This window comes from Giraffa tippelskirchi, chromosome Y (genome assembly GCF_054371585.1).
Source record: "Giraffa tippelskirchi isolate mGirTip1 chromosome Y, T2T-mGirTip1v1.2.pri, whole genome shotgun sequence".
NCBI lineage: Eukaryota > Metazoa > Chordata > Mammalia > Artiodactyla > Giraffidae > Giraffa > Giraffa tippelskirchi.
The window spans coordinates 25,090,073-25,234,251 of record NC_137290.1 but is presented as its reverse complement, the minus strand read 5'-3'; the positions used below and the strand labels follow the sequence as shown (position 1 = coordinate 25,234,251).

At 42.2% G+C, this 144,179-nt stretch overlaps 1 protein-coding gene, 1 non-coding gene and 1 pseudogene across 2 annotated transcripts; 1 reads left to right on the top strand and 2 right to left on the bottom strand.

The window, feature by feature from the left end:
- Window positions 1–42,431: 42,431 nt before the first annotated feature.
- LOC145537562 (MYND-type zinc finger-containing chromatin reader ZMYND8-like) lies at window positions 42,432–85,460 on the bottom strand (annotated as a pseudogene).
- Window positions 85,461–108,758: 23,298 nt separating this feature from the next.
- Window positions 108,759–110,634, bottom strand: LOC145537592 (heat shock transcription factor, Y-linked-like). Its single transcript, XM_081568287.1, has 2 exons — window positions 109,998–110,634; window positions 108,759–109,564 (listed from the first exon to the last, which is right to left on the bottom strand). Exons 1-2 carry the CDS (start codon window positions 110,508–110,510, stop codon window positions 108,833–108,835), a joined length of 1,245 nt encoding a protein of 414 aa, XP_081424413.1. The 5' UTR covers window positions 110,511–110,634; the 3' UTR covers window positions 108,759–108,832.
- Window positions 110,635–143,168: 32,534 nt separating this feature from the next.
- Window positions 143,169–143,315, top strand: LOC145537870 (small nucleolar RNA SNORA79). Its single transcript, XR_014076466.1, has one exon. It is a non-coding gene; the product is annotated as a small nucleolar RNA SNORA79 (small nucleolar RNA).
- Window positions 143,316–144,179: the final 864 nt, after the last annotated feature.

The window sequence follows — 144,179 nt, the reverse complement described above, 5'->3', positions numbered from 1 at the left end:
TGGCTCACAATCTGTTGAAGCCTGGCTTGGAGAATTTTGAACATTAAGTTGTTAGCGTGTGAGATGAGTGCAATTGTGCAGTAGTTGAGCATTATTTGCTATAGCCCTCCTTTGGGATTGAAAACTCATCTTTTTCAGTCCTGTGGAAAGATTTGCTGGCCTACTGAGTGCAGCACTTTCACAGCATCATCTTTTAGGATTGGAAATAATTCGACTAGAATTCCATCACCTCCACTAGCTTTGTTTGTCATGATGCTTCCGAAGGCCCACTTGACTTCACATTCCAGGATGTCTGGGTCTAGGGGAGTGATCATCATCGTGTTTATCTGGGTCCTGAAGATCCTTTCTGTATTATGCTGTGTATTCTTGCCACCTCTTCTTCATATCCTCTGCTTCTGTTAGGTCCATGCCATTTCTGCCCTTTATTGTGCCCTTCTTTGCATGAAAAGTTCCTGCGTGTAAAGTTGGTCACTCGAACTTTCTCAACGAGAACTCTCGTCTTTCCCATTCTATTGTTTTCCACTATTTTTTTGCATTGATCGCTGAGGAAAACTTTCTTACCTCTCCTCGCTTTTCTTTGGATCTCTGCATTCAAACGAGTATATCTGTCCTTTCCTTCTTTGCCTTCCGTTTCTCATCTTTTCATAGCTGTTTGTAAGGCCTCCTCAGAGAACCATTTTGCCTTTTTGCGTTTCTATTCCTTGGGGATGGCCATGATCCCTGCCTCGTGTACAATGTCATGAACCTCTGTCCATAGTCCTTCAGGCACTCTTTCTATGAGATCTAATCACTTGAATCTCTTTCTCCCTTCCACTGTGTAATCGAATCACAGGGACTTGATTTAGGTCATATCTGAATGGTCCAGTGCTTTTCCCTACTTTCCTCAAGGTAAGTCTGAAATTGGTAATAAGGAGTTCATGATCAGAGTCACAGTCAGCCCCACGTCTTGTTTGTGCTGACCTATACAGCTTCTCCCTCTCTGGCTGCAAAGCACATAATCAATCTGATTTCAGTATTGACCCTCTGGTGATGCCCATGTGTAGAGTCTTCTCTTGTGTTCCTGGAAGAGGGTGTCTGCTGAGACTGGTGCAATCTTTTGCCAAAACTCGCTTAGCCTTTGTCCTGCTTCATTCTGTGCTATAAGGCCAACGTTGCCTGTTACTCCAGGTCCTTCCTGGCTTCCTACTTTTGCATTCCAGGCCCCTATAATGAAAAAGACATCTTCTGTGGGTGTTAACTCTAGAAGGCCGGGTAGATCTTCATAGAACCGTTCAACTTCAGCTTCTTCAGCATTACGTGTTGGGGCGTAGACTTGGATTATCATCATATTGAATAGTTTGGCTTGGAAACGAACAGAGATCGTTCTGCCCTTTCGGAGATTGCATCCTAGTACTGCATTTCAGGCTCTGTTGTTGACCATCAAGGCTACTCCATTTCTTCTAAGGGATTCCTACCCACAGTAGTAGATATAATGGTCACTTGAGTTAAATTCACCCATTCAGGTCCATTTTACTTTGCTGATTCTGGAAATGTCGATGGTCACTCTTGCCGTCTCCTGTTTGACCACTTCCTATTTGCCTTGATTCAGGGACCTAACATTCCAGGTTCCTTTGCAATATTGCTGTTTACAACACCGGATTTTACTTCTATCACCAGTCTCATCCCCCACTGGGTGTTGTTTTTGCTTTGGCATCTTCCCTTCATTCTTTTTGAAGATATTTCTCCACTGATCTCTAGTAGCATTTTGGACACCTACTGACCTGGGGAGCTCATTGTTCAGTGTCCTGTTTTTATTTCTGTTCATGGGGTTCTGACAAGACGTGGTCCACTGGAGAAGGGAATGACAAACTACCTCAGTATTCTTGTCTTGAGAACACCATGGACAGTATGGAAAAGTTTCGAGGTAGAATTGACCAAAAGAGTAACTTGAGAGAGGGTTTGAAAGTGGAAAGGGAGCAGCAGTCTCTCCTCTTGCAAGGGTGCTGTGCTTTGATGTGGTGACAAGTAGGTGCAGACATGCCTGCAGGCTCTGGCGTGTCCTTGCTGTCGTCTGGGATGCATCCACAACTCCCTCCTGACTCCTGGGCATCAGCACCCTCCCTGTCACTGGACACTTGGCTGCAGAGGTAATGGTTTCCTCTCCATTTCTCTACTGTTGGCCCTCAGCAGCCTCACTTTGGTGACTAGACTCTATGGCCTCTCCGTTTGCCTGGTTGGTGGCTCCGGAAGTCCCTTTTCAGACCCCACTTCTCAACCTGCTCCCACAGCTGACATAGAAGGCTCATTAATAATTCTCAGAATAATTTGTGCATGCACATGTGTGTCCTAAATCGCTTCAGTCATGTCCGACTCTGTGTGGCCCTGTGCACTGTAGCCCACCTCTGGCTTCCTCTGTCCATAGAATTCTCCAGGCAAAAATACTGCAATGGTTTACCATGTCCTCCTCCAGGGAATCTTCTCCACACAGAGAGAAGATTAACTCACATCTTTTGCATCTCCTGCACGTGGCTTCTTCATCACTAGTACCATACCCCAAACACATGGGCTGGATCTAGCTTCCCTTCTTGGGTGTGACTGATTGTTGTTCAGTCAGTAAGTCTTTCCAATTCTTTGCAATCCAGTGGACTGCAGCATCTCAGGCTCCTCTCTCCTCCACTTTCTCCGTGACTTTGTTCAAATTTCCTAGGGCATGAATGATAACGTTATGAGTATTTACAGACTCACAGGAAGGCTCAGGAAGACACATCGCAGGACTGGGCCCCAAGGGACCACTGCCACAGGATCACGAGGCCCTACTCCTCTCCCCAGCAATTTTTCCTTTCTTAACTTTGCATAAGTGCAGTTGTCTCATGGACACAGCTGATGAGTGGACCCTTAAAGGCTTCAGATCCCTGGCTGCAAGGGAGTCTGGGAAATGGAATTTTCATCGCTCCAGCCTCTTCAATTCAGGAGGGTGAGCAGCAAGAGGAATGCATGTTGAAAAGCCATTTCTCACACAGAGATATGCCTGGGGATCGAATCTTTGACGTTACCATCTGGCCCAGGGTTTCCTTGTCAGGCCATGATGGTAGTGGGAGATCTTTGCCTCCCCAGCCCTGCAGATAATCCAAGGCCAGGCTAACTGGTCACCAGACTCGTTAATATGAACCAGAGCTCACCTTGGTTCACCTTGATGAAATGAAGGAGGAGAAGCGAACTTTATTTACACAGCGTTATTCACATTCCTGGTCACTTATGTACATAGCGCCTCATCCCATGCATTTTGCAGCTGAGGACGCATCAGACCCAAAGAGACTGAGGAAACTACCTCAGGTCACACAGCTAGTTATGGCAGAAGCTGGACCTGAGCCATCCTGTGGACCAAAGAATGCCTGCTCCTCACCATTACTGTATGCCTGCTGATATTGGGAGAAGCTTTTGTATAAAAGCCGTTCATTCTAATTAGGCACTTTTTCTTGGCTGAGCAGTTTCAGGTGCTGGGGACATGATGGTGGGCAAAACAGGTGGTGGTAGATAAAGGGTATTGGTTGAGATGGGGTTTGTAAACGCTCAACAAGTCAGGGACTAGAAACCCCAAGATTTGGGGTTAAGTTGATATTGATGTGGTTTCTTTGTATTTAAATATGTGAGACAAGATTTGTGCATCTACTTTTTTTGTTTTGAAATGTAGGTCCCTTGGTTTAGCTTTTGTTTTTCCTCTTTTGGAAAATATATTTATTTTGGACTGTGCCAGATCTTCGCTGCCAAGAGAGAGCTTTCTCTAGTTGCGGTGCATGGGCCTCTCCTTGTGGTGGCTTCTCTTGTTCCAGGGTATGGGCTCTAGAATGCAAGTTCAGTAGTTTTCATGGGCTTAGTTGTCCCACAGCATGTGAAGTCTTCCAGATCAATGGTCGAACCTGTGTCCTCTATACTGGCAGGCGGATTCTTAACCACTCGACCACCAGGAAAGTCCTGTCTTTCCTTCTTGAAAAATATTTCTCCCGTCTGAAAAAAACACAGACTATGGCAATTGATGGTTTGTCTCAGTGTCTGGGACACAAAATGGCATAGTGATTGTTGTTTTTTAGTTGCTAAGTTGTGTCCGACTCTTTGAGATGCCATGGACTGAAACTTGCCAGGACCCTCTGGCCAAGCACGGTGGGGACTGTGGCAAAGTAATGAACCTGGAGAGCAGCTGGAAGTGGCAGTTTGGGTGTGGCTCCTGCTGGTCACGTGCATACATAGGTCCACGTGTTGCCAGATTGCCCACTTTCAATGATAAGTTGAAAATTCATATTTTGAGTTATGTCTTCCAATGATACATTTTATATAGTTGTAACAAAACTTGCAAACCTATTGTGAAAATTAGGCCAAAGTCTCTGTGGGTCAGATCTGGCCTGTGAGCTGTCAGTTTGCATCTTGTGTGGAAGAGCCTTAATTTAGGCATCAGAGATGCTGGGTTGCAGTCTGGGCTCTGCTGCCTTCCAGCAGCTGGGGTCAGAGGCAAGCCACAACAGTTTCTGGACCTCAGTTTCCCATTCTGTAAAATGGGACTTCTGAGAACCACATGGTCTGCCGAACCCTTTACTAAACCAATATTTTCTAAACGGTGGGTCCTAGAGTCAATTTAGTAGATTGTTACTTGCATCTTTTAAATAGAAAACAGGACAGGATGGAAACTAAGTGGATATATCATGGTATTATAGGTTAGCATTGCCTTGTGGAACATATTTTAGCTTACACACATAATATGCACACACATGTATCTATATCATACTGGGTCTTGATGTAATATTCATTTCTTATGCAGAGGGACTGAAAGGGAAGCTTTCAAACAAAGTGTTGTTCATGTCTTAATGCGCTCAATGCTGGCAACATTTCTGTGAGGTGGGTTTTCACCTCAACCCCATTTTACAGGTGAGAACGCTGAAGTGCAGGGAGTGAAGTTCCCACAAACAGGAAAAGGAATAGCTGGGACTTGACCCCAGGCCACATCTGAACCATGTGCTATCTGACCTCTCCAGACAGCAACTGTGTGATCATGATGAAGGAGTTAACGCAAGTCAAGGGCTTAGCTGGGTGCCTGGGACAGAGCAGGTGTTGAATAAATGTAGAAGCCAGACTTGTGTGTGCAGCTCCTTATTCAGCCACACCATGTGGTGTATAGGAACCCATGGGCTATGAGAGAGAGGGGGGCTGGGCTTCTGCGGTCCTGATACCCGTCGGGCGGTGAAGAGGGTATAAGGGCAAAGAGACACCCCCACCCTGTAGTCCGAGTTCCCCCAATACACATTGTTGCCCAAATACTTGATGGTTACGTTTTAAAATCACTATTTGGTTGCAGCTGGCTTATCCGTCATCCTTGAATGAACTGCTACATAGTTTGCTATCTTGAATTTATGGATTAACCCCCCCCACACACACACACACCATTTTGTCAAACAATTTAAACTATCACGGCGACGGTGTTATTAAACATTAGAGCAGTTATCTTTTATAGTCGGGCTGAGTGTGGCAAGAAGTGCTTCTGGGGTCGTGGCTGCTGATGGCTCTTGAGGCACCACAGCAGGTCACTTAATCCTTAACTTTGGGGCCTGAACAGATCCTCGAAGGTGCTGCAATATCAGGGAAGCACTCCCGCAAAGCAGGGGCGCAGCCCAAGAAGATACTTCTGGAATCCTTGCAGTGCTATTTCCATGCCTAAATTTGGGTGGCCCCTGCGGGCAGTTCGGGCCGATGGCGGGGTCGCACTGCCCTCTGGTGGTCACTGGCGAGCACAGCTTCACGGGTGCTGATCCGGCCCCATCGTCGGTGCTGTGGGCGCTGCAGCAGAGTGGCGGAGCGCTCTGAACTCAGATTTCCCTTTACCCAGAAAGAATTGTCTGTCTATCCACATCCTAGGAGTTTCCCCAAATCCCTGTGAGTAAAAATGGCAGGCTGTATTGTCTATGGGTCCGTTTATAAGGGCTTGGAGATCTGGGGTGACAGAAATCAAAAGCAAGGTGGAAGGCACGGGAGAAGCTAGGAAGGACCACGAGGAGCCCTTTACGGGACCTGGGGACGTCGTCCGTCCTCATCTGTGTCGGGAGAGAATGGTTTCCAGCGGGAAGGATGGAAGCACGGTGTCTGGTCAAAAACAGCTGGTTATGGGCTGTCTCAGGAACGTGAAGGCATTTTCTCATTTGATACCCTACACACAGTGTACTGAACCAAGCTCAAGTGGTTATCATCATGATATTTTCTTACAGATGATTAAACTTGGGTACCCATCCCCCAGATCAGGATGATTCTTCAAAATAGAAGTCGGATTATGCCCATCTCCTCCTTTAAACTCTCTGGCGTCTTCTCACTGGATTTGGAAGAAGATCCAAACTCCAACCGAATAAAAAGTCCCACAGCCAATAAATATCAGTCCACTGCTGGTGGATATTCCGCTTGTTTTCATTCTTTGCTATTACAGACGGTGTTGTAGAAAAGAACTCTATACAGAATATGCATGCTTACTTAAATATATCTGTCGATAGATACTCAGAAGTGGAATTACTGAGTCGAACTTACAAATTGCATAGATATTGCCAACTTTTCTCCTTAGGAGTTGTACCAGTTTCAGCTTCCACAAGCAATGCACGAAGCCCCACAGCTCAACCAGCACTGTGAGTCATTAAACATTCAAACGTTTGTCAATCCGATGCGAAAAGTTGTATCTCAGTATATTTGCATTTCTCTTACGATGAGCGAACTTGAACATCTTTGTATAAGTTTAAGGAACAGTTGCACTTTTAACAAATATATTAAAATGTATGTACATGCCCTAGGATCTTTTTTTTTTTATTTGGGTTGCTGGTTTACTCTTTATTTGTAAGAGATTTTTATATATCAAGGGGGATTAACACTCGCTGTTGTCTGTGATTTGAATTTCAATTTGACTTTTGTCTCATATCTTTATTTGTATAATAGTATCTATTTATGGCTGTGCTGGGTCTCATTGCTGCCAGGGCTTATCTCTAGTTGGGGAATGCGGGCCTCCTCTCTAGTTGTGGTGCACAGGCTTCTCATTGCAGTGGCTTCTCTTGTTGTGGAGCACAGGCTGTAGGGCAAGTGGGCTTCAGTAGCTGGGGCTCCTGGGCTCTGAGCACAGGATCAGTAAGTTGTAGTGCATGGGTCTAGTTGCCCCTGGACATGTAGTAACTTCCCAAACCTGATATCGAACTGGCATTTCCTGCATTGGCAGGTGGATTCTTTACCACTGAGGCACCAGGGAAGCCTTACTTATGTATTTTAGTAACTTTTTTAAGGTGTCAAATGTCTCAACTTTGTTTTGTTTTGTTTTAAAGCACCAGGTCTTATTCAAATATGCGTCTATTGTTCTTGGGACACTGCCGGTGCATTGTAGATGCTCAATTAATATCTGATGGAGTAAAAATATCCGCTCCACTTGAATGATTGGTTTTGTAAGTAGACATCTGAGTCCATGAGATATAATACTACTATTTATTATGTGTTATATATATTGGGATGCTTTTGGCTGCAAATAACTAAGGAAGAAGAAACTCAAAATATTTCAACCATAAGGACATCTTAATCTCACAGCATACATTTAACCTATCTTTCCTAAGCACTTGTCCTTCTAAGAATTAACCAATGTTCAATTAATAGAAATCTTTGTTTAATCATTTCTGCCACATCTTTTACCTCATGTAGATTATTGTCTACAAATGAAGCCAAGTTAGAGGAAACAGTGTCCAGGGATAGAGGCAAAGAGACTGAATTTAAAAGAATTTAAAGATACTCCTTGAATTCTGCATTTGGGGTGTTGGTGGTCATGGAGTCTGAGATCACACATTCCTCAACCTTTCAGCCAAGTAGGTCAATTTCTTTTAAAGCCACTTTGATGGTACTTATGCTATTTACCATTGAAAAAATCCCATGTTAGCTCTCTGACTTCTAACTCCCTTGTGAAACAAACACCTTCATCCCTGGAGTTTGACCTGAAAACTCCTTTGATTTTCTGTCCTTCTGCTGAGCTAGCCAGGAAGTTCTGGTGTCGTGCTCACACTTCTAGAAAGCCAAGGGTTTTTGTTTGGGAGTTTTGCATAGTGCAGCTACTCTACTTCTAAGAGGATTCCAGAGGCCTGCAAGATACTGTTGGATAAAGAGTGAAGGCAAGAAGCCTGGGACCACTGAATCTTAGCTACCCATCCATCCATCCATCCATCCATCCATCCATCCATCTACCCAACACCCTCCAATCCATCCATCATCCATTCATCCATCCATCTATCATCCAACATTCATTAATTGCTATCTCTCTTATACATTGAGAAAGATAGTGCCTTTGTCCACTGAGAGCTCTGAGTCATCCCAGAATTCAGAATGAAACATTTACAGACTGTGGACTGTCAGCACCAGCCTTTAACATTCAATCATCACAATAGAAAAGTAGGTGACCACCTAGGCAGTTAATTTCAGAAATAAAGAACAGGTCTGTTTCACCCCAAACCTCTCTCTGTGTGGACAGCTGAAAGAGTCTACTATTCGTGACACTAATGGAAGCCTTTTAAAATACAATTTCTTTTTTTATTAAGTGATTTAGTCTTTGTTAATTCTCAACAGAATTTTTCTTGAAAGCATTTGTTTCTTTTTTTTGTTTCTCTTTTATCAGTAGGGCTGAAAAAAGGTAGGAGAACTTTATTCTTGGTTTGTTTTTTTTTTTCAATTTGTTAAAATATACTTGATTTACAGTGCCGTGTCAGTCTGCAAATCAGAAAGTGTCTCAGTTATACACATGTACACATTCTTTTTACATTCTTTTCCATTACGGTTTATCACAGGATACTGAATATTGTCCCCTGTGCTATCCATTAGGACCTTGTTGTGTATCCACTGTAAACGTAGTAGTTTGCATCTACCAACCCCAGATTCCCAGCCCATCCCTATCCCCTCCATCCTTGGCAACTACAACTCTGTTCTCTATCTGACAGCAGGTGTGATGGTGGCTGGAAGGGACGAGTGGATAGCACGTGGTTAAAAGTGGGTACCGAGGTGCCTAGGTTATCAAACAATGAGAAAACAGGGAGGATCCAGGAGCACATGACTGATTCCCTGGATGGTTCTGCTGCAGTCTCTTTCTTCTCGAGCCAGAAGTCAATTCATTCAGTACAACATTTACACTCATTAGAAGAAACTAATTCAGCAGATTACAGTGAGGTTGATCCGTGTTTTTGCCAGCTAACTCGAGGGATTCTTTTCCTTCATTTAACTATCTGTCTATCTAACCATTATACCATTCTTGCAACTACATATCCAACCATCGCAGTATTACTATCAATCACCCATCAACCATTAGTCATTCTATCCACCTACCCATTCCATTACTCATCCATCCATTTAGCCACTCATTCATCCACTTAAGCATCTATCCAACTTTCCATCTCACCATACAACCACTCACACATCCAGACAAGCATCCATCCGTCCACCTCACCGTATCACCATTTAGTCATCAATACACTTCAGTCACTCTGTGTTATATGACGAATTAAGACACTGTGAACCACAGCACACCAGGTCTCCCTGTCCATCACCAACTCCCGGAGTCCACCCAAGCCAATGTCCATAGAGTCATTAATGCCATCCAACCAGGTCATCCTCTGTCGACCCCTTCTCCTCCCGCCCTCAATCTTTCTCAGCATCAGGGTCTTTTCTAGTGAATCAGCTCTTCGCCTGAGGTGGCCAAAGTATTGGAGTTTCAGCTTCAACATCCGTCCTTCCAGTGAACACCCAGGACTGATCTCCTTTAGGATGGACTGGTTGGATTTCCTTGCAGACCAAGGGACTCTCAAGAGGCTTCTCCAACACCACAGTTCAAAAGCATCAATTCTTCTGCTCTCAGCCCTCTTTATACTCCAACTCTCACTTGTTTACACGACCCCTGGAAAAACCATAGCCTTGACTGAACAGAACTTTGTTGGCAAAATAACTTCACTGCTTTTTAATATGCTGTCTAGGTTGGTCATAACTTTCCTTCCAAGGAGGAAGCGTTTTTTAATCTCATGGCTGCGGTCACCATCTTCAGTGATTTTGGAGTCCAGAAAAAGAAAGTCAGCCAATGTTTCTACGGTTTCCACATCTGTTTGCCATAAAGTGATAGGACCAGATGCCATGATCTGAGGCTTCTGAATGTTGAGCTTTAAGCCAACTGTTTCACTCTCCTCTTTCACTTTCATCAAGAAGCCCTTAGGTTCTTCTTCAGGTTCTGCCATATAGGGGGTGTCATCTGCGTATCTGAGGCTATTGATATTTCTCCCGGTAATTTTGATTCCATCTTGTGCTTCCTTCAGCCCAGTGTTTCTCTTGATGTACTCTGCATACAAGTTAAATAAGTAGGGGGACAAATTAAAGCCTTGACGTACTCCTTTTCCTATTTGGAACCAGTCTGATATTCCATGTCCATTTCTAACTGTTGCTTCCTGACCTGTATACAGATTTCTCAAGAGGCAGGACAGGAGGTCTGGCGGATAGGGATGCTTGATGAATTTTTGGACCAACTGAAACAACACTGCAGATGGTGATGGCAGCCATGAAATGAAAAAACACTTAGTCCTGGGAAGGAGTGTTATGAGCAGCCTAGGCAGCATATTAAAAGACAGAGATGTTACTTTGTCAACAAACATCCGTCTGGTCTGCTGCTGCTGCTGCTCAGTCGCATTGGGCATGCCCGACTCTGTGCGACCCCATAGACGGCAGCCGACCAGGCTCTGCCGTCCCTGGGATTCTGCAGGCAAGCACACTGTAGTGGATTGCCATTACTTTCTCCAGTGCATGGGAGTGAAAAGTGAGAGTTCGCTCATCCGTGTCTAACTCTTTGCAACCCTATGGACCGAAGCCTACCAGGCTCCTCCATCCGTGGGATTTTCCAGGCAAGAGTACTGGAGTAGGGTGCCACCTCCTTCTCCACCATCTAGTCAAGGCTATGGTTTTTCCAGTGGTCATGTATGAATGTGGATGGCATCACTGATTCTTTGTACCTGGGTTTGGGTGGACTCTGGGAGTTGGTGATGGGCAGGGAGGCCTGGTGTGCTGTGCTTCATTGGGTTGCAAAGAATCGGATATGACTGAGCGACTGAACGGAACTGAACTCAACTGAATCAACCTAAGGTACACCTAGATCTAATCTTGTTAGGTGAGCAAGTGTTTACGTCTTCATTACAGCTAAAAGATACTCAAGGCCAGCTCAAGATAGTCACCAGCCTTCAATTTTTTACTGAGTGAATAGAGGGTGCTTGATGAATATACATGAATGCCCCCAGTTCTGTGCACTGTGAGGTTGTATGCCTACAGGGTAGAAACTATACAAGTGTCCTTTTGGTTCCAGGAGCACCATACACCCTTTCCTGCCTCTGGGGGCTCTACACTTTTGATAGCTGGGTCAGGACAGCCTCTCTGGAGGGGTGACATTTAAGTAAGTGCCAGAGAAGGGGAAGGCTGGGGCCATGCAAATAGAAGGGTAGGTAGTCAAAGCTGGAAGAACCACAAGCTGGAGTCAAGATTGCCGGGAGAAATATCAATAACCTCAGATATGCATACGACACAACCCTCGTGGCAGGAAGTGAAGAAGAACTAAAGAGCCTCTTGACGAAAGTGAAAGAAGAGAGTGAAAAAGTCGGCTTAAAGCTCTACAAGTTTAGAAAACTAAGATCATGGCATCTGGTCCCATCACTTCATGGGGAAAAATGGGGAAACAGCGGAAATTGTGTCATACTTTGGGGGTGGGGGAGCTTCAAAATCACTGCTGATGGTGATGGCAGCCATGCAATTAAAAGAAGCTTACTCCTTGGAAGGAAGGTGATGACCAAACTAAATAGCATAGTTAAAAGCAGAGACATTACTTTGCCAACAAAGGTGCATCTAGTCAAGGCTATGGTTTCTCCAGTGGTCATGTAAGGACGTGAGAGTTGGATGGGGAAGAAAGGTGAGCTCCGAAGACTTGATGCTTTTAAACTGTGGTGCTGGAGAAGACTCTTGAGAGTTCCTTGGACTGCAAGGAGATCCAACCAGTCCATCCTAAAGGAGATCAGTCCTGAGTGTTCATTGGAAGGACTGATGTTGAAGCTGAAACTCCAATACTTTGGCCACCTAATGTGAAGGGTTGACTCATTGGAAAAGACAATCGTGCTGGAAATGAAGCAAAAAGTGATCCATCATGGGCAACAGATGCCCTCTCTTTAATGCCTTTCAGCTCCCCCACTCTCCTCCCCTCAGCCTGGCTGAGCCTTTCATTCTCTGCAAAGATGGATGTTGGTGGCTGCATGGCCAATCCAGTCCCTGTTTAAACTATGTAATTTATTTTTCCTGAAGGAAATGAGCAAAGGGGAAGAGACTATCTCAGCAGCCTCCCTGCCAGGCCTGGTGGCTGCAGAACCCAGGTGGATTTGCAACTGGTGGAGAGGTGGAGACAAATAACCTGCTAAAATGGAGATATTAACAATACCGTCAGCCGGAACAGCCAAAGCCCCCTGTCCTGTCACCGTGTTTCACACTGCTCAGGTGCCCATGGCCTGGGCTAATGAGGCCCATCCATCAGGCTGGGAGAGCTGCTGGCACACAGACTTTCTCATTAGCGGGCAGAAGCTGCTGCTTGAGACACTGGTGGGAAATTTCAGGGGAGCTTGTCATTTGGGGGTGCTGTATCCTAGTTTTCTTTAGTGGACTCCACTCTCTTCTAACCAGCTCAGGGGTGCAGAACAACAGTGTTTGATATTCCTAAGTCCACCTCCTTCCTACCAGGTGTATGCAGCAAAACACATAGCAGTTTACCTGTACCAGCTGTGTGACTTTAAAGAAATTAATTAATCTTTCTGAATCTCAAACATGTCCTTTATAAAATGAAGTGGGATGGTGCCCACTTTGTCAGGGGAGGGATTGGAGGATTAAATAAATAAATATTTATTCGTAAATAAAGAGTAATGGGTAAGGCCTGGGATTAGGTAGGGTGGCAATTACAGCCCCCCCCCCACCTGCTGGCTGTGATGGAGCCTACTGGCTGGCTCCCTACATTCGTTCTCCCCTTCTCTCTCAGAAAATGCTCCCGTATTTGTTTGTTTCCTCGCTAGGCAGGAATGGCTGAGAATAAAGGCTACATCTTCCAGCTTCTTTTGTGGTAAGGTGTGATTTTCTGATGCACAAATCTGGCCATTGGGATTTGAGCAACAGCGATGTTGAACTGTGTCAGCTGTGCTCTTAAAGGGAAGAAGAGTCCGTCCCTCTCCCCTCCCCCTTTACTTTCCTGGTGCAGGGGTAGTGCAGAACTTGAGGGCTGAGAAGCCACCTTGGACTGTGTGGTAAGAACAGTACTTGGATTGGCAGAGCATCAAGACAGAGGGCGCCTGTTTCCCTGGTGCTGTTCCAGCTCTATAGGCAGCTAATGAGACAAAGAGACAGCTCTCGATTTTTTAAGCTGCTGGCTGGCATCTCTGGCAACACAAAGTCAGTTTGACAGAAACTGGCCCTGTTGGGGACTACCTCATCCACTCCCTCAGCCTGCATTCAGTGACACACTGCTCCTGTGGACTTTGCACAAACAAGACGTTGAGGTGAGTTTTCATTATGAGGGCAGATTTTTTTTTCTTCTTATTTAATTATTCAGTTCAGTTCAGTCGCTCAGTCGTGTCCAACTCTTTGCAACCCCATGAATTGCAGCACGCCAGGCCTCCCTGTTCATCACCAACTCCTGGAGTCCACCCAAACCCATGTCCATTGAGTCAGTGATGCCACCCAACCATGTCATCCTCTGTGGTCCCCTTCTCCTCCCCCCCCCAACCCTACCCAGCATTAGGGTCTTTTCCAATGCGTCAACCCTTCGCATGAGGTGCCAAAAGTATTGGAGTTTCAGCTTCAACATCAGACCTTCAAATGAACACCCAGGGCTGATCTCTTTTAGGATGGATTGATTGGATCTCCTTGCAGTCCAAGGGACTCTCAAGAGTCTTCTCCAACACCACAGTTCAAAAGCATCAATTCTGTCGTGCTCAGCTTTCTTCACCGTGCAACTCTCACATTCATACATGACCAGTGGAAAAACCGTAGCCTTGACTAGACGGATTTTTGTTGGCCAAGTAATGTCTCTGCTTTTAAATATGCTTTCTAGGTTGGCCATAACCTTCCTTCCAAGGAGTAAGCATCTTTAAATTTCAGTCACCATCAGCAGTGATTCTGGAGCCCAAAAAATAAAGTCTGACACTGTTTCCACTGTTTCCCCATCTATTTCCCATGAAGTGATGGGACCAGATGCCATGATCTTATTTTTCTGAACGTTGAGCCTTAAGCCAACTTTTTCACTCTCCTCCTTCACCTTCATCAAGAGGCTCTTTAGTTCTTCTTCACTCTCTGCCATAGGGTGGTGTCATCCGCATATCTGAGGTTATTAATATTTCTCCTGGAAATCTTGATTCCAGCTTGTGTTTCTTGCAGCCCATCATTTCTCATGATCTACTCTGCAAATAAGTTAAATAAGCAGGGGGACAATATACAGCCTTGATGTACTCCTTTTCCTATTTGGAATCAGTCTGTTGTTCCATGTCCAGTTCTAACTGTTGCTTCCTGACCGGCATACAGGTTTCTCAAGAGACACGTCAGATAGTCTGGTACTCCCATCTCTTTCAGAATTTTCCACAGTTAATTGTAATCCACACAGTCAAAGGCTTTGGCATAGTCAATAAAGCAGCAATATATGTTTTTCTGGAACTCTCTTGCTTTTTCGATGATCCAGCGGATATTGGCAATTTGATCTCTGGTTCATCTGCCTTTTCTAAAACCAGCTTGAACATCTGGAATTTCACGGTTCAGGTATTGCTGAAGCCTGGCTTGGAAAATTTTGAGCATTTCTTTACTAGCATGTGAGATAAGTGCAATTGTGCTATAGTTTGAGCATTCTTTGACATTGCCTTTCTTTGGGATTGGAACGAAAACTGACCTTTTCCAGTCCTATGGCCACTGCTGGGTTTTCCAAATGTGCTGGCATATCGAGTGCAGCACTTTCACAGCGTCACCTTTGAGGATTTGAAATAGCTCAACTGGAATTCCCTCACCTCCACTAGCTTTGTTTATAGTTATGCTTTCTAAGGCCCACTTGATTTCACATTCCAGGATGTCTGGCTCTAGGTGAGTGATCACACCATCATGATTATCTGGGTCGTGAAGATCTTTTTTTGTACAGTTCTTCTGTGTATTCTTGCCACCTCTTCTAAATATCTTATGCCTCTGTTAGGTCCATACCATTGCTGTCCTGTATCGAACCTATCTTTGCATGAAATGTTCCTTTGGTATCTCTAATTTTCTTGAAGATATCTCTAGTCTTTCCCAATCTGTTGTTTTCCTCTATTTCTTTGCACTGATCGCTTTCTTATCTCTCCTTGCTATTCTTTGGAACTCTGCATTGAGATGGGAATATCCTTCCTTTTCTCCTTTGCTTTTTGCTTCTCTTCTCTTCCCAGCTATCTGTAAGGCCTCCTCAAACAGCCATTTTGCTTTTTTGTGTTTCTTTTCCATGGGGATTTTCTTGATCCCTGTCTCCTGTACAATGTCACGAACCTGTGTCCGTAGTTCATCAGGCACTCTGTCTATCAGGCCTAGTCCCTTAAATCTATTTGTCACTTCCAATGTATACTCATAAGGGATTTGATCTAGGTCATACCTGAATGTTCTAGTGGTTTCCCCTGCTTTCTTTAATTTAAGTCTGAATTTGGCAATAAGCAGTTCATGATCTGAGCCACAGTCTGCTCCTGGTCTTGTTTTTGCTGACTGTATAGGTACTTGCAAATTTAGCTCAAATGAATCCTTTTATACTTCTAAATTTTAGTAATGCTTTTTCACCTTAAAATCCATTTGCTTGACAGTAATAAACTGGGGAAAATTCTGAAAGAGATGGGAATACCAGACCATCTGGCCTGTCTCTTGAGAAACCTGTATGCATGTCAGGAAGCAACAGTTAGAACTGGACATGGAACAACAGACTGGTTCCAAATAGCAAAAGGTGTACGTCAAGGCTGCCTATTGTCACCCTGTATATTTAAGTTATATGCAGAGTAGATCATGAGAAACGCTGGGCTGGAAGAAACACAAGCTGGAATCAAGATTGCCAGGAGAAATATCAATGACCTCAGATATGCAGATGACACCACCCTTATGGCAGAAAGTGAAGAAGAGCTAAAGAGGCTCTTGATGAAAGTGAAAGAGGAGAGTGAAAAAGTTGGCTTAAAACTCAACATTCAGAAAATCAAGATCATGGCATCTGGTCCCATCACTTCATGGGAAATAGATGGGGAAACAGTGGAAACAGTGTCAGACTTTATTTGGGGGGGGGCTCAAATATTACTGCTGATGGTGATGGCCCCATGAAATTAAAAGACGCTTACTCCTTGGAAGGAAGCTTATGTCCAATTTAGATAGCATATTTAAAAGCAGAAACATTTCTTTGCCAACAAAGTTCCGTCTAGTCAAGGCTATGGTTTTCCCAGTGGTCATGTATGGATTGAGAGTTGGACGGTGAAGAAAGCTGAGAGCGGAAGAATTGATGCCTTTGTACAGTGGTGCTGGAGAAGACTCTTGAGAGTCCCTTGGACTGCAAGGAGATCCAACCAGTCCATCCTAAAAGAAATCAGTCCTAAGTGTTCATTGAAAGGTCTGATGTTGAAGGTGAAACTCCAATACTTTGGCCTCCTCATGTGAGAGTTGACTCATTGGAAAAGACCCTAATGCTGCGTAGGATTTGGGACAGGATGAGAAGACGAAGACAGATGATGAGATGTTTGGATGGCATGACCGACTCGATGGAGATGTGTTTCGGTAAACTCCGAGAGTTGGTGATGGACAGGGAGGCCTGGCGTGCTGCGATTCATGGGGTCACAAAGAGTCGGACATGATTGAGCAACTAAACGATACTGAGTACAGCTGCATTGGCTTTCATTGTCAGTATATATATATATATTATTATTGTGTATTTTTCAACTGTTGTATATATTAGGAATCTTTCATATTTAGCCAGCTTTAAACAAACAAAGAAAAAAGAAACTGTCAGAAAATCTCTTGCGTTGAAACTTTGCCTTATTCCCATTTATTGTGATGAAATTTGGCTTTTTTGGATATCAGTTTACTTTGTGCCTTCTATTTGTCAGACTTCCCTTGTTTTCTTGTATCACTTCTTTGCCATATTTTAAAAATGTATTTATCTTTGCATGTGTTGGTTTTCATTTCCATGAGGGCTTTCTCTAGCTTAAGGTGGCAGGGGCTACTCTTTAGTTGTGGCGTTGAGGCTTCTCATTGCAGTGGCTTCTGTTGTTGTCCAGCATTGGCTCAGGTCAAGTGGACTCAGTAATTAAGCCTCCCGTGCTCTAGAACACAGACTCAGTAGTTGGAATGCATGAGCTCAGCTGCTCCATGGCATATGGGATTCTCCTGGATCAGGGATGGAACCAGTGATTCCTGCATTGGCAGGTGGATTTTTTACCACTGAGCCCCCAAGGAATTCCCCTCTTCTTTGCTTTATTTTTAATTACATTCTTTGCTCATTCAGTCTTTCCCCTTTGTTATGTGCAAAGTCAGGTTTCTGTTTTCTTTCTCTGCTGACTCCCCTGGAGAGAGACCCTCCTCTGAGTTTCTGTAGATGGATTTAGCTTTCTCCCCCACCCCCACAGGCCCAGGGAGTATTAATGACACCCTCTTTGGGTTCCTGAGGGCTAACTCTGCACAGGTCCTCTGCTGGCCCCCTTGGCATCTGTTCTCTGTAGGTGTGACAGAGAAAAAGGCAGTCCAGAGAGGGTTGCCACTGGCTGAAGGCCACACAGCTAACAATGGCAGAGCAGGGATTCAGGGCAAAATGCGCTCTCCTTGTCACCTGTTTCTGTGAGAGGCAGGTGGCTGTAGGGTGAAGTGAGGGAGAGACCTGGGACACAGAATTGAAAGAGGCACCTCCAGGACTTCCCTGGGTGTCCAGTGGTTCAAACTCTGTGCTTTCACTGCAGGGGGCATGGGTTCAAGCTCTGCTTGGAGAACTAAGGTCTCAAAAAAAAAAAAAGGAACTATTTTATTCAGCTTTCCTCATAACTCTGTTGGTAAAGAATCTGCCTGCAATGCAGGAGACCCCAGTTCCTGGGTTGGGAAGATCCCCCGGAGAATGGATAGGCTACCTAATCCAGGATTCTTGGGCTTCCCTGGTGGCTCAGCTCATAAGGAAACTGCCTGCCATGCAGAAGACCTGGGTTTGGTCCCTGGGTCAGGAAATCCCCTGGAGAAGAGAAAGGACACCCCCTCTAGTATTCCGGCCTGGAGAATTCCATGAACAATATAGCCTAAGGGATCACAAAGAGTTCGATATGACTGAGCGAATCCACTTCACTTCACTTCAGTTTATAGAGCGGCATCTCTGTCAGCTCTACCTCTTCGTGGCTCACTAAGGGAGGGCGGCCTTAGACCAGCAGTTCTTGAAGAAGAAGGAGTGACTGTGACAAATTCTCGGGGTGTGGTTTTTAACTGTTGTCATGATATGGGGGGCCACTACACATGGGGGCAGGTGCCTGCTTCATGGCATACACGTTAGACGTGAATGATTCTCAAATGTCCTGCCAGATATTTAGGTAAGTCCAAACCCATTCATAATACCCCGAGTGGAGGCCCTTATCTGCACTTTGTCCCATAAGTTTAATAAAAGATTTCCAGGGCTGCAATTATGGTGCAAACTGGAGAAGTCAATATTTTGTTTTATTCAGAGCCTAACCATGGGTTGCTTTGCAGTTTGTGGCAATCACATGATGGCCACAGTACCTCGATGGCTTTGTGAATGGCCGAGACTGCACACTTGTGTCCTCCTGCATTTGCCAGGCTGAATCCTCAGTGAGGGCACATTTGGGTGCAAGTGTGAGTGCTCAAACATTTACCTACGGGAGCATGCATTGTTGTGAGTATAAATACATGTGTGTGCTCAGTTGTGTTCAACTCTTCGTGATGCTATAGACCCCAGGCTCTTTTGTCCTGGGATTCTCCAGGCAAGAATACTGGAGTGGGTTGCCATGGCCTCCTTCAGGGGACCTTCCTGACCCAGGGATCAAACCTGTGTCTCTTATGTCTGCTACATAAGGTCTGCCTAAGTAGACCTTATTTCTACTGCATAAGGTGGAATCTTTACCACTACCGCCACCTGAGGAACTGAATCCTTGAGTATAAATGACCTACTCTTAGTTCTTTAAAAAAAAAAAAATTATGTGGACCATTTTTAAGCTCTGTATTTAATTTGTTATCATCACTTCTTTTATGTTTATGATAACATAAACACTTGTTTTATGTTTTGGTCTTGAGACACGTGGGATCTTAGCTCCATGTGGATAGAAGCTGCACCCGCTGCATTGGAAGATCAAGTCTTAAGCACTGGACCACCAGGCAGTTCACTCCCTATTTCACTTTGTGTTACTGGATGTTGATCTCCAGGACAGTTTTTTTTTTTTTTTTCATTTCCTGGGACAGAACATTTTGGTTTTAAGATGGTTTTATTATCCATCAGTATTTCATTTCAGAATAGTAAATGATCATTTCAAAACATCTGCTACACCACCCTAGGAAACCCCCTTTAATGTGAGAAGGCAAGTGAATAGCAGTGACAGCTCTATGGACTTCTCTGTCATTCTCCAGCTAAGAATGAGAGGGCAGGTAGTGGGGTGTCCACGACCAGGAGCCTAAGCAGGTCCTCAATCTAACTGATAGAAGCAAAGTTTCTTTTGATCACTCTCACATGCTCAGGGTAGAGTTTCTTCTCAATTAGATCTGTACTTGGAAAACGGGCTCTAGACTCCCCCTCCTACCCCAGCAGAGGGCTTCACATAGGCTCACCTGAGACCAGCTCTCGACCCGGTACACCCGTTCTGGAACCATGTGGTAATTCATTAGGTTCGCACCACTGATTTGTTCAGACCCTGGTATATCACCCTTATCAGTCAGTTCACTCTCTTAGTCATGTCTGATTCTCTGCGACCCCATGGAATGCAGTACGCCCTTCCATACACTTCCCTGTCCATCACCAACTCCCAGAGGTTGCTGAAACGCCTGTCCATTGAGTCAGTGATGCCATCCCACCAGCTCATCCTCTGTCGTCCCCTTCTCCTCCTGCCTTCAATCTTTCCCAGCATCAGAGTCCTTTCCAATCAGTCACTACTTCCCATCACGTGGCCTAGGTATTGGAGCTTCAGCATCAGTCCTTCCAATGAATATTCCAAATGGATTACCTTTAAAATGGACTGGTTGGATCACATTGCAGTCCAAGGGAGTCTCAACAGTCTTCTCCAGCAACACAGTTCAAAAGCATCAATTGTTCGGTGCTCAGCTTTTCTCATGGTCATCCTTATAGCTATTATTAATATTGTCTCCTCCAAACTGAATATATGCCATGCCATATCATGTGGCATGCAGAATCTCAGTTCCCCAAGCAGGCGTCAAACCTGTGCCCCTGCATTGGGGTCCCTGAACCACCAGTGTTAAGGACAGACAGGTAACAAAATTCCTCTATATCAATTCACTGTTAAAGTTAAAGAAATCTTCTTTAAAAAGAAGTGCTTGGACAAAAAGTTGAAGTGCCTCTGAAGGCCCCAGGCACCTCCATGACCCCACCATCCCCACCCCACCCCTTGCCTTTTGCTTGGTGCATCCTTGAGGGCACTCTGGCTCTCCACAGGAAGCTCCAGCCTTTGGACCTTTGAACTCCTTGCTTCCTCTCGGGAAATTCCGTCCTTCTTATGCTCACTGGGCTTACTTCCTCTCCTCCCACCTGTGTCCTGCTGTCACCTCGAAACCAGGCCGGCCTTGATCACCACCTACCCTCCCATCCTGACCACCCCTAGACACTCCTCTGTTCTCCATTCTCCACTTTATTTTTCTCCAAAGATCTGGTGGTCAATTGACACACTTGTTACACTTAGGTGCTGACTGCTTGTAGCCAGGCTGTGAGCTTGGTGAAGAATGAGACGGCCTGTGTGTTCTGCTCACTGCCCATGCACAGTGACTGTGCATGAGAGGCCAGCACACAGTAGGTGCTCAGCTAATGGAACTTACATTCCACATGGAGGGTCGTTGATGAAACCATGTGTCACAAAGGTAAATGTTTCTTCACAAGAGAGGAGGAGAAATATTGGGAGCTGGTGGAGGGAATTGTGGGCAGGCCTGGCTGAGCTGGAGGGTGGGAGTGCGAGCTGGGAGGGAATGCTTCCTCTAGAGTGAGCCGGAGCTGGAAAAGCGTGAGTCCAAAGAGCTGGGCAAGGGGAGGAGCCTTCCAGGAGGCTGGAACGGTATATGTATTTTTATCCCCATTTCACCGACTTAGAAACTAAGGCTTGGGGAGTAAGACAGTGGCAGCATTGGGACTAGAAATGGGTTTTATCCAGTCAGAGGCCCGAAGTTCTTCCTGGGACTTTACTCTTTCTGAGAACGGGGTCAAGGTGTAGATGGCACATTTTATTATCCGCCTACTCAAATTGTATTCCCTTTACCAGCCAGTAGCTGCTTAGAGTCATCATGATAATCAAAAACATCCCCATGTGCCTCCTGGGGGAGAAGCAGCCTCACCTGTAAAGAGTCAAAGACTTAGAGAACTCCAGAAATAGTGATCAAGGGTCATTGGTGAATCAACCCTGCCTCCAGCACCTTCCAGGTTTCTTGTACAATATGATAAACCAATCCTCTCCTGACACTGAAGCTGGTGGCTTTCATAACTTGTCCACACATTAGAATCCCCCAGGGAACTCAGTAAGTCCCAATGCCAAGCAGCAGCTAGGCCAAAAAAGCAGAACGGTAAATTCGTCAGGGGATCCCAATAGGAGTCAAGCTTGAGAACCAATGTTCTCACGAATCACCTGGGAGTCTTGTTAAAGACACAGATCTGACCCAGATGCCTTGGGAGGGGCTTGGAGTCCACATTTCTAACAAGCTCCCAGGAGATGAACTCATGTGGCTGCTCCAGGGACCACAGTCTGAGTAGTCAGGGCGAAGCCCATGGTCCTCAACTTCCAACAAGCATCAGAATAACCTGGAGGTCCAGTTAAGATTCAGAGGGCCAAATCCCACCCCAGAGCTGTTAATCTGACAGGTTTGAGATGGGAACCAAAGAATCTGCATTTCCAAGACCCTGCATGTGACCCTGATGCTGCTGGTCCAAGGACCACATGTGGAGCACCACGGTGGGGCTGGAGGCATAATCATGGACGGGCAACACAAGTCATCTCTCCGTCAGCTTCCCCAGACCCAAAGTGGGGATGATGAGATCCTCTCCCAGAGGGTGTCATGAGGGCAACATTGAGTGAGCTAGGATGTGTAAGCCTCTTGGAAGCTGGCACCGAGCAGGTGGGATATGAATGATAGCATCCATTCTTAATGAATTTCCCTTGGTCCTGGGGTGCTCCTGGAGCCCAGGCAGACAGACCCTTCAACCACCATGGATGGCCCTCTCCCTGGCCCACTCACTGCCGACACTGTTTCTGTAGGCATTGTATATCTCCTTCACCCAATGGTCACAGAAGGCCAGCTTTCTGATCCAGTCCACAGCATAGTGCACACTGGAACCTAGGCACAAGCTGGCTCCCAGGGCGGAACTGTGGAAGCCATCAGTGGAGAAGTTGCAAGTGCTGGGGAGACGGAAGAGGGCAGGGGGATGGAGAAGAGACAGTGTCACTGTGGGGAGCTGGGAGCTTTTTACCAGGAGACCCATGGGTGGGCTTAGGGCTGTGTTTCACTCTGTCCCCGAGTGCGTGAGAGTACTGTGAGTATCTGTCTTCTGGGAGAAGCAGGATCAGAGCTTCCATTAACTTCCCTAACAACAGTGGCTCCCTGTGCTCATGCCCAGTCAGCCTCCATTCTCTTTTCTTCCGGTATCAAAGAACATCTTTGGTTTTTTGAGGGGCAGTCATCCAGTCCCCTGCATGCACTGAGTGACCAAGCCAAAGAAAATCCCTCTATCTCCCACTTTGGGCTTTGGGGCACGGACACAATTACAAAATGTGGTTGGCCTTAGTTCATCCCAAGAGTAGGGTGCAGAAGAAAATACCAGTGGGCTCTTGATATTTTGATCCCCAAATTTGCTTGTTTCACATGCCTTGAAAGGCCTGGCTGCTAACCCTTTCTTCCTATTTTGTGAGCATCTCCATATCTTTCTATAGGCATTCCTCATGTTAATTTTATCTTTTCAATTAGGCGGAGTCAGACTTCTCTGCTGGCCCAGTGGTTGGGAATCCAGTTGGCAATGCAGGGGGACACAGGTTCAATCCCTGGCCCCAGGAGATTTCACATGCTATAGAGTAGTTAAGCCCCCAGGCCACAACTACTGACAACATATTCTAGAGCCTTTGCTCCGCAACAGGAGAAGCTACCTCAATGAGAAGACTGCACTCTGCAATGAGGAGTAGCTCCTGCTTGCCCTAACTATAGAAAGCCTGTTCACAGTGTTGAGGCAAAAAAGAAAAAAAAGTAATAATAATAATAACAATAATAATAATCAGGCAGAGTCAATTGCATATGTACAGAGTACTTTGCATACAGTACCCTCCTTCAGCATGAAGCATGCCCTGGGAACACATCCGAGTGTCATGGGAAGTTAATGACAGGAGTGGCAGCTGAGAGCCAGAAAGGGAGTTGTGGGAAATTTGTCACCGATAGCAGCTAGAGTATGAAAATGAAAATCCCAGCTCTCACGGAACACCGGTGATTTTCTTTCGCTCCACCAGAAGCCTGGTATAGGTCTGCAAAATCACTGGACATCCCAAGGCAATGTGTAGACCAAAAACTTCAAAAAAACTTTTCAGAGAGTAAAAGCCTGGGTGGGGAGCAGTCAGCATGGTACACCAGGGCCTCTTAATGGGTGGATTTGGCTGACACTTTTCTTTTTCTCTTATTTTGCTGTTTCTGGATTTTCTGTGATGAGTTTAAGGGTAGAGATATGATGTACTAGGAATGAAAAAAATGCTTGGGAATTGTACCTAAGGTATTCCCAGATTAATGCCAGTGCTGCCACAGAGAAAACGAATTTGGAAATGGGAAGCACAGGATCATTCTCTCCTGTGCTTTAGGCTCAGCTTGAATATCAAACCGGAGACAACAAAATCCCTGCAGGATCCACAGAGATGCCTTGAGTGATACCTCAACTTCGAAAGCAAATTTCACCACTGGGGCAGGCAGACCAGAAGAACGCTGACTTAATCTGAAAGGGCTCAGTGGCAGACTCTAGCGTTCTCTCCAGGAGAGGCTGGAAAGACAATCACAGAGATACCAACGGGCTGACAGAAGCTGTTCTTCAGATATCTTCAAATTCTTGCCAATATGCCCAGTAAACATACACTCAAGCACATACACTTTCACTTTAGTCGTTTTTCACAGACATTTGTGAGTGTGTACAAGATTGGAAGCAAGAAAGTGATAATGTCAGGAAGTGGTGTTTTGGAGATGGTGGGAATAGGGGTGATCACAGTCTCTGCTCTGCTCTTTACTGAATTACTCAGATTTAAAAAGATGAGGAATTCCCTGGTAATCCAGTGGTTAGGATTCCGTGCGTTCCCTGCTGAGGGTGTGGGTTCTTTCTCTGGTCAGGGTACAGGGAGCCCATAAGCTCTGTAGCATGACAAAAAAAAAAGAATAATCAAACAAAAATCATGTGAAATTAACTTGATAGACCACTAGCTTGATATCATGGTATTGAACATCCTAACTTCTGAGATCTTGAGAAGATCACCAAAAAATGTTTTCTGCATGAAGATAAGTTGTGGCTGTTCTAATAACTTGCTGGTATGACTCTGTTCCCAGAGCTGACCGCCTGTGTCTCCCAGAGACACTTGGGTTAACACGCCCACTGCTGTTCTGTGTGCAGACTCTCCTCCCCACCATCCATGCACCACAAGGGAGCCTCCACAGTGGATCTGATGTAGTGGATGCTGGCCAGGAAGCCCTGCCTATGCTGGGACCATCTTCCTTGAGTACTAGAAAGTGAAATTATGAAATCCTTCTTCTTCTCCACGAAAGATACCACTGGGTTTATTACACAGAGGTGTTGCTGTCACTTTTTTCTCATCCCCTCCCTTTGGTGGCAGTAATCTGGGGCTAAAGAGAAAGAAAATACCGCCAACTACTGAAAGGGAGCAGACAACATCTAATCAGAAAGACAGAGAGCCATTTAGTGAGGATTACTCACTGTGCTTGTCACTTTTTGAGCACATTCTTAACTTTATGAGGAAGGGGTTATGTGACTTTATCCCATCAGGGCTTCTCTTTTCCAGAACCTATGAGTTTTCTTTTCACCTGAGAATTTTGATTTATTGGATGTTTTGAAAAATATAAGGTTACTTCTCATTAGAGTGACCACCACTATGACTAACGTAAAATGGAAATCATCACCTAGCTTCTTGTATATAGACAACTACAAGGCCTCTTACTCTTTTTTTTTCACTTTTAACTCATTATTTTATCAAGTAAAGGGAATTTTATGTTTTTGTATCCGTTGATACAGTAAGGGAAAGTTTTTGGATATTTCATGATGCTTTATAAAAATATTAAAACCCTTTTTCCTGAAATTTAATATTTTCCGTTTTGAAATAGTATTTAAAACCATGGATATGACTAACCTAATGAGTGAGATTTGACTAGAATTTTTTGCATATGTTGTAAAAATTCATACTTTTTACGAAAGTCAGTGGATTTTGATAAATTACAATACAAGGACCATGTCCCTAGGAAGATACATTATAAGACGCCACGTTCCTAAGTTTTGAAATGCAAATGTCGTTACTAAGGACAATCCTATTCCCCAAGAACCTATGCTTTTTGCCACATGCTCCTCCTTCTCTACTGTCAAGGTTCTCATCTTGCTACATGACCTTGTTTTTTTTTGTTTTTTTTTTTAATTTCTTTCAACCTCTTTTCTGTGGATTTTTTTTTTTTTTTAAGAGGCCGTGGAAGAATAGCTTCAGATCATTTCCCATCCAGTGGTCTGAGCACTGAAGTCTCTGGTAGGGAGCCGCTGGGCAGGCATAGACGATATCTGTGTGCCTCTAGACCACAAGATATTAAGAAGAGGTGGCAAGAATACACAGAAAAACTGTACAAAAAGATGTTCACGATGCAGATAATCACAATGGTGTGATCACTCTCCTAGAACCAGACATTCTGGAATATGAATTCAAGTGGGCCTTACAAAGCATTACTAGGAACAAAGCTAGTGGAGGTGCTGGAATTCCAGTAGAGCTATTTTGAAATCCTGAAAGATGATGCTATGAACGTGCTGAACTCAATATGCCAACAAATCAGGAGAACTCCGCAGTGGCCACAGGATTGGAAAAGTTCAGTTTTCATTCCAATCCCAAAGAAAGGCAGTTGCAAAGAATGCTCAAACTACCGCACAATTGCACTCCTCTCCCACACGAGTAAATTAATGCTCAAAATTATCCAAGCCATGCTCCAGCAATATGTGAACCAAGAACTTCCAGATGTTCAAGCTGGTTTTACAAAAGGCAGAGGAATGGCATAGTCGAAGCTATGGTTTTTCCAGTAGTCATGTATGGATGTCAGAGCTGGAGTAGTAAGAAAGTTGAGAACCAAAAGAATTCATGCTGTGAAACTGTGGTATTGGGGAAGACTCTCGAGAATCCCTTGGACTGCAAGGAGATTCAACCAGTTCACCCTAAAAGACATCAGTCCTGAATATTCATTGGAAGGACTGATGCTGAGCTGAAACTCCAATAGTTTGGCCATCTGACATGAAGGACTGACTGACTCGAAAGACCCTGATGCTGGGAAAGATCGAAGGTGGGAGGAGAAGGGGACAACAGAAGACGAGTTGGTTGGATGGCATCACCAACTCAATGGACACGAGTTTGAGTAAACTGCGGGGTGTTGATGATGGACAAGGAGGCCTGACTTGAAGCAGTCCATTGGCTCACAAAGAAATGGACACAACTACGCCACTGAACAGACTGACTGAACTCAAAATCAAAGAAAGGGATTCTAGGAAATGTAGAACTAGCCTAGACAAATTAACACAGCAGAGCACAGACCACTTGACTTACTAAACCCTTCTGCTTTACTTAGTAGGATGAATTGAGCTTTGAAAAGCTGACCTGACTGATAAAGAGACTGTGGACAAGTCTGCAGGGAGGAGACTTTTTAGTCAATGCTTTAATTGTCCATCTTACAAATCTGCACTAGAAACAGTCAGAATCTCATTTTTGCCACCTCCTTTGCAGTCAGAATGTAACCATGTGATATAGGCTCAATCAATTAGATGCACCTAGATGGTACCCAGGCTCAGCCAATCAAATACATCCAGATGGCACCTAAGACTCAATTACTACAGCCACATGGAATGCAGGCTTAACCAATGGATACACCTACAGGTGAAAGCAATGCAAGTGGATTCTGATGCATAGAATTCAATCTAGCAGAGGTGCAAGAGACATAAGCCATCTCACTAGTGACAGCCGCTGTGTCTGAAGCCAGTGGTAGTGACAGTTCAGTTCAGTTCAGTCACTCAATCGAGTCCGACTCTCTGCGACCCCATGAACTGCAGCATGCCAGGCCTCCCTGTCCATCACCAACTCCCAAAGTCCACCCAAACCCATGTCCATTGAGTTGACGATGCCAACCCACCTTCTTATCCTCTGCCATGCCCTTCTTCTCCTGCCCTCAATCTTTCCCAACGTCAGGGTCTTTTCCAATGAGTGACAGAAGATCCCGCAATTAATTTCTATATTGTCATGGCTGCCTCTCCAGCCTTCCCTCCCAGAAATCTGTGTCACCTAATATTCTTAATAAGTTTCTTTCCTGCTCAAAGTTACCTGTAATGGATTTTATTCTTTTCAAGTAGAAAGCTGACACCCCTCTAACTTCATTTAACCATCAAGCCTCTTTGCAAAACTAGACTAAGTAAGGAACAATGTCCAACCCCATGGGCAGTGGAGTCAGGGAGAGGCATTCTGTCAAATTATTATAGTGCCACAGACTCTGGGCCAGTGTCCCTCTGAGGGGGTCACTGACCTGGGTTGTGAGTCGGGTAGACCCATTTGAATCCAGGCTGTGGTGCTGACTGACCTGTTGTGTGACATGGAGCATATCACTTTCCTCATCTTGACAGTGGACTATGATTAGTACTTGCCTCCTCGGGTTGTCATGGAGACCAAAAGATTCCTGTACGGAGCAATCTCTCAACCACACAGCTCAGCACGTGGGATACACCCACACCAGTGATGCTAGAAGGAATGAGAGTCACCTTTCTTTTGCTGGATTAAAAAAAAATCAGTAATGATAGAGGTGGTGTCCTCATGTAGTCCAAGATGAAGATGGTCTGTGAACACTGCAGTTTAGAAAACAGTTACATGTTTTTCGTTTTGAATTTTTTAGTTTTCTTTCTTTTTTTAATTTATTTATTTTAATTGGAGGCTAATTAGTCTACAATATTGTAGTGGTTTTGCCACACATTGACATAAATCAGCCACGGTTGTGCATGTGTTTCCCATCCTGAACCCCTCACCCGTCCAATCCTATCCCTCTGGGTCACCCCAGTGCCACAGCCCTGAACACTCTATCTCATGCATCGGACTTGGACTGGAGGTCTGTTTCATATATGGAAATATACATGTTTCAACACTATTCTCCGAATCCACCCCACACTTGCCTTCTCTCACAGAGTCCAAAAGACTGTTCTATACATCTGTGTCTCTTTTCCTGTCTTGCATATAGGGTTATCATTACCATCTTTCTGAAGCCCATATATATATATATATATACATATGGCATAGGTATGTGTGTGTGTGTGTGTGTGTGTGTGTGTTATTGGTGCTTTTCTTTCTGGCTTACTTCACTCTGTATAATAGGGTCCAGTTTCATCCACCTCGTTAACACTGATTCAAATGCATTCTTTTGGATATATGAGTAATATTTCATTGTGTATATATACCACAGCTTTCTTATCCATTCTTCTGCTGATGGACATCTGGGTTGCTTCCGTGTCCTGGCTATTATAAACAGTGCTGCGATGAACATTGGGGCACATGTGTCTCTTTCAGTTCTGGTTCCCTTGGGGCTTACGTCCAGGAGTAGGACTGCTGTTACATATGGCTGTTCCATTTCCAGTTTTTTTTTTTTTAAGGAATCTCCACACTGTTCTCCATAGTAGCTCTGCTAGTTTGTATTCCCAACAACAGTGTAAGAGGGTTCCCTTTTCTCCACACCCTCTCCAGGATTTATTGTTTGTAGACGTTTGGATAGCAGCCTTTCTGCCTGGTGTGAGATGGTACCTCATTATGGTTTTGATTTGCATTTCCCTGATAATGAGTGATTTGAGCATCTTTTCATGTGTTTGTTAGCCATCTGTATGTCTTCTTTGGAGAAATGTCTGTTTAGTTCTTTAGCCCATTTTTTGAATGGCTCGCTTATTTTTCTGGAATTGAGCTGCAGGCGTTGCTTGTATAGTTTTGAGATTTATTCATTGTCAGTTGCTTCGTTTGCTATTATTTTCGCCCATTGTGAAAGCCATCTTTTCCCCTTGCTTAGAGTTTCCTTCTTTGTGCAAAAGCTTTTAAGTTTAATGAGGTCCCATTTGTGTATTTTTGCTTCTATTTCCATTACTCTGGGATATGGGTCATAGAGGATCCTGCTGTGATTTCTGTCAGAAAGTATTTTGCCTGTGTTTTCCTCTAGGAGTTTTATAGTTTGTGGTCTTACGTTTAGATCTTTAATCTATTTTGAATTTATTTTTGAGTACGGTGTTAGAAAGTGTTCTAGTTTCATTCTTTAACAAGTGGTTGACCAGTTTTCCCGGCATGCTTGTTAAAGAGATTGTCTTGTCTTCATTGTACATTCTTGCCTCCTCTGTCAAAGATAAAGTATCCATAGGTGCGTGGATTTATCTCTGGGCTTGCTATTTTGATTCATTTGTCTATATATCTTTTTTGTGTGTGTGCCAGGACCACGCTGTCTCGATGACTGTAGCTTTGTAGTATAGCCTGAAATCAGGCAGGGCATTTCCTCCAGGTCCATTCTTCTTTCTCAAGATTGCTTTGACTATTAGAGGTTTTTTGTAATTCCATACAAATTGTGAAATTATTTCTTCTAGTTCCCTGAAAAATACCGTCGGTAGCTTGATAGGGATTGCATTGAATCTATAGATTGCTTTGGGTAGTATACCTATTTTCAGTATATTGATTCTTTCAATGCATGTACTTGTTATATTTCTCCATCTATTTGTGTCCAGTTTGATTTCTTTCACCAGTGTCTTCTAGTTTTCTATATGCAGGACTTTTGTTTCTCTAGGTAAATATAGTCCTCACTATTTTATTCTTTTCGGTGCAATGGTGAATGGAATTGTTTCTTTAATATTTCTTTCAGTTTTCTCCTTGTTAGTGTACAGGAATGCAAGGGATTTCTGCGTGTTCATTTTGTATCCTGCAACTTTACTATATTCGTTGATTAGCTCTAGTAATTTTCTGGTGGAGTGTTTCGGGTTTTCTATGTAGAGGATCATGGCATCTGCAAACGGTGAGAGTTTTACTTTTTCTTTTCCAATCCGGATTCCTTGTATTTGTTTTTCTGCTCTGATCCCTCTTGGCCAAAACTTCCAAAACTATGTTGAATAGTAGTGGTGAGAGTGCACATCCTTATCTTGATCCTGACTTTCGGGGCAATGCTTTCAATTTTTCATCATTGAGGATAATGTTTGCTGTGGGTTTGCCATATATAGCTTTAATTATGTTTAGGTATGTTCTTTCTATGCCTGCTTTCTGGAGTGTTTTGATGATAAATGGATGTTGAATTTCGTTCAAGACTTTCTCTGCAGCTATTGTGATAACCATATGTTTTTTTATCTTTCAATTTGCTAATGTGGTGTATTATGTTGATTGATTTGTAGATATTGAAGAACCCTTGTATCCCTGGGATAAAGCCCACTTGGTCATGATATATGATCGTTTTAATATGCTGTTGGATTCTGCTTGCTAGAATTTTGTTAAGGATTTTGCATCTATGTTCATCAGTGATACTGGCCTGTAGTTATCTCTTTTTTTGTGGCATCTTTGTCTGGTGTTGGTAGTAGGGTAATGGTGGCTTCATAGAATGAGTTTGGAAGTCTGCATTCCTCTGCAACTGGAAGAGTTTGAGTACTATAGATATTAGCTCTTCTCTCAATTTTTGGTATAATCCAGCTGTGAAGCCGTCTGGTCCTGGGCTTCTGTTTGCTGGAAGATTACTGATTACACTTTCCATTTCCGTGCTTGTGGTGGGTCTGTAAAGATTTTCTGTTTCTTCCTGACTCCGTTTTCGAAAGTTGTACTTTTCTAAGAATTTGTCCACTTCTTCCAAGTTGTCCATTTTATTGGCATATAGTTACTGATAGTAGTCTCTTATAATCACTTGTATTTCTGTGTTGTCTGTTGTGATCTCTCCATTTTCATTTTTAATTTGTTGATTAGATTCTTCTCCCTTTGCCTCTTGATGAGTCCGGCTAATGGTTTGTCAATTTTATTTATCTTCTCAAAGAATCAGCTTTTAGCTTTGTTGATTTTTGCTCTAGTCTTTTTTGTTTCTTTTACATTTATTTGTGCCCTATTTTATGATTTCTTTGCTTCTATTAACCCTGGGGTTCTTCATTTCTTACTTTTCTAGTTGCTTTAGGCAGAGGGTTAGGTTATTTGTTTAACTTTTTTCTTGTTTCTTGAGGTAAGGCTGTTTTGCTCTGAACCTTCGCCTTAGCAGTGATTTTACAATGCCCCATAGGTTTTGGCTTGTTGTGTTTTCATTTTCAATTGCTTCTATGCATATTTTGATGTCTTTTTGATTTCTTCTGTGATTTGTTGGTTATTTACCAGCGTGACATTCAGCCTCCATATGTTTGAATTTTTAACATTTTTTCTCCTGCAGTTGACATCTAGTCTTACTGCATTGTGATCAGAAAATATGCCTGGAATGATTTCAAGGTTTTTTGAATTTATCAAGGCTGGACTTATGGCCAAGGATGTGATCTCTTCTGGAGAAGTTTCCATGTGTACTTGAGAAAAAATGTGAAATTCATTGTTCGGTGTAAAATTAGTATAGATATCAATTAGTTTTCTCTGTTCTAATGTATCATTTAAAGTTTGTGTTTCCTTGTTGATTTTCTGTTTACTTGATCCATCCATAGGTGTGAGTGTGGTATTAAAATCTTCCACTATTATTGTGTGATTGTTAATCTTCCCTTTCATGCTTGTTAGCATTTTCCTTACATATTGCTGTTCTCTTATGTTGGGTGTTTATGTATTTTTAATCATTACATTTTCTTCTCGGTTTGATGTTTTGATCATTATATAGTGTATTTCTCTGTCTCTTCCACAGGCTTTATTTTAAAGTGTATTTTATATCATATGAGTATTGCTACCCCTGCTTTCTTCTGTTTTTTTTTCCCCCCCAACCCTTCACTTTCAGTCTGTATGTGTCCCTTGTTTTGAGGTGGGCCTTTTGTAGACAACATAAGTAGTGGTCTTGTTTTTGTATCCATTCAGCTAGTCTCTGTCTTTTGATTGCAGCATTCGACCCATTTACATGAAAGGTAATTATTGACAGGTATGATCCTGTTGCCATTTGCTTTACTATTTTCGGTTCAGGTTTATGCAACCTTTCTGTTTTTCCTGCCTAGAGAAGATCTTTAGTATTTGTTGAAGAGCTAGTTTGGTGGTGCTGAATTCTCTCCGCTTTTACTTGTCTGTAAAGCTTTTGATTTCTCCTTCATATTTGAATGTGATCCTTGCAGGGTACAGTAATCTGGGTTGAAAGTTTTTCTCTTTCATCACTTGAAGCATGTCCTGCAATTCCCTTCTGGCCTGAAGAGTTTCTGTTGAAAGATCAGCTGTTATTCTTATGAGAATCCTTTTGTGTGTAATGTGTTGTTTTTCCCTGGCTGCTTTTAATATTTGTTCTTTGTGTTTGATCTTTGTTAATTTGATTAATATGTGTCTTGGGGTGTTTCACTTTATGTTTATCCAGCCTGGGACTTTCTGGGTTTCTTGCATGTGGGTGACTATTTCCTTTCCCTTTTTAGGGAATTTTTCAACTATTATCTTCTCAAGTATTTTCTCATGGCATTTCTTTTTCTCTTCTCCTTCTGGGACTCCTGTGATTCAAATGTTGGGGCCTTTAACATTGTCCCAGAGGTTTCTGAGGTTGTTCTCTATTCTTTTAATTCTTTTTTTTTTCTATTTTCCTCTCTGCTTCATTTATTTCTACCATTCAATTCTACCTCAGTTATCCTATCTTCTGCCTCTGTTATTCTACTTTTCTTTCCCTCCAGAGAGTTTTTGATCTCATATATTCCATTATCCATTATTGATTGGCTCTTTTTTTTCCCATCTAGGTCCCTGTTCAATGATTCACCATCATCTCAATCCTTGTCTGCAGGCTATTTATCTGTAACTCCATTTTGTCTTCCAGATCTTGGATATTTTTTAACCTCCTTATTCTGAATTATTTTTCTGGAAGACTCTCTATCTCCTCCTCTTTTGCTTGGTTTGGTGCACATTTATCATGTTCCTTTCCTGCTGATTTACATGTTTAAACCCCAACCTTGACTAACACACTTAAAAAATGATGAAAAGGACAAATTTTGTTACATCTCATTTACCATATTTTAAAACAAAAATGTGAAATACCCAAAGCAATTATACACTTTAAATGCTATCTCAATAAATCCTTTTTAAAATGTCAACCAACCTGGCTTCCCAGTTCCTTCTGATCATAATTCAGCCCCCACACCCCTTGATTTCTTTTCATTCTCGGATCTCATCAGCTCCATCTCCAATGCTGAATCCCTCATTCTGGCCCCCTCAACTTTCTCCTATTCTGAGAAGATCCAGAAGCCCCCTCAGGTTTTTTTAGTTGCTCTCCCTTCTACCTTAGGTGTTCTTCCAATAAAGGTACAGGCTCTGAGATCTAGCTGCCTAGCAGAATCACCTGAAGAACTTATGAATGCCCCAACCCCACCTGAGAGAGTCAGATATCGTTACTTGGGGAAAGAGGGTGGCACCTGAACATTTATTGTTGTTTTAATACTTGCCAGGCACTTCTAACATTCAGCCGGCACTACTAAATCACTGCTGAAGACATCGTGCTCAGTTCCCACATAAAGGTTTCAGTTCAAAGGCCAGTTCTACAAGAGGCCGTCCCCAATCACACCAACTACTTCCCTTCCATATGCTACATATTTGATTCTGTCCCACCTAAGATTCTATCATATACAGATCTGCTTCCCAGTAAGAATGTCAGATGGATGAAGGCAGAGCCTGTGTCCTCAGTGCTTGGTTCCCCACAGATGCTCAGCACACAACTGTTTCATGAATGACCCTCCACCGGTGCCCTCCTGGGTCTAGCTTCCGCTCTAAGGGCTGCAGTTCTCCATGACGACCATTAGGTGGCGATAGTGCCTGGCTGCATTAAAGGTCATCTCTAGACCCACCAATGGAGAAGGCAATGGCAACCCAATCCAGTGCTCTTGTCTGGAAGATCCCATGGATGGAGGAGCCTGGTAGGCTGCAGTCCATGGAGTCGTGAAGAGTCAGACACGACTGGGCAACTTCATTTTCACTTTTCGCTTTCATGCATTGGAGAAGGAAATGGCAACCCACTTCAGTGTTCTTGTCTGGAGATTTCCAGGGACAGGGGAGCCTGGTGGGCTGCCATGGATGGGGTCCCACAGACTCGGGCACAACTGAAGGGACTTAGCAGCAGCAGGAGACCTACCAGGCCAACTGTGCAGGTCGGGGCAGTGGTAGAAGGGGGTAGGTGGTGGGGCCCATCCTGCCCTGTGCTTAGCCATTGCTCAGAGAAAGGAGAAAGGACCACGGCAGACAGTTGGTGGCCTCCCTCTCCTCCTCATTTCTAGACTCTGAGCCACTGAGCCCTGAAAACAGCCCACTCAGACTAAAGTCAGAGGCAGAAGGTCCTGCTTCCCTGTCTGGAACCTCCAAGTCCTGGCCAGTCCCTGAGCCCTGGATGTAACCTCCTGAGATGAATTCCATAGGTCCCTCACCTAGCTGATGACTTGCACACAAGGCTGGTCTGCTGGCCATGGCTGGTATCAGCAGACAACCTGAATATCCATCAACTGGGAGTTGTGACACACACTGCCACCTTCCACGTGGCAGGCTCCCATACCCCGAGAGAAGAATAAGGAAGCTCTTGTAAGGTCTTCTCTAAACCAGTTCCATTCCATTCCTTTCACAACACCAGCCAGGGATGGCTTGAGGGGCCAAACATGCCCTGCTTTTGTCTAGCCATGGAGCTGAGGAGTGTTCCCAAGTTTAAATGATGGAAAAAAAAATACTTATGTGACCCATGAAGATGAAATGACCAGGATGTGCCTGGGCAGAGTCAAGGTCACACGTTGCCCACAGAGCTCCTTGTAGCTCAGGTTGCCATCTTGGCTACTGAAAGACAAATTCATTCCCTGCCAGTGTTCTTCTGAGACTGACCCCAGATTTCCCTTCTGTCTCCATCTCTGTCAGTAAATTCTCTAGAACTGAACTTCCCAGGAAAGCTGCAAGTGGGGACATTTATTTGTAATGTGGAGAGAAACCTTCCTGACCTCATGTGACCCCGTCTCCGTCTTTGGCCCAAACCTGATACATCCATCCTGACCAAATGGAAAACTGTCAGTTCGAGGAAGAGCAAGGCATATTTTTTCCAAAACAGCTTCATTTAGAAAAGGTGAAGATTCTGAAAAAATTAGGGGGTGGGGAGAACCCATAAGAACATACCTCGTGAATCTACTGGTTCAGTCACAAAGAAACACCCTCATCAGAGAAGATATTTAAGTTTCATACAAATGTCATACAAATAAATTGTGAAAAAAATACTTCCGTATGCGAAAAGCAATTATGCTTCACAAATAAGGCTAGGTTTTTGTTTCTTTTGACAACTGCAATTGACAAATGTTCTTTCTTGTTTTCCTCTAGTACCCTCTTTTTTATTTCTTTTTATTATGAGTAACTAGCTGGAAACTATACAGTTCACATCCTCTTATCAATAATGAAGAGAAAGGAAACAAGATTAAGGTGTACAACAAAATGTACTGAAATGATACCGTACAATTAATTTTTATCCTATACATACATCACCTTTTTGCTTTGTTCAATGCTTCTTGAACATACATACAAAATGGTACTATAGCATACAGAGTGTAACGGCAGAGTGGTGTCCTGCTTCCCCTCAAACTGCTTTTGTTTCATATTGACATATAAACCTAAAATTCTATCGTATAAATATTACATACATGCTTCATCTCAGGCTCAAATGTCCTCCGAGTGTGTCTCGCCTTTGACTTTTCACTTCTATGAAGCATGGCCGTCTCTTACCAAGAAGGTGTGAGTGTCTTTAAAGGAACCACAAAGCAAAGAAAATCTCTGTTTTGGAGCTTCGGACTTGAATGCTTTCTACGGTCTTCTCTTCTGCAAACTGCGGTGAGCGGGGTTGTTTCTAGTTAATCATCTGTAAACAAAGATATGGGTTTTTCCTTTTTTCTTTTGTCCATTTTATTGGAGTAGAGTCATCATGGAAAACACATCAGATTAATGAACACATCTATGTGCTCTTCTGGTCCAGAGAGCTTCCCTTTTAAAACATGGTAACATAGCACTTGAAATGGGCCAGTGGGTGCATGTGATGTGTCCATAGCAGCACTAAACTCCGTGCTGGAAATTCCTGATCCCAATGTGCTGTGTACAGACATAAAATGGAAACAGCTCACAGGGTGTCACAGAGAAGGAGCTGTGCACCGTAAAGCAACCCCTGTCCCCTCTCTGTACCCCTGTGTCAGACTGGCTGGGTGACCATCCTTTCTCCAGCATCCAAACAGTCTTTTTGTTGTTGTGTGTGTCTTTTGTTTTGTTTTGTTTTGCTTTTCTCTTTCTCTCTCTCTCTCTCTCTCTCTCTTTTAAAGAAGTTAAAGTTAGTACAAGTGTGAAAAGGGGAAGGTACTCTAGGCTTGATGACAGTCACAAATTGTATATTATTTACATCTAAAGCAAAGATTTCATGTGGGTGGAACATTCCACAGTGAAGGGTAATGCCAGACATGATATAATGTGCCCTGCCCTCCATGCCAGTTGCAGAGGCCAAGTCAGAGGGTGGCAGTCCTCCTGTCTCATGTTTCTTTGCCATTTCTGGTTTCCCTGGTGTCTGGATTTTTTCCCTCTATGGAGTGGGTGGTGTGTGTCCTAGCATGTCCCTAGACACAGAAGGTGTCCAGGTGGGACTCTTTCAGGATGAGGCTCCTTGAACTGGTACCAGTGTTCTGCTCAGAGCGGGCTGGGCCTCGCTTCTCCTCACTGCCGCTCCAGCAAGTGGATTTACTGCTCTGGGAACGGTCTGGGAGGGGGAAAGCCAAGGGGAAAGGGAGATTTAGCTTTCCTGCCCATCCCTGGCCATTCCTGCCCACCCCCTTCTACTTGATCTGCACCTGCTTTCCCAGGAAGCCACCTTCCCCTCCCAACTCTCCAACACACAGGGGGGAAATCCTGCCACTGTTTACTGATCTGGATTTTTGGGTCTTTAAGGATTTAACAAGAGCTGGTTGGAAAAACAGAAGGGCTTTGTGCTCAGAAAAAATAAAGATGAGGGGGGAAACGTACTAACGTATCGAGAAAGGGGTTTCTTATGCAGTAATTGGGACCAGGCACTCTTACTGCATGTGTAGACACAAAGAACCCCAAGCTCTTGTTATATTTAACCTTGGGCACCAAGAAAGGCACTGAGATTTGGTGTTCAGTCTACTTAATCCTGTTAACGGAGTTTCTTTCATCACTGTATAGACAACTTGAAAGCAGACTTATACCTCAACCAGCCAAAGGAAAAAGAGTGAAGACCAGAATGGTTAAGCCCACCTGGGCTTAACGGTTAAGCCCAACTGGCTCCGACTATGGACAAGCTAATGGGTCAACAGAGGATGAAAGAACCACAGTAATGGCTAAGGGAGTTTCAAGGACACGTGCACCATAAGGAGCTACATCGTGGATGAGTAAGACGTGAGGACACTGAAGGAAGAGCCAAATGAGGTGTCTGTCCAGCGGGGAGACACCCAGCCTGCAGGCTCAGTGGGATGGCCGACTCTGAGAGACCCACCAGCACATCACTGAGATCTCATCATATATTAGATCGTTTACCAAGTTCAGACAGATTGGGACAAAACTTTTTTTTTTTTTTTTAACTTCTTGAGGTGGGATGATAATATATGAACACAAGAGGTCGACTATCAAGCTTAGAGACAGAATCAGAGTGGGGGAGCAAGGGACCAGATCATCACCTAGAAGGGTAAGTACTCTTATCATCGCCTAGTGATAGGCAGAATGTGTGTGGTTCTGAGCTCTGGTTCGAGAAGAGAAGCAGCAAAGACAGTGATAAGGATCTCCCAAGTTACATATTCACTCAGGAGAGAACACATTCTCGTCACTTGTATCTGTGACCCAAAGGAAGCGCTATTGTGGTGGGCAGAGCTGGGTTCCAGGGTGGAGCTATCTTAGGGTTCTTGAGTCCAAATCCACCCCTTCTTAGACATTCTTCCCTACTCGTGACACCTACATTGTTAGTCCTCTGGAAAGTCGGTGATTGAGCTGGTCATCACGACACGGAAACTCTGACAACAATGTACTCAAGTCACATCGAATCTCCCCAGCTCTGACAAAGATGTACTCAAGTCACATCGAATATCCCCAGCTCTGCTGAAGGCAGAGAACAGCTAGGCAGCGGGGCTTAGCTTACTTAGCACAGGAGCCACATCCCAGAGCCAGGCCACCTGAGTAAGTGCAGAGCCTGACCTCTCCCATGGACAGGACAGGGCACGCTGGCTGATTCAGCCAATCACTGCAGAGGAAATGGGTGTTACTTCAGCACTCACCATGAAAATAGCAAGGATGAAGCCCCTTCAAGAAGCCAGATCGGGAATTCCCTGGCAGTTCAGTGGTTAGGACCTCGTGCTTTCACTGCCAAGGGTACAGGTTCAATCTCTGCTTGGGGAACTAAGATCTCATGAGCTGGTTAGCATGGTCAAAAAATAAATAAATAAATAAAATAAAATAAAAGCAGGAGAGAGAGAGAAGCCAGACCATCCATCCTCTCTCTCTCATATCCTCCTGCTGTTTCCAATGGCCATCAGGAGCACAGTGAGGAAGAAACCAGGCAAAGCCAAGACCCATCACTCAGAAACATACATGCTCACAAAGAAAACACACACACACACACATTCCCTCAGGAGACGAGCACACTGCCTGCTGGGAAAAGATCCCCGTTGGCTGTCATGAAGTTGGTTCATACTTCCACTTCTGCACTGGGTAGTTTGTGTGAGGCTGGTGCTCTGTGATGTTTGGGGGCAGAGGCAGGTGGTTTGTCACACCTGTTGCTAACTGAAGATACAGCAAGGCAACGTCAGAGACTGGCAGAGAGCTAGAGTCTGGAAGAGAGCTCAAGTCCGTACAAACCCACCAGCTCTCTATCCTGCTGTCCAACAGGCTACTGACCTTAGAACTGGAGAGCTTCAGAGTCAGTGTTGCCATTTTCCAAATTGAGGCAGTCATAGAAGACTAAGGCTTTTACAAATGTATATTAAACCATGAACTAAGATCACTGGACGCTGAACGAGATTACAGGTGGAAATAAGGCATACCATGATGTAAAAGCCATAAATTCCCAGAAGTTTGAAAGCAAATTTCCTTCAGAACCACTCTGCCAAGAGCTTAGTTCATCCAGGGAAACTGTAGGCGCTGGCTCCACCACACTTAGGTGGCAAGGTTCCATCAAAGGAACCTAGATTATTTAGGCTAAGTATAATCATGAATCTACTGCCAAGGCTGATGAGAGATCAGGAAAGAGAGTGTGATGGAGGTGCATGGAGTGACAAGGGATGAGGAAGGAGCCACAGGTGAGATTTTACTGGACCATACCTCAGCCATGATGGTAGGACTCAGACACATACTTATTTGAAATGGAAGAGCCCAAAATGTGCGCCATGAAGTGTCTCAAGAAAACAACACTTATGGCAAAGAATTTGGCAGGGAAATGGTTGAAGATATGCGAGTGGTGAGTGGGGAGAAAAAACACCCAGGGAAAAGTAAGGCTATACAGAGATGGAAATGTAATCACAGTGCACTAGTTGACTCTGAGACCAACAGCACGACCATAATGATGGACACACAGATGGTCATCTGGCAACGTTTATGACTCAGCCAACAGCCGGAACTGAGGTGGACCATCTGAAGTTATAGAATAGAATGCACAAGATCTCTCCACCTTGGTGATGGGAACTCAGAGCAGGAAAATGGAAAAGTCTGAAAATGACAGTGGAGGAGAGGTGAGGGAATAAATGTGCACCAAGAGAGGGGTCCAGAGACAGTTTCCTCCAGCTGGGAGAACAAGGACTAAGGAATAAGTGTTGTACTGGAGCAAGGAAGCCTATAGAGCACGTCAAACAGTGACAGAGTGGTCTTGGAGAGAGGGGAGAAGAGAGGTGATAAGTGACCCCAATTCTCATCTTCAAAAGTCACAAGTCAACACACAACGTCTAGATAAAGTCAAGAAACAGCAATGAGGAAATAAGTTATCTATAAATAAGTACAGGATGCAAAAAATAGCCATGAAGACTGGGGCAAGGAATTGTTTTTCCCTGTGTGATTTTACTTTCTCTGACTACACACATCCCGTCGTATCAGGGATGGTACAGGGGATACATCCCACGACCCACCATGGACACCAGATTGCATGGAAACTTAATCTCATGGCCAGCCCTCCATATCCACATCCACAGATTCAACCAGCTACAGATTGTGTAGAAATTCATTCATTACAGGAACGTAATTCCGCTCAGATTTGGACTGCATAATCCAAACCCACGTTGTTCAAGGGTCAACTCGATATGCATGCATCACTTTAAAATCTTAAGATGAAGAGACAAGTGAACAGGAGAGTGATATGGACACCCAAAGGAAGTTCCTAACTCCTGTTTAACCTTTCTTTCTCTCAACTAGACCCTCATCTTAACCAGCCTGGTTCCAGAGGTTGATAAAGAGCACAGGAACCTCCATGTTTGTAACGCTCAGCTTTCCTCCAGCTTCCACCTACACTGTCAGCAAGCAGTGAGCACATACAGAAGTCGTCAGGCATATGAGGAATGAGAAAATGAGCTGGTCTGTCTGCTTTGACACAAGCCTTCAGCCAGAAGGCTGTGGAGTGCAAACAGGGGGAAATGAACAGGCGTGAGCTCACAGTCCTGATCAGGCATCCAGGAACCTCCAGCTCAGCTCACACTCTAGAATAATCCTGAAACACTCCCTAATAAATGCTGACAATTGAGGCTCCTTCCCTATGTCCCCTCTAGTCATCAGGCTCCCTGAGATGTTCTTCTCCTACTCCAGCCTCTGCACCAACTCACCAGCATCTCTAGACCCTTACCTCTTCTCTCCACCCTCCCTTTTCATCCCCTCACACACTAGGGTGCTTCAGGTCGGGTGGTCAACCAATGATGGTCCACAGGCAAAATCCAGCCCAATGCCTGCTTTCCCAAGTGCAAGTTCACTGCAGCACAGGAACGTCTCTTTATGTGCCATCTCTGGCTGCTTTCATCTGACAACAGCAGTTCTGATAAAAACTGGTGGTCCACCAACCCCTAGGCCAGGAAACACCTCATTCACCTCACAACTGCCAGATGCTGTATCTCCCAACCATGTTTGTACATGCAAGCCTCCTTGTCACACCAGATTCTGTACCCCACAGCATCACCAACCCTCATCTTCCCATGTGGATGACACCACTGTGCTGCTCCAAATCCCCAACAGGGCTCCCTGCCTGCAGCAGTGTTTTCCCAACTTGAACCCTTCCACCGACCAACCACCTCCACGGCTTTGACACATCCAAAGTCCCCCTACTTATGGCTCAGCTAATGTTTCTAAACTCACTTTCCACTTAAGTCAAACAAAAACTCTTCTATCAACACCAAAAGCAGGAAATCAGAATACCTGCCCTACACAGACGGCAACTCTACAAATCAACATAATGAAAACCCAACTGTAGCAGAAAACTCGAGGTGGGTGCTGTGCTGCTGTTGAAGTCTCAAGTCTCCTCTGCCATTGTTAAAAAGAGAAGCTAGAAGAAGGCATGAGGAAGACACCTCAGCTCCAAACTCAACGTGTCCTCCAGATGCAGTCACAAGACCCGAGTGAGAGTGAGAAGGGAATTGACAGGCGGTTCAGTCATACTTCCATGCCTATTCATCTTCATATTCCCCCTAAAATCAGCTCATGCCACTCTCTCATCATGTCTCCTGGATCTAAACCCCGCTTCCAGTGCCACTGGGAAACCTCCAGCCACTCTAACAAGATACATCATTTCTTGCTCTAAGTACTCAATATGCAGAAACTAACTAACAAACAAAAGTTTGGTTTTTAGCTGAAGACAATAATCTGGGAGAGGAAAGACCCTGGAACTGAAGGACCCTGAAAGAAGCAGAACTGTTCTCACTGAGGATGAACCATTTTAGAATGCCCTAAAACTTACTTGAGAGGTTGCAGGGGGAAGCCTAAAGAACACAGCTCAAACTCCACAGAAGAGAACTAGAAAAGTTAGTGCCAGATAATCTACCCAAAACAGCCTGCCAGGTTATTCCTCGATAAGAAATATTTCTACAGAAAAATCACTTCCGTAGAAATGCTTTTCTCCCCTGAAGGCCTCCACGGAATGTGGATGCTGGGACCTCAGGGACAAGTTCACACAGTTTAATTTACTATGGTCATTTCTGAGGGCAGAAGAACTGTCCAAACCAAATGTATCTTCTGCCCCACCTCAGTTCAGCAGTAGAAACTCTCTCTGTCTTTGATTCAGAACTGAAAAAAACAAAACAAAACACAGCAAAAAAAAAAAAAAAAAAAAAAAAAAACTAACACAAATAAGGTAAATTCTCAACTTGGAGAAATGCCTCAAAGCTGCTTGCTAAGCCATCCTTCACCTCTACTGACCAGCCCAGGGTTCCCTCAAAGATCCCTAAGGAACCACAGTTTGCAAAACCACTTCCCTGAACCCTTCAGACTCCCCTGGAGGAGATGGCTCCCCTGCCCCTGCGGAACATGAGAGTACATACAACCATCAGGGGGCCATGTACCAGAGTCTAGCTTGGAGCATAAGAGAAAGGAGAGGGTATTTCCTTGGACCCAGAGATGTCAAGGATCTAGAAACACAGAAAAAGACAGATGGAGCCAAGGCCCTGTTTTAAACAGGGCCTCCCCAGCACCCCGCCCCAGGGAAGCCCGGGGATCCATAGGGGTGCTCATCATGGCCCCGACAACACCTTAACACCCTCTGCCTGGCATGCTCAGGGAGGGAAGGCCAGGCCAGTCAGTGTGGTCTAAGCCCTGTGCCCTTTTCTGCTCCATCTCCCTGGACACAGAACTAGGGAGGCCCCTTACTCAATGCTAGAGCCTCAGCTTCAAGAACAGTTTGTCAACTCCCCCCTCTCTGACCTATTCTACTCTCTGGATTTCTATCCTATCCCCAAAGGATATACAGCCATCCCCCAGTACCCAAGGTGGAATGGTTCCAGGACCCCCCAAGGATACTAAAATCCAAGGACGTGCAAGTTCCTTATATAAAATGGCCTAGAAGGATGAATACAACTGTGCCTTTGTATCCAACAGTTCCACATTCATGTATTCAACCAAACAGAGATGGAATTTTGGTTGTTTGCATGTACACATGAGAAATCCATGGATAGAGAAGGCTACCTATATACTAAATCATATTATATCAATTCACTTTTATTCCACAATAACCTCTTCCTAGGCAATGATATCAATAAAGTCAAAGAGGTTTGACTTCTGGGATGAATTGATGTTTTTCCCTGATACACACGAATTAAAATCATAATGACTACAAATGTAAAAAATGACCAATGTGTCCTGTAAAATAACATCTGCATGCAATCAATATGGCACCCCCTGGGAAAATCAGAAATTTGATGTCTGTGTCCAATATGGCAATCACCAGCCACCCATGGCTATTGTATCTACATTCATTATCATTAAATTAACCTGAAATCCAGGTTTTGGTCACACTAGCCCCAGTTCAAGTGTTCATTGTTCAAGTGCCATATGAGGCTGGTCGCAGGTTTTCACAATGGGCAGAGGGGATGTAGAACATTCCCATCATCACAGAAGGATCTACTAGACAACACTTGTCCTCTACATGCAGCCTGAAGACAGACAACTTCCCACATCACGGGAATCACCATGGTATTGGGAGGGGGCTGCTCTGAGGTTCTGTTTGGCCCTAGGTGTGTGCGATGGATACTCACCGAGCCACTGTCCTTGCATTTCTCAGCTGGCGTCCCCTTCGCTTTCAAGGCGCTGGTTTACAGGGGGGCTGCCTGAGTTTCAGAGGAAGCGCCCTGGGATAACTTATTTAGTGTTTCCGTGTTCACATCGGGGTCTACTTCCTGCTGAGGGGTGGTAGTTGAGTGCAGAGGGGGACAGAGGTCACATATACGCCGAGCATAGTAGTTCCCAGGACTGCGGGGAACCCTGCTCTGTGCAAACCACCATGTGTTAAGACATGCCAACCAGCTCCACCCAGGTTACAGTGTGGGCCCTGAATAGCTGGATCGAAGCCTTCCCAGACACAGGAATTCCAGACTGTGTTTGAAGATATGTTCATTTTTAAGAGTGAGAGAGAAGAGTGAAATGGTTGACTGAAAGCTCAACGTTCAGAAAATTAAGATCACGGCAACTGGTCCCATCACTTCATAGGAAATGGATGGGGAAACAGTGTCAGACTTTTTTGTGTGTGTGGAGCTCCAAAATTACTGAAGATGGTGATTGCAGCCATGAAATTAAAAGACACTTATTCCTTGGAAGGAAATTTAGGACCAACCTAGATAGCATATTAAAAAGCAGAGACATTACTTTGCCAACCAAAGTCCATCTAGTCAAGGCTATGGTTTTTCCAGTAGTCATGAATGAATGGGAGAGTTGGACTGTGAAGAAACCTGAGCCCCGAAGAATTGATGCTTTAGAACTGTAGTGCTGGAGAAGACTCTTGAGAGTCCCTTGGACTGCAAGGAGATCCAACCAGTCCATCCTAAAATTCAGCCCTGGGTGTTCAATGAAATTATTGATGTTGTAGCTGAAACTCCAATTCTTTGGCCACCTGATACTAATGGTTGACTCACCAGAAAAGACCCTAACGCGGGAATAACTGGGAGCAGGAGGAGAAGGGGACAACAGGAGATGAGGATGGCATCACCACCATCCAGCCGAGTTTGGGTAAACTCTGGGAGTTGCTGAACGACAGGGAGGCCTGCTGTGGTGCCATTCTAGGGGTGGCAAAGAGTGGGACATGACAGATTGACTGAACTGAAAGTCGCTCATTCGTGTCTGACTCTCTGCGACCCCATGAATTGCAGTACGCCAGGCCTCCCTGTCCATCACCAACTCCCGGAGTCCACCCAAACCCATGTTTATCGAGTAGGTGATGCCATACAACCATCTCATCCTCTGTCGTCCCCTTCTCCTCCCACCCCCAATCCTACCCAGCATTAGGGTCTTTTCCAATGAGTCAACCCTTCGCATGAGGTGGCCAAAGTATTGGAGTTTCAGCTACAACATCAGACCTTCCAATGAACACCCAGGATTCATCTCTTTTAGGATGGATTGATTGGATCTTCTTGCAGTCCAAGGGACTCTCAAGAGTCTTCTCCAACACCACAGTTCAAAAGCATCAATTCTGTGGCACTCAGCTTTCTTCACCGTCCAACTCTCACATCCATACATGACCACTGCAAAAACCATAGCCTTGTTTAGACGGACTTTTGTTGGCAAAGTAATGTCTCTGCTTTTAAATATGCTATCTAGGTTGACCATAACCTTCCTTCCAAAGAGTAAGTGTCTTTTAATTTCATGGCTGCAGTCACCATCAGTTTTATTAAATCATTCTGGAGATATAAGCATGTTCGTGAAGCAAATAGTACGACTGTTCCAATTTCATAATTTCCTTTTTTAGACGAGTGTGCACCCCCATGCACTTGCTATCACCCTGTTACAGCATAGTTGAAAGGTTTTCACAGACCACATGGACCACAAATTCTAAAACGTTTATTCTCTAGACCTTCTTAAAAAAAGCTTACAAACCCCTGCCTAAGCTTCTCAAACTTGGGTCATTTATCTACCACCCTTGAAAAATTTAGCAATCCACTGACACGTTTCCTTGTTACATTATTTATGTTATTTGTACTTAAATATATTCTTTGAAGTGGAGACTTCTACTTCTAAATACAGAAATCTAGTATTGGCTATACATGAGCACTAAGTATAAAATATTACTAATACATATTATTAATCAAGTCTTACTAGGTGATGTCTCCAGCTAGAGTTTCCTGGCCTGGGATCTGCTTGCCGTGCTTTGGAAAGAGATTTAAAAGACAGATTAGTTCCAAAGCAGCACTTTGTCCTTCATGTAAGAACTAATGATTGTTATAGCCTTGAGTCCAAGATGGGCTCCATGGTGGGGGCTGACTTGTATAATGCTGCTTGTGCATTGTAGAAAGGGGTAGAAGATGCATTTGATGTGTGTGTGTGTGTGTGTGTGTGTGTGTGTGTGTGTGTGTCTGCTTAGTCACTCAGTCATGTCCGGCGCTTTGCAACCCCATGAAATGTAGCCTGCCAGGCTCCTCTGTCTGTGGCCTTCTCCAGGCAACAATACTGGAGTGTGTTGCCATTTCCTTCTTCAAGGGATCTTCACGACCCAGGAAATGAACCCAGGTCTCCTGCATGGCAGGCAGTTTCTTTACCATCTTAGCTACCAGGGATGCCCACATTGCTTTGGGCAGAGACAAATATTGCCCCCAGCAGAGAACCACAGCAAACCACATGAAGCTAAAGTCATCTGGGCTGTCATTACAAGCTCCATTCACACAAGTGAATGCTGCCAAGTAAACTGGAGGGTGGAGACAATGGTGCCTGAAGACTTGGCTATGTGTCTGCCTGCTACTCTCGTGTATGTAGGAGTCACTTGTGGTGAGTGAGCGTGGCAAGTGCCCTGTGATCCAGGAGGAGCCAAGGGCCCGTCCACCACAGTCAGGGCCAGGGGACACTCCTAAGTCCCACCTGACCGGGTGCAAGACTTCATGTGCTCAGGCCAGTGGGCCTTCTGGCAGGGGTAGTCAGAGTAGCTGGTATTCCGAAGCAGTAGAAAACGGCCTCCTTCTTGCAGTTGGTACACCACAGCTTCCTCTTGGTCTCGGCCACTGCCTGCTGCTCCTCCAGCTCCAGTTGCTTCTTCACCTCAGCAATGAGCTGGTCGTGCTCCATTTCTAGGCTCTGCCGCATCTCTGCCTTGGTCAGCTCTGCCAGAGGAGGGGAGGGGAGAGGATACCGACTTCATCGTCCATCCCAAGCCATGGGCTCATTCACACCAGGTCCGAAGGTGAATCCTATCAGGTGTGAATCCTTGGGTCGGGGATGTCCTGGTCATATGAGCCCGTTCAGAGACTCACCCAGCTTCCCTGAGATCCAACGTCTTTATCTGTAGAACGGGCATCCACCATGCTGACCATGAATGTCAGCATGATCATGAACGTCAGGTCCTGAGGATACTGAAAATGGGGCCCTGCGGTGATTCTGCAGGAAGTACTCACATAAAACCTCTGAAAAATGTCCACTCAATTCACTTTGAAATTTATCATTTGTATAAGCTTGTTTCTCTATCAAATACAGAGTACCTATGATCTGTAGGCACTGTTGTAAAGACTTTATAAATATGAACTCTTTTAATCCTTACTCCAACCTTAAGGAGGTGTATACTCCTATAATACCCATTTCACAGATGAGGAAACTGAGGCACACAGCTAAGATGAGCAGAGCTGCGGCTACAACTTGGGTATATTTCCTTTTTGATGTGTTTAGTGGCAGCAGATCTAATCTTCCAGACAGGGCATCAGGACTGATCACTGGGCTGACAGGACAATTATCCAACTGCTCAGGCTACTGAGACTTCTCGCAATTTTACAACAGGTCAGAGCTCACAAGCAGGAGAAGCTACCACAGCTGTTGTGATGAATTTGTTGCTGATGTTGGTATTTGGAAGAGAGGAAAACGGGTTTCTGCCAGCTCCTGCTTCATACCTGGTTTCTCCAGGTTAGACTCCCTAGGATGCTGTGTTCTCCCTAAGAGTGGTAAGGCGGCCTGGCCTACTTTTGACTCAGTGCACATTTGGGCCTAACTCTAGACATGCCAAGAAGTTCCTATCCAGAACCTTTGTCAGTGGAGGCCAGGTCAGCAGCACTTACCCAAGTTGTATTTCATGCCCGAGAGCTCCTGTTGGTGCAGCCACTGGAGGTTCCCCCCCCATACAGTTATATATTTATTCCTTGTTCAAATTCTCCATTATTATTGTTTGTTTTTTTTTTTTTTATAAATTTATTTATTTTAGTTGGGGGCTAATTACATTACAATATTGTAATAATTTTTGCCATACATTGACATGAATCAGCCATGGGTTTACATGTGTTCCCCTTCCCGGACCCCCCACCCACCTCCCTCCCCATCCCATCCTTCTGGATCATCCCATTGCCCCGGCCCTGAGCCCTTGTCACATGCATCGAACATGGAATGGTGCTCTGTTTCACATATGACAATACACATGTCTCAATGCCATTCTCCCAGAACGTCCCACCCTCACCTTCTCCCTCAGAGTCCATAAAATTGTTCCATGCATCTGTGTCTCTTATTCTGTCTCGCTTATAGGGTTATTGTTACCATCTTTCAAATTCCATATATATGCATTAGTATACTGTATTGTTGTTTTTCTTTCTGGCTTACTTCACTCTGTATAATGGGCTCCAGTTTCATCCATCTCAGTAGAACCGATTCAAATGTATTTTTTTTAATGGCTGAGTAATATTCCATTGTGTATATGTACCACAGCTTCCTTATCCATTCGTCTGCTGATGGACATCTAGGTTGCTTCCATGTCCTGGCTATTGTAAACAGTGCTGCGATGAACATTGGGGTACACGCGTCTCTTTCAATTCTGGTTTCCTCGGTGTATATGCCCAGCAGTGGGATTGCTGGGTCATATGGCAGTTCTATTCCCAGTTTTTTAAGGAATCTCCACACTGTTCTCCATAGTGGCTGTACTAGTTTGCATTCCCACCAACAGTGTAAGAGGGTTCCCTTTTCTCCACACCCTCTCCAGCATTTACTGCTTGTAGACTTTTGGATAGCAGCCATTCTGACTGGTGTGAAATGATACCTCATTGTGGTTTTGATTTGCATTTCTCTAATAATGAGTGATGTTGAGCATCTTTTCATGTGTTTGTTAGCCATCTGTATGTCTTCTTTGGAGAAATGTCTGTTTAGTTCTTTGGCCCATTTTTTGATCGGGTCGTTTATTTTTCGGGAATACAGCTGCAGAAGTTGCTTGTATATTTTTGAGATTAATTGTTTGTCTGTTGCTTCATTTGCTATTATTTTCTCCCATTCTGAAGGCTGTCTTTTCACCTTGTTTATAGTTTCCTTTGTTGTGCAAAAGCTTTTAATTTTAATTAGGTCCCATTTGTTTATTTTTGCTTTTATTTCCAATATTCTGGGAGGTGGGTCATGGAGGATCCTGCTGTGATTTATGTCGGAGAGTGTTTTGCCTATGTTTTCCTCTAGGAGTTTTATTGTTTCCGGTCTTACGTTTAGATCTTTAATCCATTTTGAGTTTATTTTTGTGTACGGTGTTAGGAAGTGTTCTAGTTTCATTCTTTTACAAGTGGTTGACCAGTTTTCCCAGCACCACTTGTTAAAGAGATTGTTTTTTTAATTTTTTAAATATAAATTTATTTATTTTATTTGGAGGCTAATTACTTTGCAATATTTTAGTGGTTTTGCCATACATAGACATGAACCTGCCACGGGTGTACATGTGTTCCCCATCCTGAACCCTCCCCACACCTCACTTCCCATCCCATCCCTCTGGGTCATCCCAGTGCACCAGCCCCGAGCACCCTGTCTCATGCATCAAAAATGGACTGGCGATTAATTTTGCATGCAATAATATACATGTTTCAATTCCATTCTCCCTAATCATCCCATACTTGTCCTCTCCCAAATAGTCTAAAATCCTGTTCTATACCTTTGTGTCTCTTTCCCTGTCTGTCTCGCATTTAGGGTTATAATTACCATCTTTCTGAATCATATATATGCAGTAGTATGCTGTATTTGTGTTTTTATTCCTGGCTTACTTTACTCTGTATAATAGGCTCCAGTTTCATCCACCTCATTAGATCTGATTTAAATGTAATCTTTTTAATGGCTGAGTAATATTCCATTGTGTATTTGTACCACGGCTTTCCTATCCATTCGTCTGCTCATTGACATCTAGGTTGCTTCCCTATCCTGGCTATTATGAACAGGGCTGCAATGAACATTGGGGTATACGTGTCTCTTTCAATTCTGGCTTCCCCTTTGTATCTCAATCCTCAGCCTGCAGATCTGTATGGAGACAGAAAGACCTATAAAGTGCATCTGGGTGTTTGCTGTCAATCGGGCTTGGAAGCTCCAGAATCACGATACGGTTAATGTCATCTGCTGAATCAAAGAGTGGGAAGCCTGGTCTCTGCTGGCCTCCCCCAGATGGTTGTCAGTGGGTTAATTCAAATTCATGAGAAGTTCTGCTTAAACAAACAAACAAACAAATAAAAAAACAAAAAAAAAAACAAATACAAGTGGTCCATCTTTTCTAAGAGATGCTGCAGTAAAAGCCATTTAAAGTGAAAAAGGCCAGATTTTCAAAATAAATAGGACAGTGAGTGACCTACCTATGAACAAGTTCCATTCCTAGAGCACGGTCATAAGTGCAATTTCTTTGTAGAAGTCCAACAAAGTTAGCCTAAGCAACCAACTCACACAATCAGCTAGATAGTACAATACCAGGTACATCACTGCTGCTTTTATGCTTGCTTATGGACGTCCTGGGCTTGAAATAAAGATACTGTAATACTGCACTCTGTACAGTAAAGCACACAAAGCACAACGACTTGTAGAGGATGTGTGCGGGTGACAATGTACGCCAGGGAGGTGAACTAACTTACAGGATTAAACAGGCAAACATTCACGTCTTTCAAAATTCCCAACTTGAAGGTTCACACATAAGAGACTTCAGTTCTATTCAGCCCCTCAGTCATGTCCAATGCTCTGCGACTCCATGAACTGCAGGACACCAGGCCTTCCTGTCCATCACCAACTCCCGAAGTCCACCCAAACCCATGTCTGTTGAGTCGGTGATGCCATCCAACCATCTCATCCTCTGCCTTCCCCTTCTCCTCCTGCCTTCAATCCTTCCCAGCACCAAGGTCTTTGCAAATGAGTCAGCTCTTTGCATCCAGTGGCCAAAGTGTTGGACTTTCAGCTTCAGCATCAGTCCTTCCAATGTACACCCAGGACTGATCTTCTTTAGGATGGACTGGCCAGATCTCCTGCAGTCCAAGGGCCTCTTAAGTGTCTTCTCCAACACTACAGCTCAAAAGCTTAAATTCTTTTGTTCTCAGCCCTCTTGATATCCCAATTCTCACATCCATACATGTCCACTGGAGAAACCATAGCCTTGACTAGACTGACCTCTGCTGACAAAGTGATGTCTCTCTGCTTTTTAATATGCTGTCAAGCTTGGTCATAACTTTCCTTTCAAGGAGTAAGCATCTTTAAATTTCATGGCTGCAATCAGCATCTGCAGTGATTTTGGAGCCCAGAAAATTTGAGTCAGCCACTATTTCCACTCTTTCCCCATCCATTTGCCGTGAAGTGATGCGACCGGATGCCATGATCTTAGTTTTCTGAATGTTGAGCTTTAAGCCAACTTATACGGAAATACATACACGTACATATTAGAAAAAGATCTTATGGTTAACAATACCTCTGAGAAAGGGTGGAGAATGAAATATGAATTCAATCAAGACAATAGATTTTTGTGTGTCTAGGTATCCATTTCACTTCGTTCTAAGAAGACATGTATGCACTGTCTGTAAAATGAGAAAAGAAAAGAGAAAAGTAAAACAGCAAGCTGCAAATTAATTTTTAAAAATAATGCCAAATGGAACGTGTCAGGCCTCTAGGATACAGTGGCCAGGCAACCAAGGGGAAGTAAACAAATAAAACAAGGACTATTTTTCTCCTGTCCATGTGGCAAAAAAAGAGCTGGTGCCATGGAGTGCAGATAGGGAGGCTTGGTACATTTCACAGCCTGTCTGTTCTGATATCTCGTCCTCTTGGAAGACTGAGGCTGCTGCTGCTGGCTTTGCTGCGGCTTCTGCTGGTGCTGCATCTTCTGCATGTGCCTCTTTTGGGTGGACGTTTGAAACTTACTTGATGAGGTCCGCACAACCTGTTGCATGGCCAGCGCAGTCTCCTTCGGTAAAACTGGCCTCTGCTTTTTCACCGGGTTTCTCAGGCTGCTGCTGCTGCTGGTGGTGGTGGTGGCTGGGCCGTGACCGTGCAGATGGTGCTGTTGGTGGCCGTGACCCCAGCCATGGGAGTTTGGGAGGATGAGTGGGTGAGGACCAGCATATTGGGGGGAGACCGGCTGCCCGCTGTTGTGGATGATGAAGCTTCACCTATAACGGAAGCCAACACATGAAAAAACAAAACAGAAAGTTGACGGGACTCAGGCTGACCTGCAGGGTCTCCAGGCCAGTGAGTTCTAAGTGACCATCCCAGGCTGCCATGCCAAGGGCCTCCACGTGAATGGGCACATTCTTGCTTTACATGATTAAGCCACTTCTTCAGTATGTGCTAGCTTCAAATATCAGGCTCCTTGGGGTACTCAAATGTGGGCTTGCTGATATTTGAGAAACTTGTCAAGGCCTCTGAGGGACTGAGGCCAACATGACCCAGCCCTTGGCCTGGAGTTGCCCACCTGCTAGTCGATGACCCACTGGCTGAACAGAATCGTTGCAAGTACCCTGTTTTACAAAGTTAGAGGTAGTAAGCACTTTGAGAAAGACTTAGCCAAATTCCCTCTGGTCATTAACAGGAATCCTTTGCTTGGATAGGAAACCTACAGAGCATGTACCCCAAGGAACCAGACAGCCTCCCAGTGGCCAAAGCACTGAATACCAATGAATCACCCAGAATGAAGAATATTCCCTTTCATCTCTTCTAATTCCTTCACGAGAAGTCTCAGTGTGGTCCTGGCAGTCTTGACACCTATCACTCAAGGGAACTCCACACCAAGGACAGAACCATCCCCAGCACAATGGTATTTTTGGAGAATTTAGAAGCCTTGCTTTCGTTTTGACTGCAGTTCTCCATTTTGCATCTTTTATGCACAGCACAACATACTGTTTTCCCTACTGTGTGGTAGTTAAGTTTAAGTTCAAAATTGAGTTCATTTTTTTAAACAGCTGCTGCTTCAGATAAGAAAATATACTAAGGCAATACGTGAACAAGCAGGTTTTGGGAATGACAAAAATAATGACTACGAGTGACTGAGTTTGAAAAATGCTGCCTTTTGGAGTGCATCTTCTGGGAGAAAATGAGCTATGAGAGTGGAGGGCAGCATTTCAACAGACAGCAGGGAAAATTTGGAAGAGAACAGTTTTAGCCAAGACATGCCCAGGAATAGGCAGAATTTTGGTGGGTGAGGTCAGGCAGTGAGAAGGGCTGGCCCGGGGGTGACCACATGAGTATTTATCTGTAAGGAGAAGGAGTCTGTTACGACTGCAGGGGCCCCAGGCACTGGAGAGATGAACATGCATCCCCAGAGAGGATTCCCTCGGGTTCACACAAAAAAAACACGGATGCAAGTCAGCATCCTTGATCTCACACAATGTGCCTGGACCTCAAACTGGGTTTAATAAAGACTGAAAGTGAGGTCGCTCAGTCGTGTCCAACTCTTTTGCAACCTCATGGACTGTAGCTCTCCAGGCTCCTCTGTCCATGGGATTTCCCAGGCAAGAATACTGAAGTGGGTTGCTATTTCCTTCCCCAGGGGATCTAACCAACCCAGGGAAAGAAACCTGGGCCTCCTGGATTGCATGCAGATTCTTTATTATCTGAGCCACCAAGGAAGCCCTTAATGACAACACCTTTTTTGAGGGGCTCAGCATGCTTCCACTGCATGACTCCATGCCTGTCATTTTTAGATGTCTGTCACCCAGAAAAGACGTGAATTCTTGATTATTCTAGGGGACATTTTCAGTTAGCTGTCGTTCTAGGAAAATCAAGGAGTGTGAAAGGAAAAGTATGCTGACAGGTTGACTTTTCCACCCGAGGGCGGAGGGGGGAGGGGGTCTTGGTGGTTACACAACTGACTGTCCCTCTTGCTCCTCCGGGGAAGAATTCAACCAAAGTCCTGGGCCAGAACACAGGGTGGGGCTGGGAGAAGAGCTCTACCTAGAGTGAGGTTGCCCCCATCCTTTCCCAGGATAACCTTTCAGATATCGGTCACAGCCTCTACCCCTTCCCCTTGCAGGGGCAGAAGTGGCTTTGAGCTTGCCCCTTGTAAAACGTAGAGATCCCACAGGCAAGGCTTCTAACTTGCAAAAGCAAAAGCAGCATTTGCGCCTCTCTTTTCTGCCATGTGATTAAAAAATATGCTGTCCTTGTGGATTAGCTAGTCTGATACCTCCTTGGGCAAAGGGCAACCACAAAAAGGTCCTTTCTCTCTCTCATCTTGCCGAAGCAAGCAACTGGCTATGAGCAGAGTGGTAACTGCTCTGAAAGAATCCCATTCGAGCTCTTTTCCAAATTAAAAGACAAACAAACAAACAACAACAAAGCAGGAGTATGCAATCTGAAAACTTTCCAGGCTTGACACACTTTTGGGGAGTCTTCATTTATACACTAAAACGTTTTAATTTCTAAAGGATATGGAAGGTTTACTGGGGCAGTGGGGAGGGAGAGGAAAGGCCATGGAAAATTCCATTTGTCCTAAAACTTTGGGAGTATGCACTCACCTGCTGTCTCAAAAAGAAGTGAATTTCTTAAAGGTCAACACTCCAAAGGCGACCCCACCCAACTAGCCTACTTATATCAGACCTAGGTCGCAGTCTTGTACATTAAAAAGGGACTTTTTAAGAGAAGGCTGGAAACGACTGATATGACACCTGTACGTGGAGTCAAGGTCCTGAAGCGAGCTCCCTTAGCCTCTGCTCTGGGACCTCTAGCTAGAAAAGCCATCTTTCGATCTGAGGATTCAGTTTCTCTGTATAAGCTGCACTCCTAACTGAAGATCACTTGGAGGTCACCAAGCACTCTTCAAAACACCAGTCACTTAATAAACACGTAAGTGAAAGCACACCTTTGAAAAGATGCTCAACTGCAGAGTCTGACATGAAGCCAATTCTTCAAGACCGAAATCATCCTCAGGTGGCTCTGGATTTCAACTTCTGTGAAGTTCCTCTAACTGACTTCTTGTTTCAGAATCATCCTTTGCGTAAAATTCCCACCACGTTCAGAGGATGCTAGAGAAACTTCCTTCCGACACCAGTGAGAGGAACAGCTCAGCTTCATTTTATCACCTGGAGTGCTTTCTATTTGGGGGGGGGAGACATGAGCTATTTTAAAGCACTCATATGTTTTTTCCCTTTTCACTTCAACTTCAGGAAGCTCAGGGCCAAAAAGGAAGAGTGACTTTGCTAATTCTGAAGGCTGACATAGTTATTTCTGTATACAAACTTTCCCTACATCTCTCACTATTTCATGTTCATTTTTCTCGGTGTCTTGATTTCCATTTTATCAGTATATCTGAAATCCTTTCTGGAAGCAGTGAAAAAACCCACAACTAAACAAACAATGTACTTCAGAAAGAAAGGAATAGTATAAATCTATCACTCATAGGAACACTGCCATCTGGGACCCAACAATTCCACAAACTTTATTGAAAAAATGCTACTCCCGTTGCTTTATGCAGCATCAGAAGTGCTCTCTCAAACCCCAATCCACACAGAATTGGATGTTTCAGATGCCACTCATAATTTTAAGGGATGAGGTGGTGATCCATCTTTCCTGACTGCCTCAACTGCTCTCTCTCTTCCTGCCCCATATCACTGAGAGATATTCCATCCTCTTTCAATGAATTCCAGGAACTGAGGTTCAGGAACCTGAACAGTTCACAATGATACAAACACAGAGGATAAAAGCTCAAAACCCATCCCCCCTCCTGCTTTAAGCAGTGAGACGAAGAAAACCCCAGGGGACACAGAACTGAGAAGATGGGTCCTGTCAGAAGCTGCCCATTGTCTGTTTTGTCACTAAGTCATGTCCAGCTCTTTTGTGATCCCATGGACTATATAGACCACAACACTCCTCTGTCCATGGAATTCTCCAGGGAAGACTACTGGAGTAGGTTGTCATTTCCTTCCCCTGGGGATCTTCCCAATCCAAGGATCAAATTTGCGTCTCTTGCATTGGCAGGCAGATTCCTTACCACTGAGCTACATAATTAAATCTGGCTATCCGTGTATGTAACTCACAAACTATAAGAGTTTTTATGGCTACAATCTCCAATTTGTTCTTAGGCCACGCGTCTCCTGGGCCCTTAATTAATTCTTATCTTTCTTGGGCATATCAATACCCACTTGCCAAGCCAGCTGAGAAATTCACTGACTGCTTCACCAATGGGCTAAATATCTTTTAAATCATTCCTATGATCCACTGGTATGGACCTAAAAGAAGCAGAAGATATTAAGAAGAGGTGGCAAGAATACACAGAAGAACTGTACAAAAAAGATCTTCACGACCCAGATAATCACGATGGTGTGATCACTCACCTAGAGCCAGACATCCTGGAATGTGAAGTCAAGTGGGCCTTAGAAAGCATCACTAGAAACAAAGCTAGTGGAGGTGATGGAATTCCCGTTGAGCTATTTCAAATCCCCAAAGGTGATGCTGTGAAAGTGCTGCACTCGATATGCCAGCAAATTTGGAAAACTCAGCAGTGGCCACAGGACTGGAAGGGTCAGTTTTCATTCCAATCCCAAAGAAAGGTGATGCCAAAGAATGCTCAAACTATCACACAATTGCACTCATCTCACAGGCTAGTAAAGTAATGCTCAAAATTCTACAAGCCAGGCTTCACCTATACGTGAACTGTGAACTTCCAGATGTTCAAGCTGGTTTTAGAAAAGACAGAGGAACCAGAGATCAAATTGCCAATATCCGCTGGATCATTGAAAAAGCAAGAGAGTTCCAGAAAAAAACATCTATTTCTGCTTTATTGACTATGCCAAAGCCTTTGACTGTGTGGATCACAATAAACTGTGGAAAATTCTGACAGAGATGGCAATACCAGACCATCTGACCTGTCTCTTGGGAAACCTGCATGCAGGTCAGGAAGCGACAGTTAGAACTGGATATGGAACAACAGACTGGTTCCAAATAGGAACAGGAGTACGTCAAGGATATATATTGTCACCCTGCTTATTTAACTTATATGCAGAGTATCTCATGAGAAACGCTGGGCTGGAAGAAACACAAGCTGGAATCAAGACTGCCGGGAGAAATATCAATAACCTCAGATATGTGGATGACACCACCCTTATGGCAGAAAGTGAAGAAGAACTAAAGAGCCTCTTGATGAATGTGAAAGAGGAGAGTGAAAAAGTTGGCTTAAAGCTCAACGTTCAGAAAAGCAGGATCATGGCATCTGGTCTCATCATTTCATGGGAAATAGATGGGGAAACAGTGTCAGACTTTATTTTGGGGGGCTCCAAAATCACTGCTGATGGTGATTGCAGCCATGAAATTAAAAGACGCTTACTCATTGGAAGGAAGGTTATGGCCAACCGAGATAACATATTTAAAAACAGAGACATTACTTTGCCTACAAAAGTCCGTCTAGTCAAGGCTATGGTTTTTCCAGTGGTGATGTATGGATGTGAGAGTTGAACGGTGAAGAAAGCTGAGCACCAAAGAATTGATGCTTTTGAACTGTGGTGTTGGAGTAGACTCTTGAGATTCTCTTGGACTGCAAGGAGATCCAATCAATCCATCCTAAAAGAGATCAACCCTGGGTGTTCATTGGAAGGTCTGATGTGGAAGCTGAAACTCCAAAACTTTGGGCACCTCATGCGAAGGGTTGACTCATTAGAAAAGACCCTAATGCTGGGTAGGATTGGGGGCGGGAGGAGAAGGGCACCACAGAGGACGAGATGGTTGGATGGCATTACCGACTCGATGGACATGGGTTTGGATAGACTCCGGGAGTTGATGATGGACAGAGAGGCCTGGCGTACTGCAATTCATGGGGTCGTAAAGAGTCAGACTCGAATGAGCGACTGAACTGAACTGAACTGAACTGATGTTCCACTGCAGGCTTTGCCAACATGCCTGGGGTGTGGCAAGTTTGAAAGAAGCCACTGCTCTTTCAGTCCCCAACAGCAGTAAAGGGAGAACTGCGAAGACTCAGGCAGCAGTTCACAACTAGGTGAGATTGAGCTTTGTCTAGACACTTTTGAAGTCCTCCACTGGGTAGATGCTACTGACATCCAGTTTGTAAAGGCCAGGGATACTGCTAAGCATCCTTGAATAAACAGGACAAAGAACTGTCCAGCATAAAATGTCAATAGCGCCAAGGTTGAGAGGCCTGGGGCCCATGTCAGCTAAATGCAAATATGGCAGAAAACGGGCTCATGTGTGCATCATACAATGCCCCTTGGATTTCTACAGGCCTGAAGAAGAACTCAGCAGTCTGGTGCCGCTCACCCAGAAAACCTTATACTCTAGTAAGAAAATGTATTTTGAGATGCCTGGGCAGTGTGAGGGGAGGTAAGGGAGAATAAACTTATCAAGGTGTTTGACCTGAATGCTTTTATCAATTTCAGACTTGTCCAATGTCTTAGCATCGATAACCACTTGAGACATGTAAGTGAACATATTGGAAAGGAAACTGCTTAGGTTCAAAATGACCTGACTGCTGGAAGCAACTATTACTTTCTAAGAGACTTCTTCTCCTGTGCTCAAAATCAACCACATTGGGTATCAAGAAGGTTAAAGGTAGGCAGGCCCAGCTCAAGTCCTTGTCCTGCTCAGTAACTAGCTAGATGACTTGGAGCTAACCTAAGCTTTGTTGTGCACACTTCGTGATGTCTGAGTGTCATGTGACATGACATGTGATGCTATAAATGGCAATGTGACATTCAAAAACCAAATCAAGAAACCAGAAACTGATACAGTCACTTACCCTCCTGTTTGGGAGATGTTTCTTTGGCTTCCTTCCTAGGTTTTCGACCCTCCAGCGCAGAAAGGTCTTCTCTTAAATCTATGACAAATCTGCTCTCTGAATCAGAATCCAGGCCCAAATGCACTCTTGGGGAGTCGGTCTCACCTTTTCCCTTCAGATTATCCTTTGTGGGATGAGGAAAGGGTTTTGCTTTGTCTGAAAAGTCCTTCTCAAGCTGGTGCCTCATCTTCTCCTTGACTGGTCTTGAGTCCACTTTCTCACTGGCTGGTGACGTGCTTTCAGCTCCTCTTCCATCTCTACTGGATTCAACAATTTGGACTTTTTTTTTTTTTTTGACAGCAGATGGCTCTTTTTCCATCTGAGACAACTCTGTGTTTTCAGCATCTTCTGGCTCATTCTTGGACCTCTATTCCTCTTCACTGATAGGGTCACTTCCGCTACTATCTGACTTCTCAGTATCCCTGGAATCGCTGGGTTCAACAGTCATATAAACATCTTCTGAGATTTCATTTATGCCTACATTAAAAAAAAAAGAAAGAAAACAGGATGCAGCATACTCACAGATAAAAGAGCAGGACCAGAAATCCACAAATATTTAACATGCTCAATGCTGAAAAAAAAAAAAAAAATCACATTGCGTCACACTGGTCTGGTGGCGTTAGCAGTAGACTTAACTTGCAGGTGAATAGAGGTGACAAATCGAGCTTGCCTGAAGAGTGTTTCAGTTACTGACATTCAAAAATGGCATCGGACCAAACCACGTGAATTTCTAATTTATACAGATCTCAATCTTGGCAGCACAGGTTAACTACTGGGAAACATAGAATGGGAGGGATGGAAGGGAACACTACACAGGATTTGTTAAAACTGATCAATTTTCAGTTCAGTAGAGTTCAGTCGCTCAGTCTTGTCTGACTCTTTGCGACCACATGAACGGCAGCACACAAGGCCTCTCTGTCCACCACCATCTCCCGGAGTCCACCCAAACTCATCTCCGTTGAGTCAGTGATGCCATCCAACCATCTCGTTCTCTGTTGTCCCCTTCTCCTCCTGCCCTCAATCTTTCCCAGCAGTAGGGTCTTTTCTAATGAGTCAGCTCTTCGTATCAGGTGGCCAAAGTATTAAAGTTTCAGCTACAACAGCAGTCCTTCCAATGAACACCCAGGACTGATCTCCTTTAGAATGGACTGTTTGGATCTCCTTGCAGTCCAAGGGACTCTCAAGAGTCTTCTCCAACACCACAGTTCAAAGGCATCAATTCTTCAACTCTCAGCTTTCTTTATAGTCCAACTCTCACATTCACACATGACAACTGGAAAAGCCATAACCTTGACTAGACAGACCTTTGTTGACAAAGTAATGTCTCTGCTTTTTAATATGCTGTCTAGCTTCGTCATAACTTCCCTTCCAAGGAGTAAGCGTCTTTTAATGACATGGCTGCAGTCAGCATTTGCAGTGATTTTGGAGCCCAGAAATATAAAGTCAGCCATCGTTTCCTCATTTATTTGCCATGAAGTGACGTGACCGGATACCATGACCTTAGTTTTCTGAATGTTGAGCTTTAAGCCAACATTTTCACTCTGCTCTTTCACTTTCATCAAGAGGCTTTTTAGTTCTTCCTCACTTTCTGGCATAAGGGTGATGTCATCTGCATACCTGAGGTTATTGATATTTCTCCCAGCCATCTTGATTCCAGCTGGTGCTTCCATTTTACAGATTAGAAATAAAAGAGGGCCTGAGAAATCCCTTGTCCTGGGACACAAAGAAAACCAAGACAGAGAGGAGAGGCCAGAGACATGGGTTCTTGAATCACCACTTCGGCTCTTCCCACATATTCCCAAAGCATTATGTCTTTTACTCTTTGTGTCCAGGACTCAAAGAAATAAGCCAAGCCTTAAAGCAGGGAACGCAAACTCACAGCCCAAGAGCCACGTGGGGTGAGCAGACGTGTTATTTAGGAAGCAATGATTTGACCCAATGCTTTCCAATCTTTCGTTATTTGTTGCTTATAACTTAGAATGTGCTGGCCAATTCAGAAATCTGGAAGTTTCACACAGAAATTAAGATTTTAGGCTTGCCTGAAAGAGCAGAAGACCTGGCCATTCTGGGTCACAGGGCTTCAAGGCTGGCTGAGGCTGAGAACTACTGGCCCATTTCAGTTGGGGGAGCACTGTCTCCAGGTCACCCAGCTGCCCAGCCCCCATCTGGCTCCCTGCCCGGAAACAGAGTCAACCACCATTGTGCTTCTACTGTTTCTCTACTTGTAACTGATTCCAGAGGAAAGGCACCCATTTCCATGTCTCAAACAAAAGGAAAACCGATCAAACAACAGGAGTTTCCTGCATATACAAGCAAAAATGGGGAAAAGTCTATTTCTAACAATAATTTCATTTAACCTGTTTATGTTTCCTCTCCCAGTAGTGACTGTCATCCATCTGTAGGTAAATAATCTGTTACCTACAAGTTTGTAAAGAGGAAATCCCCATCAACTCTGTATTGTCTTCATTCTAGAGCAATGGTTACCATGAGTGGGATCATGGAAGAGAAAATCGTAAAAGGGCAAGAGCCACAAACAGCCTAGCAAGATCAGGAGTGAACTATATCCACCTCCGCCAGGGCTCAAAGGGAAAGAATCTAAAAACCAAATCTGGTTTGATTTCTGGATCTCAGGGCTGGTGCAGTTGGCAACTAAAGGTCGGACCCAAGAATGACAAGCATGACCACATTTGCTTGGATGCTGGAGCCCAAAGGAGGTGAATTCAGATCCTACTCCTCTGCTTCTATTAGTTGTGCGACCCTGAATGGGTGAACTACCTCTCTGAGCCTCAGTTTCTTCCCCTGGACAATGGGTTTGGTAACACTTTCAACCTTCCAGGGCAATCTTTGCACAGTGCAGGGGGGATAGGAAGTCCTCCGTACATCCTTATTGACAATAACAAATCGAGGAGCTAGACTAGCTGCCTGGAAGAACCCAAGAAAGGTATGGACTGCATAGTTCATCCATGTCACTCAATGACCTAACCAAATGGGCAACCCAGCAAGGAGTGCTTTGGTTAGACAGCCTAGGTGACACCCAACTACAGCTCCTTTCTCACCCGAAGGTCAAGAGCACCCAGTGAAAAGGAAACCTGAAGATTCCTTAAAAAACTGTGAATAGAATGGCCATATGACCCAGAAATCCCACTGCTTGACATACACATGGAGGAAACCAGAACCGAAAGAGACTCATGTACCCCAATGTTATTCACAGCAGTGTTTACAATAGCTAGCACATGGAAACAACCTAGATGTCCATTGGCAGACAAAAAGAGAAGAAGGCTCTGATCCATACACACAATGGAATTTTACTCAGCCATTAAAAAGAATGCATTGGAATCAGTTCTAATGAGGTGGATGAAACTGGAGCCTATTATACAGAGCGAAGTAAGCCAGAAAGATAAAACACCAACACAGTATATTAATGCAAATATATGAAATTTAGAAAGATGGTAATGATGACCCTATATGTTAGACAGCAAAAGAGACACATATGTAAAGAACAGACTGCTGGACTCTGTGGGAAAAGGTGAGGGTGGGATGATTTGAGAGAATAGCATTGAAACATGTATAGTATGTGAAATAGATCGCGAGTCCAGATTCGATGCATGAGACAGGGTGTCAGGGCTGGTGTACTGGGGTGAATGACTCTGAGGGATGGGATGGGGAGGGAGGTGGGAGGGTCGGGATGGGGAACGCATGTACACCCAGGGCTGTTACATGTGAATGCATGGCAAAAGCCACTACAATATTGTAAAGTAATTAGCCTCCAATTGATATAAATTTTAAAAAAGAGGTAAAAAATAAAAAGAAAAATTAGAAAATATTTTAACTCAGTGATAATAAAAACACAGTGTACCAGAATTCATGAGATGCATGTTTGGAAGTGTTCATAATTTTAAATGCTTGTATTAAAAAAGAATAAAAGCCTAAGGCAATGGAAAAAAGAAAAAAAAAACACCACTCCCTCAAAGCGTTCAGCAAAGGCTATGTATAGGAAAGGTGAGGGATGGATGTGATTAGCTCTTGCAAATTTCCTGGTGTCAGATCTTGTGTTCTTGAAGTAACTGGTGGTCAGCTAACTGTGTTCCTGTAATCCTTGAGGGAAGCAAATATTCCCTATTCCCTATTTCCCGAAAGGATAGGTCCCAAGCTTGACATTCACCCTCCACGGTACTGGTTGGGATGTGGGGGTTCCCTGTGCAGGCCGGTTATCCTAGTCATGGAGCATTCATCTAGCACCCACTCTTGTTACTTCCAGAAGTGCCCAGTCCTAGGTGGAAGAGGCAGTTCTCAGTTCTCTGTGCCCTCCTCTTTCCAAGGCCCCCATACACTGTCCAGCCACCTTCAATGAGGGAGCCAGGTACCCACTATGTAGCTGACCCTCAGCCTCCTCAGTCTACCCAGTTGGAGAGCTGGGTCCTGTAGACTGTGACCCATGCAGATTGCCACAACCATTCAGTCGTGGAGGTGGGAATGGAACACGTTGGCCACTGCTTTGAAACCTGGGCCAGACCAGTCAGTGGCTTCAGCAAAGGCTCTGGGACTCTGCAAGACACAGCCTGTTCCCAAGCTCCACAGTTCATTCCCCATCCCAAGGCCCAAGGGCCTAGAGGGCTCTGTGGGAAGGCTGTAATATAGCTCACTGCACTCTGCTCAGAGGCTTTCTGTGGGTGGTGTTGGGGTTTCTAACTCCACTGAAGGTCTTGGGCTGAGGCCTGCAACACCGTTTTCCATCCTGCCTCTATTACAGTATCTTCCTTGATGAGCTTATTCAACCGGTGACTAAAAGTTGGTAACTTGGACCATCACGGGCCATTTCCAGTAGCCCGAGGACCACATTCTACTCTGTTTCTATAATGCAGGGATTTCAACTTCACAATGTCATGTGATGTAAAAGATTTCATCTTCCTCTAACTGAAATATTTAACTTAGAATAATGTCCCCATGGATATATATTGCAAACGAGGCTACCATTTATTTATTCACTGCTGGAATTATACTTGACATGTAATATGATTGAAACAATTATCATCGGGCTATAGTTGCATTACAATGTTGCTTTAGTTTCTGAGTACGTATGTCCAAGTGAATCCATTTTAAGTGTACATATATCCCCTCATTTTTGCATTTCCTTCCCATTTAGGTCACCACAGAGCAGAGTCGAGTCCCCTTGTTCTTTCACTTTTCTCAAACTGTAACATTTTCTTAAATGTTAACTGGAGGTTAATTAGTATACAATATCGTGATGGTTTCTGCCATGCATCAACATTAATAAGCCATAAGTATATCGGGGTCCCGCCCATCGTGGAGCTTCTCCCACATGCCCTCCTACGCTATTTTTCTGGGTTGTTCCAGAGCACTGCTTTGCATTCCCTGCTTCGTGCTGAGGAAAATCCGAAAGATGATTTTTCTGTATGAAATATGTAATTTTCTCTATCTCACATGTGAGAACATGGGTGCAGATTTTTCTACATGAAATAGGAAATATGTACTTCATGTTTGAAAATCTACTTGTATAATTTTTTCATCATATATGGAATCTTGTCTGTTTCACATGTGGATATCTGTGCACACGTTTTCCTACATGAATGGGGAATTCCAGGTATTTCAGATATGAAAAGTTGAGCATATGCTTTGCTGCCTGAACTCTGAAGTTGTATACATTTCCTATGTGAAAATCTCAATGAAATTTTACTGACATGAAGTATGCAATTAAGATATGGGAACCAACAGGGAATTGGAATTCTGTTTCATAAAAGAAATTCTGGGCACCACTGTTTCTTCGTGAAATACTTAATTCTTTGTATTTCTTATATAGAAAAGAATGACTGTCCACCATGAAATCTGGAGTTTTCTTTATTAACTGCATCAAAATCTAGGCACTAATTTTCCTTCGTGAAATTCGAACTTCTCTATATTTCACATCTGATGATCAGAATGAACATTTCCCTATGAGAAATAAGGAAATCTTTGCATTTCCTGTAAACCATTGGTTCTTCAGTCTCTGAAACACCTGTTTGCATTTGTATCCCGGTGCGTTACGCGTATGTGTGTACACGTCTGTGCTTGTGTCACCTGTTCCTCTGTGTGTGTGTGTGTGTGTGTGTGTGTGTGGCCTAAGTTAGGTGCTCAGTGTGAAACACCAGACATCCTAGGAGGCAGAGTGTGAGCGTTGCATCTATCCAGGCACTTAAGTTCAGTGTGCCCACGTTAGCTATGTGGCCGAGAGGAAGAGAGGAAGCAATGGTCAGGAGGAGAATTTCGGTCCACTTGAAACACTTGCAGGAGGAGCTCTGCTTCTCTGGGAAGTGCATCCGCAGGAGCACATCCTTAGCCGCCGGGGTGCCTGCTCTAAGCTCTGGGCCAGGGGAAAGGCCAAGAGCTGACAGACAGCAGGCCAGGGGCTCCAGGGTGGTTTGGCTTGGGGCTGCGTTGTGGGGCCCGAAGAGCGAGCCAAGGAAAGTGTGCTGCTTCATCCTCAGAGTATGGCTGCATTCCTGACACTGCTCAAGCCTAAGGCACATGGTTAGGGACGGACTCTGCAGGTGGTGAACTTTGGTGAGGTCAGCGGTAATAGCGCCTCCCCCGCCGCCCCCCACCCCCCACCAAACCCACGCTCTGCCCGTGGCTTGCCGTTTAGATCCAAGGTGAGCACCTGTGTCCCTGATGTACCCACAAACCCTGTGTCACCTGTGTGAATCCCTGAGCACACAGAGTCGCCCGCTGCCCCAGTGGCAACTTCAAGCTTGACGGTGGCTGCAGTGTCACCTTCAGATTCCTTGCCTTCGACTCCAGCTGGCCTGGCTCGCCCAGTCGCTGGTCTGGCACATCTACACTGTTGGTCAGGCAAATGGCTTGTGTGGACCGGCGCACTGTGCACTGAGCCAAGTTGGGCCCCTGCGTGCCCAGAATTCCAAGGGGTGTGTCCCGTGAGCGAAAGCCTTTTGACTCCATTAGATTGGTTCTGTGAAGAGGTCTGGAGGTCAGGGTATAGAGTTCAGGTCCTTCCCGCCAGCATATTACCCATGCGTGGTGGCACACGGTTCTGCGCATGGCTGTCTCCCTTTCCCTGCTCATTGGCTGTGGGCAAGTAACCAGTTGGTTGTGCCACGTAGACTGCCACCGGTGGGCAGGCTTTGCCGGCTGCCGGCTGTGCTCTCACGTCCAGCTTCTTCGTGGTTCTGGGCTACGGCCAGAACACCATGGAGAGTGAGACAGGGCCAGAGAAATGCGGCAGCACCCCAGGATCCTGGGTCTTAGTTGTGTGCCTGGGTCTTCACGAGGGAGGGACCCTGGGACCTACCAGCACGGTGGGGGCGGCAGAGGCAATGCAGGCCGCAGGTAGTGCACCAGGCGAGGAGGCCGCCCTCTTCTGGGTGGAGGCGGTAGAGGAAGGTGCGGCCCTGGAGGAGGGAGAGTTGGCGGGATTCGGGCAGGAGTTCCAGCTGCTGGTGTTAGACGTCATGGAGGAGGTGGAGGTGGTGGCCTACGAGGAGCAGGAACAGGTGTCCTCGCAGGAACAGGGCCAGGAACATCCAAGCCCCAGAGCCCCCAGGGACCAGCCCGCACTGGAGGCCCTGAAGGCCCTGCAGGTGGAGCTGGATTCCGTGAATAAGAAAGCCCAAAGGGCCCACGCTCGCACAACAACTGCCAGAGGCGGAAGCTGAGTCTAGAACACAGAAGTGCCATCATCCAGGGAATCCGTGAATTCTGGGTCGAAGTTGTATCCCTTGGTGTGGTGCTTGTGAAGGTTTTTTTTTTTTTTTTTTTTTTAACCTGGGTAATTGCAGAAGCGGTTTAGAGATCTGGCAGTTCTGGTACAAAATGTATTTTTTGGATGCTGGGTATTGGTTACCGTTCTGTGTATCTGTTCCCGATATTCGGTATGATGTCCTTGCTGTTCTGATTAGCACAAATTGCTACTTGGGCTTTACTTGCAGAGGTCCCAATCAGAATTGTCATTAGCACCAGGGACTCTTCAGAGGAAAGGCTTGTCTGGGATCCAGGTCTTCTCTGAAAAGCTGAGTGAATTTGGGGGTGAGGTTCGGTTGTGTAAATGCTCATGCACATAGGAGTGCCTGTACGTAGGAGTGCCTGTTTTCCAGAAGTAACCTATGTTTTAGGAGGCTGAGATGGAGCTTAGGGCCTTTCCTGTTAGGAACAGAACCTCCTCTGGTAGTGCATTCATAGGTACAGCCTTGGGGCTTGTCATGCCTTCATACAGTCTACGTTAACAGAAATGTGAGGAGTTAACTCATCGCAAGTTGAAGTCAGATAGTGCCATTTTACTCTTTAGGCTAGATTTGTCCTTCCAGCACTTTTTTCCTCTAGCATCTAGAGGCTCCTTGACCTAAAGCAGTTTATGAACCACCCCCAAATGTCAGCTATGATGGCTGACCAAGATGAAGACATGCTTCACTTCATCACCAACTTGAAGGTCATGCAGGGGACACTGATAATTGTGGAGGGAAGGTGACTGGGGAGGGGAGAGGGCATGATTTACCCCTGGAAACAGGAAAGGACAGCTCTTCTGTAAAGATGTGTCATACCCACCCACCCCTACACCACTCCCCACACTTTGTCCTGGCAGGTGGAAGAACTCAGGAATCCCACTCATCACTGCAACATCACATTGTCCTTCTGGAAGAATAGGTATTTCCAGAATGAAGTGCTTGTTAAGGACTATCTCATTAATGTCACTGGTAAGAGGCAGGTCCTTGGATTTGGGGAGTGGGGGCAGAAAAGTGTAGGTTGAATTGGAAAGTGATTTAGGTCTTTCTCCCATACTCCTTTTCCTGCAGGATATCGAGCATCTCATTCCACCCTAATTCACTGGAACCAGGGATTTGAACGTAAGGCATACAGCCGCAGGCACCACGACAGCAGCGTTAACTTTTTCAACTGGTTCTTGGACCACAATTTCACAGGATCTGACCGGATTGCTGAGATAGGGCCCCACGCGGCCACTGGGCCAGAACTGATGATGTATGTTGGGGTTCTTGGAGGTGCACGGAAGGGCTCAGGGTCTGGCCAGTCCTGTGCTGACCTCCCTCATTGCCCTGACAAAGCGTCATAAAGGATCTGTGGCCCAATCCAGTGCGGTACTATATGAGGAGGAAGGCTCTTCCACGAGAGGTACTGGGGGGACGAGAGGTGAGGAGCCCAGGGATCGAGCACTGGCATAAGTGTTTCCCAGAAACTTGGGTCATTTATTTCACTTGTGGAGAAAGTGAGAGTCCGTGGAATGCAGTGTAACACCAAGGAACGAGGGAATCTGCAAGAGACAGCAGGAGTAGACAACTGTAGTGAAAAACAGGTTCTAAGTAGAGAAGCTTGAGGTAGATGAAGTGTTCTGGTCAGGGCAATGTCACTCCAATTTATATCTGACTCAGCTGAACATCTCTGAACTGGCATTCCATGGCCAACAAGGCTACCCTCAGGCTCCTCTTAAATTGGGGCCCACCTACTATTGAAGTCCCCTTTCTATAAAGGTCTGTGAGCCTCCTTTCTGCTAGGCTGTTCCCCACTGACCATCATTTGATTCCGTTTTGATCATCACACTTGTTTCTGGTTTTGTTTTCTTTTACATCTTTTTCACCTGCCACTCTCATTCTGAGAATACTGACCACTGTGCAGGATTATGGAGAATAGTCTTTTAACTTATTTATTTTACCTGGAGGATGATTACTTTATAAAACCATGACGGTTTTTGCCATACATTGGCCAACACGAATCACCCATAGATATACACGTCTCCCCCCAAATGCTGAACCCACCACCCACCGCCCTCCCCTACATGTCTTTCTGGGTTGTCCCACAACATGACTTTGGTTGCCTTGCTTCACGCATCAAATTTGCCCTGAACATCTATTTTGCATAAGGTAATATAAATGTTTCAGGGCTATTTTCTCAAATTAACCCAGGCTCACGTTCCACCACGGAGTCCAAAGTCTGTTCTTATATGTCTGTGTCTTATTTGCTGTCCTGCATGTTGGATGTCCAGTACGATCTACGTGGTCCTAAACTCCATATATTTGTGTTAACATGCAGTATTTGTTTTTTCTTTCTGACTTACTTCACTCTGTTTAATAGGCTCCATATTCATTCCAACTCATTAGGACTGAGTTCAATGCATTTCTTTTAAGAGCTGAGTAACATACCATTGTGTATATGTACCCCAACTCCCTTAACCCTTCACTGCCGATGGACATATAGGTTGCTTGCATGTCCTAGTTCTTGTAAATAGTTGTACGGTGAAGATTGGGGTCCGTGGCTTAAAAACCCATATGCAGGTCAGGAAGCAACAGTTCGAACTGGACATGGAACAACAGCCTGGTTCCAAATAGGAAAAGGAGTATGTCAAGGCTGTATGTTGTCACCCTGCCTATTTAACTCTATACACAGAGTACATTATGAGAAACGCTGGGCTGGAAGAAACACAAGCTGGAATCAAGATTGCCGGGAGAAATATCAATAACCTCAGATATGCGGATGACACCACCCTAAACCCATGGCTGATTCATGTCAATGTATGGCAAAAACTATTACAATATTGTAAAGTAATTAGCCCCCAACTAAAATAAATAAATTTATAAAAAAAAAAAAAGAAAGTGAAGAAAAACTAAAGAGCCTCTTGATGAAAGTGAAAGAGGAGAGTGAAAAAGTTGGCTTAAAGCTCAACGTTCAGAAAACTAAGATCATGGCATCTGGCCCCATCACTTCATGGGAAATAGATGGGGAAACAGTGGAAACAGTGTCAGACTTTTTTTGGGGGGGGTCCAAAATCACTGCTGATGATGACTGCAGCCATGAAATTAAAAGACACTTACTCCTTGGAAGGAAGTTTATGGCCAACCTAGATAGCACATTTAAAAGCAAAGACATTACTTTGCCAACAAAAGTCCATCTAGACAAGGCTATGGTTTTTTTTCAATGGTCATGTATGGATGTGAGAGTTGGATGGTGAAGAAAGCTGAGCGCTGAAGAATTGATGCTTTTGAAGTGTGTTGTTGGAGAAGACTCTTGAGAGTCCCTAGGACTGCAAGGAGATCCAATCAATCCATCCTACGGGAAATCAGTCCTGGGTGTTCATTGGAAGGATTGATGTTGAAGCTGAAACTCCAATACTTTGGCCACTTCATGTGAAGAGTTTACTCATTGGAAAAGACCCTAATGCTGGGTAGGATTGGCGGCAGGAGGAGAAGTGGACGACCGAGGATGAGGTGGTTGGATGGCATCGCTGACTTGATGGATATTGGTTTGAGTAGACTCCTGGAGTTGGTGGTGGACAGAGAGGCCTGGTGTGCTACAATTCATGGGGTCGCAAAGAGTCAGACACGACTATGCGACTGAACTGAACTGAGAGAGGAAATGTAAAAGTTCACAGACTCTCTCTCCTGGGAACTGACTTGAAAGATTAAAGCTGTCTTTAGTGTTGTTGAGAGAGGATAGGTTGACATATCTGTGTCTGTGTCTCTGTCTGTTTTGAAAGGAAACCCCCGATTTTGAGAAGCTTATGATGGAGTGTCCCCCTTTACCTAAAATAGAAAATCTAAGAAGGTGCTTCACATGAAGATCAATGGCCAGCTAGTTCTCTCGGACAGGAAAGTAATGAAGAGTGGTCTGGTGGTGAAATAGATCGAGAGGGAGAAACAAGTAAGCATGAAATAATTCCGAAGGATAAATAGAAAGCATCAACCGTATGTGACTGTGTATTGTTTGGCCAGGTCCTCAAGACAAATACTTCAACTCCATGTAGGGTCTCAGTTTAAGGCGTGGGAATTACCAGACCATGGAGAGTTGTAGAGGGGGTTAAGCCATATGTTGGGGTTGTGTCAGGGGACACAGTTCTTCCTGTGGGGCGGGGTTGGGGAGGAAGGAGAAGGAAGAGCAGGGGCCATTAACTGTGGGTCTGGCAACTTCACAAGGGAAATGTGGATGTTCATGGAAAGGGTCTGGTGAACAAGGGCCAGAGATTGAAATAATGGAACACAACTTTATTGGAAGGTGGTGTCCCAGGTATCATCACTGCTGGATATCATCAGGCATTTTAAGAGTACAGGACAAGGAAAAAGCCTTAACATTCAACTCACTATGAACCACATAGCCTTCTTGTGTATATGACTGCACGGTTCAGCTTTGCTGAGAGTCATCTTCCCAGAGCTAGGGTTCCAGGTAACATCTTAGGAGATGGGGGCATAAAGTATATGGAGGGGCTGTGGCCCAGGGTGAAAGTGAGGGGGTGGGAAGGCAGTCAGGATATTAGTTTCTGGCAAAAGTGACCAGGGGAAAAGATAAATCGCCAGGAAACAGACAGACAAACAAAACCAGATCCCATCATATATGTTTGAGCTCATGTGAACTCTGTTCTTTTTTCCAGGAACTCAGTTTAGGTACAAAGTCTGCAGGGGCAGAAGTCAGGGGAATGGGGATGTTAAACAGGCAAGGTCCAGCATACCCAGCCGTGCACTCTGTGTCCCATGATGGCTCAGCGGTTAATATCCTTTTTTTCCAGGAAGGCTTAAGCTCTGTGCCCAAGGCCCTCTGTCAGGACTAGGTGTAGAAATAACATTTTTCTCACGAACCCTCTGGTGACAGTGTCTCTTCCTTGCTGAATGGCTCAGCACAGACTGTATAAAACCACAAGGGACATTCTTCTGGGGCTTTGTCGCTACTCTGCGGGCCAAGGGCCAATGGGAACGCCTGGAGAATACAGAGCTCACTGAGGGACTGGTCAGAACTTAGGGTGGCCCTTTCCAAGTAGATGGCTGCTTTTCGGAATCACGTCCACCTCTGGATTGGGCAAAGGACAGACTGGCACAAAGGGAGTAGGGAGAGGTCAACGTTTGTCCACTCGCCCCAGATACAATGGCTCCAACGTGGGCTTGCCTGAGGGTGATATTTCTGTCTCACATGGAGTTCTCACTCCAAAAATTGTCTCCCGACAGCAGCATCTCTTTTGAGGGCAAAGGGTAAAGAATGAACGTCAAAGTTCATGGGTTCATGGATGCCCCCTTCAAGGTGCACTGAATGAGATCTCCTGCTCAGGGCCAACTTTTGCATTTGACTATCTGCACCCCAGTATGCCCCTTCTGCAGAGGAGCATCTACAGTTCCAGAAGGCAAGGCTTGGCCTTCTCTGGGTGCTTTCTGTACAAGCAGCTCAGCAAACAATGGAAACATGTCTTCTTACTTTCTTAATCTGTAATCTTCAAAGAATCCTTGGGGCTCCGGCAGGCTGGTACCTGTGTTTCTCAGCACCAGTTCAAAACAAAACAACGCAAAGCAGAAACTAATGTGTAATAACTCTGCTGTGGGTGTGGGATAGCATATTGGTGCATGTGTTTGGGGACCTTAGACTGGGCTCATTCTAGTTATCCACATTCAGAAGTTTTAGTAAGGCACTGCAAAGAACTTAAAGACAAGAAGAGTTAAGGACAGGGTGCCCCAACGCCTAATATCACCTGTCTTCAGTACCAGTGATTCAGTACCAGGGGTGGCTTTAGCTCTAACCTGTCCTGAAGTGAAGAGTGCAGAGATAGTCACGGATTGGTTAGTAAAACTGAACAGTGCATCGTTGACTTGATGGTCATTCTCTGGAAACTTGCCATGACATGTGTCCCAGTGTCTTTCGGGCTTTTACTTGGGCCCTAAGATCTAGGTGCTATTAGATTTGACTGCACACTTGGACGTGTTGTGTAAGGTTTTCTTCCACTGAATATCAATGCGTGTGAGACTTGGCGGGTTACTGATGATTTCTTGAGCATTCTGGCTCAATCACCCTGAGCTGCATTTGTTTCCTGTTCCCTGGATGTGTTCATGTTTTCCTCTGTTTAGAATGAAGATTGGGTGTCTCTGTTGTGCCTGCCCTTGAATGTGAGTTGATGTTTCTTCCTCTGGGTCTGCCTATGCCTCCTGTCTTCTTTGATATGACACCCATGCCTGTGCCATTATACACAGCTCTGCTGCAATAGCTGTGTCAGTTCTTGCAAGGCCCTATTCAACATACGTGAATTGTGTTGCTTGTATTCACTTTTGTTTTTTAAGTTTGTGTGTCTTTGTCAGATTGTGTGTGAATTGGATGATTTCTTTCATTCCTGGATCAAATGTTTCCAACATCTTGACTTGTGACTTTTTTTTAAGAGATACACGATATTTGTGAACAGCAAGAAATGCTTTATCACAGGAATAGTTAACAGTGACCCCCGTTTGGAAACAGCAATACCCACACACTTACAGAAATGCCCATGGGGCAAGAATATCACTCGTTGAAATGAGAATATTAATTAGGATCACAAAGGGCAAAGATGTTGCAGGAATGCATCTGTCAGAAAATTTTTGATCTGTCAGGAGAGATTTGGGGTTGACTTGTTAAGTGTTCTATAAACACTGCTGCAGGAAAGAAGGACATTGACTATTACCACTTCTTGCAGTGATCGTTAACCTGGCATTACCCATGCAGAATTTCTTCATGATTTTAAGTGAAGCATCACTCAGGCAGTAAGAGTTGGGACTTGCCTTTCTGTGAATAGGAATTTGTTAAAGAATTCTTGTCCTCAGTGACCTGCTATAGCCTGGGCAAAGGGGGTGCATGATCAATTTCAAGTTCAAAGCCCCTTGCTATTTCTGTGCTTTTTCTGGAAGGAAAGCACAGGGAATGGAATCATGCCACCATGATTGGCACTGTGAACCAGTCTGTTGTGATGGGAGTAGAGAACACAGGCACACGTCACTCAACCATCCACAGTGAGGACTTCCAACCCTGCCAACCTCTTTGTAAGTCAGCCCCCTCATGAGCAAATCCCATTCACCTTCCAGGATGTATCATAGAAGTAGAAGAGGACGCTGATTTGATCAACTAGTGAGTGAAAAAAATAATAATAACCGGGCCAAGAAAAGAGGGGTGCTTACCAAAGTTCATTATACTGGACAAGTAAACAATTAGCGGCACATCTGTGCAAGTTTCTTTTCAGGATTGTTTGTGTGGGGGGGTAGGTGGGTGGGAGAGCATGCACACACATGTGCTGACACAAATGTGTGTGTGAGCTGTCTGAGCTGGTCTGGCTGTGGGATGGAAGAATGGACACTGAAAACGTGAAAGAGCTTGTGTAAGGTAGAAAGATCATAGGGCAGCAGAAGCACTGACACCACGGAAAAAAGCCCAGGGGTCTCACCGACAGAGCAAGCTGGAAGTGTAAACAGGCATGTAAATGTAAACATGGATGCCTGATCAGAAAGGAGAGGCAGAAACGAAGCACCTGGGCGCAGTCAGGGAGGATACGAAGGAGCAGAAAAATGAAGTGGGCCAGATTCCCAGGCACAGAAGAGGGGCTCTGCACAGCCCCTAGGACACCCAGCTACAAAGGGTTTTCTGTCCTTCTCAAGTGCAGGACCATTCTATCCTCGACATGACCAGGCATCTGAGCACAGCTTGCCCTTTTCTGTAAGGTTTGGGAGACTGGTAGCACTGTAGCAGAAGCACCTGCTACATGCAGAGTTTGTCAGTTTGAAACATCACTCCTTAAAAGGGTGTCTTGGGTTGATCCTCTTACCCCTCCTAGTCCCACAGGCCTGGGCTGATGGGGTAGGCTGGGCTGTGTTCTCACCTGGAGGCTGGGTGAGAACAGAATCACTGTGAAAGGGCCTCTGTGCAATAAATGGGCAGACTTCAATTCCTCTGATAATGGAGAGCCGTGGCCCTTGGTGGGGCACTATCCTTAGCATCTCTGTATAAATTTCTCTCAACAGAGAGAATTCCATGTCTGTATCACATTTTGACATGAGGGCAAAAGTGTTCTACGTGAAGCATGGAACTTGGTATTTCACATCTGAATACATGCATGTAGATTTCCTGAATGAAATACAGAATTCTCTGCATTTCATCTGTGAATATCTCACCACACACTTTCCAAATTGAGAATGAAATTCCCCATATTTTACAGTATGAAAATGTATGCACATATTAAAACATAATGTGACACACATGAGAAGCAAACTACTAAACGATAGAAAAGATAAAAGATATACTCTCTCTATATATCCTAGCAAATCAGTTCATGACAAAGTTTCCAAAATAATGAATAGTCCTCAAGTAAGACCTGATGAAAACCTTTGTCACACTTTGTCCTAAATTCACCTGGTAACTAGGAGAGCTCTCAGTGTCTGTTAATTTGCTTCACACACAAGAAAAAACTGGTCATCCTTTTATGAGTGTATGTGGTTTTGAAATGAGACATTCTCTCAAGAGATTCTGTTAACCTCCACAGACTTGAGAGATAAGGTGTTACTGTAACTAAATACCCCTGTACCCAGCAACCTTGGGCCAAGCAATATCGAAACATTAGAGTTTAAAGCAGAGTATGTTTTATTGCAGAGCCATGCAAGAAGTGTGGCTTATGCCTTTAAAAACCTCAATCTACCTAAAGATACAAGGAAGCTACATATAGAAAACTATAAAACACTGATGAAAGAAATCAAACAAGACACAAATAGATGGAGAAATATACCATGTTCATGGATCAGAAGAATCAACATAGTGAAAACGAGTATACTACCCAAAGCAATCTATAGATTCAATGTAATCCCTATCAAGCTACCAGCGGTATTTTTCAGAGCTAGAAAAAATAATTTCACAATTTGTATGGAAATATAAAAAACCTCAAATAGCCAAAGAAATCTTGAGAAAGAAGAATGGAATAGGAGTAATCAACCTGCCTGACTTCAGGCTATACTACAAAGCAACAGTCATCAAGACAGTATGGTACTGGCGTGGAGACAGAAACATAGATCAATGGAACACAATAGCAAGCCCAGAGATAAATTCATGTACCTATGGACACCTTATCTTTGGCAAAGGAGGCAAGAAAATAAAACGGAGAAAAGACAATTTCTTTAACATGTGGAGCTGGGAAAACTGGTCAACCACTTGTAAAAGAATGAAACTAGAACACTTTCTAACACCGTACACAAAAATAAACTCAAAATGGATTGAAGATCTGAACGTAAGACCACAAACTATAAAAGCCCTAGAGGAAAACATAGACAAAACACTTTCCGACACAAATCACAGCAGAATGCTCTATGACCCACCTCCCAGAGTAATGGAAATAAAAGCAAAAATAAACAAATGGGAGCTAATGAAACTTAAAAGCTTTTGTACAACCACAGAGACTAGAAGCAAGGGGAAAAGCCTACCTTCAGAATGGGAGAAACTAATAGCAAATGAAGCAACTGACAAAGAGTTAATCTCAAAAGTATACAAGCAACACCTGCAGCTCAAGTCCAGAAAAGTAAGTGAACCAATCAAAAATTGGGCCAAAGAACTAAACAGACATTTCTCCAAAGAAGACATACAGATGGCTAACAAACACATGAAAAGATGCTCAACATCACTCATTAGCAGAGAAATGCAAATCAAAACCACAACGAGGTACCATCTCACACTGGTCAGAATGCCTGCCATCCAATAATCTACAAACAATAAATGCTCGAGAGGGTACGGAGACAAAGGAACCCTCTTACACTCTCGGTGGGAATGCAAACTAGTACAGGCACTATGGAGAACAGTGTGGAGGTTCTGCCATACAACCCAGCAAACCCACTGCTGCGCATATACACCGAGGAAGCCAGAACTGAAAGAGACACGTGTACCCCAATATTCATCGAAGGCCTGTTTATAATAGCCAGGACACGGAAGCAACCCAAATGGCCATCAGCAGACGAATGGATAAGAAAGCTGTGATACATATACACAATGGAATATTACTCAGCTATTAAAATAAATGCATTTGAATCCCTTCTAACGAGGTGGATTAAACTGGTGCCTATTATACAGAGTGAAGTAAGTCAGAAAGCAAAACACCAATACAGTATATTAACAAATATATATGGAACTTAGAAAGATGCTAACGATAACCCTATATGCGGGACAGCAAAATAGACACAGATGTATAGAACAGTCTTTTGGACTCTGTGGGAGATTACAGGGGTGGAATGATTTGGGAGAATGACATTGAAACATGTATATTATCATATGTCAAACCAGATCATATGCCATATCGTATCATATGACAGACCAGATTCGATGCATGAGACAGGGTGTTCGGGGCTGGTGCACTGGGAGGACCCAGATGGATGGGATGGGGAGGGAGGTGTGAAGGGGCTTCAGGATGTGGAACACATGTACACCTGTGGCGGATTCATGTCAATGTGTGGAAAAACCACTTAGATATTGTAAAGTAATTAGCGCCCAATTAAAATAAATAAATTTATAATAAACAATAAAAGTTACCTGAAAATGAACTAATTAGATTTTCGTAAAAAAGAAAAAAAAAAAAAGAATGCTCTAGAGCTAACAAGTCCTGTGAACTGAACTTCATTCGTCCCATTCTGTCCCTTCAGTCTGGGCTAGTCATCAGGTTTTTTTGTTTGTTTGTTTGTTTGTTTGTTTGTTTGTTTTTTGACTACTGAAAAGATGGAGTAGATTTTCTTCCAGTCTTTACATCTACTTAGACATAATCTTTCACATTTTTATTGAATGAAACAATATATCTGTTTCTATTAAAATATTTATTGTTAGCAAAAACCAACCAAACAAACAGCAAAAAGGAAATTGGTGTCCAGATTTTCACATGAGAAACAGAGATAATGCCATCATTCATGCAGGAAAATATGCACCCTGATTTTCAGATGTGAAATATAAATAAGTCCGTATTTTATGTAATGAAAACTGTGCTGTGATGTAGATGTTGGAAAATTTGAGAAATTCATATTTAATATAGGAAAATGGATGCCCAGATTTTCTGATGAGAAATACACAGAATTTCAAAACTTCATGTAGTAATACAGACATGCAGATGTTCATAAATAAAATACTGAGTATTTCATATATCATGCCCCCAAAAAATTGCTTTCACAGTCTCATATGTGACATATACAGATGCACATTTTTCATATGGGAAAATCAAAACCTAGAAATACAACTGTTACTTCAGAGATTTATGCAATTCATGTAGAAATATTGGCACCCAGATTTTCATGTGTGAAATATGGATTATTCCATATATCATGCAGGGCAGTCTTCACCCAGATTTTCAGAAATGAAATCCAGAGAATTCCAAACTTCAATAGGGAAATCTGTGACCAGATTTTCATATATGAAATATAGCTCATTCTATATTTGACTGTCTGGCCCAGATGTTAATTTGCGAATCACGGAAAATCCCGTATTTTGTATGTCAAAATCTGACACAAATATTCACATGTGAATAACTGACATTTTGTATCTCACATGAGAAAATCTGTCCCCAGATTTGCAAATGCAAAATATACAGAATTCCATATTTCATACTGAAGAGCTTCATGCAAGTTTTCTTGGGTGAAATACAGAGAGTTTCACACCTCAAGCATGAAAATCACTTTATGAATGAAACAGAAATTTCCATATTTCTTTAGGAAAATCGATGCCAAGTGTTTCAATTGTTAAATATACAGTATTCTGTAGTTCAGGAAGTAAAGTCAGTACACAGGTTTTCAGATGAGAAATATGAAAAATTCCATATTTTGTGTTACAAAACGTGACCTTATTTATTGCCAATTCCATGTGAAATACAAGAATTTCATATTTCAGGGGAAAGTGCTCCGTGCCTTGAGTTTCAAATGTGAAAGTAGAGAAATCCATATTTCATGTAGGAAAATCAGTGCCTAGACTTTCATTCATGAAATATAGAGAACTGCATATCTCATTTGGAAAATCGCGACCCAGATTTTCCTAAATGAAATATAAAAAGTTCCTTATCTCATGGATTAGGTCTCTGCCAAGATTGTTTTTTTACGTGAGATATAAAAGTCTATCCCACAAATGCAGATGCTGAAGAAGCTGAAATAATCAGTTCTTATGAAGACTTACAAGACCTTGTAGAGCTAACACCAAATGAAAGATATCCTTATCATTATAGGGGGTTGGATTTCAAAAGTAGGAAGTCAAGAGGTACCTGGAGTGACAGGCAAGTTTGACCTTGGAGTGAAAAATGAAGCAAGACATGGACTAATCAAATTCTTTCATGAATTGCACTGGTCATAGCAATCATCCTTTTACAACAACAGAAGAGACGACCTTACAGAAGGATGTCATCAAATGGTCTCTGCCGATATCCGATTGATCATCTTCTTGGTAGCAATCAAGTGGGAAAAGCTGCATACCGTCAGCAAAAACAAGACCTGTGGATCGTCATCAGATCATCATCTTCTCATGGCAAAATGCAGGCTTAAACTAAACGGGGAGGAGTTGGGGTGGGGTGCAGAGGGGAGAACGACTAGGCCAGCCAGGTACAAATTGAATCAAATCCCCTCTGAATATGCAGTGGAGGTAACAAATAGTTTCAAGGGTTTATATCTAGTAAAGAGAGTGTCTCAAGTACTGTGGTAGGAGGTCCAAAATATTGAACAGTGAGCAAACCATCCTGACGAAAAATAAAAGCATGAAGGCACAGTGACTGTCTGAGGAGGGTTTACAAGTTGCTGTGGAAAGGAGAGAAGCAAAAAACATGCGGAAAAGGCAAAGGTACCCCAACTGAGCGCAGAGTTCCAGAGAATAACAAAGAGAGACAAACAGGGCTTCTTCAATAAACAATGCAAAGAAATAGAAGAAAACAATAGAAAGGAAAGACTAGAGATCTCTTCAAGAAAATTGGAGATATCAAAAGAACATTTCATCCAAAGATGGCCATGATAAAGGACAGCAACAGCAAAGACCGAAAATAAGTAGAAGAGATCAAGATGAGATGAAAAGAATCTACAGAAGTGTAGAAAAACAGGCCTAAACGACTCAGATAAGCACGATGGTGTGACCATTCGCCCAGAGCCCGCCATTCAGGAGTGTGAAACCAAGTGAGGTGATGGAGTTCCAGCAGAGCTACTTAGAGTCCTAAAAGACGATGCTATCAAGGTGCTGCACTCAGATCAATTCAGTTGAGTTCAGTCGCTCAGTCATGTCCGACTCTTTGCAGCCCCATGAATCGCAGCACACCAGGCCTCCCTGTCCATCACCAACTCCCGAAGTTCACCCAAACCTATGTTCATTGAGTCGGTGATGCCATCCAACCATCTCATCCTCTGTCATCCCCTTCTCCTCCTGCCCCCAATCCTTCCCAGCATTGGGGTATTTTCCAATGAATCAACTCTTCGCATGAGGTGGCCTAAGTACTGGAGTTTCAGCTTGAACATCAGTTCTTCCAATGAACACCCGGGACTGATCTCCTTTAGGATGGACAGGTTGGATCTCCTTGCAGTCCAAGGGACTCTCAAGAGTCTTCTCCAACACCACAGTTCAAAAGTATCAATTCCTCGGTGCTCAGCTTTCTTCACCATTCAACTCTCACATCCATATATGACCACTGGAAAAACCATAGCCTTGACTAGATGGGCCTTTGTTGGCAAAGTAATGTCTCTGCTTCTAAATATGCTATCTAAGTTGGTCATAACCTTCCTTCCAAAGAACAAGTGTCTTTTAATTTCATGGCTGAAATCACCATCAGCAGTGATTTTGGAGCCCCCGAAATTAAAGTCTTTCACTGTTTCCACTGTTTCCCCATCTATTTCCCATGAAGAGATGGGAGCAGATGTATGATCTTAGTTGTCTGAACGTTGAGCTTTAACCCAGCTTTTTCACTCTCCTCTTTCACTTTCATCAAGAGGCTCTTGAGTTCATCTTCACTTTCTGCCAAGGGTGGTGTGGTCTGTGTATCTGAGATTATCACTATTTCTCATGGCAATCTTGATTCCAGCTTGAGTTTCTTCCAGCCCAACGTTTCTCATGATGTACTCTGCATATAAGTTTGATAAGCAGGGTGACAATATACAACCTTGACGTTCTCCTCTTCCTTTTTGGAAGCAGTCAGTTGTTCCATGTCCAGTTCTAACTCTTGCTTCCTGACTTGCATACAGGTTTCTCAAGAGAAACTTCAGATGGTCTTGCATTCCCATCTCTTTCACAATTGTCCACAGTTTATTTTGATCCACACAGTCAAAAGCTTTGACATAGTCAATAGAGCAGATCGATGTTTTTCTGGAACTCTCTTGCATTTTCGATGATCCAGCGGATGTTGGCAATTTGATCTCTGGTTCCTCTGCCTTTTCTAAAACCAGCATGAACCTCTGGAAGTTCACAGTTCACGTATTGCTGAAGCCTGGCTTGGAGAATTTTGAGCATTACTTTACAAGTGTGTGAAATGAGTGCAATTATACGGTTTTTAAGCATTCTTTGGCATTGCATTTCTGTGACATGGGAATGAAAACCGACCCTTTCCAATCCTGTGGCCACTGCTAAGTTTTTCAGATTTGCTGGCATAACAAGTGCAGCACTTTCACAGCATCATCTCTGAGGATTTGCAATAGCTCAACTGGAATTCTATCACCTCCACTAGCTTTATACGTAGTGAGGCTTTTAAGGCCCACTTGACTTCACATTCCAGGATGTTTGGTTGTAGTGAGTGAGTGCACCATTGTGATCATCTGGGGCATGAAGATCTTCCTTGTACAGTTTTTCTGTGTATTCTTGCCACCTCTACTTAATATCTTCTGCTTCTGTCAGGTTCATACCATTTTTGTCCTTTATCGAGACCATCTTTGCATGAAAAGTTCCCTTGGTATCTCTAATTTTCTTGAACAGATTGCTAATCTTTCCCATTCTGATGTTTTCCTCTGTGTCTTTGCATTGATCACTGAGGAAGGGTTTCTTATATCACCTTGCTCTTGTTTGGAACTCTGCATTCAGATGCGAATATCTTTCCTTTTCTCCTTTGCATTTTGCTTCTCTTCTTTCCGCAGCTATTTTTCAGGCCTCCTCAGAAAGCTATTTTGCTTTTGTGCACTTCTTTTCAGTGGGGATGGTCTTGATCCCTGTCTCCTGTACAGCGTCACATACCTCTGTCCATAGTTCATCAGGCACTCTGTCTATCAGATCTAGTCTCTTAAATCTATTTGTCAATTCCACTGTATAATTATAAGGGATTTGACTTAGGTCATACATGAATGGTCTAGTGGCTTTCCCTACTTTTTTCAATTTAAGTCTAAATTTGGCAATAAGGAGTTCATGATCTGAGCCACAGTCTTCCCCCATTATTTTGTTTGTTTGTTTGTTTTGCTGAATGTATAGAGCTCCTCCATCTTTGGCTGCAAAGAATATAATCAATCTGATGTCAGTGTTGACCATCTGGTGATCTCCATGTGTAGAGTCTTCTCTTGTGTTGTTGGAGGAGGGTTTTTGCTATGACCTGTGCTGCACTCAAGATGTCAGCAAATCTCGAAAACCTAACAATGGCCACAGGCCTGGAAAAAGTAAATCCTTTCCCCAATTCCCAAGAAGAGTAGGACTAAAGAACATTCAAGCCACCATATAATAGTGCTGGCCTCCCATGCTAAAAATTTATGCTCAAAATCCTTCATGCTAGGCTTCAGCATTACGTGAACTGAGAAATTCCAGATCTTCAGGTAGCTTTAGAAACAGCAGAGGAGCAAGAGCTCAAGTTGTCACCATTTGCTGGATGAGAGAAATAGCAAGTTAATTCCAGAAAAACCTCTACTTCTTTTTCACTGACGACTCTATACAGTCTTTGATTGTGTGGATCATAACAAATTGTGAGAAACCCTTAAAGAGATGGGAATACAGGACCATCTTTTACCTGGATCCTGAGAGACCTGTGGGCAGGTCAAGAACCAAGCATTAGAACCACGTATGGAAAAAGTGACTGGTTCAGGATTGAGAAAGGATGACAAGGCTGTTGATTGTCACCTTGTTTATTTAACTTAAGCACATAGCACATCATGAGAAATGCCAGGCTGGATGAGTTACACCTGGAATCATGATTGATGGGAGAAATGTCAACCATCTACAATATGCATATGCATACCACTCTAATGATAGAAAATGAAGAGGGACTAAAGAATCTTTTGATGAGGGTGAAGGAGGACAGTGCAAAATCAGGCATAAAACTCAGTATAAAAACGCAGATCACAATATCCGTTTCCATCACTTCATGGCAACTAGAAAGGGGAAACGGGAAAGCTGTGCCAGATTTCCTCTTCCTGGGCTCTAAAATCGCTGCAGATGGTGACTGCAGCCATGAAATTAGAAAACAAATGCTTATTGGCAGGAAAGCTATGATACACCTAAACAGTGTGTAAAAAGCAAAGCTATCATGTTGCTGACAAAGGTTCGTAGAGTCGAGGCTACGTTCTTTCTAGTAGTCATATATGGTTGTGAGAGATGAACCACAGTGGAGGCGGAACGCCAAAGAACAGATGCTTTTGAACTGTGGGGCTGGAGAAGACTCTTGAGAATCCCTTGGACAGCAAGGAGACCAAACCAGTCAATCTTCAAGGCAATCGACCCTAAATACTCATTGGAAGGACCACTGCTGAAGCTGAAGCTCTAAAACTTTGTCCACCTGATGCGAAAAGCAAACTCCCTGGAAAAGACCCTGATGCTGGGAAAGACTGAAGGCAGAATGCAAAGCCAGAAACAAGGATGAGATGGTTGGATGGCATCACCGATGCAGTGGATATGAACCTGGGCACACTCCGGGAGATAGTGGAGGACAGCTCCACACCCACGGCTTCACAAAGTGTCAGACATGACGTGGCCACAGAACAACGATGTGGAAGTTTCCTAATTTCATTCTTTTACCTTTAGCTGTCAAGATTTTCCACCATCACTTATAAAAGAGATTGTCTTTTTTCCATGGAATATTGCTGCCTCCTTTGTCATAGATTAGGGGACCCATTTGGGCATGAGATTATCTCCAGGTTTTCTGTCATGTTCCATTGCTCTATATTCCTGTTTCTGTGTTAGTTCCATACCACATTGATTACTACAGCTTTGTAGTATAGACTGAAATCAGGGAGTCTGAATCCTCCAGCTCTTGTTTTTCTCTCTCAAGGCAACATGGTTCTTCAAGGTCTTCTGTATTTCCATACAAGTTAAAAAACTTTTTTGTTCTACTATCTGTGAAAAATGCCATTGGCAATTTCATAGGAATGGCACTGAATCTGTAAACTGCATTTTATAGTGTAGCCATTTTCACAACGTTTTTTCTTCCAGTACATGAGAATCGTGTATCTCACTATCTCTTTGTATCACTTTTGTTTCATCCATGCCTTATTTTTTTCTGTGCACAAGTTTGTTCCCAGCCTAGGTAGGTTTGTTCCCAGAAAATTTTCTTTTCTTGTTTCCATGGTGAATGGGATTGCTTCCTTCGTTTCTATTTTTTTGTTGTTGTTGTTATTTTATAGAAAAGCAAGAGTGTTCTGTGTGTTATCTTTGTATCCAGCTCCTTCCCTAAAGTCCTGGATTAGTTCTAGTCATTTCCTGGTGGCATCTTTGGATTCTCTGGGCATAGTATCATGCCATGTGCAAACAGTGACAGTTTCACCTCTTCTTTCCCAGTTCGTTTGAAAATTGTTTTCTTCTTCTCCTCTGATTGCTTGCAATTGGAGTCCAGAGACGATGCTGAATAACAATGGTGAGAGTTGGCATCTTTATCTTATTCATAACATTAGGGGGCATGCTCTCAGGTTTTTACCATTGTGAATCATGTGTGCAGTGGATTTATTCATATATGGTTGAAGAAGGTTCCCTGTGATCCCACTGCCTGTACATGTTTTTGCATATACCCATCATGAATGGGTGTTGAATGTTGTCAAAAGTGTTTTCTGCATCTGTATCCTGAAGAGTTTCAAGGCCTCTCCTTGGAAAACTTCGTTACCTTTCAGTGTTCTTTCTTCCTTTCGCCTCCTGATGCAAAGAGCTGACTCAGTAGAAAATGTCCTGATACTGGGAAAGATTGAAGGTAAAAGGAGAAGTGGTCAGCAGATGATGAAACGGTTAGATAACATCACCAACCCTATGGACATGAATCTGAACAAGTTCTGGGAAATAGGGAAGAGAAGTCTGGCAGGCTAAAGTCCATGGGGTTCTGAAGAGTTGGGTATGACTTACTGACTGAATAACAACACAAATTCTCTCCTGTGATTGATACTACTATTCATTCTTGACTACTTCCTTTTCTAATGCACTTCACCCTATCCATACCTCAGTGTTGTTAATTTTACCCCTTATCATGCTTTAGATTCAGCCACATATCATTGTCTTTATTGACACTCACCTGGCACAAAATGTGCAGATTTCTCAACTGCAGATGACTCAAGGGACTGCAATTCATTCTCTAGCATCCACGTATGTTCCTCGGACACTGTCTACCTTGCTATAATCAGAGAAAATTGTCACTCACCAGCTAAGCCATGTGATGGAAAGCAAGATCTTGAGAAGAGCCTATGAGGACTCTGGATTCTACCTTATTCTCAGTCTTCACGTTGTTTCTTTAAGTCTATTCTTCAATCACACCGACCTTTCAATCTGTGCTCTTTTCTTCTTAGTCTCACCATCTGGGCCTATGCCATTCTACTGCTCCCCTTGGTTTCTCTTGTCTGTTAATGCCTATGAGATCTTATTTTAACTTCCTCATGCAGCTTTTTCTGACTTTACAGATTGTTATTAGACTACTATTTTAGATTGACCTGTTCAATGCACTTTGATAGATTGTCTTCTCTGACTGGAATAGACGATCATCTCCCAAGTCTATTTCGCTTGGGATTTTATTCAGTTGTCTTCTGGAATAGAGGTCTGTGTTTGAAACATACAACCTAAATAGTGGAATCGATAAGAAACATGTTTAACCTTACTATTCTTGATAAACTCTGGACTTGAAGACAGATTATTAAGATCCTATCCCTTGAAAAAAAGGAAGTATATTGTTTATAAGTTAAAACCACCAACTTTGGGTGTCCATCTCAAGATCAGCTAAAAAAAATCATCAGCTTCTAAGAAAAGCTTATCTTTCCATGACTTATGTGGCCAAGGAACATCAAAAAGGAAAAAATAAAAATAAAAACATACAAACAAAGTAATCTCACAGGTCTGTACAAAGGATAGTAAATAGCAGCAGACAATGGCATTTCACCGTAAGAGAAATTGAGGCTAGAGTATGAATATTTTTCCCGTTCCTTTTCTTGACGAATGGTAGTTGTTATTCTGTGGTGGGAATGTTTTCCATCAGATTTCCTAAAAGCAGAGCCCATCTTTGTTACTCAGAGGACTCAATGGTGAGGGTTTTCCAGAAGAAATGGAATGAGGGAAACAGGGTATAGCAGAGGGGAAACAAAATCTAATGTCAAGCAGAGACCAAGTTACACCAGGCTTTATCTCACTTTGTATTAAGACATTTACTTCCGTGTCACTCAGTCCAAATCTCACCCACAGATGTGGGAATTTCACCTCTTGGGTGAGGAAGCTTTCATATGACCAAAGGCAATTTTCCAGAACAGGAAACTTTTCACAAAAATTAGTGGCCAGGGTTTATGGAGTTGAGGGATGCCTAGTGAAAGTAACCTGAGTGGTGCACTATAATAAGTATAGTCTGGTGTGTTCTACCCAGCAGGCCACACTGCTTCTCGTTTTTTACCGCTGGTCTTCCTACTTACTGTATGCCTGAAACAGAGGCTACCACTGACCCTTGGACCACTAAAATTTGCCATGAAGCAAGCCACATCCACATATTATAGGAATTAGAAAGTGTCAGTTGCTCAGTGGTGCCCAATCTTGGCGACCTCATGGACTGGACCCCACCAGGCTCTTCTGTCCATGGTATTTTCCAGCCAAGAATACTGGAATGGGTAGACAGTTCCTTTGCAAGGGGATCTTGACAAATTGAACCTGGGTCTCCCACGTTGCAGGCAGATATCTTATTGTCTGAGCCGTGCACATCAAGGACAAAGAGAATACCAGGTATTTCACTGACTAGCCGCCATACTCAAAGTCCAAGTCCAGGGTCCAATTGTCCTACTGAATGATTCCTTTAATGGTTGCTGCTAGTAATCCAGGCTCTAAAGTCAAAGAGAAAGTTGCTCAGGCATGTCTGAGCCTTTGTGACCCCATGGACTCAGCAGCCCATGGAATCTTCTAGGCCGGAATACTGGTGTGGGTAGCCTATCCCTTCTCCAGTGTATCTTCCTGATCCAGGAATTGAACCGGGGTCTCCTGCATTGCAGGCAGATTCTTTATCAACTGAGCTATCAGAGAAGCCCAATCTTGGCAGTAAGGCCAACCTCTAAACTGCATGTCCTATTACAAAGTGATGTGCACAGAATTAGATAAGTACAAGTAAGAAGGCTTCTAAGGAGCAAAATGACCAAGTGGTTGCTATTGAAAATATCTCTATATGAAAGAGTTTAGAAGTTCCAGGGAGATGTCTTGATTATGAAGCTTGCAGGGAAAGGAAAAAATAGAAGACAGAGCTTTGCAGGCCCACATTCATTCCATAATTCAGCTCTAACAGCTTAAATAGTATCTATCGCATACACTGTTCTCTGAGGCAGAAAAGGTGAAAGCTTAGAGTTCGGCAACTGGCAATCTGATCCAATTGCTAATCTAATCCACAGACCAGGAGCTGACTGCGGCTCAGATCATGAACTCCATTATACTCTTTGCAGCCAAAGATGTAGAAACTTCATAGAGCCAGCACAGAAAGACCAGAAGCTCTCTGTGGCTCAGATCATGAGCTCCTTATTGCCAAATTCAGACTTAAATTGAAGAAAGTGGGGGACACCACTAGACCATTCAGGTATGACATAAATCAAATCCCTTATGATTATGCAGTGGAAGTAAGACACAAACTGAATGGACTATATATGATACACAGAGTGCCTGATGAACTATGGATGAAGGTTCATGACATTGTACAGGAGACATGGATCGAGACCATCCCAACAAGAAAAAAAAAATACAAAAAAGGAAAATGGCTGCCTGACGAGACCTTACAAAGAGCTGTGAAAAGAAGAGAAGTGAAAAGCAAAGGAGAACAGAAAATATATACCTATTTGAATGCACAATTCGAAAGAATAGTAAGGAGAGTTAAGAAAGCCTTCCTCAGTGATCAGTGCAAAGAAATAGAGGAAAACAATAGAATGGGAAAGGCTCGAGATTTCTTCAAGAAAATCAGAGATACCAAGGGAACATTTCATGCAAAAATGGGCTTGAAAAAGGACCAAAAATGGTATGTACCTTACAGAAGCAAAATACATTAATTAGTGGTGACAAGAATACACAGAACTGTACAAAAAAATCTCCATAACCCAGATAGTCACCATGGTGTGATCACTCACCTAGAGACATGTATCCTGGAATGTGAAGCCAATTGGGCCTTAGGAAGAAACACTGTGTACAAAGCTAGTGGTAATTATGCAATTCCATTTTTAAATCCTAAAAGATGATGCTGTGAAAGTTCTGCGCTCAATATGTCAGCAAATTTGGAAAACTCAGAGGTGCCCACAAGATTGCAAAAGGTCAGTTTTCATTCCAATCCCAAAGAAAGGCAATGCCAAAGAATACTCCTTGCTTGGGCCTACAAAAAACACTACACTACACTTGCTTTCACCACAGCTCACAGTCAGTTGTTTGGCTTTACTGCACACAAGAGAGCACACCCAAGTTTTTTTGGTAAAAGTATTGACTTCTAAGTGTGTGTGTACCAAAGAGGGATACAATACTTTTATTTCAAGAACCAAGTAGACTTATTGATGTAACTTGTTTGTGTAAAATTTCTTGAGGAATGAAATTTTGCAAGTTTCATATTTGTGGTTTCTATTTAACTAAGCAGCCTATATTTTAGGTTGATATAATTTACTTCGTAGTGAAGTAAACACTGGCTGAGTGTTACCCTTTAACTGTTAGGAAACCAGTGATGTGTGATGTCACTGTTGCTCAGATTGAGAAACAGTGATGATCTGTGAGGATCTAGAGAGATTAGCTTTGTAGTGTAGTCATGCATTATTTGAATTTGCACTGTGTAAAATCAGACAAATTAGAAAAGTATCTGCAGAATGATTTGAAATGGCACGTAGTATTTTTCAGTAATTAAAGATGTGTTTCCTAAAGATGCATCAGTTGGTTCAGAAAACTGCATTAGATCTCCTTCATGATATCACACAATTACTGGGAACTTGATCTTGAGGTCTCTGATTGAAGAAGATCCTTTTCAGGTTTTGTCTGAAGAATTTGTGATAAAAGAACCATGTTATACATTTTCTATCTCTGATCCAGGTGAATCAGATGACTTTCCTTCACTCACATTTCCTCAAAAACGTTGGAATATAGTTGAAAGTGATCAGCTTAAATCTATTTGTTGGGGTGGGAGTGACCTTTCTATAGCGATCAATGAAAAGACGTCAAGAAAGAGCTCTTCACGATCAATGAAAAGACGTCAAGAAAGAGCTCTTGACTCTTTGCAACCCCATGGACTGTAGCCTACCAGAATTCTCCGTCCATGCGATTTTCCAGGCAAGAGTATTCGAGTGTGTTGCGTTTTCCTTCTCTAGGGAATCTTCCCGACCCAGGGATTAAACCCGGGTCTCCTGCGTTGTAGGCAGACGTTTTAGTGTCTGAGCCACCAGGAAGGCCGCCTCACAAGATATCTAAAACCGATAATATGAAAAATTTAGTACAACAGCTTAAATTTTATGGGTTTAGTAAAATACGACAAACTTTTCAAAGATCTCCTTCAGTAGCTGACTTTCTGGCAGAAAAAAAAAATCTCTGTTTTGAATATGGTGTTCATATTTTTTTTCACTTAGTTCAGCAATGTATGAGATTAATCCATGTGACCCAGTGAGTGTGTTCACATGGGTACTTAAAACTGACTTTAAAACTGAGAAAACATGTTATTGACTTTTGTTTTCTTTTTTCTTTTTCTTTTCTTTATTCTTTTTTTAAGTTGAGAACAGCTGGATATCAAAACATTTGAGATCTCAAAAATTTCCTAGCAAGTTTCAACAAGACACAAATCTTGAAGCCACTGAAAGTGGAACTTACTGTAGATATACAACATGATTTTACTTGTGGAACGCAGTAACTTCTAATATGTATGTATTTAAAACTGCTAATGGAGGTGTTTAGATGCTATTAACTTTGTATGCTTAAATGAATCAGTTTTGTAGTTGAGCTATGCTTTTCTGTTTTACCGTGCTTTAAAAAGTCATTAAATTTTCTTCTTGAGTTTTAGATGCACTTCTATCATAATCTGAATTTTAAACGAGTCCATGCCCAGCTTTTTGTAAGAAGAAAAAGAATAAACTGGAATTAAAAATGTCTCTCCAGTATCTTCATTAATTCATGATTACAAGAAGAAGCATGTTAAAGCAAGGAGCAATGTGGATTATCATAAATATGCTTTTCTTTCTGAAACTAGAGGAGTGTATTTTCAGGTTCAACACGTTTAAGTGTGCCTTTCATACGAAAACCTTCTACTAGCCAGATAACTGGTAATACAAGTGCCCCAAATCAAAGGGATTTTTCTTCTCCATCATTAACGTCAGTTAGAACACCAGCGCAAACTGTGATAGATCAACCTATGGTTTACAATCACTTGAACATTTTTCCATCAACACTCACATAGCAGCTACATCCAACAAAAGATCATATTGAGAATTTTGCTACTATGACTACCTCTACTTCACAGTATCACATCTTATCGCCATGGCAGAGCAGTTATTTTGGACTAATGGTTGAGATGTCTAACTTTCCAGTTACATACAGAGATATGTGAGCCCTATATGATACTTTCTCTAAGCTGGAACATGCAGGCAATTCATGGTTCCTAGTGCCAATGACCGCTGATACATCTGCTGCCTCTCTTTCAAGGTTAACTCATCAACCATCTTCCTTATATGGAAATTATCCTAATTACAACCGATCTAACAAATATGTGTCAAATATGCAGGATAATGAAGAGTGAAATTAATGTTGGTACATGTTAACAAATCCCTACATCTCTTAATTGAACAATAAGGTATATATTCATATTCATAGTTTGTTTTTTTAATAAGAGTAAAATTAGAATTTCCTTCAATGTCTGACTATTGGACAGTGCTTTAATATAAAGACTTCAGTTCAAGAAAACTTTTGATATGTATCCCATGTAAATTAAACAATCACTTGTTTTTTAAAAAAAGGAAATTAAAGTAAAGGGAAAAGAAGTAATGGATAAAGTGACTTTTGAAACCATCCAGGCTGATCTGAATGGATATCAAAATTAGGATGATACGGGAGAAATAACAGATACAAATCTAACTGAGGCAAGGCAAATGCACAATATATACCTTATAGCTGTCTCAGGTGCATCCTATTCTGTCACTTAAAATAAAGAGAGGTTAGACATGAGGTTGTCTCCATTAGAAACTATGTTTCACACTTGAAAATATATGTGGTGTAGCCTGCTCAGTTATCATGATCAGCATAATAATATCAGAGAGAAGATGACAGAGTGAAAAATTGTAACATGGCATAAAATAGTATGGTATTATAAAGAGTCACTTTTACTCTTCTGTCTTTAATGCGTGTGTTTATTGCCTACCAACAGGATTTCACCCTATATTTCCAAATGCATAATTTGATATTACTTTCCTGTTCCTGTAAAGACAGACTTACATCCTTCTGTGGAATGCAACACCTCAGTTTGGTTCAGATGTTCTTGGATGACCTGATATCTGCTTGCCTTAGTAGCTTCACTAAGTTCCTCTTTCGTTGTCCTTCTGTAGCTATGAAAGGCAAACTATTTTCAGGCATGCTAAGTCTCTTCTCACAACTTTGCTTCAACGTTTTCTTGCAGCTGGAAGGCGAATGTGTTAGCCTTCCTACCAAAGTAAGCACAGATATCAGGCCTTCTATGTGTTTACACACTTTTACTTATGTATCTTGCACATCAGCAAACATATAGCTCCTTCCAAATGACGTGTTTTAAGTACTTCCTGAGTTAGCAATAAAGAGATGTAATAACCAATCAAAAGCTTTATTCATTACTCAACAAAATCCCATATCCTCCACTATTGCTATAATTGACCCTTATAATTGACTGAGAATGTTTTCCTTTATCAAATACGTATTATATTTATGTGAAAGACAAATGAGGTACTTCAAATTATAAAATGATTGTATGCTCTCAGCAAATTTGCAGTCTATTAGAACCCATTTTAAGCGTTTTGTTTCAGCCTGCACTTGCCTAAAATTCAATAGCAATTATACATAAATATAAAACAAAGAATAAGCATTCAGTTTAATCATCTATCAAAGTCATGGAGAAAACATGGCCCAAAGTCAATGGCTGCTCCTTAATATACTGTGCAATGAAATATTCTGAGCAGAATATCTGCTTGCTGGTCTGTTCTATACAGACTCTTATGAGCTCTATTTAGAACTGTGGGCAATCTCAACTTGTAGCCATTCCTTTAGACAGTGGTGGAAACATGGAGTCATGTCCGTGTGTTTGTGTGCTACTCCACATAGGGCAACACCAAGTTAAGGTCATCATTCTCATTCTTCCAGCTAATTGACAGTGAGGCCTGGGAAATCTGTGTAGATAAGGGCACATTCACAGCAGCACTTTTTTTTTTCTTGCACTGAAAATTGTCTTTAAAATGCAGGTCAGAGTACTATGCATTAGAGAATTAAGCATTTTGCAGCACATCTGAGTCACTGAAATTGGTGTCTTTAATTATCATTTCAAGCACTAAGTTAAATGGCCTCAGTTTAGATTTCAAGCATCTTGATGTGTAGGCAAATGTACGTGCTTTGAGCACAATCAACACAAATGTGATTGAACCTTCTATTTCTTTGCCTTGTGCAGACTATTCCTTCTGACTCCCTTTCAGCTTCTTTTCATAGTCTACCTTGAGTGAAAGATCCTTCTCAAAGATAACAGGATTAATCTCCATAGATCTTTGGGATATCCATTAAAAGCCATGGCTATGGGCATCAAGATATCTCAAGTTGACAAACCTGTGTTTCTATCCACTCCTGAATATTATCAAATTATTGCACATATTATCAAATTGTGTCTCAATCATCCTACCTAGGGAAACCTGGTTACGTCCTCACATTTCATGACACATTAAAACTTTGATCTATTCTTATATGTCTTTATTGTATCAGTGTTTACAATCCTGATAACATTAAGAAAATATAGGTCAGTACATTAGTTAGACAACGTGCATGATTCCATTTTTTTAAGTCTGGTGTCTAAAATAGTAAAAGTGCAAAAGAAAATTTCTGGAACAAAACTGCATAAATTTTGAGAAAAAGACAGATAACATGACGGGTAGGATCAGAGGATGGAATTGGATGCTTAAAGTATAACAAGAAAATAGGTAAATGCAGGACACAAAGGTCAGTGTGACTTCAATACTGTTTCCCGACAATATCATTTTATGTTACCAATCACAGAATAGTCTTATATACAAAATATTCTAAGATACCCTGAGATGTAGAACAAAGATGCATCTTTTAAAGTGGTCTTGTTTAGGATGTCACTAGCGTGAAACCATTTAACTAGAAAAATAATTTCCCACATTTGGTCAAGGGAAAAAAAAAGTGTGAGAGAGAGAGAGAGAGGAAAAAAAAAATGGAATTAGTAAGAGTCCCTGAGTAAGAATTCTCAATTTTCTTTTCTTTTTTTTCCTGTTATTTGTGATTTGGGCACATAAGAGTGTGGCAGGGCTTCTGTGTGTGTGCATAGGAATAAAATGTGTTTGTGTATGTCTGGGTGTTCTTTTTGACTTCCACTTTACAGATTTTTTCCCTGAAAAAAAATGATTAACCCAGAAATACAAATAGGGAAATGAAATACAAATGAAAATGACCTTAGAAAAGACTACTTTCTCTGTTCACAGGGGTGAATTGAAAAGATTGAGAACAATTAGTTAATGATCAAGCTACTTCAGTAAAACAGCTAAAAACTCTGGAACTCTCACAGTTAGCCAAGAATAAGTTGAGAGGGACCTTAGATGTCTACTATCTCACAATAACAAAACAGCCTACCTCTATTATGGCAGTGACAGAGAAGGCTAATTCGACATGTGGATTTTCAATCAGATCACCATGTAATGGGATATTCCCTCCCTTCCTAGCCAGGAAGATACTGTTAAAAATGATGGAGAGCAGGTAGGCTGCACATTCATTATTAATGAAAAATACTCTTGGGAATCAAATGAAACAAAGAATGACATTTGGAATTCTGTCCCTACAAGGTGGAACATACCTTCCCCATGCCCAAGAGTATCAGAAAGAGAGTTAAAATAGACAGAAGGTATAACATCCATATTCTTCTCACCTAATATCTTCAAATTCCAATCCGCGCCCCACTGCTAAGCTGCTGACTATACAGGACTTCTGGCTTCAGCTGTCTGTGGCAACCAGCCAATAAGAATTTTATCAATATAATTTATTTTGATATGCATTGATAGTGCGTGTCTTTAAAAGGCCACAAGACTTCAGAGCTGACTCGAAGAGGAAAACTTTGTACTCTCTGTCTTCAATTTCATGGGGCTTCCATATACATTTCCTTACCTTCACAATCCTCACCCTTCATGTGTAGACAAAAACTGCAACATTAAGAGAAGAGGAATGGCTTCTTCACAGAGAAGGCAATAGGGAAAGTAAAAATGAAGCAGGTGGCCTACCTCCCTATATGCTCAGCAAAGTCAGCCCATATAAGTATTTCTAAGGGATACTAGCATGCATAGGTCAAAGATGCTGCTCCCAGGATTACAGAGCTTGATTGAGATATTTTAATTATATTTTACTTCTCATCTTCTTCCTCAGGTAACATACCAGGCATGCTAACACCTCCAAAAATGGGGAGGTCTGGGAAGTACTTAGAGACAATGTCTGCTGCTGCAGAAGACCAAGGTTGTACATTCAAGTGGTATGTGGGGTAAGGGTTCCATCTCAGCATTCCTCATGACTTTGCAGAAATTTTCCATCCCTGGAGAGCTCTCCAAAGTCTTTGTAAAAAGTATATTTTGAGGGAGGATAGGAAGGAAACTGACAAGAACTCTGTGCTTTCTCACTGTCCTCAATCTCACTTATCACACTATGTACTATGAGAGATTAATATGCTTTATGAACCATCCCACAAGCCGTGCCTACACTTAATTTTTGATGTTCTGTTGTGTCTGACACTCTAAGATCATTTACTGCATTATACTGGGCTCTCTTTCATTGGGATAAGGCAGAGTTTGCTCAAATTCATATCCATCGATTCGGTGATGCCTTGCAACCATCCCGTCTGCGGTGTTTCCCTTCTCCTCTTGCCCTCAATATTTCCCAGCATCAGGTTCTTTCCAGTGATTTGGCTCTTGGCCTCAGGTGACCAAGTATTGGCCCTTCAGAATCAGCATCGGTCTTTCTGTGAATAGTCAGGGTTAATTCCCTTCATGGTTGATTTCTTTGATCTCTCTGCTCTTCACAAGACTCTCAAGATTCTTCTCCAGCCCCACAGTTACAAAGCATTGATGCTTTGAAGCTCGGTTCTTGTGGTCCTTCTCTCAGCTCCATACACGACTGTTGGTAAACAAGTTTGTATATTCAGATCTTTGCCAGGAATGTCTTCACATTTTAATATGTGGAATAGATTAGTCAAAGCTTTTCATCCAAGGGACAGGGTCTTTTAGTTTCATGGCTGCAGTCCATGCCCGAAGTGGTGTTGTAGGTCAAGAAAACAAAATATTTCACTGATTTCATTTTCTCTTCATTGATGCGCCTGGAAATGATGGACCAAATTCCGCTTTCTTAGTTTTTTGAATATTGAGTATCAATCCAGGTTTTCCACACTCCTCTTTCACTTTCATCGAGAGGCTTCTTGTTCCTATTCTTCTGTCATTCGGGTGGTGTCATCATGTTAATTAAGGTTATTCATAACTCCCACATAAATTTTATTTCAAGCTTGAGATCCATCTAGGATTTTATTTTTCATGATGTTCTCTGCACAGACGTTAAATAAGCAGAGTAACAACATATAGTTTTGACATATTCCTTTCCCGATTTTGAACCAGTTAATTGCCCCATGTCCAATTCTAACTGTTGTGCCTTGATTAGCATACACATTTCCCAGGAGGTGGTCTGGTATTCTTACCTCTTTAATAATTTTCCACAATTTGTTGTTGTGGTTGTGTGTATGCTTCACAGTGTACACGTCATTAACAAGGACAATTAAGCAGATAACAATGATTTTATGATATTCCCATGCTTTTTCTATGATCCAAAAATCAAGTAATAATTATGATCAAAGCACTAACTACACTTGCCCGTTTTTTTTTTTTGTTTTGTTTTTTGGTTTTTTTGGTCGTTGTTGTTGCTGTTGTTGCTTTCTCTCTTTATCAAGTAGTCAAACAACAACTGGTAGTTTCCTGTGAACTTCCCATATTACTTCTACAAGAATTAAATTATGTCCATGGCAGTCTCTGGCCTTCAACACCGACTGAATGGAGTCAAACTTTGAGATCCGAAATCTGGCATGTGTACTCCGGGAAAATGTCAGGAACGTTAAAAATATTGCTAGATATATTCAAGTGCTGACTTTTCGAACCAAATTATGCTATTATATTTTATGTGGAAAAGTTCTGCATTCCTCCATGTTGACGACAATCCCTCATTGACAGACATTTCAAGGAGAGGACGGTAGAAAAACAACAACAACAAAATGTGCTTGATTGCATGTCAGAAGTCAAAGTTGTACCAATTATGTGTGTTTGAATGGGGCTTCCCATCACATAGATTAATTCATGTCAACTAATATTTCATGTTTTGTTATCAAGAGAAAAAAAAAAGAATAACAGAGCTTGCCAGGAAAACTGATAAGTTCCAAAAAGGCAGAAATGTAGGAGAACGTGAAATGCATCTTTCTCAATGAATGGATTACAAATTATACGTTTATACTGCCTGAAAATAGTTCTCCCAGAGCATCAGATCAATACTAACAGAATACCATGGTCACCAGAGTGGCCCATGTGGATATCAGACATACCTGGATGGAAAGGAATTAAGATGGGAGAAGGAGGATGAGATGAAGCAAGACAAAACCTCTGTCTTAGAATAAGAGACACAGATGCATAGAACAATTTTATGGACTCTGAGGGAGAAGGTGAGGGTGGGACGTTCTGGGAGAATAGCATTGAAACATGTATATTATCATATGTGAAAGAGAACACCATTCCATGTTCGATGCATGTGACAAGGGCTCAGGGCCGGGGCAATGGGATGATCCAGAAGGATGGGATGGGGAGGGATGTGGGTGGGGGGTCCAGGAAGGGGAACACATGTAAACCCATGGCTGATTCATGTCAATGTATGGCAAAAACTATTACAATATTGTAAAGTAATTAGCCCCCAACTAAAATAAATAAATTTATAAAAAAAAAAATATTGCTAGATATATTCAAGTGCTGACTTTTTGAACCAAATTATGCTATTATATTTTATGTGGAAAAGTTCTGCATTCCTCCATGTTGACGACAATCCCTCATTGACAGACATTTCAGGGAGAGGACGGTAGAAAAACAACAACAACAAGATGTGCTTGATTGCATGTCAGAAGTCAAAGTTGTACCAATTATGTGTGTTTGAATGGGGCTTCCCATCACATAGATTAATTCATGTCAACTAATATTTCATGTTTTGTTATCAAGAGAAAAAAAAAAAAGAATAACAGAGCTTGCCAGGAAAACTGATAAGTTCCAAAAAGGCAGAAATGTAGGAGAACGTGAAATGCATCTTTCTCAATGAATGGATTACAAATTATACGTTTATACTGCCTGAAAATAGTTCTCCCAGAGCATCAGATCAATACTAACAGAATACCATGGTCACCAGAGTGGCCCATGTGGATATCAGACATATCTGGATGGAAAGGAATTAAGATGGGAGAAGGAGGATGAGATGAAGCAAGACAAAACCTCTGTCTTAGAATAAGAGACACAGATGCATAGAACAATTTCATGGACTCTGAGGGAGAAGGTGAGGGTGGGACGTTCTGGGAGAATAGCATTGAAATATGTATATTATCATATGTGAAACAGAACACCATTCCATGTTCGATGCATGAGACAAGGGCTCAGGGCCGGGGCAATGGGATGACCCAGAGGGATGGGATGGGGAGGGAGGTGGGTGGGGGGTCCAGGAAGGGGAACACATGTAAACCCGTGGCTGATTCATGTCAATGTATGGCAAAAACTATTACAATATTGTAAAGTAATGAGCCCCCAACTAAAATAAATAAATTTATAAAAAAACAAAACAAAACAAAAAACCTCTGTCTTGTGGGTGGTGGGAGATGGAGAAGCAGGAAAGAGATTTCCAGAAGAAGGCAAGCCCCTTCGCTAAAGGGTAAATTACTTTGGACTGAAAGGAAGCATGGTAAAACAACTGATGAAATATAAACTGTATAGAGCAGGAGTCACACAGACAATGTGTGATGTGACCCTACATGCCCCAAATTGCAATACAGCTCAATCTGTGTGCATGGGGTCTGGAAGCTGGAACAGAGGATTTAGAAAGCCCTCCTGGGAGAGGACTGCTGTTGACTATGTGGAGATGGCATGATGGAACAAGTACAATTAGTTGTGCTGTAGGAAATTCCTGTTGAGCATTCCCAAACTGCCAAAGAGGCAGGACCTTACTTGCTGTGTCACACTCAGGAGGTAGAGATACCATTGCAGCTCCTTCTCTTCCCACCTTTTGAAAGCTACTACAAGGCAATAGAAAAAGACCAGCCAGAAGTACCACTCATGCTTCTTCAACCTCAGGATAGAAAAGGATCCCATTAAAGCCAAATATTTTCTGCCCATGGCTGCTATCTCCTATTGATAATTGGCACTGCCAGGTTCCAGCAGTCCAAGCAGCTGTACCACCCCCTGTGCTCACCAAGAGAGACCCCAGTGCTCCACAAGTGTCTCAGGGCAGACTCCTTTGGTGACCACATGTAAAAGAAGGATAAAAATTACATCTGAGACCAAGGAACAGAGCCATTAAGGCAGTGGCTAGCATATCTTCCAACCAGCTGAGCATGCTGCAGATTAAATATACATGATTGATGACACGGACATTGTGTCTATGAAATACATCAAAAGACAGTAAGAGTTCAAATGAAAGAAAATGCCCAGCCTCAGGCAGCTGTAAGAATGCACATGTGTTATAGCAGTTTTGAGTCTGAGCTCTCCCTAGAGAGATCCAGAGTCCAACTCTCTCCACCTCTGGAGAGCTTTCAAAAGAGGTGCAATTGTCCTGTGACTCATGTTGGGGACTAGGATGCTAATCAGATGAGACACAAGGCAATATGTATTATTCTTCTGATGCTTTGAATTCTTGTGTTGTCAGTGCACTATTTTTCTCAGTTGTAGGCTTCTTTATTACTGCATATTGATTTGGTATTTTAAGATTATTTTGACCATTTATTTATGTATATATACTTCTATTTTTACTTTGGTTTCCTATTTTCTGTGCCTTTTGCCGATGGTGCCCATCTTCATTTTTAAATAGATGTATATTTCTATATTAACTGTGATTTTCTGCTATTCTGTGGGGGCTGTATCTGATCTTAGCATATTTGCTTTCTTTATTTGTCAGTTGTCGCTCTGCTCTGGTGTTGTTTTTTTCTTGAGATTTATTTGATCAATTTTCTCTATGAATCTGCCATCTACGCTGTTGTGTCTATTGTGCGTGCTACTGTTGGTTTTGTTTCCTTGCCATTTATCTATGCTACTTTTTTAATCTCCTCAAACACTTATTATGGTATTGTGGTTCTCTGAACATAAGTTGACCCTGATCGTGCAGGGTCCCAGCACTGAGACCAGGATCATACTTCCTGTCTACAGTGAATATTAACTAGGACAGTCTCCATGAAGGTTCCCTTTTTAATCTAAAATGCACTCCACCCCACTGCCTGAACAACCCAGAGCTGACGCCTCATGCCTCACAGCAAGCATGACAGAAACACAAACCAAATCATTGGCAGATAGACTGCCTAATGTCAGATTAACCCAATAGATACCTGCGAATGACACAAACAGATATGGTCCCACCATTAGACAGGGAAGACTCAGCTGTAGACTCAAGAACATAATTGCCATCTCTTCAACTCCAAAGCCCACACTAGCCACTTGACCAACCTTATCGACTTGGAGTGGACACTAGGACCAATAACAATAACCCAGAAGTCTGGGAAGAAATGACTGTAAACACAGTGAATAGGTAAATGTGAAGACAGAGAAATATGTTGTGGGCAAAGGGACATGGGAAAAACTCAAAGCATAATTAAAGAAGAAATGAGAACACTCCCTGAAAAAGACTTGGGAGTAATGATAGTAAAGATGATCAAACATTCCAGAAATAGAAGGGAAAAGACAAGAAATATTCTTGAAGTGCCTGGCAAAATGAATAAGCAACAACAAGTAATTAACAACCAAAAAACTGACATTGGTATACTATAGGCTAATACACATCGTTGTCCTGCTGAAGCCAACACAACATTGGAAAGAAAACATCCTCCTATTTACACATTGAAGTTTAACAAGAAATACAAGTGTTCAATGATACAACAGACCTGACAAAGTTATTTGGTACTTACAGGACATTTCACAAAAACACAGCAGAATATAAATTTTTCTAAAGTGAAAACAAAATCTCTCCAGGATAAATCACAAACTGAATCTCAAATCAAGCCTTGGTAAATTTAAGATAATGGAAATTGTATCAAGCATTTTTTTTTCTTTTGAATCACAATGCTATGATTTACACCAGACTTTGGCCAGGGGGAAGGGGTGGTCATTCTAAAATACACAATTACATGTCCGCTAACAAATACGCCTCTACACCTCTATGTGGCCAAGCGATCACTGATGAATTCAGAGAAAATGAAAGAATAAGTTTAGAAACAAATAATACTTAAAACATGATTATCTAAAATTTATGATGCACACTAAAGCAGTAAGAGAGTGAAGTTGATAAATTCTACACATCTCAAGTAATCAACCTAACCTAGGTTTGTGGCACAACCCCCAAACTCATCCTCAGTAAATCTAAATCATTGACAGAAAGAAGAAAAAGCAGACAAAACTCCTAAAAGTGAATAGAAGGGAGAACATGATAAAAAATCAGAGCAGAAATTAAAGAAAATATAATGATGAAAAAATAGCCAACGTCAATATCATTAAAAAGAGTCTCCTGGAGAGGAAAAAAAAAAAAAAAAGATATATCATGAGCCAGACTTATCAAGAAAAAGAAAAAAAGAAAAACACTTAAATCAGTAGAATTTGTGATACAAAAGGAGACAATATAACTGATACTACAGAAATAACAAACGATCAGAAGAGACTACAACAAACAATTATAAGTCAATAAAATTTAGAATCTGAAATCCATGGACAAACGCTCAGAAATTCAAATAAGAAGAAACAGAAAATATGAACACAGCTATTAGAAACACTAATGTTGAAACTGTGATGGAAAAATTTTCCAGTAAACACAATTAAAGCCATATGGCTTTCCAGGGAAGTTTTATGAACCATTGAGAGAACCGCTAACACTTAAGCTTCTGAAACTCTTCCACAATTCTAGAGTAGAAGGAAAACCCACAAACTCATCCTACAAGGTCACCATCACCCTGATACCGACAGCAAGATAACACAGAAAAGGAAACTTAGAGACCAATATCACATAGATGAACAGAGTCAAACATAGTTAACAAAATGCGACCAAGAAAATTCATCAATCCCTTAAAAGGATCGAACACCATTATTAAGTGGGGTTTATCCACGATATGCAAACATTCTTCAGTAGCTGCATATCAATATATATTGAAGGATTAAAACTATATGATCATCTCAACAGATGTTGAAAAACCTTTGACATAATTTAACAAGTGTTTGTGATAGAAACTCCTGAAACTGACCATAGCAAAAACTACCTCAACTTAACAAAGGCACACTAATCAAAACTACAATGGAGCATCACCTCATACCATTCTAAATGGCCATCGATAAAAACAAATCGGTTCTACTGAGATGGATGAAACTGGAGCCCATTATACAGAGTGAAGTAAGCCAGAAAGAAAAACAACAATACAGTATACTAATGCATATATATGGAATTTGAAAGATGGTAACGATAACCCTATATGCGAGACAGAATAAGAGACACAGATGCATGGAACAATTTTATGGACTCTGAGGGAGAAGGTGAGGGTGGGACGTTCTGGGAGAATGGCATTGAGACATGTGTATTGTCATATGTGAAAGAGAGCACCATTCCATGTTCGATGCATGTGACAAGGGCTCAGGGCCGGGGCAATGGGATGATCCAGAAGGATGGGATGGGGAGGGAGGTGGGTGGGGGGTCCGGGAAGGGGAACACATGTAAACCCATGGCTGATTCATGTCAATGTATGGCAAAAACTATTACAATATTGTAAAGTAATTAGCCCCCAACTAAAATAAATAAATTTATAAAAAAAAAAAAAAAAAACAATTCACCTATAAAAAAAAAAACAAAAAAAAAAAAACAAATCTACAACAGGGGGCTTCCCTGCTAGTCCAGTGGCTAAGGCACCATGATCACAATGCAGGGGTCCCAGATTTGATTCCTGGTCATGGAACTAGATTCCACATGCAGCAAATGACATTTGTCACAACCAGATAAAGAAGTAAATATATGTGTATATATATATATATATATATATATGTGTGTGTGTGTGTGTGTGTGTGTGTGTGTGTGTATAATTGTATAATAATATATGAAGGAGATGGTGTAGAGAATACAGAATTCTCCTGCCCTCCTGCACTATTGTTAGGAATGTAATTGAATGCTGCCACGTTGCCTAACACTATGGGAGTTCTTTAGATAACCAAGAATAAAACTACCATATAAGCCAACAATCCCACTATTTGCTATATACTCAAAGGAAATGGTAATTTAAAAAATTATATGTACCCCAGTAACCATTATAACACCATTTATAATAACCAATAAAGGGAAGCAACCTTAGTGCCCATGGAAAGAAAAATGGATAAAGAAGCTATGTTACATATATAGGATGAAAAATTACTCACCCATAAAAAGAAACAAAATTGGATTATTTGTAGAGTTACAAATGAATCTAGAGCCTATGATGCAGTGAAATAATTCAGAAACAGAAGGGCAAATATTGAATATTAATGCATATAAATGGAATCTCTAAAATAGGTACTGAAGAATCCGTTTGGAAGGTAGAAAGAGATGCAGTCATACAAAACAGACTTGTGGACACAGAGTGGGATGGAGAGAATGGAATGAATTGAACAAATTGCACTGACAGATGTAAAATACCAAATATGTAGTAGACAGCTAATGAGGAGTTCCTGCTCAGTGCTATGAAATGCTTTAGTGGAGTGTGTGGTGCGCTAGGAGAGCAGACCCCTGAGGGATATGGGAGGACTGTTCAAAAGGGAGGCTCAGCTATATTCACTAATAACTGATTTATTTTACTATGCAGCAGAAACAAACACAACAGTGTATATTTCTTATACTCCAAATTTCAATCGTTTTGTTTCAAGTGAAGCTAGAAAATCAGTCCTCAGCCAAATTGTGCAAGTGACAAGAACAGCATCACAGTGCGTGTCATGGAAAATGTGTAACCGGGACTGCTTTAGTATGTATAGACAAAGAAAAAACAACAACAACAACAACAAAAAAAGAACTTAAAATACAGAGCTAAGTTACCCAGAATAAATTCAGGCTCTACACTTAGGTGTCCATTCACTTGACCCTTGTCATTGTTTCTAAAAGTAAAGAAGATGTTTTTAAAATAATATAAACATGTATGGTTATATGTTTTCCTAAATTGATGCCACAAATTAATGAAAACATAAATTCCCTCAGGTTTTAATAAGTAGGAGCAAGCCTTTGAGTTTCAGAACATTGGTAGGCAGGAATTAGTAAACATAGGCTAAAGCTGAGATGCTGCACAAGAATCCTTTTTTCTTTTTTTTTTTTAATTCTAGAATGTGTGCTAATGACTGAGAAAAATGCATAGCCTAAAAGGGACTAATTATGGTTCTTCATCAGGGCTTTCATCCTAAGAAGGTTTTAATCATGTGGAGCAACTTCTCAAGTAATGTGAAAATGCTGCTCTGAAGAAGGATGGGAGGAGCCAGGTTTTACAGAAGTTTTGGTACAACGATCAGGTGTGGAGGTTGTCCAAATATTATGGTTAACAAAATAAAATCAGGACACATCAATTGAATGGATTGAGATATTTTCTACCTATGGGAAGATGAAAGAATCTGGGCCCCTTGAAATAATTTCTTTGTTAAGCACCTTAACTACGCTGGGAAAGATTGAGGGAAGGATGAGAAGGGAACGACAGAGGGTGAGATGGCTGCAAAGAATCACCGACTCAAAAATCATGCATTTGAGAAAGCTCTGGAGATTTGAAAGGCAGGGGAACCCAGGGTTTTTGCTGTACATGGAGTCGCAAAGAGTCAGACAAGACTGAGTGGTGAACAACATCAAAAAATTGGTATTGGCAGTGCTTGGGGGACTTTGTCATTGTACATGTGATGATAAGTGAGACTGAGGATAATTAGAAAGAACACAACTCTTGTTGGTTTCATTCCCTCAAAACATGCTTCTCACAATGTCTTTTGAGAGCTTTCCAGAGAAGGAGAACTTGTCAGGTGTCATGTGGTATCCTGAGATGGAAACCTTACCCTATATGCCACTTGGATCTACAACCTTGGTCTTAGGCAGAAGCAGGCATTGTCTCTAAATATGTGCAGAGCTGCCCATCTTTTGATGTGTTAACAGTCATGGTATGTGATCTGAAGGATGGGGTGAGAGGTAAACAAACTTATAGCCTTTCAATCAAACTCTGTAATCCTGGGAGAAGCATCTTTGACTTGTGTATCTTAGTCACCCTTAGGAATGCTTACAAGGGGTTACATCACTGAGCATGTATGTAGGTAGGAAACTGAATCCATTTTGACTTTACCACTGGCCTTCTCTGTGAATAGACCATTCCTCTTCTCTCAATGTCACAGTTTTTGTCTTCAGATGAAGGTTGAGCATTGTGGAAGTGTGTGAATGCATATGAAATCCCCATAAAACTGAAGATAGGGAGTACAGTTTTCTCATTTGAATCAGATCTCAAGACTTTTGGCTTTACAGATACGCACTATCAATGCATCTCAAATATTCATAAAATTCTTATATGATGATGGTCACACAGATTTGAGGCCAGACGACCTGCTTGTTAGCAGCGAGGTGGGGCTTGGATAGTTCAGGTATTATGTAAGAAGAATGTGAGCCATGTTATAACTTCCTTTTAATTTAACTGTCTATCTCATCCACTTGGGAAGGGGGAAGGTGACTTCCACCATGTGGGAACAGAATTCCAGGTTTCGTTCTTAGTTTCATTTGATGCCTAAGTGTGTTTATTACTGGTGAGTGTGATGCTTCCTATAGGAAGGTCATATCCTATTAAAGGAAGGCCCGGATGAAACTCCAGGCCTCTACATGGCCTTCTGTGGTACTGCCATATTAGAGGCTGGGTGTTTTGTTATGGCCAGACATAATAAACATTAAGGTCCCACGCATCTTTTGCTAGGCTGATTGGGAGAGCACCAGGGTTTTTAATTATGTTTGGATGGAGTAGCTTGGTTATTATTGAAATGCTTTCAACCTTTGACACATCCATTTGTCTTGCACTTTGAAAAGAAAAAAGACTTTTGAATGAGCATTTTAATTTCTGCCTGTTTATATTTTTGAATGAATTATTTCCTCAGCAGAAATTTCTAACAGAAAAGTCCAAAAGAGAGCCCAGACATACATTCACAAACACATTTTTAATCTGATGCACACACACACAAGCACAGTCATGATCTGATATGCTTAAACACAATTACAAAAAGAAAAGAAAACCCAAGGACTCGCTGAAGGACACCTATGAGCTTCCCAGAGTTCCTCTGCTACGTCTCTCGGCTTAGTTTTGGAAATTATTTTGTACTTGAATGATTTCTCTCTAGTGACTTTTTAAATCAGAATGTTTTAAAAGATATAACTTTGTTGTGCATTCCATGGGATCTTAAAATATTTTGCATGTAAGACTATTCTGTGATTTGCTAAAATGAAAATAATTTGTAGGGTAACAATACTGAAGTCATATTTACCTATTTCGGCCCTGCAGTTACACATTTGCTTGTTAAATTTTAAGCATCCAATTTTATCCTCTGACCTTCTCCCATCAAATTTCTACTTCTTGTCTCAATCTTCTGTGTTTAACTCACTTACATTTTTGTTCTAACTTTTACTATTTTAGGCACCAATTATAAAATAAATAAGTAAAGGAAAGAAAATTGAACTCTTGTACAATATTTCCCTAAGGTATTGAGCTATTTTCTCTATCAACTTTTGAGAATTAAAGGTACTGATATGATAAAGCCATATGGGAACTGATCACCAAGCTAATGTATCATGTAACCAGGCTTCCCATGGTAGGGCAATTGAGGTATAGTTTAATAACATGTTTTCTGGAGGGAACAAAAACAGTAGTTTTGCCACATGATATAGTGACTGCCCTTATGCATGCCTTTCCCACTTACCACAGAGCACTAAGGGAGTTAATCCTGTTCTTTTTGAGAAGGACCTGCCACTCAAAACAGAACAGGAAAAAAGATAAAAGGGAGTGAGAAGGGATAATCAGTACACGGCAATGAAATAGAAGACATGATTGCTTTTAAGGTGCTATTTCTCAAAGCATGCAATTTGACTACATAGTAAAATGCCTGAAACCGAAAACCAGACCATTGGACTTTGGGCTTGAAATGATAACTAAGGACACCGATTTCAATAACTCTTACAATGGCTGCAAAATGCTTACCTCTCTAAAGCACAGTATTCTCAGCCAAATTCAATGAAAACTTTCAGTGAAAGAAAAAGAGTGTGCTGTGTGGACACCTCCCTTTTCTACACAAATATTCCACAGCTGTCACTGTCTAAAGGAACGTCCACAAAGTGCAGATTGCCAAGATCCCTAGGTAGTGTTCATGACAGTCTGCATAGTCCAAAGGCAGACACTCTGCTCGTTGTATTTCGTTGTGAACTATATGAAGGATCAGCCATTGATTTTGATCCCTCCTTACTCCATTACTTTTCTAGATGATTATCAGGAATGATTCCTTTTTTTTGTTTGTTTGTTTTTTCATAAGTATCTCTATAACTACTACTGAATTTTAGGGAACTGCGGCCTGAAACAACATGCTTAGTATGGGTTCTTATAGACTGTAAACTTCATAAGAGCAGCAATCATTTTATAATTTGAATTCCGACATTTCACATTCATGTAAATATATATATATATTTCTCAATGGAGAAAATATTCTCAGTAAGTAGGAAAGGCCAATTATGGTAATAGTGCAGGTTATAGGATGTTGTTGAGTAGTGTATATAGCATTGGATTGGTGATTACTTTTCATTATTGATAATTCAGTAAGTACTTACCAAATGTCATTTGCATGGTCTACGTTTTAGCTGATGTGAAAGATACATAAAGAAAAGAGGGTAGACGCAAAACACATTGAAGACCTGATACCTGTGCTCACCTTGGTAGGAGGGTGAACAGAGGTTCCTTCCATCCACAAGAAAGGGTTGAGGCAAAGTTGTAAGAAGGGGCTTAGCATGTCTGAAAGCAGTGTGTGTGTGATTGTAGCTCCAGAAGAACGGTGTAACAAAATGATAATGAAGCTACTATGGAAAACAAATATCTTGTCTTCAAAGAACTTAACCATCCTGAGGTGCTGTAATCACTACAGGAATTTATTTTGTCTCTGAGGGAACAGATAAACAAAATCTACATATGCATTAGAAAATATAGGGTGGAATCACCGTGGCGGGAAATAAAAGTATGCTTTAAGGACAGCAGAGCTAAAATGACCCTATACAATACCACTTGTAAAATCCTATCTTGTGCTGAGCATGTTCCAGTAACTGATCATGTCCTGTAATCTTTGGTATCACAGCGATGGTATAACAGTTATCCTAATTTTGGACATGCTACAATATCTATATTTTCAAGTATGAAATGAATTTCTATAATGAAGACAATCTCCTGTCTAATGTCTTAAGACTCTACTGCTGCTAAGTCGTTTCACCTGTGTCCAACTCTGTGCGACCCTATGGACAGCAACCCACCAGGAGCCTCATTCCACGGAATTCTCCAGGCAAGAATATTGGAGCGGGGCATCATTTCCTTCTTCATCTTAAGACTCTACCTGTACCTAAAAGAATATCATGTAACTGTGAATGCAATAAGGTACGTACTGTGTATGTGTACTTTTTTAAATTGTATTTGTATCTCTTCCTTCACCCGTACCATCCTCATTTAGACACCCATTCATTTCAGCAGGGATGATTTCCCAAATCACTTTACATCCATTAACTCTTTTCCCTTTGCTCTCATTTTCTTGTTTACAAACAATAGATTAGGTGCCATTTACCTAGGATGCCTAATGGATGTTTTCTTGAACTGAAGAGTTTATAAAAGAGTGCAGAAGAATAGCCAGACATTGAAATAAAGCCTTAATTTACTCTTCATTGTTTCAAAATAGAAAACAAAACTGTGCAGATGAATGTGTAACTTTATTGTTCAAATACAAGAATTGTAGGTATTTGTTGACATCTCCCAACATAAATTTTAATCTTCATTAGGTTCCATAAGCTGATACTTATTTGATAGGTCAGTTTTAATTAGCATGGTTTTCACATAAGGAATATCGTTGATGAATTGACTTGAAAGAGCGGAGGTGGATGTATAAGCGATCGTTGGCACTGGGGACCTTGAGTTGCCTCTCTGTTGCTGGTTAGGAAAAGGACTGTCATGGACTGACATATCGTTATACATATCTGGAAATGTAGAAGGTTCCACCATCAGTCCAAAAGAACTGCTCCGAAATGGAGATACGATGTGGTTCTGAGAAGTAGAGGTAGCGGTAGTAGCAAAGTCCTCAACGTGGCCATTTACTTGAGTGTAGGTGCTATGGGAGTGCCAATTAAAAATGCTCAACTGGTTTAAAACAGAAGGTTGATCTACCACATTCTGTTCTGTTTGTCTAACTGATATTGATGATGGAGAAGGTAAGTCACGTGGAGATAGGGAGCTTGTTTTAGGGACGATCTGGCTGGTATGTGTCTTTTTTGTGAAAGGCACACTTAAACTTGTAGAAGCTGAAAATGGACTCTCTCCACTAGTTTCACAATGAAAACCAGAGTTACAATCATCTATGTTGACCCTTGCTTTAACATGCTTCTTGTAATCTGGAACTAATGAAGATTTTGGAAACACATTGTTAATCCCGACTCTTCTTTTCATTCTTACTAAAAGTTGGGGAAAATCTCTTTTGAAATTTGGATTTTGGTAGACCTGTAACTAAAATCAAAGGATGCAATCATTTAGTTATTTTTTGTAAACCAAGGTACACCTGACAAGCAAAGCTGAACTATAAAAATGTATTCCTTTAATGATACAAATTAAATAGCATCAAATAAAACATCTCCATTAGTAGTTTTAACACCCTACGTGTTAGAAACAGGTATGCTCCTCAGCTAAAAAATATGTTGTATATATACAATAAATACCAGTTAAAGTAGCTTGAGGACAAGTATCCAGTTTCAAGTTGCTAGGAGAGTTTGTTAAATACCAAATATTTTACCCTCCAGCTGTTCTCAACTTCAAAAAATAAAATGTTTTCAACAATTTGCTATCTCAATTTTAAATTCAGTTTTAGCTACATATGTGAACATGCTTTCTAAGTCACATGAATTAATCTTACATATTGCCAATAAGTGGAAAATGTTAATACCTTGCTCAAAACTGAGACATTGTTTTCTTCTTCCAGAAAGTCAGGTAGTGAAGCAGATCTTTGAAAAGTTTGTCGCTTTTTACTAAACCCATAAAGGTTAAGCTGGCGAACTAAACTTTTCATACTATCAGTTTTAAATATTCTGAAAGGGACCTTTCTTTCCAAGACTTCTTTCTTGAAGAGTTCTTCATTGATCACTATAGAAGTGCCACTTTCGTCCCACCAAATAGATTCAAACTGATCACTTTCAACTAGAGTCCAGAGTTTTTGAGGAAAAGTGAGTGAAAGAAAATCATTCCACTCATTTGTTTCAGAGACAGAAAATGTGTAGCGTGGCCATTTTATCCCAAATTCCTCAGCCAAAGCCTGAAAAGCATATTCTTCAATCATAGATCTCAAAACTGAGTCCCCAGTAAGTGTGTAATCACACAAAGAAGAGCTAATGGAGGTTTCGGAACCAGTTGATTCATCTTTACGAGGCACATCTTGAATTTCTGAAGGAATATGTGCCATCTCAGAGAACTCTTTCTTCAGATACTTTCCTCATTTGTCTGATTTTACACAGTCCAACTTCAAATGCTGCTTGGCTGGCGTACAGAGATAAACTCTCTAGACCATTAGCATGGTTCTCAAAGTCAAAAAGCTGTGACATCACAAAGTCATTGGTCTCCTAGCAATTGAAGAGTAGCTCTGACATCATAAAGTCACTGGTCTTCTAGCAATTGAAGGGCAATGTTCAACCAGTGTTTACTTCTACATCAACTTAATATAAAGTCTGCTTACATAAATAGGATCCAAAAACATGAAACCTGCAAAATGTCATTCCTAAAGAATTTTTACGCAGAAAAGTCACATCAATAAATCTACTTGGTTCCTGAAATAAAAGTGATTGATCACCCTTCTATACATATTCTTAACATTCAGGACTGTTACCAACCCAAACATGGGTCTGCTCACTTCTGTGCAATAAAGTCAATCAACTGACTGTGGGTTTCAGTGAAAGCAAGTGTAGTGTTTATTGTATGACCTTCAACAGAAGTGTTTATATTAATGCAGAGTAAAACAGGAACTTAAATTAAGACTCATTTTACTCTTAATTATTTCAAAATAGAAATTGGCACTATGAAGATGAATATGTAACTTTATGCTTCAAATAAGAGAATTGTAGGAATTTATTAACATCTCCCAACATTAATTTTACACTTCAATATCCTCCATAATCTGACTCCTATTTGATAGATCAGTTGTCTTAGGACAGTTTTCAAATAATGAATATGGTTGATGAGTGGATCTTGAAAGAGAAACAGCAGATGTTTCAGGGACCTTGGCACTGGGAAAAATAAATTGCCTGACTGTTGTAGTTTAGGAAAAGGATGGTCATGGGTTGACATATTACCATACAAACCTGGAAAGGCAGAAGGCTCCACCCTCAGTCCAAACTGACTGTTCTGTAATGGAGATATGTTGCGGTACAGAGAAATAGAAGTAGACATAGCTGGAAAATTTTCACTGGAGCCATTTGATTTAGTGCAGCTGCTATGCGAAGTCCCATGACAAATGCTCAAACTAGATTGAGGGATGGGGAGGGAGATGGGAGGGTATTCCCAAAGGGAGGGGATATATGTGCCTCTATAATTGATTTATTTTGAATTCTAACAGAATACAGAAAAATTCTCTAAAGAAATTACTCTTCCATTAAAACAACAACAACAACAGCTAAATCAGCAGCAAATTGATGTATCACAATATGCTCCTGTGGTCTAACTGATATTTATGATGGAGAAGAGAAGTCATTTCAAGTTCGGACACTTGTATCAGCAGCTATCTGGATGCTAGAAGGCTTTCACATGAATGGCACACTTAAACGTGTTCAGGCTGAAAATACACTCTGTCCTCTAGTTTCAGGATGAAAGTCAGGGTTTTGATCATCCACATTACCCCTTGCTTTAACATGCTTCTTATAATCTCAGACTAACGAAGATACTGTACAGACATTTTTATTCCCAATAGCATCATATAACCCCCTGCATTAGTATTTTTAAAAACTTACATTACAGTAGAAATTATGCTCCTCAAGTAAAATATGTTACAAATCGCCAGTAAATACAACTTTAAATGGCTTCTGGACTTGTGTCTTGTTCCAAGTTTTTCTCTTTTTTTTTTGTCAAATGTAATTTAAAGCCTGTTTATTAAGCTGGCAAAACATTTGCCACACCAAAGACAGTAAATGAACTATTTGGTCAATCCAAGATTTGTTAACATGTTTCAGGCTGAACAATTTAGGTCCTCTTGCTCAAGGCTATGCCATTACCTTGTTCATCTTCTGCTATTCTTTCTATAATAAGAGCTCGATTTCAAATATCTGATGAGACCTTCAGCCCATAAAATTGCAACTATAAAGTGTTTAAAGATATTGTTCTATGAAAGCAGCTGCTATCCTTACATTGGATAAAAAATTTAAAACTTAAATTTCCAGTAACAAAGAAACATATCTGAACAATATTTCTAGTGGTCAACTGTTACATTTTGGATACAGCTACTATACTTTTAAAAATATATATATTTCCCTTTATTGGGTAAAATAGATGCAAAATGCACAGTGCATAGGTCATAATCAGGCTATTCTAGACAGCCTAACAATGAAATTCAATGTTGTATACATCAGAATATCTTCTCAATACATCAGTAGGTAAAATTTTACTTCATCACTAAATTTTTGCTGCAAATATTAGAACAGAAAGCATGGGTGAACCAGACTTCTGTCCCTTCATACCATGGTGGTTCAGCTGCCTGCCCCCTCTCCACATCATATATTCTTGGTATTGTCATACTTTGCATTTGCCTGGTATCCATATTAGGGAAAAAAATAAAACAAACTAGATATCTTGAACAGGCTTAACACATTATGTTAATGTGAAAATATTTCAAAGATTGGGTATTTTATCAACATTTCACCCAGTTTTCACAGAATCATGGTACACACGGTTTCAGTAGGAAAATTAAAATCATCAGTATTATATGAAATGAGTAGCTATTGTGTTAGAAAACACACAGAGAGTAATTTCTTATCCTAAACATGGAGGGAAAACTTAGTTATGAGAAAACAATAATTGTCACCAATAATACGGAAACATTTGCTAAACAGTACATTTGAATAGTCAGTATTACAAAAAGTAAGATCATGGCGTCTGTTCCCACCAGTTCAAGGCAAATAAAATGGGAACATGCAGAAAAAAATGAGAGATTTCACTTCCTGTGGCTCTAAATTCATTGCAAATGGTGACGACAACCTTAAAATTACAAGACAGTTGCTTCTTGACAGAAAAGCTGTGACAAATTTAGAAGTTTTTTTTTTTTAAAAACTAAGACCTGATTGGCCAATAGAGTCACAACCACTGTCTTTCCAAAGACACGTACAGATGTGAGAACACCAAAGAATTGGTTATTTTGAACTACTCTGCTGTGGTGGCCTAGTGAGAGTTCCTTGGACTGCAGGAAGATCAATCCAGTGAATCTTCAGGTAATCAACACTGAAGATTCATTGGAAGGCCTGGTGCTGAAAATAAAGCTCCAAAGCTTGTTCATCTGAGGCAAGGAGCTGACTCATTAAAATAGATCCTAATCTTTAAAAAATGTTGAACGCAGGAGGAGCAGTAGGTAAGAGAGGATGAGACATTTGGATAGCATCAACGATTCATAGGACATGATCTCAGGGAGTCTATGGGAGATGGTGAGGGACAGAGAAGCCTGATGTGCTACAGTCCAAGGGGATACAAAGAGTCAAACATGACTTAGTGGTTGAAGAACAGCGACACTTGAGTTAATCAAATGGGTCTTGCAGGTTGAAGGTTGGTTCCAAAATATCAGAGGAATAGGAGACAAAGACCACTCTCTCCCCAACGAGTTCATCTAAGGATCAACTACACATGGAAGAACTTTCAGAAAACAAATTGTGAACACGGTTGACTGGCCCAAGATACCGAGAAAGTCAAACATGTCTTTTCAAAAGGAGGTAGACAAAATAAAAGAGACATAAAAAGAGACAAAGTATTTAGGGGCTGAGGCTGGTCTTGGAGAGGACGTTGTAAAAGAATAGTAAACCCTCTCAGATCAGTGACAGTGGAGAACTCTGGGATCACATAGAGCAACATAATCAAGGGAAAGAAAAACAAAAACACATGTCCTTAAGTGAAACTACCAGCAGAGAAGAAGCTCAGATGCTCCTGTCCACCATCATTGAGGTGGACCTGGGAGGGATATCTGGGCTGTATCATCTGCCCTATGGTAAAGACCCAGCTTTAATGCTCTGAGGACAATCTGACAGAGGTGAGGTGACGTAGCAACCGAAACCATTGGAATACCAGAGACAAAATGCAAAAAAGGGCCATTCTTGAGAGAAGTCTCTAAGACCACATAGCGAAAACTGACACACTCACAGCACAAAATTTTCCACCTTACAGATATCAAAGATGTGTAACCTAGCTAACATTTATGGCCATTTCCTCCACGGAGGCAGAGAGGAATGCTCGGATCAGTGAGAACAGAAGGCAAGATGGTGCTGTTATATCATCCTCCGAGACAAACATCTCCCTCCAAGATCTGAGCAGGCTGCCAGTTGCTAATCATGTCTTCATGCGTTCATGTACAGTTCACATAGGACAGAAGGGTCAGAGCCTGAGTTCAGCACCCGTCCAGAGACACATGCACTCTTGCAATTTGTTCTTATGGCAAAGCCAATAATAAAGAAAAGTTACATGTCTCTAAATCAGTTTAGTTCACCTCAGTCACTCAGTCGTGTCTGACATTTGCAACTTCATGAATCACAGCACGCCAGGCCTTCCTGTCCAATACCAACTTCTGGAGCTTATCCAAACTCATGTCCTTCTAGTCAGTGATACCATCCAGCCACCTCATCCTCTGTCGTCCTCTTCTTCTCATGCCCCAATCCTTCCCAGAATCAGGGTCTTTTCCAGTGAGTCAACTCTTCGCATGAGGTCACCAAACTATTGGGGATTCAGCTTCAACATCAGTCCTTCCAAAGAATATCCAGGACGGATCTCCTTTAGGATGGACTGGTTGAACCTTCTTGCAGACCAAGGGACTCGCAAGAGTCTTCTCCAACACCACAGCTCAAAAGCATCAATTCTTCAGCGCTCAGGCTTCTTCACTGTCCAAATCTCACATCCATACGTCATGTAAAAACCATAGCTTTGGCTAGACAGACCTTTGTTGGCAAAGTAATGTCTCTGCTTTTCAGTATGCTATCTAGTGTGGTTACAACCTTCCTTCCAAGAAGTAAGTGTCTTCTAATTTCATGGCTGGATTCACCATCAGCAGTGATTTCGGAGCCCCCCAAAAATAAAGTCTGACACTGTTTGCACGGTTTCTCCATATATTTCCCGTGAAGTGATAGGACCAGGTATCATGATCTTAGTTTTCTGATTGTTGAGTTTTAAGTCAACTTTTTCACTCTCCTCTTTCACTTCCGTCAGGAAGCTCTTGAGTTCTTCTTTGCTTTCTTCCATAAGAAAAGTTGGATGTCTCTAAATCAGTTCAGTTAAGCTCAGTCCCTCAGTAGTGTCTGACTTTTGCAACCATATGAATTGCAGCACGCCAGGCTTTCCTGTCCATCACCAACTTCTGGAGCTTATCCAAACTCATGTCCTTCGAGTCAGTGATACCATTCAGCCATCGCATCCTCTGTCTTCCACTTCTCCTCCTTCCCCCAATCCTTCCCAGCATCAGGGTCTTTTCCAATGAGTCAAATCTTCGCATGAGGTCACCAAACTATTGGAGAATCAGCTTCAACATCAGTTCTTCCAATGAACACCCAGGACTGATGGCCTTTAGGATGGACTGGTTGGACCTTCTTGCAGTCCAAGGGACTCCACAGTTCAAAGGCATCAATTCTTCAGTGCTCAACATTCTTCCACCGTCCAAATCTCACATTCACACATGACTACTGGAAAAACCATAGCCCAGACTAGACGGACCTTGTTGGCAAAACGATGTCTCTGCCTTTTAGTATGATATCTTGATTGCTCATAACTTTCCTTCCAAGGAGTAAGGGTCTTTTAATTACATGGCTGCTAAATAGCCTGGAGTTAAAACTCCCCTTAATGTCCTCTAAACCATTCAATGAAAAACAAAGAACTGTCTCACCTGAAAAAAACATGGACATTAAGGCTGTTACACCCAGCTCCAAGTCGTTCTAGCTTCTGGCCGATCTCCAAAATTCCTGGCCCCAGCCATTTAAGAGATATCTACTCAAAACAACCTTGGAGAAGAACAGGCCCCCTTAAGACAGTAGCTTTCCACATATATGTCTGTATATACTTACTCTTTTCTTGGGTTAGTGCAGCAGCTCATTTATCTGACTGCTGCCCCTTTTTGCCTCATTAAAGGTGATCTGTTCCTATAAAGTGCCAGTCTCATTATTTTGCTGAACCTCACCTTCTCTAACTCCCTTACCCTAAAAACAAACTGATTGGCTGGAACACGACAGATACTTAAGATGCATGGACTACCTTGGACAGTGCCTTGCCTGCCACCCAATTGCCTGAGAAACTTGGACCTGGGAGGGAAACAAAGCACATCGTCGATTGTGGTCAGTGCCCTTGCACACCACCCGAGAACTTGAGTGGCTTAGACTTGGGAAATGTGTGAATCAGAGGGCCCACTTTGGACAGTGACCTCGCAGATCACCCAGGAACCCGAGCAAGGTGAACTGAGAAAGTATATGTCACATTTGTCAGTGGCAAGCCCACCTTGGTGGCCAAAGCACCTTAACCACCCCACATATCCCAGTCGTATTTGTTCTCAGTGACCCCCCGCCCCCTCACCAGCACCACCACTGCACCGCTGAGCAAGTGAGGTCGAATAATGGCCTTCTGTCCCCTCGTGTCATGGTGCAAACTACTGCTGCTGCTTCTGCTAAGTCGCTTCAGTGGTGTCCGACTCTGTGTGACCCCATAAATGGCAGCCCACCAGGTTACCCGGTCTCTGGGTTTCTCCAGGCAAGAACAGGGGAGTGGGTTGCCATTACCTTCTCCAGGTGCAAACTAGTCATAAGTAAATTAGTCATGAAAGAGAGCTGCAAACTGAGGAAGTAAGAACAATCAAAGAAGGGCAAAGTAGCCCAGAAGTGACAGGTGCAACAAATTGAAACACTGACGTTAGTGCAGAAACTGTGTAATCTAGGGACAACAATAGCTTTTGACAACAAGTAAAAGCAGGATAAAGAGACTATCTGACACTGATCTGACACCACAAAGCTCAGAGCAACTTTAGAGAAATTGTTAGACTATTCTTTATTATTTTCATGTTTGTTGTTGTTGTTCTTTATCATTCCCTTTACTTTCGTTTCTATATACCGCGTTATATTTTGAGAATGACTTTGGCTTCCATCTTTTTTCCAGTATTTATAGTAGTTTAAATTCTATTCTAGTTTCTTAATCTTTGCTTTTTGATTTTTTTTTTAAATCAATGATTATAACTTTAGGAATTCGATCTTTAGAATTGATTTCCATTTACGGATTTAATTCCTGAGTTGATCGTACTCTTCCCTTTTTACTCTCCCTTTTCTCCTCTTAGAAGTTTCTATCTCCCTCCTCACCTTGTTCTGCTCTGTATAACTCTATGAATCCCTTTGACTGTTTTTGGCTATGGAGAACTGCTTCACCATCAACCTTGGGTTTTATCTTCTGTTCTGTGGATACAGAATTCTTGTTGCTACTGTAACTCGGGGACCAAAACCCAGAGGCCACGAGGTCAATTCCAGATATTTAGATCATTTTGGAACCCCTGACATCAGTGAACATTAAAAGAGGAGTGCATCCAAAAGTTCCCATGCCTACATGGAAATCAAGCCCCAAGCTGAAGCCAGCAATTTCAGTGCACGACAACCCACAGGTATTCTTCAGCAAAGCCCAAACACAAAAATAAATATTACAAAAGGTGCTACATGAAGCCATATCAAAGTCACAGACACCACAAAGCACATTATAGGACAACTCATTGCACTTCATAGAGCAGTGATCATGCTCCACCTGACAGACCACAGGCACAAGATCCCCCAAGCATTAAAGCTTGACAACTTACAGGTCCAATCCCACCCAGAAAGATCAGCTTCCACAGCAAAGTGGAGCCATAGCCCTGTAGCCTGCAGAAAGGGGACCCAAACCACAGGATCTAAACAAAATGAAATGGGAGAGAAATATGCAGCCGGTGAAGGTACATGATAAAAACTCACCAAAATAAGCAAAAGAAGAGGAGATAGAAAGTCTTCCTGAAAAAGAACTCAGAACAATGATAGTAAAGATGACCAAAAGCTTGAAAGCTAAGTGGAGTCACGAGTAAATAGAACTGGAGGCCCACACTGAGGAGAAATGAACACATTTACCATGGATCTATAAGGAATAAAGAAAAGTCAAGCAGTAATGGTCAGTGCAATAATGGAGATTAACAACATCCTGGAAGGAACCAACAGTAGAATAACTGAGACGGAGAAAGAACTATTAAGCTGGAGGTAGAAAAGAAGAACCTCCATTAAATGTGGAAGGAAGTAACTCCCTCAGTCCCAACACACCAGAGAGTCCCACATAGGATGAGCCCAAACTGAAACACCCCGCCACAAATATTTTATTCAAACTCAGAAAATTTAAGCACACACACACACACACACAAATAAAAGCAAACATCAAGTACAAAGAGAAGAAAGACATAAATATCATACAGTTGGATCCCCATAAGGATAGCTGCTGATCTTTCAGGAGAAATTCTTTTGGCCAATAGAGGATGGTAACACATTCTCAAAATGAAACAAGCACGCACTCTTGCTCCTTTCACATGCTAGCTAGGTAATAGTCAAAATTCGTAGGCAGTACATAAACCAAGAAATCCCACATGTGAAAGCTAAATTTGGAAACAATAGATGAGCCAGAGAACCATTTGGGAACATTCATTGGCTCCTAGAGGAAACAACGGGATTTCAGAAAAGCATTTACTTCTGCTTCAGTGTTCCACCAAAGACATTGGCTGAGTGTGTCACACACAGTACTGAGTACTATCACAGCAAACTCTGGACAGTTTCAAAGAGACAGAAGTCACAGACAATCTTACCTCTTACCTGAGAAACGTGTACTCAGGTCAAGATGGAAGAACTGGAAAAAGACATGGAACAATTGACCAGTTTAAAACTGGGAAAAGATAGTGACAGAACTGCTGATAATCACTCTGCTTATGTGAAATATATGCAGACTATACTATTGAAAATGCCGGGCTGGATGAATAATTAGCTGGAATCAAGGTTTCTGTGACAAGCTTTAACAACCTTACATAGTCTGATGGGAACTCTGTAGGAAAAGAAAGTGAAGAGGAACTAAAGAGTGTCTTGAGGATGAATGAGGAAAGTGAAAAATTTTGCTGAAAACTCAACATTCAAAAAGCCAAACACCAGGGAATCTGGTCCCATCACTACTTGGCAAATAGAAGAGAAAAACGTGGAATCAGTGACAGACTTAATTTTCCTGGGCTCCAAAAATCACAGTGAATGGAGACTGCAGTCATCAAATTAATAGATACTTACTTGCTTCATGGAGGAAAAGCAATGACAAACCTAGACTTTTTTTGTTGTTTAAAAAAAAGAGACATCAGCTTATTAACTAAGGCCCCCTTAGTCACAAACGCCCGTGGTTTATCGAGTAGTCATGCATAGATTGTGAGAATTGGAACATAAAGAAGCCTCAGAGCTGAATAACTGATGCCATCGAACTGTGATGCTGGATAAAACTCTTAGGGCTTCCATGGACTGCAAGGAGATCAAATCAATCAATCCTCAATGTAATCAACCCTGAATATACTTTTGAATCACTAATGCTGAAGCTGAAACTCCAGGATTTTCCAAATCTGACGCAAAGAACCAACTCTGGAAAACACCATGATGCTTGGAAAGACTGAGGACAGGAGGAGAATGGAGTGACAGAGGATGAGATGGTTGGATGGCTTCACTAAGTCCATGTACATGTGTTTGAACAAACTATGGGAGACCGTGAAAGAGAGGGTTGCCTGTAGTGTTTCAGTCCAGGGAGTCACAAAAGAGTTGGACATGACTGAATGAATGAACAATAGCAATCAAAATATCTAGAGTTAATCTTTACAATCACTCTAAAATCTATTTAGTAAAAGAAATACAAACAACGAAAACAACAGAACACATTAAGGTGGTATACTAGAAGACAGGACAATGTTTTTGTTTGTTTGTTTGATTGTTTTGTAATATGGCAACAATAGACTGTCAAAGAGACAACTCTTACAATTGAATAGATTTTAAACATTATGTTGTAAACAAAATTTTATGCAAGCGATAAGTGATAGAGTGCAATAGTTACTATACTAACAGTAGACAAAACAGATTTTAAATTAAAAAAAATTATATGAAACAAATGACATTAAATATATTCAGTTCAGTCACACAGTCATATCTGATTCCTTGCCTCCCCATGGACTGCAGCACGCCAGACCTCCCTGTCCATCACCAACTCCCAGAGTTCACCCAAACCCATGTCCATTGAGTTGGTGATGCCATCCAACCATCTCATCCTCTGTGGACCCCTTCTCCTCCTGCCCTGAGAAGGGCAGAGGTACCTGATGTACTAGCATCAGGGTCTTTTCTAATGAGTCAGCTCTTTGCATCAGGTGGCCAAAGAATTGGCGTTTCAGCTTCAGAATCAGCCCTTCCAATGAATATTAAGGCCTGATCGGAAATCAATAAATATTAGTATGGGTATAAGATACTATAAATAGTAAAGGAGTAGAGAAAATTGAACAAAAAACAAAATTAGTAATAAGAATATTAGGTAAACTAAACAAACAAAAAGAGAAGATTTAGTTACTGAAATGAGAATGAATAGTATATCATTGCTTTTATTTATTTTAATTAGTTTATTTATCTGTTTTTAAGTTACAATATTGTATTGGTTTTGCCATACATTGACATGAATCCACCATGGGTGTATATGTGTTCACCTTCCAGAACCACGCTCCCACCTCTCTCCCTATCCCATCCCTTCGGGTCATCCTGGTGCACAAGTCCCGAACACCCAGTATCATACATCGAACCTGGACTGGTGATTCGTTTCACATATGATAATTTATATGCTTCCGTGGCATTCTCCCATATCATCCCACTCTCATCCCACTCTCAACCTCTCCCATAGACTCCATAAAACTGTTCTATACATCTGTGTCTCTTTTTCAGCCTCGCATACAGGGTTACCTTTACCAATTTACTAAATTTCATATATATGTGTTAGTATACTCTATTGGTATTTTTCTTTCTAGCTTACCTCACTCTGTATAATAGACTCCAGTTTCATCCACCTCATTAGAACTGATTTGAATGTTTTCCTTTTAATGGTTGAATGATATTTCATTGTGTATATGTACCACAGCTTCCTTATCCATTCGTTTGCTGATGGGCATCTAGGCTGTTTTCATGTACTGGCTAGTATAAACAGCACTGTGATGAATATTAGGGTACACGAGTCCCTTTCACTTCTGGTTTCCTTGGTGTGTATGCCCAGCAGTGGGATTGCTGGGTCATGTGGCAGTTCTTTTCCCAGTTTTTTGAGGAATCTCCACACTGTTCTCCATAGTGGCTGTACTAGTTTGCATTCCCAGCAACAGTGTAAGAGGGTTCCCTTTTCTCCACACCCTCTCCAGCATTTATTGCTTCTAGACTTTTGGATAGCAGCCATTCTGACGGGCGTGAAATGGTACCTCATTGTGCTTTTGATTTACATTTCTCTGATAACGAGTGATGTTGAGCATCTTTTCATGTGTTTGTTAGCCATCTGGATGTCTTCTTTGAAGAAATGTCTGTTTAGTTCTTTGGCCCACTTTTTGATCGGGTCGTTTATTTTCCTGGAATTGAGCTGCAGATGCTGCTTGTATATTTTTGAGATTAATTATTTGTCCATTGCTTAATTTGCTATTATTTTTCCCATTCTGAAGGCTGTCTTTTCACCTTGCTTATAGTTCCCTTTGCTGTGCAAAAGCTTTTAATTTTAATTAGATCCCATTTGTTTATTTTTCCTTTTATATCCAATATTCTGGAAGATGGATCATAGAGGATCCTGCTGTGGTTTATGTCGGAGAGTGCTTTGCCTATGTTTTCCTCTAGGAGTTTTATCGTTTCTGGTCTTATGTTTAGATATTTAATCCATTTTGAGTTTATTTTTGTGTATGGTGTTAGGAAGTGTTCTAGTTTCATTCTTTTACAAGTGGTTGACCAGTTTTCCCAGCACCACCTGCTAAAGAGATTGTCTTTTCTCCATTGTATATTCTTGCCTCCTTTGTTGAAGATAAGGTGTCGATGCTGCTGCTGCTGCTAAGCCGCTTCGGTCGTGTCCAACTCTGTGCGACCTCATAGGCGGCAGCCCACCAGGCTCTGCTGTCCCTGGGATTCTGCAGGCAAGAATACTGGAGTAGGTTGCCATTTCTTTCTCCAGTGCATGAAAGCGAAAAGTGAAAGTGAATTCGCTCAGTCGTGTCTGACTCTTGGCGACCCCATGGGCTGCCGCCTACCAGGCTCCTCCATCAATTGGGTTTCCCAGGCAAGAGTACTGGAGTGGGATGCCATTGCCTTCTCCAAGGTGCCCATGGGTGCGTGGATTTATCTCTGGGCTCTCTATTTTGTTCCATTTATCTGTATTTCTGTCTTTGTGCCAGTACCATACTGTCTTGATGACTGTGACTTTGTAGCAGAGCCTGAACTCAGGCAGGTTGATTCCTCCAGTCCCATTCTTCTTTCTCAAGATTGCTTTGGCGTCCGAGGTTTTTTGTAGTTCCATACATATTATGATATTTGTTCTAGTTCTCTGAAAAAATACCGTTGCTAGCTTGATAGGGATTGCATTGAATCTATACATTACTTTGGGGAGTATATTCATTTTCACTATATTGATTCTTCCGATCTATGAACACGGTATATTTCTCCATCTATTTCTGTCTGCTTTGATTTCTTTCACCAGTGTTTTATAGTTTTCTATATATAGGTCTTTCGTTTCTTTAAGTAGATATAGTCCTAAGTATTTTATTGTGTTCATTGTGATGGTGAAGGGAATTGTTTCCTTAATTTCTCTTTCTGTTTTCTCGTTGTTAGTGTATCAGAATGCAAGGGATTTATATGTGTTAATTTTATATCATGAAACTTTACTATATTCATTGATTAGCTCTAGTAATTTTCTGGTGGAGCCTTTAGGGTTTTCTATGTCGAGAATCATGTGATCTGCAAATAGTGAGATATTTCCATCTTCTTTTCCAACCTGGATTCCTTTAATTTCTTTTTCTGCTCCGATTGCTGTGGCCAAAACTTCCAAAACTATGTTGAATAGGAGTGGGGAGAGTGGGCACCCTTGTCTTGTTCCTAACTTTACGGGAAATGCTTTCAGTTTTTCACCATTTATGATAATGTTTGCTGTGGGTTTGTCATATACAGCTTTTATTATGTGGAAGTACGTTCCTTCTATTTCTGCTAATTGGAGGGTTTTTATCATAAATGGATGTTGAATTTTGTCAAAGGTTTTCTATGCATCTATTGAAATAATCATATGGTTTTTATTTTTCAATTTGTTCATGTGGTGTATTACCTTGATTGATTTGCAGAGATTCAAGAATCCTTGCATCCCTGGGATAAAGCCCATTTGGTCTTGATGCATGATGCTTTTAATATGTTGTTGGATTGTGTTTTCTAGGGTTTAGTTAAGGATTTTTGCATCTATGTTCATCATTGATACTGGCCTGTAGTTTTCTTTTTTTGTGGCATCTTTGTCAGGTTTTGGCATTAGGGTGATGTTGGCCTCCTAGAATAAGTTTGGAAGTTTATTTTCGTCTGCAATTTTCTGGAAGAGTTTGAGTAAGATAGGTGTTAGCTCTTCTCTAAATTTTTGGTAGAATTCAGCTGCTTTTAAACATATTAAATAAAGAGGAATTTTTGGTATTTAAAAAATGTATTTCTGTCAACAATAGTCTCAAGTTATGTGAAGCAGTCAAATAGCTAGAATAACAGAACGGCTAAAACAATTTTGGAAACTGGAAAAAACGAATAGATTCATAAAAAAAACTTGAATTGCTTAATGCATTGCTCATAAATAAGTGCATAGAACCGATTTTTTTTTTTATGCTGTACTATATATAGTGCTATTTGTGCTGAGTATCTCATTGGCAATATATTAAAGACACAGGTATACTATATATATATTAGTAACACCTTAAAGTGTATTAAGTCACTACACTCCTGTCTGACACTCTTCATCACACAATTGTTGCCCACGTTTATTTTCGATCCATGGGATTCTAAAGGAGAAGAAATAAAATGTGCTGCAATGCCTAGTTCCAGGAGATCTTCCCGACCCATGGATCAAAACAACATCTCTGTGACACATTATATGTGTGTGTGTGTGTGTGTGTGTACACACACACACAAATATATAATGTGCATATATATATATATATATATGTTTAGATATATACACACATACAAATATATATATGTATATATATATATATATATATATATATATATATATATATATAAGAGAGAGAGAGATTTTGCCAAGCCTGTGACGGTGTGTATCACAATAATCTGTTAAAATTGAAAGAGATGGGAATACAATATCACCTGACCTGCTTCTTCAGCAACATTTATACAGGTCAGGAAGCAACAGTTAGAATGGAACATGGAACAACAGACTGGTTCCAAATAGGCAAAGGAGTACATGAAGGCTGCATTCTGTCACCCTGCTTATTTAACTTATATGCACAATACATCTTGAGAAACACTGGGCTGGAAAAAGCACAAGCTGGAAACAAGATTCCTGGGAGAAATACCAATAACCTCAGATACAAAAATCACACCACTCTTATGGCAGAACATGACTTCAGGTCAGTTCAGTCTCTCTGTCATATCCATCACTTTCGACCCCATGAACCGCATCATGCCAGGCTTCCCTGTCCATCACCAACTCCCAGAGTCCACTCAAGCCCATGGCTAGTGGATCAATGATGCCATCCAGCCATCTCAACTTCTGTCATCCCTTTCTCCTCCTTTCCATAATCTTTGCAGGCACCATGATCTTTTCCAGTGAGTCAGCTCTTCTCATCAGGTGGCCGAAATATTGGAGTTTCAGCTACAACATCAGTCCTTCCAATGAAGCTGAAGGACTGATCTCCTTTAGGATGGATCTCCTTGCAGTTCAAAGGACTTTCATCAGTCCTCTCCAACACCACAGTTCAAAAGCATTAATTCGTTGGCACTCAGCTTTCTTTATAGTCCAACTTTCACATCCATACATGACCATTGCAAATAGCATAGTGTTGACAATACAGACCTTTTTGGTAAAGTAATATCTCTGTTTTTTAATATGCTGTCTAGGTTGGTCATAACTTTCCTTCCAAGGAGTGAACATCTTTGAATTTCATGGCTGCAATCACCATCTGCAGTGATTTTGGAGCCCAGAAAAATAAAGTCAGCCACTGTTTCCACTCTTTCCTCATCTATCTGTCATGAAGCGATGGGAACAAATGCCATGATCTTAGTTCTCTGAATGCTGTGCTTTAAGCCAACATTGTCATTCTTCTTTCTCACATTCATCAAAAGTCTTTTTAGTTCTTCTTCAGTTTCAGCTATAAGAGTGTGCCATCTTCCTATCTGAGGTTATTGATATTTCTCCTGACAATCTTCATTCCAGCTTGTATTTCCTCCAGTCAGCATTGCTCATGATGTACTCTGCATATCAGTTAAATAAGCAGGGTGACAATATACAGCCTTGACGTACTTATTGTTTTTCCTATTTGGAACCAGTCTGTTGTTCCATATCCAGTTCTAACAGTGACTTCTTGACCTGCATACAGGTTTTTCAAGAGGCAGATCAGGTGATGTGGCATGCTCATCTCTTTCAGAATTTTCCACACTTTATTGTGATCAATACAGTCAAAGGGTTTGGCATAGTCAATAAAGCAGAAATTGATTTTTATTTTTATTTTTGGAACTCTCTTGCTTTTGCAATGATCCACAAAATGTTGGCAATTGGATCTCTGGTTCCTCTGCCTTTGTGAAAACCAGCATGAATATCTGGACTTTCACTGTTCACGTATTGCTGAAGCCAGGCTTGGATAATTTTTAAGTATTATTTTACTCCCGTGTGAGATGAGTGCGATTGGGGGTAGATTGAGCATTCTTTGGCACTGCCTTTCTTTGCGATTGGAATGAAAACTGACCTTTTCCAGTCCTGTGGCCACTGCTGAGGTTTCCATATTCGCTGGCATATTGAGTGCAGCACTTTCACAGCGTCATCTTTCAGGAATGGAAGTAGTTCAACTGGAATCCCATCACCTCCACTAGCTTTGTTCATGTTGATGATTCCTAAGGTTACTTTACTTCACATTCCAGGATGTCTGGCTCTAGGTGAGTCATCACACCATTGTGATTATCTGAGTCATGGAGATCTTTTTTGAATTATTCCTCTGAGTGTTATTGCCACCTCTTCTTAGTATCTTAATATCTCTCTGCAGAAAGTGAAGAGGAACTAAAAAGCCTCTTGATGAAAGCAAAAGTGGAGAGTGAAAAAGGATGTCTTAAAGTTTAACATTCAGAAAACTAAGATCATGGCATCTGGTCTCATCACTTCATGGGAAATGGATGAGGAATCAGTGACAGGCTTTATCCTTTTGGGCTCCAAAATCACTGAAGATGGTGATTGAAGCCATGGCCTTAAAATATGCTTACTCCTTGGGAGGAAAGTTTTGCCCATCCTAGATAGCGTATTAAAAAGCAGAGACATTGCTTTGCCAAGAAAGGTCCATCCAATCACGGTTATGGTTTTCCAGTAGTCATGTATGGATATGAGAGTTGAAATGTGAAGATAGCTGGGCATCGAAGAATTGATGTTTTTGAACTGTTGTGTTGGAGAAGACTCTTGAGATTCTCTTGGACTGCAAGGAGATCCAACCAGTTCATCCGTAAAAAGATCAGCCCTGCATGTTCATTGGAAGGGCTGATGTTAAAGCTGAAACTCCAATACTTGGGCACTTCATGTAAAGATTTGAGCCATTGCAAAAGACCCTGATGCTGGGAAGGATTGGGGACGTGAGGAGAAGGCGAAAACAGATGACGAGATGGCTATATGGCATTACCAACTCAATGGATATGAGTTTGGATAAGCTCTGGGTGTTGGCGACGGACAGGGAGGCCTGGCGTGCTGTGATTTGTGGTGTCACAAAAAGTTGGACACGACTGAGACACTGAACTGAACTGATATACACACATACCTGCACATATACATGGCTATGTATATGTCGACAGTTTAGATATATAATTTTGCTGTCTATACATTATAGTATATATTTAGCAGGAGGTATGTAACTGTAGACATTTACTTTGCAGGATCTGATGATTTGCTAAATGTGCTTTAGCTTACATTCACCTCAGAGTAGTATCTAATTTCCGTTGTGACTTACACTTTAACACATTTGGTTTTTAGAAAAGTATTCTTTAATTTTCCACAGATTGATAAATTTGCAAACACGTATCCCATTTTTAACTTTTAGCTCCACTTCTTGATTTTCAGAGAACACACTGTCTATCATTTGAAATATTTAAAGATTTTTTATGGCTTAATGTAAAGCGTACTTACAAGAATATTCGAGAGAATGTTCAGATACTTATGAATATGTGTGTGTGTGTGTATGTGTGTGTGTATACATATATGTGTGTGCATGTGTATACACACAATGTATATATACAATATATATGTATATATAGGTATATGACTTGAAAACCTAACATCCCCCTCCTACTTACCCTTCCTTGATCTTGAAGTGTTTCAGATGATGCTCTTTAAATTTATATATTGCATTCAGTCTCCTCTCTCTTTGGGACTTGTAGTAAACCTGTGTTAAGTACGTTCACATTACCTTAGGTCCACTCTATGTCCTGTGGAGGGAGAAGCCAACAGTCACCTTTTTTGTTGTATTTTTTTTTTTTTAAGTATAAGAATCTCTCTACAGACAGTAACTTATTTCTCAGGTGGTAGGGAATAGAGCACACTGTGAATCAAGAATGTTGCCAGCCATATCAGTAAACAAAAGAGGCTGCGGGCATCAAGTTATAAGCCATTGTATCCATCTCTAAATGTAAAACACGAGGGCACCCTTGATGAAATCAGGTTGCCCACTGTCAAGTTCTTAGCTACTACAGCTGTCACCAGTGCCCGAAAAACTGACTTGAGACAGAAAGAATAGATACTAGCCCTAGTTAAGGTGCTTAACAAAGGAATTATTTCAAGGAACCCAGATTCTTGCATCTTCCCATAGGTAGAAAATATCTCAATCCATTCACTTGATGTGTCCTGATTTTATTTCATTAACCATAATATTTGGACCTTCTCCATACCTAATCATTGTACCAAAACTTCTGTAAAACCTGGCTCCTCCAATTCTTCAGAGCAGTCTTTTTGCATTACTTGAGAAGTTGCTCCACATGATTAAATCCTTCTTAGGATGAAAGTCCTGAGGAAGAAAACATAATTAGTCACTTTTAGGCTATGCATTATTCTCAGTCAGTAGCACACATGCTAGAATTGCAAAATAAGGGATTCTTGTGCAGCATTTCAGCTTTAGCCTATGTTTACTAATTCCTACGTAGCATTGTTCTGAAAGTCAAAAGTTTGCTACTATTTATTAAAACTTGTGGGAATTCATCTTTTCATAAATTGGTGACATCAATTTAAGAAAACCTATAGCCATACATGTTTACTTTAATTTTAAAAACATCTTCTTTACTTTTAGAAACAATGACAAAGGGGAAGTGAAGGGACACCTAAGTGTAGAGTCTGAATTTATTCTGAGTAACTTAGCTCTGCATTTTAAGTTTTTTTTTTCTTTGTCTATACATACTAAAGAAATCATGGTTATACATTTTTCTCGACACACACTGTGATGCTTTTCTTGTCACTTGCACAAGTTGGCCAAGGACTGAGTTTCTTGCTTCACTTGAAAAAAATGATTAAAATTTGGAGTATAATAAATATACAATGTTATGTTAGTTTCTGCTGCACAGTAAAATAAATCAGTTATTAGTGAATATAGCTGAGCCACCCTTTTGAACAGTCCTCCCATATCCCGCAGGAGTCTGCTCTCCTAGCCCACAATGCACTCCACTAAAGCACTTCATAGCACTAAGCAGGAACTCCTCACTAGCTATCTACTACATATTTGGTATTTTACATCTGTCAGTGCAATTTGTTCAATTCATTCCATTCTCTCCATCCCACTCTGTGTCCGCAAGTCTGTTTCCTATGACTGTATCTCTTTCTACTTCCAAACGGGGACTTCAGTTACTGGTTTATAGATTCCATTTATATGCATTAATATTCAATATTTGTCCTTCTGTTTTTGAATTATTTCACTGAATAATGGGCTCTAGATTCATCTGTAACTCTACAAATAAATCAATTTTGTTTCTTTTTATGGGTGAGTAATTTTTCATCCTACATATGTAACATAGCTTCTTTATCCATTCTTTCAATGGACACTAAGGTTGCTTTTCTTTATTGGCTACTATAAATGGTGTTGCAGTGGTTACTGGGGTACCTATGTCTATTTCAATTATCATTTCCTTTGAGTGTATATCAAATAGTGGGATTTTTGGGTTATATGGCAGTTTCATTCTTAATTATCTAAAGATCTTTCATAATATTTGGCATCCTGGCAGCATTCATTTACATTTATAACAATAGTGAAGGAGGGCAGGAGGATCCTCTATTCTCTACACCATCTTCTTCATATATTATTATACAATTATATACACACACAGAGAGATGCATACATATATATATACTTCTTTATTGGTTGCGACAAATGTCAGTTACTGCATATGGAATCTAGTTCCATGACCAGGGGTCAAATCTGGGACCCCTGCATTGTGATCATGGTGTCTTAGCCACTGGACTAGCAGAGAAGTCTCCTGTTGTAGATTTGCTTTTATCTATGGCCATTGGGAATGGTATGAGGTGATACTTCATTGTAGTTTTGATTTGTGTGCCTTTGCTAAGTTGAGGTAGTTTTTGCTGTGGTCAGTTCCAGGAGTTTCTATCACAAACACTTGTTAAATTCTGTCAAAGGTTTTTCAACATCTATTTAGGTGATCATATAGTTTTAATCCTTCAATATATATTGATATGCAGCTACTGAAGAATGTTTGCATATCTGGGATAAACCCCATTTAATGATGGTGTTCAATCCTTTTAGATTGATGGGGTGCTTTTTTGTGGCATTTTGTTAACGATGTATGATTCTGTTCCTCTATGTGATATTGGTCTCTAACTTTCTTTTTCTGTGTTATCTTGGTGTCGGTATCAGGGTGATGGTAACCTTGTAGGATGCGTTTGTGGGTTTCCCTTCTTCTCTAGAATTTTGGAAGAGTTTCAGAAGCTCATCTGTTAGTGGTTCTCTGACTGGTTTATAAAATTTCCCTGTTAAGCCATATGGCTTTAATTTTGTTTACTGCAAAATTTTTTGCCATCACAGTTTCAATGTTAGTGTTTCTAATAGCTATGTTCATATTTTCTGTTTCTTCTTATTTGAATTTCTGAGTGTTTGTCCATAGATTTCAGATTCTAAACTTTATTAACTTAAAATTGTTTGTTATAGTCTCTTCTGATCCTTTGTTATCTCAATATTTCCTAAGGCACAAACCACAAATACTAAAAGAATTTACAAAACACACGCAAAGTTTGAATTCTCCTTTCTGTGTTTGGCTTCTGATGGCTCAATAATATTTGACTTGTTTCACAGATCCTTCTTCTAAAAAAAAAAAAAAATCTCTTACCTGCACCCCAAGAAACTGTAACACTCAGGCTAATTTCCTGCAATAAGTAGTCATTTAATTAAAGAACAAATTTAACAGAAAAAAAAAGAAACTCATCAAATGAATCTCAAGGCAAAAAATAACAACATTGTAGAGTGTCAACTGATGAATAAAGAAAGCAAATCTGATACATTTGAATCGGTTCTACTGAGATGGATGAAACTGGAGCCCATTATACAGAGTGAAGTAAGCCAGAAAGAAAAACAACAATACAGTATACTAATGCATATATATGGAATTTGAAAGATGGTAACGATAACCCTATATGCGAGACAGAATAAGAGACACAGATGCATGGAACAATTTTATGGACTCTGAGGGAGAAGGTGAGGGTGGGACGTTCTGGGAGAATAGCATTGAAACATGTATATTATCATAAGTGAAACAGAACAACATTCCATGTTCGATGCATGAGACAAGGGCTCAGAGCCGGGGCAATGGGATGATCCAGAAGGATGGGATGGGGAGGGAGGTGGGTGGGGGGTCCAGGAGGGGGAACACATGTAAACCCATGGCTGATTCATGTCAATGTATGGCAAAAACTATTGCAATGTTGTGAAGTGATTGGCCCCCAACTAAAATAAATAAATTTATAAAAAAATAAAATAAAAAAAAATAAAAAACTGTGGATCAGTTCTATAATAAATATGTAAAGTTCTGAAAAAAAAAAAAAGAAAGCAAATCTGACAAGAACACATGCAGCTCATACAGAATAGCCGAATATCACAGTTAATAGAGAAATACACATCTATTTAAAAAATGAAGATATGCAACATCACCAAAAGGCACAGCAAATAGGAAAACAAAATAAAAATATAAATATATATACAAAAAATTGGTTGAAATAATCTTTAAAGACCAAATTAATGTGCAGGAACAAAGAAGCCTACAACTGAGAAAAATAGTGCACCGACAACACAAGAATTGAAAGCATCAGAAGAATAATACATATTCCCTAGTGCCTCATCTGATCACTGTCCTCCCCAACGTAAGTCACAGGACAATTACAACTTTTTTGGAAGCTCTCCAAAGGTGGAGAGAATTAGACTATTGATCTCTCTAGGGACAGTTCAGACTCAAAACTGCTATAACTCCTGTGCATTCTTACAGCTACCTGAGCCTGGGCATTTTCTTTTGTTTGAGCTCTTATTGTCTTCTGATGTATTCCATAGACACAGGGTCTGTGTCATTAATCATGTGTATTTAAGCTGCAGTATGCTCAACTGGTTGAGCATTTTAACCTTAATTATTTCAAAATAGAAATTGGCACTAAGAAGATGAATATGTAACTTTATTCTTCAAATAAGAGAATTGTGGGAATTTGTTGACATCTCCCAACATTAATTTTACACTTCAGTATCCTCCGTAATCTGACACCTATTTGGTAGATCAGTTGTATTAGGCCAGTTTTCAAATAATGAAGATGTTTGATGAGTGGATCTTTAAAGAGAAGCAGCAGATGTATCAGGGATCTTTGGCACTGGGAAAAATAAATTGCCTGACTGTTGTAGTTTAGGAAAAGGATGGTCATGGGCTGACATATTACCATACAAACCTGGAAAGGTAGAAGGCTCCACTCTCAGTCCAAACTAACTGTTCTGTAATGGAGATAGGTTGTGGTACGGAGAAATAGAAGTAGACATAGCTGGAAAATTTTCACTGGAGCTATTTGATTTAGTGCAGCTACTATGTGAAATCCCATGACAAATGCTCAACCTAGATTGTGGGATTGGTAGGCAGATCGGAGGGTATTCCAAAAGGGAAGGGTTATATGTGCATCTATGGTTGATTTTTTATTTTTTTACTTTTTTGATTTTGGATTCTGACAGAATACAACTAAATTCTGGAAAGCAATTACTCTTCAATTAAAACAGCAACAATTAAAGCAGCCGTAGATTGATGTCCCACAATAAATGCTCCTGCGGTCTAATTGATATTTATGATGGAGAAGAGAAATCATTTCCAGTTGGGGCACTTGTATCAGCAGGTATCCGGAGGGTAGAAGGCTTTCGTATGAATGGCACACTTAAACTTGTGCAGGCTGAAAATACACTCTGTCCTCTAGTTTCAGGATGAAAGTCAGAGTTTTGATCATCCACATTACCCTTTGCTTTAACATGCTTCTTGTAATCTCGGACTAATGAAGATGCTGTAGAGACATTTTTATTCCCAATTCTTCTTTTTGTTCCTCAACAAATGCTAAAGGATCTTCTCTAGGCAGGAGACACAGACAGGTTGTATAAATTCAAACCCAAAACAGCAAAGCAAATGGCAAAAGGATCATTCTTATCAATAGTTACCTTAAATGGAAATGGGTTGACTGTCCTAAGCAAAAGACAAAGACTAGCTTAATGGATACACAAACAAGACTGCTGTTTAAGTTGTGTACAACAGACCCACCACAAAACAATGGACACTTACAGACTGAAATTGAAGGGCTGGAAAAAGATATTCTAAGCAAATCAGAGACCAAAAGAAAGCAGGAGAAGCAATACACATATCAGACAAAATAGACTTTAAAATAAAGCCTGTAAAAGAGACAAAGAAGCACACTACATAATGATCAAAACTTCTATCTGAGAAGAAGATAGAACGATTAAAAATACATATGCATGCACCATAGGAGGACCACAATATGTAAGGCAAAGGCTAACAAGCATTAAAGGGGAAATGAACAATAACACAATAATAGTGAAAGACTGTACTACCCCACTTACACCTATGGATAGATCAAGTAAACAGAAAATTAACAAGGAAATACAAACTTTAAATGATACAATGGACCAGTTAGAAATAATTGATATCTATATGACATTTCACCACAAAACAATGGATTTCACCTTTTTCTCAAGTACATATGGAAACTTCTCCAAGATAGATCACATACTCGGCCATAGGTCCAGCCTTGGTAGATTCAAAAAAACCTTGAAATCATTCCAAGCATATTTTCTGACCACAGTCAAGTAAGACTAGATGTCAACTGCAGGAGAAACACTATTCAAAAGTCAAATATATGAAGGCTGAATACCACGCTGGTAAACAACTAACAAATCACCATGGAACAAAAAAAAAAAAAAATATCAAAATATTCATAGAAACAAAAGAAAATGAAAACACAACACCCCAAAACCTATGCGACCCTATAAAATCAGTGCAAAGACAACGGTTCATAGCAAAAGAGCCTTACCTCAAGAAACAAGAACAAAGTCAAACAAACAACCTAACTCTAGGCCTAAGGGAACTAGAGAAGGAAGAAATGAAGAATCCAGGGTTAGTAGAAGGAAAGAAGTCATATAATAGGGCAGAAACAGATGTAAAATGAACAAAAGAGACTAGAGCAAAAATCAACAAAGCTAAAAGTGGGTTCTTTGAGAAGATATATAAAATTGACAAACCATTAGTCGGACTCATCAAGAAACAAAGGGAGAAGAATCAAATCAACAAAATAAGATATGAAAATGGAGAGATCAAAATAGACAGCACAGAAATTACGAAGGATCATGAGACTATTATCAACTAGTAGATGCCAATAAAATCAGCAACTTGGAAGAAGTGGACAAATTCTTAGAAAAGTACAACTTCTAAGTACAACTTAGTCTGTCACTGAGCCCTTTCCGATTAAGTCAGCATCCTTCTGGTCTGCCTGCCCCAGTGGTGAAATTTGCTTTCGAAGTTGAGGTATCACTCAAGGCATCTCTGTGGATCCTGCAGGGGTTTTGTTGTCCCTGGTTTGATATTCAAGCTGAGCCTGAAGCACAGGAGAGTATGACCCAGTGCTTCCCATTTTCCAATTTGTTTTCTCTGTGGCAGCACTGGCATTAAACTGGGGATACCTTAGGTGCAATTCCCAAGTGTTGTTTCATTCCTAGTACCTCATATCTCTACCCTTAAACTCATCACAAAAAAATCCAGAAACAACAAAATAATAGAAAAAGAAAAGTGTCAGCCAAATCCAACCATGGAGAGGCCCTGGTGTACCATGCTGAACTGCTCCCCACCCAGGCTTTTTCTCTCTGAAAAGGCTTTCACTTTTGAAGTTTTTGGTCTACACATTGCCTTGGGATGTCCAGTGATTTTGCAGACCTAAACCAGGCCTCTGGTGGGGGGAAAGAAAATGGTGTTCCATGAGAGCTGGGATTTTCATTTTCATACTCTAGCTGCTATCGGTGACAAATTCCCCACAATTCCCCTACTGGCTCCCAGCTACCACTCCTGTCATTAACGTCCCATGACACTCCGACGTTGTCCCAGGGCATGCTTCATGCTGAAGGAGGGTAATGTATGCAAAGTACACTGTACGTATTCAATTGGCTCTGCCTGATTATTATTATTTTTATTATTATTATTATTATTACTTTTTTTTTTTCTCCATGGCTGTGAACAGTCTTTCTCTAGTTGGGGCAAGCAGAGGCTACTTCTTACTGCAGAGTGCAGTCTTCTCATTGAGGTAGCTTCTCCTGTTGCACAGCAAAGATTCTAGAATATGGTGTCAGTTATTGTGGCCTGGGGGCTTAGCTACTCTATAGCATGTGAAATCTCCTGGGGCCAGGGATTGAACCTGTGTCCCCCTGCATTTCCAAATGGATTCCAAACCACTGGACCAGCAGGGAAGTCTGACTCCACCTAATTGAAAAGATGAAAGTAACATGAGGAATGCCTATAGAAAGATATAGAGATGCTCACAGAATAGGAAGAAAAGGTTAGCAGCCAGGCCTTTTGAGGCATGTGAAGCAGGCAAATTTGGGGATCAAAGTATCAAGAGCCCGCTGATATTTTCTTCTGCACCCTACTCTTGGGATGAACCAAGGCCAACCACTTTTTGGAGTTGCCTTCGAGCTTCAAAGTCCAAAGTGGGAGATAGAGAGGGTTTCTTTGGCTTGGCCACTCACTGCATGCAGGGGACAGAATGACTGCCTCTCAAAAAACCAAACATGCTCCGTGATACCAGAAGAAAAGAGAATGGAGGCTGACTGGGTACGAGCACAGGAAGCTACCGTTGTTTGGGAAGTTAATGGAAGCTCTGATCCTGCTTCTCCCCGAAGCCAGATACTCACAGCACCCTCACGCACTCGGGGACATAGTGAAACACAGCCGTAAGCCAACCCATGGGTCTCCTGGGAAAAAAGCTCCGAGCTCCCCACAGTAACACTGTCTCCTCTCCATCCCCATGTCCTCTTCCATCTCCCTAGCCCCTACAACTTCTCCACTGATGGCTTCCACAGTTCCGCCCGGGAGCCAGGCTATGCCTGGATTCCAGTGTGCACGATGGTGCGGACTGGATGAGAAAGCTGTCCTTCTGCGACCATTGGGTGAAGGAGATGCACAACGCCTACAGGAACAATGTCGGCAGTGAGTGAGCCAGGGAGAGGGCCATCCATGGTGGTTGAAGGGTCTGTCTGCCTGGGCTCCAGGAGCACCCCAAGACCAAGGGAAATTCATCAAGAATGGATGCTGTCACTCATATCCCACCTGCTCGGTGCCAGCTTCCAAGAGGCTTACAAATCCTAGCCCACTCAGTGTCGCCCTCATGACACCCTCTGGGAGAGGATCTCATCATCCCCACTTTGGGTCTGGGGAAGCTGAAGGAGAGATGACTTGTCTTGCCTATCCATGATTTTGCCTCGGGCCCTACCGTGGTGCTCCACATGTGGTCCTTGGACCAGCAGCATCAGGGTCACCTGGAGGTTCCTTGGAAATGCAGACTCTCTGGTCCCCACCTCAAACCTGTCAGATCTGCAGCTCTGGGGTGGGCCTGGCCCTCTACATCTTAAGTGGACTTCCAGGTGATTCTGATGCTTGTTGAAAGTTGAGGACCACGGGGTTTGCCCTGACTACTCTGGCCGTGGTCCCTGAAGCAACCACACGAGTTCTTCTCCTGGGAGCTTGTTAGAAATGTAGACTCCAGGCCCCTCCCAAGGCAACTGAGTCAGATCTGTGTCTTTAACAAGACTCCCCGGTGATTTGTGAAAACACTGGTGTGTAAGCTTGGCTCATTTTGGGATCCCCTGAGGAATTTACCGTTCTGCTGTTTTTGGCCTATCCGCTGCTTGGCATTGGGACTTACTGAGTTCCCTGGAGGATTCTACTGTGTGGACAAGTTATGAAAGCCACCAGCTACCATGTCAGGAGAGCATTGGTTTATCACACTGAACAAGAAACCTGCAGGGTGCCGGAGGCAGGGTTGATTCACCAATGACCCTTGATCACTATTTCTGGAATTCTCTAGGTCTTTGACCTTTACAGGTGAGGCTGCTTCTCCCCCAGGAGGCACATGGGGATGTTTTTGATTATCATGATGTCTCTAAGCAGCTACTGGCTGGTAAAGGGAATACGATTTGTGTATGTGGATAATAAACTGTTCCATCTGCTCCTTGACCCCATTTTCAGAAAGAGTAGAGTCCCAGGAAGATCTTCGGGCCTCTGGCTGGACAGAACCCATTTCTAGTCCCAACGCTGCCACTTTCTTATTCCCCAAGCCTTAGTTTCTAAGTCAGTGAAATGGGGATAAAAATAATTCTGCATCCCTGGTGACTGAAAGGTTTGTTGTTCATGCATACAAAAGGCAGGATTCTGTGCCTGGAGTACAGCAGGTACTCAGTAGCATTTATCACTAGTTCCTTTCAGTTATGCTTCAGAGTCTTTTAGATTCTTCTCTGTTGTCTGCTTTCTGCAGAGAAACCATCAGTTCTTCAGGACAGATTTTCTGTGGTTGCAGCCCTGGCAACCGGGCATGGTTATTGAGCATATCCTCTATGAAAGGCTCTGTTATGAAGACTTTTTGTCCAAGAGTAATAGCTTCTTTTGCTCTTTGCAACATCTCTGTAATGTAAGAATTTCATATAGATAAGTACTCTATTGATTTATTTTGGGCTGTGCTGGGTCTTCATTGCTGCATGAGCTTTTTCTCTAGTTGCAGAGAGCAAGGGGCAACTCTAGAGTTGTGATGCAAGGGCTTCTCGTTGCAAGGGGGTTCTGGTGGCCACGGCTCCATTCTTGGAAAAGAAGGAGCTGCTAAAGTCCTGGATCTGGACCTGTGTGCACCACCCCACAGAGCCTGCCAGCCCCCACCCCACCCAGAGGCCTGGCAAGTGGATTGTTAATGTCACAGAGCTTAATTTGGGGGACATGGTTTGCCACTTCCTGCCTCAGAAACAGATTCTAAGGAAATGCAAAAATGGTTAGGGTCTCAGCAGATGAAACCCATGAGAAGATGGAGGGTCCTGAGAGAAGGGTTCATGAGAGGAAAAGCTGAGAAAGCTTTACATATATCGTTCCAGCCTCCTGGAAGGCTCCTCCCCTTGCCCAGCTCTATGGACTCATCCTTTTCCAGCCTCGGCCTCACTCCAGAGCAAGCATTCCCTCCCAGCTCGCACTCGAACCTTTCAGCTCAGTCAGGCCTGCCTGTACTTCCCTCCCCCAGCTCCCAATATTCCTCCTCCCCTCTTGTCAAGAAAGAGTTACCTTTGTGACATATGGCTTCATCACCGACCCTCCACGTGGAGTGTAAGCTCCATTAGCTGAGCACATACTGTGTGCTGGTCTCTCATGCACAGTCGCTCTGCACGGGCAGTGAGCAGAATATGCAGGCCGTCTCACCCATCACTCAGCTCATGGCCTGTCTACAAGCAGTCAGCACCTAAGTGTAACAAGCGTATCAGTTGACCACCAGATCTTTGGAGAAAAAATAAAGTGGAGAATGGAGAACAGAGCAGGCTCTATGGATAGGCAGGATGGGGGGGTATGTGGTGATCAAGGCCTGCCTGGTTTTGACGTGACAGTAGGAAAAAGGTGGGAGGAGAGGAACTAAGCCTAGACAGCATAAAAGGGATGGAATTTCCGGAGAGGAATCAAGGAGTTCAAAGGTTGGAGCTTCGTGTGGAAAGACAGAGTGCCCTCAGGGATGCACCAAGCAAAGGGCAATGTGGGTACGGGTGGTGTGGTCATGGAGGTGCCTGGGGCCTTTGGAGGCACTTCAACATTTTGTCCAAGCACTTATTTTTAAAGCAGATTTCTTTAACTTTAACAATGAATCGATATAGAGGAACTTTGCTACCTGGCTGTCCTTAACACTGGTGGTTCAGGGGCCCCAATGCAGGGGCACAGGTTTGACGTCTGCTTGGGGAACTGAGTTCCCACATGCCACATGGCATGGCATATATTCAGTTTGGAGGAGACAATATTAATAATAGCTATAAGAATGACCATGGGAAAAACTGAGCACCAAAGAATTGATGCTTTTGAACTGTGGTGCTGGAAAGACTCTTGAGACTCCCTTGGACTGCAAGGAGATCCAACCAGTCCATTTTAAAGGTAATCCATCCGGAATATTCATTGGAAGGACTGATTCTGAAGCTCCAATACCTAGGCCACGTGATTGGAAGTAGTGACTGATTGGAACGGACTCGGATGCTGGGAAAGATTGAAGGCAGGAAAAGAAGGTGACAACAGAGGATGAGCTGCTGGGATGGCATCACTGACTCGATGGACAAGTGTTTGAGCAAGCTCTGGGAGTTGATGATGGACAGGTAAGCCTACGGCAGGGCGTACTGCATTTCATGGGGTCGCAAAGAATCAGATATGACTAAGCGAGTGAACTGACTGATAGGGGTGATACACCAAGATCTGACCAAATCAGTGGTGTGAATCTAATGAATTAGCACATGTTTCCAGAATTGGTGTACCAGGTCAAGTGCCGGTCTCAGGTGAGCCTATGTGAAGCCCTCTGTTGGGGTGAGAGGGAGAGTCTAGAGACCCTTTTCCAAGTTCAGATCTAATTGAGAAGAATCTCTACCCTGAGCATGCGACAGAGATCAAAAGAAACTTTGCTTCTGTCAGAGTTAGATTGAGAACCTGCTTAGGCTTCTGGTCGTGGGCACCCCACTACATGCACACTCATTCTTACCTGGAGAATGACAGAGAAGTCCATAGAGCTGTTACTGCTATTCACTTGGTTTCTCACGTTAAAGGGGGTTTCCTAGGGTGGTGTAGCAGATGTTTTGAAATGATCATTTACTATCGTGAAGTGAAATACTAATGGATAATAATACCTCCTTAAAACTAAAATGTTCTGTCCCAGGAAATTTTTAAAAAGAAACAAAAAGAAAAACACAACTGTCTTGGAGATCAACATCCAGTACTACAAAGAGAAATAGGGAGTGAACACTTTGTTGGTTCAGTGGTTAAGACTTGACCTTCCAATGCAGGGGGTGCAGCTTCTATCTACATGGAGCTAAGATCCCACATGTCTCAAGAACAAAACATAAAACAAGTGATATGATAACATAAACATAAAAGAAGTGATATGATAACAATTCAGTAAAGAGCTCAAAAATGGTCCACATGTTTTTTTTTAAAGAACTAAGAGTAGGTCATTTATACTCAAGGGTTCCTCAGATGGTGGTAGTGGTAAAGAACCCACCTGTTAATGCAGGAGAAATAAGAGACACAGGTTTGATCCCTGGGTCAGGAAGGTCCCCTGAAGGAGGCCATGGCAACCCACTCCAGTATTCTTGCCTGGAGAATCTCAGGGACAAAAGAACCTGGGGTCTATAGCGTCACAAAGAGTTGGACACAACTGAACACACACATGTATTCATACTCACAAGAACGCATGCTCCAGTAGGTCAATGTTTGAGCACTCACACTTGCACCCAGATGTGTCCTCACTGAGGATTCAGCCTGGCAAATGCAGGAGGACACAAGTGTGCAGTCTCAGCCATTCAGAAAGCCATCGAGGCACTGTGGTCATCATGTGATTGCAACAAACTGCAAAGCAACCCATGGTTAGGCTCTGAATAAAACAAAATATAGACTTCTCAGGTTTACACAATAATTGCAGCCCTGGAAAACTTTTATTAAACTCATGGGACAAAGTGCAGATAAGGGTCTCCACTCAGGGTATTATGAATGGTTTTGGACTAACTTAAATATCTGGCAGAACATTTGAGAATCGTTCACGTCTAACGTGTATGCCATGAAGCAGGCACCTGCCCCCATGTGTAGTGCCCCCCCACCCCGTATCAAGACAACAGTAAAAAACCACACCCCTAGAATTTGTCACAGTCACTCCTTCTTCTTCAAGAACTGCTGGTCTAGGGCCGCCCTCTCTTAGTGAGCCAGGAAGAGGTAGAGCTGACAGAGATGCCACTTTATAAACTAAAGTGAAGTGAAGTGGATTCACTCAGTCATATCCGACTCTTTGTGACCCCTTAGGCTATACAGTTCATGGAATTCTCCAAGCCAGAATACTGGAGGGGGTGGCCTTTCCCTTCTCCAGGGGATTTCCTGACCCAGGGACCAAACCCAGGTTTCCTGCATTGCAGACAGTTTCCTTATGAGCTGAGCCACCAGGGAAGCCCAAGAATCCTGGCTTGGGTAGCCTATCCCTTCTTCGGGGGATCTTCCCAACCCAGGAACTGGGGTCTCCTGCCATTGCAGGGTCTCCTCCATTTCTCCTATGGGATTCTTTCCCAGTGTAGTAGCTATAATGATCACCTGAGTTAAATTTGCTCATTCCAATTCATTTTAGCTCCCTGAATCCTAAGACTTTGAGGTTTTCACTTGCTCTCTCCTGCTTGACCCCGTCCACCTTACCTTGATTCATGCACCTAACATTCCAGGTGCCTATGCAATGCCATTCTTTACAGCATCAGATCTCTACTTTCATCTCCAGACACATGCTTAGCTGAGCTGCATTTCTGTTTTGCTCCAACCACTGTGGGATTGCTGAAGCCGTTGTTGCAGCTCGGTAAGGAGGCTGTTCCTACTGGCATCTAGAGAAGGCTCTGCAACAGAGATTTGCTGGATTGTGCCTGGGTTGACAGATTTGGTTAGAGCAGGAGAAACAGGAGACAGGGGCTCAGTTTTCAATTTTGCAAGTTTGAGATGCCTGCTAGATTCCTAGGTGGGGAGGACATGAGGGCAGGTGGAGGCTTGAATCGGGCCAGGTCAGGACAGAACATGTAATTCTGAGAATATGGATTTATTCATGGGGTTGGATTCAAAGCAGTAGGTCTCATAACTTACGGAGGTGGGGAGTGAGGGATGCTGCTGGCAAGTGATTGCTGAGCAGGGGTGCTGCTAAATTTTCTGCAGTGCACAGAACATTCCCCATGACATAGAATTATCCAGCTGCAATGGCAGTAGTGCTAACGTTCAGAGACCCTGACCCAGAGCATAAAGAAAGAGTGAGAGGCCTGAGCCACTTGCCCATGTTATTGTTGTTTAGTTGTTCAGTCCTGTCTGACTCTTTGCAGCCCCATGGACTGTAGCCCCCAGACTCCTCTGCCCATGGGACTTTCCAGGCAAGAATACTGGAGTGGGGTGTCATTTCCTTAGAAATATAAATATAAAAATATACATTAAAATATATAGTAACCTTCAAGGTAAGGCCCCATTGCACAGAGAAATAAAGTTACCTACCCAGGATCATGCATGATTTGTGGTTGAAATTGGCCTTTAGACTTGGGTCTGTCTGCCATGTAGCTTGTGTTTTCAACTAAGACCAATGAACTGCAATGTTGCAGGACAGGGCATCTCTTCACTTTCATGGGTCCTCACCACTTAGTGTTGTAGGGTTCGTTGTCCCAGAGGTAGGAATCAAGGCTTAGGTGAGGATTTTTATGGGAGTGGAATGAAGCACAAAGTGCTTTCTTCAAGAAAGCAGCTCCCACCCATTGAAATAGTTCTATCCAATCCTGAATTTTGAAGAAAAAGGGCGATCCTCCCACCTGAAAACTTTCCTCTTTTTTATTCTTTCACTGTCAATATCACCAGCCTCCTTGCTTTTCTCTGCAGAAAGCAAGACTTTGGAAGCCAGGCTTTCTTTGAGGGCATGGATGCAGGGCCGGGTACCCCGGATTTCCAGATGTTGTCTTGATTTTTTTTTTTTTCTTCTTACACAGTGAATGAGATGAGGAAGATCTCTGATTTACTGATTGATAAGAGCATCTGCCAGGATGTCCTGTCTAAAAATACTATTCCTGTGAAGGAGCCATTATCTGGTGCCTCCTGAAAGACCATTCTTTACAGTCTGCCTATGTCTTCTGAATAAAGGAGTTTTTACCTTTTTTTAACTTAAAAAGAAGTGCTTATATTTTTGTTGTAAAACTTTGTTGGAGGTGGGGCATGACTCATGGCATGCAAAATCTTAGTTCCCTGACCAGAGATGGAACCTGTGCCCCCTGTAGTGAAAGCATGGTCTTAACCACTGACTGCCAAGGAAGTGCCCTTAAAGCATTTTGTTTGGATGGCTGTTCCTCTTATGGCTGGAGACATAGGTAGTGGGATTTTAGTCCATCATGTATCTAAGCTGGCTTGTCTTCTTTCAGGACACCACAGGGATGAGTTGGGCGTTGGTTAGTGTGTTTTGATTTTTGCAGAATCGCATAGTTGAAGAAAAAGAAATGTTTTTATTTACATAATGAATGCACATGGGAGCAAACAAAGTACGATCCCATTATGGTCCGCCTGGCTCTTCTGTCCATGGAATTCTTTTTTATTTTTTGTAATAAATTTATTTATTTTAGTTGGGGTACTTACTTTACAATATTGTAGTGGTTTTTGCCATACATTGACATGAATCAGCCATGGGTCCACTTGTGTTCCCCATCTTGAACCCCCCTCCCACCTCCCTCCCCATCCCACCCCTCTGGGTCATCCCATTGCCCAAACCCTGAGCCTTTGTCTCATGCATCGAACCTGGGTTGGTGTTCTGTTTCACATATGATAATAAACATGTTTCAATGCTGTTCTCTCAGAACGTCCCACCCTCACCTTCTCCCTCAGAGTCCATAAGACTGTTCTATGCATCAGTGTCTCTTATTCTGTCTCGCATATAGCGTTTCGTTACCATCTTTCAAATTCCATATATATGCATTAGTATACTGTATTGGTGTTTTTCTTTCTGGCTTACTCCACTCTGTATAATGGGCTCCAGGTTCATCCATCTCAATAGAACTGATTCAAATGTATTCTTTTTAATGGCTGAGTAATATTCCCTTGTGTATACGTACCACAGCTTCCTTATCCATTTGTCTGCTGATGGACATCTAGGTTGCTTCCATGTCCTAGCTATTGTAAACAGTGCTGCGATGAACATTGGGGTATATGCGTCTCTTTCAATTCTGGTTTCTTCGGTGTGTATGCCCAGCAGTGGAATTCTTAAGGTAAGAATACTGGAGTGGGTTGTCCCCCCTTATGCAAGTCAAAGTACAGAAAGATGATTAATGAAAATCCAGTCTATACCTGCAACTTAT

What these genes read in the sequence shown, in the direction of transcription:
- LOC145537592 (XM_081568287.1), bottom strand. Translation starts at nt 110,510, where the DNA reads ATGGCACATATTCCTTCAGAAATTCAAGATGTGCCTCGTAAAGATGAA. An exon ending in ATGTCTCAGTTTTGAGCAAG is followed by an intron (nt 109,565 to 109,997) that starts GTATTAACATTT and finishes CTTTGATTTTAG; the next exon opens with TTACAGGTCTACCAAAATCC.